General features: G+C 42.8%; 1 protein-coding gene and 74 non-coding genes across 75 annotated transcripts; 74 read left to right on the top strand and 1 right to left on the bottom strand.

Moving 5' to 3' along the window:
• The first annotated feature begins 41,398 nt into the window (after window positions 1-41,398).
• On the top strand, window positions 41,399-41,471 carry TRNAI-UAU (transfer RNA isoleucine (anticodon UAU)). The gene has a single exon. It is a non-coding gene; the product is annotated as a tRNA-Ile (tRNA).
• Window positions 41,472-41,534: 63 nt separating this feature from the next.
• TRNAT-UGU (transfer RNA threonine (anticodon UGU)) lies at window positions 41,535-41,607 on the top strand. The gene has a single exon. It is a non-coding gene; the product is annotated as a tRNA-Thr (tRNA).
• A 743-nt stretch (window positions 41,608-42,350) lies between these two features.
• Window positions 42,351-42,423, top strand: TRNAT-UGU (transfer RNA threonine (anticodon UGU)). The gene has a single exon. It is a non-coding gene; the product is annotated as a tRNA-Thr (tRNA).
• Window positions 42,424-43,572: 1,149 nt separating this feature from the next.
• Window positions 43,573-43,645, top strand: TRNAI-UAU (transfer RNA isoleucine (anticodon UAU)). The gene has a single exon. It is a non-coding gene; the product is annotated as a tRNA-Ile (tRNA).
• Window positions 43,646-43,708: 63 nt separating this feature from the next.
• On the top strand, window positions 43,709-43,781 carry TRNAT-UGU (transfer RNA threonine (anticodon UGU)). The gene has a single exon. It is a non-coding gene; the product is annotated as a tRNA-Thr (tRNA).
• Window positions 43,782-44,524: 743 nt separating this feature from the next.
• TRNAT-UGU (transfer RNA threonine (anticodon UGU)) lies at window positions 44,525-44,597 on the top strand. The gene has a single exon. It is a non-coding gene; the product is annotated as a tRNA-Thr (tRNA).
• An 879-nt stretch (window positions 44,598-45,476) lies between these two features.
• TRNAT-UGU (transfer RNA threonine (anticodon UGU)) lies at window positions 45,477-45,549 on the top strand. Its single transcript has one exon. It is a non-coding gene; the product is annotated as a tRNA-Thr (tRNA).
• Window positions 45,550-46,698: 1,149 nt separating this feature from the next.
• Window positions 46,699-46,771, top strand: TRNAI-UAU (transfer RNA isoleucine (anticodon UAU)). The gene has a single exon. It is a non-coding gene; the product is annotated as a tRNA-Ile (tRNA).
• A 63-nt stretch (window positions 46,772-46,834) lies between these two features.
• Window positions 46,835-46,907, top strand: TRNAT-UGU (transfer RNA threonine (anticodon UGU)). Its single transcript has one exon. It is a non-coding gene; the product is annotated as a tRNA-Thr (tRNA).
• A 743-nt stretch (window positions 46,908-47,650) lies between these two features.
• Window positions 47,651-47,723, top strand: TRNAT-UGU (transfer RNA threonine (anticodon UGU)). The gene has a single exon. It is a non-coding gene; the product is annotated as a tRNA-Thr (tRNA).
• Window positions 47,724-48,602: 879 nt separating this feature from the next.
• TRNAT-UGU (transfer RNA threonine (anticodon UGU)) lies at window positions 48,603-48,675 on the top strand. The gene has a single exon. It is a non-coding gene; the product is annotated as a tRNA-Thr (tRNA).
• A 1,287-nt stretch (window positions 48,676-49,962) lies between these two features.
• On the top strand, window positions 49,963-50,035 carry TRNAT-UGU (transfer RNA threonine (anticodon UGU)). Its single transcript has one exon. It is a non-coding gene; the product is annotated as a tRNA-Thr (tRNA).
• Window positions 50,036-51,186: 1,151 nt separating this feature from the next.
• TRNAT-UGU (transfer RNA threonine (anticodon UGU)) lies at window positions 51,187-51,259 on the top strand. The gene has a single exon. It is a non-coding gene; the product is annotated as a tRNA-Thr (tRNA).
• A 1,967-nt stretch (window positions 51,260-53,226) lies between these two features.
• TRNAT-UGU (transfer RNA threonine (anticodon UGU)) lies at window positions 53,227-53,299 on the top strand. The gene has a single exon. It is a non-coding gene; the product is annotated as a tRNA-Thr (tRNA).
• Window positions 53,300-57,841: 4,542 nt separating this feature from the next.
• TRNAT-UGU (transfer RNA threonine (anticodon UGU)) lies at window positions 57,842-57,914 on the top strand. The gene has a single exon. It is a non-coding gene; the product is annotated as a tRNA-Thr (tRNA).
• A 64-nt stretch (window positions 57,915-57,978) lies between these two features.
• TRNAT-UGU (transfer RNA threonine (anticodon UGU)) lies at window positions 57,979-58,051 on the top strand. The gene has a single exon. It is a non-coding gene; the product is annotated as a tRNA-Thr (tRNA).
• Window positions 58,052-58,113: 62 nt separating this feature from the next.
• TRNAT-UGU (transfer RNA threonine (anticodon UGU)) lies at window positions 58,114-58,186 on the top strand. Its single transcript has one exon. It is a non-coding gene; the product is annotated as a tRNA-Thr (tRNA).
• A 197-nt stretch (window positions 58,187-58,383) lies between these two features.
• TRNAT-UGU (transfer RNA threonine (anticodon UGU)) lies at window positions 58,384-58,456 on the top strand. Its single transcript has one exon. It is a non-coding gene; the product is annotated as a tRNA-Thr (tRNA).
• Window positions 58,457-58,522: 66 nt separating this feature from the next.
• On the top strand, window positions 58,523-58,595 carry TRNAT-UGU (transfer RNA threonine (anticodon UGU)). Its single transcript has one exon. It is a non-coding gene; the product is annotated as a tRNA-Thr (tRNA).
• Window positions 58,596-58,927: 332 nt separating this feature from the next.
• On the top strand, window positions 58,928-59,000 carry TRNAT-UGU (transfer RNA threonine (anticodon UGU)). The gene has a single exon. It is a non-coding gene; the product is annotated as a tRNA-Thr (tRNA).
• Window positions 59,001-59,200: 200 nt separating this feature from the next.
• TRNAT-UGU (transfer RNA threonine (anticodon UGU)) lies at window positions 59,201-59,273 on the top strand. Its single transcript has one exon. It is a non-coding gene; the product is annotated as a tRNA-Thr (tRNA).
• A 2,485-nt stretch (window positions 59,274-61,758) lies between these two features.
• Window positions 61,759-61,831, top strand: TRNAT-UGU (transfer RNA threonine (anticodon UGU)). The gene has a single exon. It is a non-coding gene; the product is annotated as a tRNA-Thr (tRNA).
• A 64-nt stretch (window positions 61,832-61,895) lies between these two features.
• On the top strand, window positions 61,896-61,968 carry TRNAT-UGU (transfer RNA threonine (anticodon UGU)). The gene has a single exon. It is a non-coding gene; the product is annotated as a tRNA-Thr (tRNA).
• A 62-nt stretch (window positions 61,969-62,030) lies between these two features.
• On the top strand, window positions 62,031-62,103 carry TRNAT-UGU (transfer RNA threonine (anticodon UGU)). Its single transcript has one exon. It is a non-coding gene; the product is annotated as a tRNA-Thr (tRNA).
• A 197-nt stretch (window positions 62,104-62,300) lies between these two features.
• On the top strand, window positions 62,301-62,373 carry TRNAT-UGU (transfer RNA threonine (anticodon UGU)). Its single transcript has one exon. It is a non-coding gene; the product is annotated as a tRNA-Thr (tRNA).
• Window positions 62,374-62,439: 66 nt separating this feature from the next.
• TRNAT-UGU (transfer RNA threonine (anticodon UGU)) lies at window positions 62,440-62,512 on the top strand. Its single transcript has one exon. It is a non-coding gene; the product is annotated as a tRNA-Thr (tRNA).
• A 332-nt stretch (window positions 62,513-62,844) lies between these two features.
• Window positions 62,845-62,917, top strand: TRNAT-UGU (transfer RNA threonine (anticodon UGU)). The gene has a single exon. It is a non-coding gene; the product is annotated as a tRNA-Thr (tRNA).
• Window positions 62,918-63,117: 200 nt separating this feature from the next.
• TRNAT-UGU (transfer RNA threonine (anticodon UGU)) lies at window positions 63,118-63,190 on the top strand. The gene has a single exon. It is a non-coding gene; the product is annotated as a tRNA-Thr (tRNA).
• Window positions 63,191-67,521: 4,331 nt separating this feature from the next.
• Window positions 67,522-67,594, top strand: TRNAI-UAU (transfer RNA isoleucine (anticodon UAU)). The gene has a single exon. It is a non-coding gene; the product is annotated as a tRNA-Ile (tRNA).
• Window positions 67,595-67,657: 63 nt separating this feature from the next.
• TRNAT-UGU (transfer RNA threonine (anticodon UGU)) lies at window positions 67,658-67,730 on the top strand. The gene has a single exon. It is a non-coding gene; the product is annotated as a tRNA-Thr (tRNA).
• A 66-nt stretch (window positions 67,731-67,796) lies between these two features.
• On the top strand, window positions 67,797-67,866 carry TRNAT-UGU (transfer RNA threonine (anticodon UGU)). The gene has a single exon. It is a non-coding gene; the product is annotated as a tRNA-Thr (tRNA).
• A 63-nt stretch (window positions 67,867-67,929) lies between these two features.
• Window positions 67,930-68,002, top strand: TRNAT-UGU (transfer RNA threonine (anticodon UGU)). The gene has a single exon. It is a non-coding gene; the product is annotated as a tRNA-Thr (tRNA).
• Window positions 68,003-68,472: 470 nt separating this feature from the next.
• TRNAT-UGU (transfer RNA threonine (anticodon UGU)) lies at window positions 68,473-68,545 on the top strand. Its single transcript has one exon. It is a non-coding gene; the product is annotated as a tRNA-Thr (tRNA).
• Window positions 68,546-68,608: 63 nt separating this feature from the next.
• TRNAT-UGU (transfer RNA threonine (anticodon UGU)) lies at window positions 68,609-68,681 on the top strand. Its single transcript has one exon. It is a non-coding gene; the product is annotated as a tRNA-Thr (tRNA).
• Window positions 68,682-68,875: 194 nt separating this feature from the next.
• TRNAT-UGU (transfer RNA threonine (anticodon UGU)) lies at window positions 68,876-68,948 on the top strand. The gene has a single exon. It is a non-coding gene; the product is annotated as a tRNA-Thr (tRNA).
• Window positions 68,949-69,011: 63 nt separating this feature from the next.
• TRNAT-UGU (transfer RNA threonine (anticodon UGU)) lies at window positions 69,012-69,084 on the top strand. The gene has a single exon. It is a non-coding gene; the product is annotated as a tRNA-Thr (tRNA).
• A 63-nt stretch (window positions 69,085-69,147) lies between these two features.
• On the top strand, window positions 69,148-69,220 carry TRNAT-UGU (transfer RNA threonine (anticodon UGU)). The gene has a single exon. It is a non-coding gene; the product is annotated as a tRNA-Thr (tRNA).
• Window positions 69,221-69,283: 63 nt separating this feature from the next.
• TRNAT-UGU (transfer RNA threonine (anticodon UGU)) lies at window positions 69,284-69,356 on the top strand. The gene has a single exon. It is a non-coding gene; the product is annotated as a tRNA-Thr (tRNA).
• Window positions 69,357-69,555: 199 nt separating this feature from the next.
• Window positions 69,556-69,628, top strand: TRNAT-UGU (transfer RNA threonine (anticodon UGU)). Its single transcript has one exon. It is a non-coding gene; the product is annotated as a tRNA-Thr (tRNA).
• A 63-nt stretch (window positions 69,629-69,691) lies between these two features.
• TRNAT-UGU (transfer RNA threonine (anticodon UGU)) lies at window positions 69,692-69,764 on the top strand. The gene has a single exon. It is a non-coding gene; the product is annotated as a tRNA-Thr (tRNA).
• A 63-nt stretch (window positions 69,765-69,827) lies between these two features.
• TRNAT-UGU (transfer RNA threonine (anticodon UGU)) lies at window positions 69,828-69,900 on the top strand. The gene has a single exon. It is a non-coding gene; the product is annotated as a tRNA-Thr (tRNA).
• Window positions 69,901-69,963: 63 nt separating this feature from the next.
• TRNAT-UGU (transfer RNA threonine (anticodon UGU)) lies at window positions 69,964-70,036 on the top strand. The gene has a single exon. It is a non-coding gene; the product is annotated as a tRNA-Thr (tRNA).
• Window positions 70,037-70,099: 63 nt separating this feature from the next.
• TRNAT-UGU (transfer RNA threonine (anticodon UGU)) lies at window positions 70,100-70,172 on the top strand. Its single transcript has one exon. It is a non-coding gene; the product is annotated as a tRNA-Thr (tRNA).
• Window positions 70,173-70,236: 64 nt separating this feature from the next.
• TRNAT-UGU (transfer RNA threonine (anticodon UGU)) lies at window positions 70,237-70,309 on the top strand. The gene has a single exon. It is a non-coding gene; the product is annotated as a tRNA-Thr (tRNA).
• A 63-nt stretch (window positions 70,310-70,372) lies between these two features.
• On the top strand, window positions 70,373-70,445 carry TRNAT-UGU (transfer RNA threonine (anticodon UGU)). The gene has a single exon. It is a non-coding gene; the product is annotated as a tRNA-Thr (tRNA).
• Window positions 70,446-70,508: 63 nt separating this feature from the next.
• Window positions 70,509-70,581, top strand: TRNAT-UGU (transfer RNA threonine (anticodon UGU)). Its single transcript has one exon. It is a non-coding gene; the product is annotated as a tRNA-Thr (tRNA).
• A 63-nt stretch (window positions 70,582-70,644) lies between these two features.
• TRNAT-UGU (transfer RNA threonine (anticodon UGU)) lies at window positions 70,645-70,717 on the top strand. Its single transcript has one exon. It is a non-coding gene; the product is annotated as a tRNA-Thr (tRNA).
• A 1,415-nt stretch (window positions 70,718-72,132) lies between these two features.
• Window positions 72,133-72,205, top strand: TRNAI-UAU (transfer RNA isoleucine (anticodon UAU)). The gene has a single exon. It is a non-coding gene; the product is annotated as a tRNA-Ile (tRNA).
• Window positions 72,206-72,943: 738 nt separating this feature from the next.
• Window positions 72,944-73,016, top strand: TRNAI-UAU (transfer RNA isoleucine (anticodon UAU)). Its single transcript has one exon. It is a non-coding gene; the product is annotated as a tRNA-Ile (tRNA).
• A 745-nt stretch (window positions 73,017-73,761) lies between these two features.
• Window positions 73,762-73,834, top strand: TRNAT-UGU (transfer RNA threonine (anticodon UGU)). Its single transcript has one exon. It is a non-coding gene; the product is annotated as a tRNA-Thr (tRNA).
• Window positions 73,835-74,305: 471 nt separating this feature from the next.
• On the top strand, window positions 74,306-74,378 carry TRNAT-UGU (transfer RNA threonine (anticodon UGU)). Its single transcript has one exon. It is a non-coding gene; the product is annotated as a tRNA-Thr (tRNA).
• Window positions 74,379-74,441: 63 nt separating this feature from the next.
• On the top strand, window positions 74,442-74,514 carry TRNAT-UGU (transfer RNA threonine (anticodon UGU)). The gene has a single exon. It is a non-coding gene; the product is annotated as a tRNA-Thr (tRNA).
• Window positions 74,515-74,577: 63 nt separating this feature from the next.
• TRNAT-UGU (transfer RNA threonine (anticodon UGU)) lies at window positions 74,578-74,650 on the top strand. The gene has a single exon. It is a non-coding gene; the product is annotated as a tRNA-Thr (tRNA).
• Window positions 74,651-74,983: 333 nt separating this feature from the next.
• On the top strand, window positions 74,984-75,056 carry TRNAT-UGU (transfer RNA threonine (anticodon UGU)). The gene has a single exon. It is a non-coding gene; the product is annotated as a tRNA-Thr (tRNA).
• A 199-nt stretch (window positions 75,057-75,255) lies between these two features.
• On the top strand, window positions 75,256-75,328 carry TRNAT-UGU (transfer RNA threonine (anticodon UGU)). Its single transcript has one exon. It is a non-coding gene; the product is annotated as a tRNA-Thr (tRNA).
• Window positions 75,329-75,391: 63 nt separating this feature from the next.
• Window positions 75,392-75,464, top strand: TRNAT-UGU (transfer RNA threonine (anticodon UGU)). Its single transcript has one exon. It is a non-coding gene; the product is annotated as a tRNA-Thr (tRNA).
• Window positions 75,465-77,452: 1,988 nt separating this feature from the next.
• TRNAI-UAU (transfer RNA isoleucine (anticodon UAU)) lies at window positions 77,453-77,525 on the top strand. The gene has a single exon. It is a non-coding gene; the product is annotated as a tRNA-Ile (tRNA).
• Window positions 77,526-78,940: 1,415 nt separating this feature from the next.
• Window positions 78,941-79,013, top strand: TRNAT-UGU (transfer RNA threonine (anticodon UGU)). The gene has a single exon. It is a non-coding gene; the product is annotated as a tRNA-Thr (tRNA).
• Window positions 79,014-79,752: 739 nt separating this feature from the next.
• TRNAI-UAU (transfer RNA isoleucine (anticodon UAU)) lies at window positions 79,753-79,825 on the top strand. Its single transcript has one exon. It is a non-coding gene; the product is annotated as a tRNA-Ile (tRNA).
• A 199-nt stretch (window positions 79,826-80,024) lies between these two features.
• Window positions 80,025-80,097, top strand: TRNAT-UGU (transfer RNA threonine (anticodon UGU)). The gene has a single exon. It is a non-coding gene; the product is annotated as a tRNA-Thr (tRNA).
• Window positions 80,098-80,839: 742 nt separating this feature from the next.
• Window positions 80,840-80,912, top strand: TRNAT-UGU (transfer RNA threonine (anticodon UGU)). The gene has a single exon. It is a non-coding gene; the product is annotated as a tRNA-Thr (tRNA).
• Window positions 80,913-81,111: 199 nt separating this feature from the next.
• Window positions 81,112-81,184, top strand: TRNAT-UGU (transfer RNA threonine (anticodon UGU)). The gene has a single exon. It is a non-coding gene; the product is annotated as a tRNA-Thr (tRNA).
• A 334-nt stretch (window positions 81,185-81,518) lies between these two features.
• Window positions 81,519-81,591, top strand: TRNAT-UGU (transfer RNA threonine (anticodon UGU)). Its single transcript has one exon. It is a non-coding gene; the product is annotated as a tRNA-Thr (tRNA).
• A 59-nt stretch (window positions 81,592-81,650) lies between these two features.
• On the top strand, window positions 81,651-81,723 carry TRNAI-UAU (transfer RNA isoleucine (anticodon UAU)). The gene has a single exon. It is a non-coding gene; the product is annotated as a tRNA-Ile (tRNA).
• Window positions 81,724-82,125: 402 nt separating this feature from the next.
• On the top strand, window positions 82,126-82,198 carry TRNAT-UGU (transfer RNA threonine (anticodon UGU)). The gene has a single exon. It is a non-coding gene; the product is annotated as a tRNA-Thr (tRNA).
• Window positions 82,199-82,664: 466 nt separating this feature from the next.
• On the top strand, window positions 82,665-82,737 carry TRNAT-UGU (transfer RNA threonine (anticodon UGU)). The gene has a single exon. It is a non-coding gene; the product is annotated as a tRNA-Thr (tRNA).
• Window positions 82,738-82,936: 199 nt separating this feature from the next.
• Window positions 82,937-83,013, top strand: TRNAT-UGU (transfer RNA threonine (anticodon UGU)). Its single transcript has one exon. It is a non-coding gene; the product is annotated as a tRNA-Thr (tRNA).
• A 59-nt stretch (window positions 83,014-83,072) lies between these two features.
• TRNAT-UGU (transfer RNA threonine (anticodon UGU)) lies at window positions 83,073-83,145 on the top strand. The gene has a single exon. It is a non-coding gene; the product is annotated as a tRNA-Thr (tRNA).
• Window positions 83,146-83,887: 742 nt separating this feature from the next.
• On the top strand, window positions 83,888-83,960 carry TRNAT-UGU (transfer RNA threonine (anticodon UGU)). Its single transcript has one exon. It is a non-coding gene; the product is annotated as a tRNA-Thr (tRNA).
• A 62-nt stretch (window positions 83,961-84,022) lies between these two features.
• TRNAT-UGU (transfer RNA threonine (anticodon UGU)) lies at window positions 84,023-84,095 on the top strand. Its single transcript has one exon. It is a non-coding gene; the product is annotated as a tRNA-Thr (tRNA).
• A 469-nt stretch (window positions 84,096-84,564) lies between these two features.
• TRNAT-UGU (transfer RNA threonine (anticodon UGU)) lies at window positions 84,565-84,637 on the top strand. The gene has a single exon. It is a non-coding gene; the product is annotated as a tRNA-Thr (tRNA).
• A 55-nt stretch (window positions 84,638-84,692) lies between these two features.
• On the top strand, window positions 84,693-84,773 carry TRNAT-UGU (transfer RNA threonine (anticodon UGU)). The gene has a single exon. It is a non-coding gene; the product is annotated as a tRNA-Thr (tRNA).
• A 471-nt stretch (window positions 84,774-85,244) lies between these two features.
• Window positions 85,245-85,317, top strand: TRNAT-UGU (transfer RNA threonine (anticodon UGU)). The gene has a single exon. It is a non-coding gene; the product is annotated as a tRNA-Thr (tRNA).
• Window positions 85,318-85,516: 199 nt separating this feature from the next.
• TRNAT-UGU (transfer RNA threonine (anticodon UGU)) lies at window positions 85,517-85,589 on the top strand. The gene has a single exon. It is a non-coding gene; the product is annotated as a tRNA-Thr (tRNA).
• Window positions 85,590-111,879: 26,290 nt separating this feature from the next.
• On the bottom strand, window positions 111,880-115,196 carry LOC149954386 (uncharacterized). Its single transcript, XM_090170325.1, has 5 exons — window positions 115,087-115,196; window positions 113,709-113,800; window positions 112,425-112,496; window positions 112,304-112,345; window positions 111,880-112,022 (listed from the first exon to the last, which is right to left on the bottom strand). Exons 1-5 carry the CDS (start codon window positions 115,139-115,141, stop codon window positions 111,951-111,953), a joined length of 333 nt encoding a protein of 110 aa, XP_090026451.1. The 5' UTR covers window positions 115,142-115,196; the 3' UTR covers window positions 111,880-111,950.
• Between the last annotated feature and the right edge of the window lie 19,219 nt (window positions 115,197-134,415).

The raw sequence follows: 134,415 nt of genomic DNA on the forward strand, positions 1-134,415 counted from the left end.
CATCATATAGTACTTTGTTAAGGAAATCTAACCACGAGAAGAGAAATCTTGGAAATATTAAATGTTCTTAACCGAACGACAGCTGAGTTTAAACCAGAAACCTAAAAACCATATCAGCAGTATTTCAGCATTCTTTTAGATGAAATGGGGATCAAAGAAGAACTAATATACATAAAAGAATCAGGAGATATTATAGGCTATACCCAATTGAACAATTCCAGCAATCTAATTAATGAAATGGGTTCGGAGAAATACCAAGACAAGAAAGTCGCAACGCATGTCTTGATGCTTATGATAAGAGGAGCCACCACTAGAATGAAATATCCATTCGCTCAATTCGATACAAATAGTCTTACTGCGGATTATCTAAATTCTATTGTTTGGGAAGCTGTCCTAAAGCTAGAGTCATTGGGAATCAAAATTTTCTCTATTATTGGTGACGGAGTGGCAATAAACCGCAAGTTGTTCGCTATGAATACAACCATATGTAACATAATCACTCATAAGTATGCCATAAAAGCATTTTCGTTAATGAAACCTTGTTCACGGGATATCACGTAAATTACGTCACTTACAACTCCGTGACGAAATACGCGTCATCAACTTTACTGATGGGAAACGGAAGTTAGTGACAATTCCTCGCGCGTTTCTGGCTTTGCCCATGTCAAGTTTAGCTCGTGCCTCGCGACCACATGATTTCATTTCCATGGTAACCTTTTCAATAGCGCAAGGATTAAAAGCATTTTTGCATTATTGGGTCCGCTCAATGTATGTTCCGCGTGAAACAAGGTCTCATTGAATTTTTTTCAATGGAAGTGTTATACAGAGGCATACTTATGAGTAATTATGTTACATATGATACAACTGAGGATTCTCTCCACAGATGTATACATCCATTCAGCATGGATGAAAAACGATTCATAAATTTCATGTTTGGCCTGCCACTTTTACTTAACACCGCCGCTTAAAATAAATCAAAATGTACTGGTATTTCATTGGTGGGTAATATTTACGTCACTCGACGCGATGGAATCAAACGCTGGTGACGTTTGCTTCCCCCCCCCCCGCGATGGGAGGTAAGGCGTTCAATGTACCCGCCGATTATAGCAACATAATCATTGTTCTTAAATATAAATAATTACATTCTTGGTAATACCAAAAGTAAATAATGTTATCAAACGCTAAATATTCCATGTTGGAGGCCGCGTCCGGGGCATTTATCTAATTTGCCAGTTATTATTCTCAGGAACTCAAACCTTCCCGCCTGGAACTTTCTGCTTGAAACCTGCTAAATTAATTATTTGGAAAAAAGCAAAGCCGCTAAGAAGAAAAAGGATCTGGTTTTAAATGAAATAAAGAGGTTGTGCGTCGGGAACTAACGAGCGGGAACTAACCCATTTCTAATTTTTCCATAAAATGGGAGATGATGGGTTGTTGTCTCAGTTGTTGTCGGAACTTGTTGTACGCATAAACAACGTCATACCATCGGCTCGACCATCGTCCCCGCTCGGGCCATGCGAGTAAACGTCGTCGTTCCCTCCTTTGTTCCCTCTTCACTTTCCCCTGTAATTTCACCTTCGTCCTTGCATCAGAGTTCAACTCGCTCCCTCCTTTGTTCCCTCTTCACTTTCCCCTGTAATTTCACCTTCGTCCTTGCATCAGAGTTCCACTCGTTTTCCCTCCTTTGTTCCCTCTTCACTTTCGCCTGTAATTTCACCTTCGCCTTTGCCTCGGAGTTCCACTCGTTCCCTCCTTTGTTCCCTCTTCACTTTCGCCTGTAATTTCACCTTCGCCCTTGCCTCAGAGTTCCACTCGTTCCCTCCTTTGTTCTCTCTTCACTTTCGCCTGTAATTTCACCTTCGCCCTTGCCTCAGAGTTCCACTCGTTCCCTCCTTTGTTCCCTCTTCACTTTCGCCTGTAATTTCACCTTCGCCCTTGCCTCGGAGTTACACTCGTTCCCTCCTTTATTCCCTCTTCACTTTCGCCTGTAATTTCACCTTCGTCCTTGCATCAGAGTTCCACTCGTTCCCTCCTTTGTTCCCTCTTCACTTTCCCCTGTAATTTCACCTTTGTCCTTGCATCAGAGTTCCACTCTTTCCCTCCTTTGTTCCCTCTTCACTTTCGCCTGTATTTTCACCTTCGCCCTTGTCTCAGAGTTCCACTCGTTCCCTCCTTTGTTCCCTCTTCACTTTCGCCTGTAATTTCACCTTCGCCCTTGCCTCGGAGTTCCACTCGTTCCCTCCTTTGTTCCCTCTTCACTTTCCCCTGTAATTTCACCTTCGCCCTTGCCTCGGAGTTCCACTACTTCCCTCATTTGTTCCCTCTTCACTTTCGCCTGTTATTTCACCTTCGCCCTTGCCTCAGAGTTCCACTCATTCCCTCCTTTGTTCCCTCTTCACTTTCGCCTGTAATTTCACCTTCGCCCTTGCCTCGGAGTTCCACTCTTTCCCTCCTTTGTTTCCTCTTCACTTTCGCCTGTAATTTCACCTTCGCCCTTGCCTCAGAGTTCCACTCGTTCCCTCCTTTGTTCCCTCTTCACTTTCCCCTGTAATTTTACCTTCGTCCTTGCCTCAGAGTTCCACTCGTTCCCTCCTTTGTTCCCTCTTCACTTTCCCCTGTAATTTCACCTTCGTCCTTGCCTCAGAGTTCCACTCGTTCCCTCCTTTGTTCCCTCTTCACTTTCCCCTGTAATTTCACCTTCGTCCTTGCATCAGAGTTCAACTCGTTCCCTCCTTTGTTCCCTCTTCACTTTCCCCTGTAATTTCACCTTCGTCCTTGCATCAGAGTTCCACTCGTTTTCCCTCCTTTGTTCCCTCTCCACTTTCGCCTGTAATTTCACCTTCGCCTTTGCCTCGGAGTTCCACTCGTTCCCTCCTTTGTTCCCTCTTCACTTTCGCCTGTAATTTCACCTTCGCCCTTGCCTCAGAGTTCCACTCGTTCCCTCCTTTGTTCTCTCTTCACTTTCGCCTGTAATTTCACCTTCGCCCTTGCCTCAGAGTTCCACTCGTTCCCTCCTTTGTTCCCTCTTCACTTTCACCTGTAATTTCACCTTCGCCCTTGCCTCGGAGTTACACTCGTTCCCTCCTTTATTCCCTCTTCACTTTCGCCTGTAATTTCACCTTCGTCCTTGCATCAGAGTTCCACTCTTTCCCTCCTTTGTTCCCTCTTCACTTTCGCCTGTATTTTCACCTTCGCCCTTGTCTCAGAGTTTCACTCGTTCCCTCCTTTGTTCCCTCTTCACTTTCGCCTGTAATTTCACCTTCGCCCTTGCCTCGGAGTTCCACTCGTTCCCTCCTTTGTTCCCTCTTCACTTTCCCCTGTAATTTCACCTTCGCCCTTGCCTCGGAGTTCCACTCGTTCCCTCCTTTGTTCCCTCTTCACTTTCCCCTGTAATTTCACCTTCGCCCTTGCCTCGGAGTTCCACTACTTCCCTCATTTGTTCCCTCTTCACTTTCGCCTGTTATTTCACCTTCGCCCTTGCCTCAGAGTTCCACTCTTTCCCTCCTTTGTTCCCTCTTCACTTTCCCCTGTAATTTCACCTTCGTCCTTGCATCAGAGTTCAACTCGTTCCCTCCTTTGTTCCCTCTTCACTTTCCCCTGTAATTTCACCTTCGTCCTTGCATCAGAGTTCCACTCGTTTTCCCTCCTTTGTTCCCTCTCCACTTTCGCCTGTAATTTCACCTTCGCCTTTGCCTCGGAGTTCCACTCGTTCCCTCCTTTGTTCCCTCTTCACTTTCGCCTGTAATTTCACCTTCGCCCTTGCCTCAGAGTTCCACTCGTTCCCTCCTTTGTTCTCTCTTCACTTTCGCCTGTAATTTCACCTTCGCCCTTGCCTCAGAGTTCCACTCGTTCCCTCCTTTGTTCCCTCTTCACTTTCACCTGTAATTTCACCTTCGCCCTTGCCTCGGAGTTACACTCGTTCCCTCCTTTATTCCCTCTTCACTTTCGCCTGTAATTTCACCTTCGTCCTTGCATCAGAGTTCCACTCTTTCCCTCCTTTGTTCCCTCTTCACTTTCGCCTGTATTTTCACCTTCGCCCTTGTCTCAGAGTTTCACTCGTTCCCTCCTTTGTTCCCTCTTCACTTTCGCCTGTAATTTCACCTTCGCCCTTGCCTCGGAGTTCCACTCGTTCCCTCCTTTGTTCCCTCTTCACTTTCCCCTGTAATTTCACCTTCGCCCTTGCCTCGGAGTTCCACTCGTTCCCTCATTTGTTCCCTCTTCACTTTCGCCTGTTATTTCACCTTCGCCCTTGCCTCAGAGTTCCACTCATTCCCTCCTTTGTTCCCTCTTCACTTTCGCCTGTAATTTCACCTTCGCCCTTGCCTCAGAGTTCCACTCTTTCCCTCCTTTGTTCCCTCTTCACTTTCGCCTGTAATTTCACCTTCGCCCTTGCCTCGGAGTTCCACTCTTTCCCTCCTTTGTTTCCTCTTCACTTTCGCCTGTAATTTCACCTTCGCCCTTGCCTCAGAGTTCCACTCGTTCCCTCCTTTGTTCCCTCTTCACTTTCCCCTGTAATTTTACCTTCGTCCTTGCCTCAGAGTTCCACTCGTTCCCTCCTTTGTTCCCTCTTCACTTTCCCCTGTAATTTCACCTTCGTCCTTGCATCAGAGTTCCACTCGTTCCCTCCTTTGTTCCCTCTTCATTTTGGCCTGTAATTTAACCTTCGTCCTTGCCTCAGAGTTCCACTCGTTCCCTCCTTTGTTCCCTCTTCACTTTCCCCTGTAATTTCACCTTCGTCCTTGCATCAGAGTTCCACTCTTTCCCTCCTTTGTTCCCTCTTCACTTTCGCCTGTATTTTCACCTTCGCCCTTGTCTCAGAGTTCCACTCGTTCCCTCCTTTGTTCCCTCTTCACTTTCCCCTGTAATTTCACCTTCGCCCTTGCCTCGGAGTTCCACTCGTTCCCTCATTTGTTCCCTCTTCACTTTTCCCTGTAATTTCACCTTCGTCCTTGCATCAGAGTTCCACTCTTTCCCTCCTTTGTTCCCTCTTCATTTTCGCCTGTAATTTCACCTTCGTCCTTGCCTCAGAGTTCCACTCGTTCCCTCCTTTGTTCCCTCTTCACTTTCGCCTGTAATTTCACCTTCGCCCTTGCCTCGGAGTTCCACTCGTTCCCTCCTTTGTTCCCTCTTCACTTTCGCCTGTAATTTCACCTTCGTCCTTGTCTCAGAGTTCCACTCGTTCCCTCCTTTGTTCCCTCTTCACTTTCGCCTGTAATTTCACCTTCGCCCTTGCCTCGGAGTTCCACTCGTTCCCTCCTTTGTTCCCTCTTCACTTTCCCCTGTAATTTAACCTTTGCCCTTGCCTCGGAGTTCCACTCGTTCCCTCATTTGTTCCCTCTTCACTTTCGCCTGTAATTTCACCTTCGCCCTTGCCTCAGAGTTCCACTCATTCCCTCCTTTGTTCCCTCTTCACTTTCGCCTGTAACTTCACCTTCGCCCTTGCCTCGGAGTTCCACTCGTTCCCTCCTTTGTTCCCTCTTCACTTTCCCCTGTAATTTCACCTTCGCCCTTGCCTCGGAGTTCCACTCGTTCCCTCATTTGTTCCCTCTTCACTTTCGCCTGTAATTTCACCTTCGCCCTTGCCTCAGAGTTCCACTCATTCCCTCCTTTGTTCCCTCTTCACTTTCGCCTGTAATTTCACCTTCGCCCTTGCCTCGGAGTTCCACTCGTTCCCTCCTTTGTTCCCTCTTCACTTTCCCCTGTAATTTCACCTTCGTCCTTGCCTCAGAGTTCCACTCGTTCCCTCCTTTGTTCCCTCTTCACTTTCCCCTGTAATTTTACCTTCGTCCTTGCATCAGAGTTCCACTCGTTCCCACCTTTGTTCCCTCTTCATTTTCGCCTGTAATTTCACCTTCGTCCTTGCCTCAGAGTTCCACTCGTTCCCTCCTTTGTTCCCTCTTCACTTTCCCCTGTAATTTCACCTTCGTCCTTGCATCAGAGTTCCACTCTTTCCCTCCTTTGTTCCCTCTTCATTTTCGCCTGTAATTTCACCTTCGTCCTTGCCTCAGAGTTCCACTCGTTCCCTCCTTTGTTCCCTCTTCACTTTCGCCTGTAATTTCACCTTCGCCCTTGCCTCGGAGTTCCACTCGTTCCCTCCTTTGTTCCCTCTTCACTTTCGCCTGTAATTTCACCTTCGTCCTTGTCTCAGAGTTCCACTCGTTCCCTCCTTTGTTCCCTCTTCACTTTCGCCTGTAATTTCACCTTCGCCCTTGCCTCGGAGTTCCACTCGTTCCCTCCTTTGTTCCCTCTTCACTTTCCCCTGTAATTTAACCTTCGCCCTTGCCTCGGAGTTCCACTCGTTCCCTCATTTGTTCCCTCTTCACTTTCGCCTGTAATTTCACCTTCGCCCTTGCCTCAGAGTTCCACTCATTCCCTCCTTTGTTCCCTCTTCACTTTCGCCTGTAACTTCACCTTCGCCCTTGCCTCAGAGTTCCACTCGTTCCCTCCTTTGTTCCCTCTTCACTTTCCCCTGTAATTTCATCTTCGTCCTTGCATCAGAGTTCCACTCGTTCCCTCCTTTGTTCCCTCTTCACTTTCGCCTGTAATTTCACCTTCGCCCTTGCCTCAGAGTTCCACTCGTTCCCTCCTTTGTTCCCTCTTCACTTTCGCCTGTAATTTCACCTTCGCCCTTGCCTCAGAGTTCCACTCGTTCCCTCCTTTGTTCACTCTTCACTTTCCCCTGTAATTTCACCTTCGTTCTTGCATCAGAGTTCCACTCGTTCCCTCTTTTGTTCCCTCTTCACTTTCGTCTGTAATTTCACCTTCGTCCTTGCATCAGAGTTCCACTCGTTCCCTCCTGTGTTCCCTCTTCATTTTCGCCTGTAATTTCACCTTCGTCCTTGCCTCAGAGTTCCACTCGTTCCCTCCTTTGTTCCCTCTTCACTTTCCCCTGTAATTTCACCTTCGTCCTTGCATCAGAGTTCCACTCTTTCCCTCCTTTGTTCCCTCTTCACTTTCGCCTGTATTTTCACCTTCGCCCTTGTCTCAGAGTTCCACTCGTTCCCTCCTTTGTTCCCTCTTCACTTTCCCCTGTAATTTCACCTTCGCCCTTGCCTCGGAGTTCCACTCGTTCCCTCATTTGTTCCCTCTTCACTTTTCCCTGTAATTTCACCTTCGTCCTTGCATCAGAGTTCCACTCTTTCCCTCCTTTGTTCCCTCTTCATTTTCGCCTGTAATTTCACCTTCGTCCTTGCCTCAGAGTTCCACTCGTTCCCTCCTTTGTTCCCTCTTCACTTTCGCCTGTAATTTCACCTTCGCCCTTGCCTCGGAGTTCCACTCGTTCCCTCCTTTGTTCCCTCTTCACTTTCGCCTGTAATTTCACCTTCGTCCTTGTCTCAGAGTTCCACTCGTTCCCTCCTTTGTTCCCTCTTCACTTTCGCCTGTAATTTCACCTTCGCCCTTGCCTCGGAGTTCCACTCGTTCCCTCCTTTGTTCCCTCTTCACTTTCCCCTGTAATTTAACCTTCGCCCTTGCCTCGGAGTTCCACTCGTTCCCTCATTTGTTCCCTCTTCACTTTCGCCTGTAATTTCACCTTCGCCCTTGCCTCAGAGTTCCACTCATTCCCTCCTTTGTTCCCTCTTCACTTTCGTCTGTAACTTCACCTTCGCCCTTGCCTCGGAGTTCCACTCGTTCCCTCCTTTGTTCCCTCTTCACTTTCCCCTGTAATTTCACCTTCGCCCTTGCCTCGGAGTTCCACTCGTTCCCTCATTTGTTCCCTCTTCACTTTCGCCTGTAATTTCACCTTCGCCCTTGCCTCAGAGTTCCACTCATTCCCTCCTTTGTTCCCTCTTCACTTTCGCCTGTAATTTCACCTTCGCCCTTGCCTCGGAGTTCCACTCGTTCCCTCCTTTGTTCCCTCTTCACTTTCCCCTGTAATTTCACCTTCATCCTTGCCTCAGAGTTCCACTCGTTCCCTCCTTTGTTCCCTCTTCACTTTCCCCTGTAATTTCACCTTCGTCCTTGCATCAGAGTTCCACTCGTTCCCTCCTTTGTTCCCTCTTCATTTTCGCCTGTAATTTCACCTTCGTCCTTGCCTCAGAGTTCCACTCGTTCCCTCCTTTGTTCCCTCTTCACTTTCCCCTGTAATTTCACCTTCGTCCTTGCATCAGAGTTCCACTCTTTCCCTCCTTTGTTCCCTCTTCATTTTCGCCTGTAATTTCACCTTCGTCCTTGCCTCAGAGTTCCACTCGTTCCCTCCTTTGTTCCCTCTTCACTTTCGCCTGTAATTTCACCTTCGCCCTTGCCTCGGAGTTCCACTCGTTCCCTCCTTTGTTCCCTCTTCACTTTCGCCTGTAATTTCACCTTCGTCCTTGTCTCAGAGTTCCACTCGTTCCCTCCTTTGTTCCCTCTTCTGTTTCGCCTGTAATTTCACCTTCGCCCTTGCCTCGGAGTTCCACTCGTTCCCTCCTTTGTTCCCTCTTCACTTTCCCCTGTAATTTAACCTTCGCCCTTGCCTCGGAGTTCCACTCGTTCCCTCATTTGTTCCCTCTTCACTTTCGCCTGTAATTTCACCTTCGCCCTTGCCTCAGAGTTCCACTCATTCCCTCCTTTGTTCCCTCTTCACTTTCGCCTGTAACTTCACCTTCGCCCTTGCCTCAGAGTTCCACTCGTTCCCTCCTTTGTTCCCTCTTCACTTTCCCCTGTAATTTCATCTTCGTCCTTGCATCAGAGTTCCACTCGTTCCCTCCTTTGTTCCCTCTTCACTTTCGCCTGTAATTTCACCTTCGCCCTTGCCTCAGAGTTCCACTCGTTCCCTCCTTTGTTCCCTCTTCACTTTCGCCTGTAATTTCACCTTCGCCCTTGCCTCAGAGTTCCACTCGTTCCCTCCTTTGTTCCCTCTTCACTTTCGCCTGTAACTTCACCTTCGCCCTTGCCTCGGAGTTCCACTCGTTCCCTCCTTTGTTCCCTCTTCACTTTCCCCTGTAATTTCACCTTCGTCCTTGCATCAGAGTTCCACTCTTTCCCTCCTTTGTTCCCTCTTCATTTTCGCCTGTAATTTCACCTTCGTCCTTGTCTCAGAGTTCCACTCGTTCCCTCCTTTGTTCCCTCTTCACTTTCCCCTGTAATTTAACCTTTGCCCTTGCCTCGGAGTTCCACTCGTTCCCTCATTTGTTCCCTCTTCACTTTCGCCTGTAATTTCACCTTCGCCCTTGCCTCAGAGTTCCACTCATTCCCTCCTTTGTTCCCTCTTCACTTTCGCCTGTAACTTCACCTTCGCCCTTGCCTCGGAGTTCCACTCGTTCCCTCCTTTGTTCCCTCTTCACTTTCCCCTGTAATTTCACCTTCGCCCTTGCCTCGGAGTTCCACTCGTTCCCTCATTTGTTCCCTCTTCACTTTCGCCTGTAATTTCACCTTCGCCCTTGCCTCAGAGTTCCACTCATTCCCTCCTTTGTTCCCTCTTCACTTTCGCCTGTAATTTCACCTTCGCCCTTGCCTCGGAGTTCCACTCGTTCCCTCCTTTGTTCCCTCTTCACTTTCCCCTGTAATTTCACCTTCGTCCTTGCCTCAGAGTTCCACTCGTTCCCTCCTTTGTTCCCTCTTCACTTTCCCCTGTAATTTTACCTTCGTCCTTGCATCAGAGTTCCACTCGTTCCCACCTTTGTTCCCTCTTCATTTTCGCCTGTAATTTCACCTTCGTCCTTGCCTCAGAGTTCCACTCGTTCCCTCCTTTGTTCCCTCTTCACTTTCCCCTGTAATTTCACCTTCGTCCTTGCATCAGAGTTCCACTCTTTCCCTCCTTTGTTCCCTCTTCATTTTCGCCTGTAATTTCACCTTCGTCCTTGCCTCAGAGTTCCACTCGTTCCCTCCTTTGTTCCCTCTTCACTTTCGCCTGTAATTTCACCTTCGCCCTTGCCTCGGAGTTCCACTCGTTCCCTCCTTTGTTCCCTCTTCACTTTCGCCTGTAATTTCACCTTCGTCCTTGTCTCAGAGTTCCACTCGTTCCCTCCTTTGTTCCCTCTTCACTTTCGCCTGTAATTTCACCTTCGCCCTTGCCTCGGAGTTCCACTCGTTCCCTCCTTTGTTCCCTCTTCACTTTCCCCTGTAATTTAACCTTCGCCCTTGCCTCGGAGTTCCACTCGTTCCCTCATTTGTTCCCTCTTCACTTTCGCCTGTAATTTCACCTTCGCCCTTGCCTCAGAGTTCCACTCATTCCCTCCTTTGTTCCCTCTTCACTTTCGCCTGTAACTTCACCTTCGCCCTTGCCTCAGAGTTCCACTCGTTCCCTCCTTTGTTCCCTCTTCACTTTCCCCTGTAATTTCATCTTCGTCCTTGCATCAGAGTTCCACTCGTTCCCTCCTTTGTTCCCTCTTCACTTTCGCCTGTAATTTCACCTTCGCCCTTGCCTCAGAGTTCCACTCGTTCCCTCCTTTGTTCCCTCTTCACTTTCGCCTGTAATTTCACCTTCGCCCTTGCCTCAGAGTTCCACTCGTTCCCTCCTTTGTTCACTCTTCACTTTCCCCTGTAATTTCACCTTCGTTCTTGCATCAGAGTTCCACTCGTTCCCTCTTTTGTTCCCTCTTCACTTTCGTCTGTAATTTCACCTTCGTCCTTGCATCAGAGTTCCACTCGTTCCCTCCTGTGTTCCCTCTTCATTTTCGCCTGTAATTTCACCTTCGTCCTTGCCTCAGAGTTCCACTCGTTCCCTCCTTTGTTCCCTCTTCACTTTCCCCTGTAATTTCACCTTCGTCCTTGCATCAGAGTTCCACTCTTTCCCTCCTTTGTTCCCTCTTCACTTTCGCCTGTATTTTCACCTTCGCCCTTGTCTCAGAGTTCCACTCGTTCCCTCCTTTGTTCCCTCTTCACTTTCCCCTGTAATTTCACCTTCGCCCTTGCCTCGGAGTTCCACTCGTTCCCTCATTTGTTCCCTCTTCACTTTTCCCTGTAATTTCACCTTCGTCCTTGCATCAGAGTTCCACTCTTTCCCTCCTTTGTTCCCTCTTCATTTTCGCCTGTAATTTCACCTTCGTCCTTGCCTCAGAGTTCCACTCGTTCCCTCCTTTGTTCCCTCTTCACTTTCGCCTGTAATTTCACCTTCGCCCTTGCCTCGGAGTTCCACTCGTTCCCTCCTTTGTTCCCTCTTCACTTTCGCCTGTAATTTCACCTTCGTCCTTGTCTCAGAGTTCCACTCGTTCCCTCCTTTGTTCCCTCTTCACTTTCGCCTGTAATTTCACCTTCGCCCTTGCCTCGGAGTTCCACTCGTTCCCTCCTTTGTTCCCTCTTCACTTTCCCCTGTAATTTAACCTTCGCCCTTGCCTCGGAGTTCCACTCGTTCCCTCATTTGTTCCCTCTTCACTTTCGCCTGTAATTTCACCTTCGCCCTTGCCTCAGAGTTCCACTCATTCCCTCCTTTGTTCCCTCTTCACTTTCGTCTGTAACTTCACCTTCGCCCTTGCCTCGGAGTTCCACTCGTTCCCTCCTTTGTTCCCTCTTCACTTTCCCCTGTAATTTCACCTTCGCCCTTGCCTCGGAGTTCCACTCGTTCCCTCATTTGTTCCCTCTTCACTTTCGCCTGTAATTTCACCTTCGCCCTTGCCTCAGAGTTCCACTCATTCCCTCCTTTGTTCCCTCTTCACTTTCGCCTGTAATTTCACCTTCGCCCTTGCCTCGGAGTTCCACTCGTTCCCTCCTTTGTTCCCTCTTCACTTTCCCCTGTAATTTCACCTTCATCCTTGCCTCAGAGTTCCACTCGTTCCCTCCTTTGTTCCCTCTTCACTTTCCCCTGTAATTTCACCTTCGTCCTTGCATCAGAGTTCCACTCGTTCCCTCCTTTGTTCCCTCTTCATTTTCGCCTGTAATTTCACCTTCGTCCTTGCCTCAGAGTTCCACTCGTTCCCTCCTTTGTTCCCTCTTCACTTTCCCCTGTAATTTCACCTTCGTCCTTGCATCAGAGTTCCACTCTTTCCCTCCTTTGTTCCCTCTTCATTTTCGCCTGTAATTTCACCTTCGTCCTTGCCTCAGAGTTCCACTCGTTCCCTCCTTTGTTCCCTCTTCACTTTCGCCTGTAATTTCACCTTCGCCCTTGCCACGGAGTTCCACTCGTTCCCTCCTTTGTTCCCTCTTCACTTTCGCCTGTAATTTCACCTTCGTCCTTGTCTCAGAGTTCCACTCGTTCCCTCCTTTGTTCCCTCTTCTGTTTCGCCTGTAATTTCACCTTCGCCCTTGCCTCGGAGTTCCACTCGTTCCCTCCTTTGTTCCCTCTTCACTTTCCCCTGTAATTTAACCTTCGCCCTTGCCTCGGAGTTCCACTCGTTCCCTCATTTGTTCCCTCTTCACTTTCGCCTGTAATTTCACCTTCGCCCTTGCCTCAGAGTTCCACTCATTCCCTCCTTTGTTCCCTCTTCACTTTCGCCTGTAACTTCACCTTCGCCCTTGCCTCAGAGTTCCACTCGTTCCCTCCTTTGTTCCCTCTTCACTTTCCCCTGTAATTTCATCTTCGTCCTTGCATCAGAGTTCCACTCGTTCCCTCCTTTGTTCCCTCTTCACTTTCGCCTGTAATTTCACCTTCGCCCTTGCCTCAGAGTTCCACTCGTTCCCTCCTTTGTTCCCTCTTCACTTTCGCCTGTAATTTCACCTTCGCCCTTGCCTCAGAGTTCCACTCGTTCCCTCCTTTGTTCACTCTTCACTTTCCCCTGTAATTTCACCTTCGTTCTTGCATCAGAGTTCCACTCGTTCCCTCTTTTGTTCCCTCTTCACTTTCGTCTGTAATTTCACCTTCGTCCTTGCATCAGAGTTCCACTCGTTCCCTCCTGTGTTCCCTCTTCACTTTCGCCTGTAATTTCACCTTCGTTCTTGCATCAGAGTTCCACTCGTTCCCTCCTTTGTTCCCTCTTCACTTTCGCCTGTAATTTCACCTTCGCCCTTGCCTCGGAGTTCCACTCGTTCCCTCCTTTGTTCCCTCTTCACTTTCCCCTGTAATTTCACCTTCGCCCTTGCCTCAGAGTTGCACTCGTTCCCTCCTTTGTTCCCTCTTCACTTTCCCCTGTAATTTCACCTTCGTCCTTGCATCAGAGTTCCACTCGTTCCCTCCTTTGTTCCCTCTTCATTTTCGCCTGTAATTTCACCTTCGCCCTTGCCTCGGAGTTCCACTCGTTCCCTCCTTTGTTCCCTCTTCACTTTCGCCTGTAATTTCACCTTCGCCCTTGCCTCAGAGTTCCACTCGTTCCCTCCTTTGTTCCCTCTTCTGTTTCGCCTGTAATTTCACCTTCGCCCTTGCCTCGGAGTTCCACTCGTTCCCTCCTTTGTTCCCTCTTCACTTTCCCCTGTAATTTAACCTTCGCCCTTGCCTCGGAGTTCCACTCGTTCCCTCATTTGTTCCCTCTTCACTTTCGCCTGTAATTTCACCTTCGCCCTTGCCTCAGAGTTCCACTCATTCCCTCCTTTGTTCCCTCTTCACTTTCGCCTGTAACTTCACCTTCGCCCTTGCCTCAGAGTTCCACTCGTTCCCTCCTTTGTTCCCTCTTCACTTTCCCCTGTAATTTCATCTTCGTCCTTGCATCAGAGTTCCACTCGTTCCCTCCTTTGTTCCCTCTTCACTTTCGCCTGTAATTTCACCTTCGCCCTTGCCTCAGAGTTCCACTCGTTCCCTCCTTTGTTCCCTCTTCACTTTCGCCTGTAATTTCACCTTCGCCCTTGCCTCAGAGTTCCACTCGTTCCCTCCTTTGTTCACTCTTCACTTTCCCCTGTAATTTCACCTTCGTTCTTGCATCAGAGTTCCACTCGTTCCCTCTTTTGTTCCCTCTTCACTTTCGTCTGTAATTTCACCTTCGTCCTTGCATCAGAGTTCCACTCGTTCCCTCCTGTGTTCCCTCTTCACTTTCGCCTGTAATTTCACCTTCGTTCTTGCATCAGAGTTCCACTCGTTCCCTCCTTTGTTCCCTCTTCACTTTCGCCTGTAATTTCACCTTCGCCCTTGCCTCGGAGTTCCACTCGTTCCCTCCTTTGTTCCCTCTTCACTTTCCCCTGTAATTTCACCTTCGCCCTTGCCTCAGAGTTGCACTCGTTCCCTCCTTTGTTCCCTCTTCACTTTCCCCTGTAATTTCACCTTCGTCCTTGCATCAGAGTTCCACTCGTTCCCTCCTTTGTTCCCTCTTCATTTTCGCCTGTAATTTCACCTTCGCCCTTGCCTCGGAGTTCCACTCGTTCCCTCCTTTGTTCCCTCTTCACTTTCGCCTGTAATTTCACCTTCGCCCTTGCCTCAGAGTTCCACTCGTTCCCTCCTTTGTTCCCTCTTCACTTTCGCCTTTAATTTCACCTTCGCCCATGCCTCAGAGTTCCACTCGTTCCCTCCTTTGTTCACTCTTCACTTTACCCTGTAATTTCACCTTCGTCCTTGCATCAGAGTTCCACTCGTTCCCTCCTTTGTTCCCTCTTCACTTTCGCCTGTAATTTCACCTTCGTCCTTGTCTCAGAGTTCCACTCGTTCCCTCCTTTGTTCCCTCTTCACTTTCGCCTGTAATTTCACCTTCGCCCTTGCCTCGGAGTTCCACTCGTTCCCTCCTTTGTTCCCTCTTCACTTTCCCCTGTAATTTAACCTTTGCCCTTGCCTCGGAGTTCCACTCGTTCCCTCATTTGTTCCCTCTTCACTTTCGCCTGTAATTTCACCTTCGCCCTTGCCTCAGAGTTCCACTCATTCCCTCCTTTGTTCCCTCTTCACTTTCGCCTGTAACTTCACCTTCGCCCTTGCCTCGGAGTTCCACTCGTTCCCTCCTTTGTTCCCTCTTCACTTTCCCCTGTAATTTCACCTTCGCCCTTGCCTCGGAGTTCCACTCGTTCCCTCATTTGTTCCCTCTTCACTTTCGCCTGTAATTTAACCTTCGCCCTTGCCTCGGAGTTCCACTCGTTCCCTCATTTGTTCCCTCTTCACTTTCGCCTGTAATTTCACCTTCGCCCTTGCCTCAGAGTTCCACTCATTCCCTCCTTTGTTCCCTCTTCACTTTCGCCTGTAACTTCACCTTCGCCCTTGCCTCAGAGTTCCACTCGTTCCCTCCTTTGTTCCCTCTTCACTTTCCCCTGTAATTTCATCTTCGTCCTTGCATCAGAGTTCCACTCGTTCCCTCCTTTGTTCCCTCTTAACTTTCGCCTGTAATTTCACCTTCGCCCTTGCCTCAGAGTTCCACTCGTTCCCTCCTTTGTTCCCTCTTCACTTTCGCCTGTAATTTCACCTTCGCCCTTGCCTCAGAGTTCCACTCGTTCCCTCCTTTGTTCACTCTTCACTTTCCCCTGTAATTTCACCTTCGTTCTTGCATCAGAGTTCCACTCGTTCCCTCTTTTGTTCCCTCTTCACTTTCGTCTGTAATTTCACCTTCGTCCTTGCATCAGAGTTCCACTCGTTCCCTCCTGTGTTCCCTCTTCATTTTCGCCTGTAATTTCACCTTCGTCCTTGCCTCAGAGTTCCACTCGTTCCCTCCTTTGTTCCCTCTTCACTTTCCCCTGTAATTTCACCTTCGTCCTTGCATCAGAGTTCCACTCTTTCCCTCCTTTGTTCCCTCTTCATTTTCGCCTGTAATTTCACCTTCGTCCTTGCCTCAGAGTTCCACTCGTTCCCTCCTTTGTTCCCTCTTCACTTTCGCCTGTAATTTCACCTTCGCCCTTGCCTCGGAGTTCCACTCGTTCCCTCCTTTGTTCCCTCTTCACTTTCGCCTGTAATTTCACCTTCGTCCTTGTCTCAGAGTTCCACTCGTTCCCTCCTTTGTTCCCTCTTCTGTTTCGCCTGTAATTTCACCTTCGCCCGTGCCTCGGAGTTCCACTCGTTCCCTCCTTTGTTCCCTCTTCACTTTCCCCTGTAATTTAACCTTCGCCCTTGCCTCGGAGTTCCACTCGTTCCCTCATTTGTTCCCTCTTCACTTTCGCCTGTAATTTCACCTTCGCCCTTGCCTCAGAGTTCCACTCATTCCCTCCTTTGTTCCCTCTTCACTTTCGCCTGTAACTTCACCTTCGCCCTTGCCTCAGAGTTCCACTCGTTCCCTCCTTTGTTCCCTCTTCACTTTCCCCTGTAATTTCATCTTCGTCCTTGCATCAGAGTTCCACTCGTTCCCTCCTTTGTTCCCTCTTCACTTTCGCCTGTAATTTCACCTTCGCCCTTGCCTCAGAGTTCCACTCGTTCCCTCCTTTGTTCCCTCTTCACTTTCGCCTGTAATTTCACCTTCGCCCTTGCCTCAGAGTTCCACTCGTTCCCTCCTTTGTTCACTCTTCACTTTCCCCTGTAATTTCACCTTCGTTCTTGCATCAGAGTTCCACTCGTTCCCTCTTTTGTTCCCTCTTCACTTTCGTCTGTAATTTCACCTTCGTCCTTGCATCAGAGTTCCACTCGTTCCCTCCTGTGTTCCCTCTTCACTTTCGCCTGTAATTTCACCTTCGTTCTTGCATCAGAGTTCCACTCGTTCCCTCCTTTGTTCCCTCTTCACTTTCGCCTGTAATTTCACCTTCGCCCTTGCCTCGGAGTTCCACTCGTTCCCTCCTTTGTTCCCTCTTCACTTTCCCCTGTAATTTCACCTTCGCCCTTGCCTCAGAGTTGCACTCGTTCCCTCCTTTGTTCCCTCTTCACTTTCCCCTGTAATTTCACCTTCGTCCTTGCATCAGAGTTCCACTCGTTCCCTCCTTTGTTCCCTCTTCATTTTCGCCTGTAATTTCACCTTCGCCCTTGCCTCGGAGTTCCACTCGTTCCCTCCTTTGTTCCCTCTTCACTTTCGCCTGTAATTTCACCTTCGCCCTTGCCTCAGAGTTCCACTCGTTCCCTCCTTTGTTCCCTCTTCACTTTCGCCTTTAATTTCACCTTCGCCCATGCCTCAGAGTTCCACTCGTTCCCTCCTTTGTTCACTCTTCACTTTACCCTGTAATTTCACCTTCGTCCTTGCATCAGAGTTCCACTCGTTCCCTCCTTTGTTCCCTCTTCATTTTCGCCTGTAATTTCACCTTCGTCCTTGCCTCAGAGTTCCACTCGTTCCCTCCTTTGTTCCCTCTTCACTTTCCCATGTAATTTCACCTTCGTCCTTGCATCAGAGTTCCACTCTTTCCCTCCTTTGTTCCCTCTTCACTTTCGCCTGTATTTTCACCTTCGCCCTTGTCTCAGAGTTCCACTCGTTCCCTCCTTTGTTCCCTCTTCACTTTCGCCTGTAATTTCACCTTCGCCCTTGCCTCGGAGTTCCACTCGTTCCCTCCTTTGTTCCCTCTTCACTTTCTTCTGTAATTTCACCTTCGCCCTTGCCTCGGAGTTCCACTCGTTCCCTCATTTGTTCCCTCTTCACTTTCGCCTGTAATTTCACCTTCGCCCTTGCCTCAGAGTTCCACTCATTCCCTCCTTTGTTCCCTCTTCACTTTCGCCTGTAATTTCACCTTCGCCCTTGCCTCGGAGTTCCACTCGTTCCCTCCTTTGTTCCCTCTTCACTTTCCCCTGTAATTTCACCTTCGTCCTTGCCTCAGAGTTCCACTCGTTCCCTCCTTTGTTCCCTCTTCACTTTCGCCTGTAATTTCACCTTCGCCCTTGCCTCGGAGTTCCACTCGTTCCCTCCTTTGTTCCCTCTTCACTTTCCCCTGTAATTTCACCTTCGTCCTTGCCTCGGAGTTCCACTCGTTCCCTCCTTTGTTCCCTCTTCACTTTCGCCTGTAATTTCACCTTCGCCCTTGCCTCAGAGTTCCACTCGTTCCCTCCTTTGTTCCCTCTTCACTTTCGCCTTTAATTTCACCTTCGCCCATGCCTCAGAGTTCCACTCGTTCCCTCCTTTGTTCACTCTTCACTTTACCCTGTAATTTCACCTTCGTCCTTGCATCAGAGTTCCACTCGTTCCCTCCTTTGTTCCCTCTTCATTTTCGCCTGTAATTTCACCTTCGTCCTTGCCTCAGAGTTCCACTCGTTCCCTCCTTTGTTCCCTCTTCACTTTCCCATGTAATTTCACCTTCGTCCTTGCATCAGAGTTCCACTCTTTCCCTCCTTTGTTCCCTCTTCACTTTCGCCTGTATTTTCACCTTCGCCCTTGTCTCAGAGTTCCACTCGTTCCCTCCTTTGTTCCCTCTTCACTTTCGCCTGTAATTTCACCTTCGCCCTTGCCTCGGAGTTCCACTCGTTCCCTCCTTTGTTCCCTCTTCACTTTCTTCTGTAATTTCACCTTCGCCCTTGCCTCGGAGTTCCACTCGTTCCCTCATTTGTTCCCTCTTCACTTTCGCCTGTAATTTCACCTTCGCCCTTGCCTCAGAGTTCCACTCATTCCCTCCTTTGTTCCCTCTTCACTTTCGCCTGTAATTTCACCTTCGCCCTTGCCTCGGAGTTCCACTCGTTCCCTCCTTTGTTCCCTCTTCACTTTCCCCTGTAATTTCACCTTCGTCCTTGCCTCAGAGTTCCACTCGTTCCCTCCTTTGTTCCCTCTTCACTTTCCCCTGTAATTTCACCTTCGTCCTTGCATCAGAGTTCCACTCGTTCCCTCCTTTGTTCCCTCTTCATTTTCTTCTGTAATTTCACCTTCGTCCTTGCCTCAGAGTTCCACTCGTTCCCTCCTTTGTTCCCTCTTCACTTTCCCCTGTAATTTCACCTTCGTCCTTGCATCAGAGTTCCACTCTTTCCCTCCTTTGTTCCCTCTTCATTTTCGCCTGTAATTTCACCTTCGTCCTTGCCTCAGAGTTCCACTCGTTCCCTCCTTTGTTCCCTCTTCACTTTCGCCTGTAATTTCACCTTCGCCCTTGCCTCGGAGTTCCACTCGTTCCCTCCTTTGTTCCCTCTTCACTTTCGCCTGTAATTTCACCTTCGTCCTTGTCTCAGAGTTCCACTCGTTCCCTCCTTTGTTCCCTCTTCACTTTCACCTGTAATTTCACCTTCGCCCTTGCCTCGGAGTTCCACTCGTTCCCTCCTTTGTTCCCTCTTCACTTTCCCCTGTAATTTAACCTTCGCCCTGGCCTCGGAGTTCCACTCGTTCCCTCATTTGTTCCCTCTTCACTTTCGCCTGTATTTTCACCTTCGCCCTTGCCTCAGAGTTCCACTCATTCCCTCCTTTGTTCCCTCTTCACTTTCGCCTGTATGTTCACCTTCGCCCTTGCCTCAGAGTTCCACTCGTTCCCTCCTTTGTTCCCTCTTCACTTTCCCTTGTAATTTCATCTTCGTCCTTGCATCAGAGTTCCACTCGTTCCCTCCTTTGTTCCCTCTTCACTTTCGCCTGTAATTTCACCTTCGTCCTTGCCTCAGAGTTCCACTCGTTCCCTCCTTTGTTCCCTCTTCACTTTCGCCTGTAATTTCACCTTCGTCCTTGTCTCAGAGTTCCACTCGTTCCCTCCTTTGTTCCCTCTTCACTTTCGCCTGTAATTTCACCTTCGCCCTTGCCTCGGAGTTCCACTCGTTCCCTCCTTTGTTCCCTCTTCACTTTCCCCTGTAATTTAACCTTCGCCCTTGCCTCGGAGTTCCACTCGTTCCCTCATTTGTTCCCTCTTCACTTTCGCCTGTAATTTCACCTTCGCCCTTGCCTCAGAGTTCCACTCATTCCCTCCTTTGTTCCCTCTTCACTTTCGCCTGTATGTTCACCTTCGCCCTTGCCTCAGAGTTCCACTCGTTCCCTCCTTTGTTCCCTCTTCACTTTCGTCTGTAACTTCACCTTCGCCCTTGCCTCGGAGTTCCACTCGTTCCCTCCTTTGTTCCCTCTTCACTTTCCCCTGTAATTTCACCTTCGCCCTTGCCTCGGAGTTCCACTCGTTCCCTCATTTGTTCCCTCTTCACTTTCGCCTGTAATTTCACCTTCGCCCTTGCCTCAGAGTTCCACTCATTCCCTCCTTTGTTCCCTCTTCACTTTCGCCTGTAATTTCACCTTCGCCCTTGCCTCGGAGTTCCACTCGTTCCCTCCTTTGTTCCCTCTTCACTTTCCCCTGTAATTTCACCTTCATCCTTGCCTCAGAGTTCCACTCGTTCCCTCCTTTGTTCCCTCTTCACTTTCCCCTGTAATTTCACCTTCGTCCTTGCATCAGAGTTCCACTCGTTCCCTCCTTTGTTCCCTCTTCATTTTCCCCTGTAATTTAACCTTCGCCCTGGCCTCGGAGTTCCACTCGTTCCCTCATTTGTTCCCTCTTCACTTTCGCCTGTATTTTCACCTTCGCCCTTGCCTCAGAGTTCCACTCATTCCCTCCTTTGTTCCCTCTTCACTTTCGCCTGTATGTTCACCTTCGCCCTTGCCTCAGAGTTCCACTCGTTCCCTCCTTTGTTCCCTCTTCACTTTCCCTTGTAATTTCATCTTCGTCCTTGCATCAGAGTTCCACTCGTTCCCTCCTTTGTTCCCTCTTCACTTTCGCCTGTAATTTCACCTTCGTCCTTGCCTCAGAGTTCCACTCGTTCCCTCCTTTGTTCCCTCTTCACTTTCGCCTGTAATTTCACCTTCGTCCTTGTCTCAGAGTTCCACTCGTTCCCTCCTTTGTTCCCTCTTCACTTTCGCCTGTATTTTCACCTTCGCCCTTGCCTCGGAGTTCCACTCGTTCCCTCCTTTGTTCCCTCTTCACTTTCCCCTGTAATTTAACCTTCGCCCTTGCCTCGGAGTTCCACTCGTTCCCTCATTTGTTCCCTCTTCACTTTCGCCTGTAATTTCACCTTCGCCCTTGCCTCAGAGTTCCACTCATTCCCTCCTTTGTTCCCTCTTCACTTTCGCCTGTATGTTCACCTTCGCCCTTGCCTCAGAGTTCCACTCGTTCCCTCCTTTGTTCCCTCTTCACTTTCGTCTGTAACTTCACCTTCGCCCTTGCCTCGGAGTTCCACTCGTTCCCTCCTTTGTTCCCTCTTCACTTTCCCCTGTAATTTCACCTTCGCCCTTGCCTCGGAGTTCCACTCGTTCCCTCATTTGTTCCCTCTTCACTTTCGCCTGTAATTTCACCTTCGCCCTTGCCTCAGAGTTCCACTCATTCCCTCCTTTGTTCCCTCTTCACTTTCGCCTGTAATTTCACCTTCGCCCTTGCCTCGGAGTTCCACTCGTTCCCTCCTTTGTTCCCTCTTCACTTTCCCCTGTAATTTCACCTTCATCCTTGCCTCAGAGTTCCACTCGTTCCCTCCTTTGTTCCCTCTTCACTTTCCCCTGTAATTTCACCTTCGTCCTTGCATCAGAGTTCCACTCGTTCCCTCCTTTGTTCCCTCTTCATTTTCGCCTGTAATTTCACCTTCGTCCTTGCCTCAGAGTTCCACTCGTTCCCTCCTTTGTTCCCTCTTCACTTTCCCCTGTAATTTCACCTTCGTCCTTGCATCAGAGTTCCACTCTTTCCCTCCTTTGTTCCCTCTTCATTTTCGCCTGTAATTTCACCTTCGTCCTTGCCTCAGAGTTCCACTCGTTCCCTCCTTTGTTCCCTCTTCACTTTCGCCTGTAATTTCACCTTCGCCCTTGCCTCGGAGTTCCACTCGTTCCCTCCTTTGTTCCCTCTTCACTTTCGCCTGTAATTTCACCTTCGTCCTTGTCTCAGAGTTCCACTCGTTCCCTCCTTTGTTCCCTCTTCTGTTTCGCCTGTAATTTCACCTTCGCCCTTGCCTCGGAGTTCCACTCGTTCCCTCCTTTGTTCCCTCTTCACTTTCCCCTGTAATTTAACCTTCGCCCTTGCCTCGGAGTTCCACTCGTTCCCTCATTTGTTCCCTCTTCACTTTCGCCTGTAATTTCACCTTCGCCCTTGCCTCAGAGTTCCACTCATTCCCTCCTTTGTTCCCTCTTCACTTTCGCCTGTAACTTCACCTTCGCCCTTGCCTCAGAGTTCCACTCGTTCCCTCCTTTGTTCCCTCTTCACTTTCCCCTGTAATTTCATCTTCGTTCTTGCATCAGAGTTCCACTCGTTCCCTCTTTTGTTCCCTCTTCACTTTCGTCTGTAATTTCACCTTCGTCCTTGCATCAGAGTTCCACTCGTTCCCTCCTGTGTTCCCTCTTCACTTTCGCCTGTAATTTCACCTTCGTTCTTGCATCAGAGTTCCACTCGTTCCCTCCTTTGTTCCCTCTTCACTTTCGCCTGTAATTTCACCTTCGCCCTTGCCTCGGAGTTCCACTCGTTCCCTCCTTTGTTCCCTCTTCACTTTCCCCTGTAATTTCACCTTCGCCCTTGCCTCAGAGTTGCACTCGTTCCCTCCTTTGTTCCCTCTTCACTTTCCCCTGTAATTTCACCTTCGTCCTTGCATCAGAGTTCCACTCGTTCCCTCCTTTGTTCCCTCTTCATTTTCGCCTGTAATTTCACCTTCGCCCTTGCCTCGGAGTTCCACTCGTTCCCTCCTTTGTTCCCTCTTCACTTTCGCCTGTAATTTCACCTTCGCCCTTGCCTCAGAGTTCCACTCGTTCCCTCCTTTGTTCCCTCTTCACTTTCGCCTTTAATTTCACCTTCGCCCATGCCTCAGAGTTCCACTCGTTCCCTCCTTTGTTCACTCTTCACTTTACCCTGTAATTTCACCTTCGTCCTTGCATCAGAGTTCCACTCGTTCCCTCCTTTGTTCCCTCTTCACTTTCGCCTGTAATTTCACCTTCGTCCTTGTCTCAGAGTTCCACTCGTTCCCTCCTTTGTTCCCTCTTCACTTTCCCCTGTAATTTCACCTTCGCCCTTGCCTCGGAGTTCCACTCGTTCCCTCATTTGTTCCCTCTTCACTTTCGCCTGTAATTTAACCTTCGCCCTTGCCTCGGAGTTCCACTCGTTCCCTCATTTGTTCCCTCTTCACTTTCGCCTGTAATTTCACCTTCGCCCTTGCCTCAGAGTTCCACTCATTCCCTCCTTTGTTCCCTCTTCACTTTCGCCTGTAACTTCACCTTCGCCCTTGCCTCAGAGTTCCACTCGTTCCCTCCTTTGTTCCCTCTTCACTTTCCCCTGTAATTTCATCTTCGTCCTTGCATCAGAGTTCCACTCGTTCCCTCCTTTGTTCCCTCTTCACTTTCGCCTGTAATTTCACCTTCGCCCTTGCCTCAGAGTTCCACTCGTTCCCTCCTTTGTTCCCTCTTCACTTTCGCCTGTAATTTCACCTTCGTCCTTGCCTCAGAGTTCCACTCGTTCCCTCCTTTGTTCCCTCTTCACTTTCCCCTGTAATTTCACCTTCGTCCTTGCATCAGAGTTCCACTCTTTCCCTCCTTTGTTCCCTCTTCATTTTCGCCTGTAATTTCACCTTCGTCCTTGCCTCAGAGTTCCACTCGTTCCCTCCTTTGTTCCCTCTTCACTTTCGCCTGTAATTTCACCTTCGCCCTTGCCTCGGAGTTCCACTCGTTCCCTCCTTTGTTCCCTCTTCACTTTCGCCTGTAATTTCACCTTCGTCCTTGTCTCAGAGTTCCACTCGTTCCCTCCTTTGTTCCCTCTTCTGTTTCGCCTGTAATTTCACCTTCGCCCTTGCCTCGGAGTTCCACTCGTTCCCTCCTTTGTTCCCTCTTCACTTTCCCCTGTAATTTAACCTTCGCCCTTGCCTCGGAGTTCCACTCGTTCCCTCATTTGTTCCCTCTTCACTTTCGCCTGTAATTTCACCTTCGCCCTTGCCTCAGAGTTCCACTCATTCCCTCCTTTGTTCCCTCTTCACTTTCGCCTGTAACTTCACCTTCGCCCTTGCCTCAGAGTTCCACTCGTTCCCTCCTTTGTTCCCTCTTCACTTTCCCCTGTAATTTCATCTTCGTCCTTGCATCAGAGTTCCACTCGTTCCCTCCTTTGTTCCCTCTTCACTTTCGCCTGTAATTTCACCTTCGCCCTTGCCTCAGAGTTCCACTCGTTCCCTCCTTTGTTCCCTCTTCACTTTCGCCTGTAATTTCACCTTCGCCCTTGCCTCAGAGTTCCACTCGTTCCCTCCTTTGTTCACTCTTCACTTTCCCCTGTAATTTCACCTTCGTTCTTGCATCAGAGTTCCACTCGTTCCCTCTTTTGTTCCCTCTTCACTTTCGTCTGTAATTTCACCTTCGTCCTTGCATCAGAGTTCCACTCGTTCCCTCCTGTGTTCCCTCTTCACTTTCGCCTGTAATTTCACCTTCGTTCTTGCATCAGAGTTCCACTCGTTCCCTCCTTTGTTCCCTCTTCACTTTCGCCTGTAATTTCACCTTCGCCCTTGCCTCGGAGTTCCACTCGTTCCCTCCTTTGTTCCCTCTTCACTTTCCCCTGTAATTTCACCTTCGCCCTTGCCTCAGAGTTGCACTCGTTCCCTCCTTTGTTCCCTCTTCACTTTCCCCTGTAATTTCACCTTCGTCCTTGCATCAGAGTTCCACTCGTTCCCTCCTTTGTTCCCTCTTCATTTTCGCCTGTAATTTCACCTTCGCCCTTGCCTCGGAGTTCCACTCGTTCCCTCCTTTGTTCCCTCTTCACTTTCGCCTGTAATTTCACCTTCGCCCTTGCCTCAGAGTTCCACTCGTTCCCTCCTTTGTTCCCTTTTCACTTTCGCCTTTAATTTCACCTTCGCCCATGCCTCAGAGTTCCACTCGTTCCCTCCTTTGTTCACTCTTCACTTTACCCTGTAATTTCACCTTCGTCCTTGCATCAGAGTTCCACTCGTTCCCTCCTTTGTTCCCTCTTCATTTTCGCCTGTAATTTCACCTTCGTCCTTGCCTCAGAGTTCCACTCGTTCCCTCCTTTGTTCCCTCTTCACTTTCCCATGTAATTTCACCTTCGTCCTTGCATCAGAGTTCCACTCTTTCCCTCCTTTGTTCCCTCTTCACTTTCGCCTGTATTTTCACCTTCGCCCTTGTCTCAGAGTTCCACTCGTTCCCTCCTTTGTTCCCTCTTCACTTTCGCCTGTAATTTCACCTTCGCCCTTGCCTCGGAGTTCCACTCGTTCCCTCCTTTGTTCCCTCTTCACTTTCTTCTGTAATTTCACCTTCGCCCTTGCCTCGGAGTTCCACTCGTTCCCTCATTTGTTCCCTCTTCACTTTCGCCTGTAATTTCACCTTCGCCCTTGCCTCAGAGTTCCACTCATTCCCTCCTTTGTTCCCTCTTCACTTTCGCCTGTAATTTCACCTTCGCCCTTGCCTCGGAGTTCCACTCGTTCCCTCCTTTGTTCCCTCTTCACTTTCCCCTGTAATTTCACCTTCGTCCTTGCCTCAGAGTTCCACTCGTTCCCTCCTTTGTTCCCTCTTCACTTTCGCCTGTAATTTCACCTTCGCCCTTGCCTCGGAGTTCCACTCGTTCCCTCCTTTGTTCCCTCTTCACTTTCCCCTGTAATTTCACCTTCGTCCTTGCCTCGGAGTTCCACTCGTTCCCTCCTTTGTTCCCTCTTCACTTTCGCCTGTAATTTCACCTTCGCCCTTGCCTCAGAGTTCCACTCGTTCCCTCCTTTGTTCCCTCTTCACTTTCGCCTTTAATTTCACCTTCGCCCATGCCTCAGAGTTCCACTCGTTCCCTCCTTTGTTCACTCTTCACTTTACCCTGTAATTTCACCTTCGTCCTTGCATCAGAGTTCCACTCGTTCCCTCCTTTGTTCCCTCTTCATTTTCGCCTGTAATTTCACCTTCGTCCTTGCCTCAGAGTTCCACTCGTTCCCTCCTTTGTTCCCTCTTCACTTTCCCATGTAATTTCACCTTCGTCCTTGCATCAGAGTTCCACTCTTTCCCTCCTTTGTTCCCTCTTCACTTTCGCCTGTATTTTCACCTTCGCCCTTGTCTCAGAGTTCCACTCGTTCCCTCCTTTGTTCCCTCTTCACTTTCGCCTGTAATTTCACCTTCGCCCTTGCCTCGGAGTTCCACTCGTTCCCTCCTTTGTTCCCTCTTCACTTTCTTCTGTAATTTCACCTTCGCCCTTGCCTCGGAGTTCCACTCGTTCCCTCATTTGTTCCCTCTTCACTTTCGCCTGTAATTTCACCTTCGCCCTTGCCTCAGAGTTCCACTCATTCCCTCCTTTGTTCCCTCTTCACTTTCGCCTGTAATTTCACCTTCGCCCTTGCCTCGGAGTTCCACTCGTTCCCTCCTTTGTTCCCTCTTCACTTTCCCCTGTAATTTCACCTTCGTCCTTGCCTCAGAGTTCCACTCGTTCCCTCCTTTGTTCCCTCTTCACTTTCCCCTGTAATTTCACCTTCGTCCTTGCATCAGAGTTCCACTCGTTCCCTCCTTTGTTCCCTCTTCATTTTCTTCTGTAATTTCACCTTCGTCCTTGCCTCAGAGTTCCACTCGTTCCCTCCTTTGTTCCCTCTTCACTTTCCCCTGTAATTTCACCTTCGTCCTTGCATCAGAGTTCCACTCTTTCCCTCCTTTGTTCCCTCTTCATTTTCGCCTGTAATTTCACCTTCGTCCTTGCCTCAGAGTTCCACTCGTTCCCTCCTTTGTTCCCTCTTCACTTTCGCCTGTAATTTCACCTTCGCCCTTGCCTCGGAGTTCCACTCGTTCCCTCCTTTGTTCCCTCTTCACTTTCGCCTGTAATTTCACCTTCGTCCTTGTCTCAGAGTTCCACTCGTTCCCTCCTTTGTTCCCTCTTCACTTTCACCTGTAATTTCACCTTCGCCCTTGCCTCGGAGTTCCACTCGTTCCCTCCTTTGTTCCCTCTTCACTTTCCCCTGTAATTTAACCTTCGCCCTGGCCTCGGAGTTCCACTCGTTCCCTCATTTGTTCCCTCTTCACTTTCGCCTGTATTTTCACCTTCGCCCTTGCCTCAGAGTTCCACTCATTCCCTCCTTTGTTCCCTCTTCACTTTCGCCTGTATGTTCACCTTCGCCCTTGCCTCAGAGTTCCACTCGTTCCCTCCTTTGTTCCCTCTTCACTTTCCCTTGTAATTTCATCTTCGTCCTTGCATCAGAGTTCCACTCGTTCCCTCCTTTGTTCCCTCTTCACTTTCGCCTGTAATTTCACCTTCGTCCTTGCCTCAGAGTTCCACTCGTTCCCTCCTTTGTTCCCTCTTCACTTTCGCCTGTAATTTCACCTTCGTCCTTGTCTCAGAGTTCCACTCGTTCCCTCCTTTGTTCCCTCTTCACTTTCGCCTGTAATTTCACCTTCGCCCTTGCCTCGGAGTTCCACTCGTTCCCTCCTTTGTTCCCTCTTCACTTTCCCCTGTAATTTAACCTTCGCCCTTGCCTCGGAGTTCCACTCGTTCCCTCATTTGTTCCCTCTTCACTTTCGCCTGTAATTTCACCTTCGCCCTTGCCTCAGAGTTCCACTCATTCCCTCCTTTGTTCCCTCTTCACTTTCGCCTGTATGTTCACCTTCGCCCTTGCCTCAGAGTTCCACTCGTTCCCTCCTTTGTTCCCTCTTCACTTTCCCTTGTAATTTCATCTTCGTCCTTGCATCAGAGTTCCACTCGTTCCCTCCTTTGTTCCCTCTTCACTTTCGCCTGTAATTTCACCTTCGCCCTTGCCTCAGAGTTCCACTCGTTCCCTCCTTTGTTCCCTCTTCACTTTCGCCTGTAATTTCACCTTCGCCCTTGCCTCAGAGTTCCACTCGTTCCCTCCTTTGTTCACTCTTCACTTTCCCCTGTAATTTCACCTTCGTTCTTGCATCACAGTTCCACTCGTTCCCTCTTTTGTTCCCTCTTCACTTTCGTCTGTAATTTCACCTTCGTCCTTGCATCAGAGTTCCACTCGTTCCCTCCTGTGTTCCCTCTTCACTTTCGCCTGTAATTTCACCTTCGTTCTTGCATCAGAGTTCCACTCGTTCCCTCTTTTGTTCCCTCTTCACTTTCGTCTGTAATTTCACCTTCGTCCTTGCATCAGAGTTCCACTCGTTCCCTCCTTTGTTCCCTCTTCACTTTCGCCTGTAATTACACCTTCGCCCTTGCCTCGGAGTTCCACTCGTTCCCTCCTTTGTTCTCTCTTCACTTTCCCCTGTAATTTCACCTTCGCCCTTGCCTCAGAGTTGCCCTCGTTCCCTCCTTTGTTCCCTCTTCACTTTCCCCTGTAATTTCACCTTCGTCCTTGCATCAGAGTTCCACTCGTTCCCTCCTTTGTTCCCTCTTCATTTTCGCCTGTAATTTCACCTTCGCCCTTGCCTCGGAGTTCCACTCGTTCCCTCCTTTGTTCCCTCTTCACTTTCGCCTGTAATTTCACCTTCGCCCTTGCCTCAGAGTTCCACTCGTTCCCTCCTTGGTTCCCTCTTCACTTTCGCCTTTAATTTCACCTTCGCCCTTGCCTCAGAGTTCCACTCGTTCCCTCCTTTGTTCACTCTTGACTTTACCCTGTAATTTCACCTTCGTCCTTGCATCAGAGTTCCACTCGTTCCCTCCTTTGTTCCCTCTTCACTTTCGCCTGTAATTTCACCTTCGTCCTTGCATCAGAGTTTCACTCGTTCCCTCCTTTGTTCCCTCTTCACTTTCGCCTGTAATTTCACCTTCGTCCTTGCATCAGAGTTCCACTCGTTCCCTCCTTTGTTCCCTCTTCACTTTCGCCTGTAATTTCACCTTCGTCCTTGCATCAGAGTTCCACTCGTTCCCTCCTTTGTTCCCTCTTCACTTTCGCCTGTTATTTCACCTTCGCCCTTGCCTCAGAGTTCCACATGTTCCCTCCTTTGTTCCCTCTTCACTTTCCCCTGTAATTTCACCTTCGTCCTTGCCTCAGAGTTCCACTCGTTCCCTCCTTTGTTCCCTCTTCACTTTCGCCTGTAATTTCACCTTCGCCCTTGCCTCAGAGTTCCACATGTTCCCTCCTTTGTTCCCTCTTCACTTTCCCCTGTAATTTCACCTTCGTCCTTGCCTCAGAGTTCCACTCGTTCCCTCCTTTGTTCCCTCTTTACTTTCGCCTATAATTTCACCTTCGCCCTTGCCTCAGACTTCCACTCGTTCCCTCCTTTGTTCCCTCTTCACTTTCCCCTGTAATTTCATCTTTTCCCCTGCATCAGAGTTCCACTCGTTCCCTCCTTTGTTCCCTCTTCACTTTCGCCTGTAATTTCACCTTCGTCCTCGCATCAGAGTTCCACTCGTTCCCTCCTTTGTTCCCTCTTCGCTTTCCCCTGTAATTTCACCTTCGTCCTTGCATCTGAGTTCCACTCGTTCCCTCCTTTGTTCCCTCTTCACTTTCACCTGTAATTTCACCTTCGCCCTTGCCTCAGAGTTCCACTCGTTCCCTCCTTTGTTCCCTCTTCACTTTCCACTGTAATTTCAACTTCGTCCTTGCATCAGAGTTCCACTCTTTCCCTCCTTTGTTCCCTCTTCACTTTCGCCTGTATTTTCTTCTTCGCCCTTGTCTCAGAGTTCCACTCGTTCCCTCCTTGGTTCCCTCTTCACTTTCGCCTTTAATTTCACCTTCGCCCTTGCCTCAGAGTTCCACTCGTTCCCTCCTTTGTTCCCTCTTCACTTTCGCCTGCAATTTCACCTTCGCCCTTGCCTCAGAGTTCCACTCGTTCCCTCCTTTGTTCCCTCTTCACTTTCCCCTGTAATTTCACCTTCGTCCTAGCATCAGAGTTCCACTCGTTCCCTCCTTTGTTCCCTCTTAACTTTCGCCTGTAATTTCACCTTCGCCCTTGCCTCAGAGTTCCACTCGTTCCCTCCTTTGTTCCCTCTTCACTTTTGCCTGTTATTTCACCTTCGCCCTTGCCTCAGAGTTGCACTCGTTCCCTCCTTTGTTCCCTCTTCACTTTCCCCTGTAATTTCACCTTCGTCCTTGCAACAGAGTTCCACTCGTTCCCTCCTTTGTTCCCTCTTCACTTTCGCCTGTAATTTCACCTTCGCCCTTGCCTCAGAGTTCCACTCGTTCCCTCCTTTGTTCCCTCTTCACTTTCCATTGTAATTTCACCTTCGTCCTTGCATCAGAGTTCCACTCTTTCCCTCCTTTGTTCCCTCTTCACTTTCGCCTGTATTTTCACCTTCGCCTTGTCTCAGAGTTCCACTCGTTCCCTCCTTGGTTCCCTCTTCACTTTCGCCTTTAATTTCACCTTCGCCCTTGCCTCAGAGTTCCACTCGTTCCCTCCTTTGTTCCCTCTTCTCTTTCACCTGTAATTTCATCTTTTCCCCTGCATCAGAGTTCCACTCGTTCCCTCCTTTGTTCCCTCTTCACTTTCGCCTGTAATTTCACCTTCGTCCTCGCATCAGAGTTCCACTCGTTCCCTCCTTTGTTCCCTCTTCGCTTTCCCCTGTAATTTCACCTTCGTCCTTGCATCTGAGTTCCACTCGTTCCCTCCTTTGTTCCCTCTTCACTTTCACCTGTAATTTCACCTTCGCCCTTGCCTCAGAGTTCCACTCGTTCCCTCCTTTGTTCCCTCTTCACTTTCCACTGTAATTTCACCTTCGTCCTTGCATCAGAGTTCCACTCTTTCCCTCCTTTGTTCCCTCTTCACTTTCGCCTGTATTTTCTTCTTCGCCCTTGTCTCAGAGTTCCACTCGTTCCCTCCTTGGTTCCCTCTTCACTTTCGCCTTTAATTTCACCTTCGCCCTTGCCTCAGAGTTCCACTCGTTCCCTCCTTTGTTCCCTCTTCACTTTCGCCTGCAATTTCCTCTTCGCCCTTGCCTCAGAGTTCCACTCGTTCCCTCCTTTCTTCCCTCTTCACTTTCCCCTGTAATTTCACCTTCGTCCTAGCATCAGAGTTCCACTCGTTCCCTCCTTTGTTCCCTCTTAACTTTCGCCTGTAATTTCACCTTCGCCCTTGCCTCAGAGTTCCACTCGTTCCCTCCTTTGTTCCCTCTTCACTTTTGCCTGTTATTTCACCTTCGCCCTTGCCTCAGAGTTGCACTCGTTCCCTCCTTTGTTCCCTCTTCACTTTCCCCTGTAATTTCACCTTCGTCCTTGCAACAGAGTTCCACTCGTTCCCTCCTTTGTTCCCTCTTCACTTTCCCCTGTAATTTCACCTTCGTCCTAGCATCAGAGTTCCACTCGTTCCCTCCTTTGTTCCCTCTTAACTTTCGCCTGTAATTTCACCTTCGCCCTTGCCTCAGAGTTCCACTCGTTCCCTCCTTTGTTCCCTCTTCACTTTTGCCTGTTATTTCACCTTCGCCCTTGCCTCAGAGTTGCACTCGTTCCCTCCTTTGTTCCCTCTTCACTTTCCCCTGTAATTTCACCTTCGTCCTTGCAACAGAGTTCCACTCGTTCCCTCCTTTGTTCCCTCTTCACTTTCGCCTGTAATTTCACCTTCGCCCTTGCCTCAGAGTTCCACTCGTTCCCTCCTTTGTTCCCTCTTCACTTTCCATTGTAATTTCACCTTCGTCCTTGCATCAGAGTTCCACTCTTTCCCTCCTTTGTTCCCTCTTCACTTTCGCCTGTATTTTCACCTTCGCCTTGTCTCAGAGTTCCACTCGTTCCCTCCTTGGTTCCCTCTTCACTTTCGCCTTTAATTTCACCTTCGCCCTTGCCTCAGAGTTCCACTCGTTCCCTCCTTTGTTCCCTCTTCTCTTTCACCTGCAATTTCACCTTCGCCCTTGCCTCAGAGTTCGACTCGTTCCCTCCTTTGTTCCCTCTTCACTTTCCCCTGTAATTTCACCTTCGTCCTAGCATCAGAGTTCCACTCGTTCCCTCCTTTGTTCCCTCTTCACTTTCGCCTGTAATTTCACCTTCGCCCTTGCCTCGGAGTTCCACTCGTTCCCTCCTTTGTTCTCTCTTCACTTTCACCCGTAATTTCACCTTCGCCCTTGCCTCAGAGTTCCACTCGTTCCCTCCTTTGTTCCCTCTTCACTTTCGCCTGTAATTTCACCTTCGCCCTTGCCTCAGAGTTCCACTCGTTCCCTCCTTTGTTCCCTCTTCACTTTTGCCGGTTATTTCACCTTCGTCCTTGCATCAGAGTTCCACTCGTTCCCTCCTTTGTTCCCTCTTCACTTTCGCCTGTAATTTCACCTTCGCCCTTGCCTCGGAGTTCCACTCGTTCCCTCCTTTGTTCCCTCTTCACTTTCGCCTGTAATTTCACCTTCGTCCTTGCATCAGAGTTCCACTCGTTCCCTCTTTTGTTCCATCTTCACTTTCCCCTGTAATTTCACCTTCGTCCTTGCATCAGAGTTCCACTCGTTCCCTCCTTTGTTCCCTCTTTACTTTCGCCTGTAATTTCACCTTCGCCCTTGCCTCAGAGTTCCACTCGTTCCCTACTTTGTTCCCTCTGTCTTTCCTAAATCGAATTTAAAATATTTCCAATATTACTTAGGTATTACACAAAATCATTTGGTAATAGTTTAAAATATTATGCAATAATGCACTGTACTAGATAATACTACATCTCAACAGACAACGTACTACACTTACTACGCGCAATATTACTTGATATTCCACGATATTACACAGTATTACAAAGTAATTCACCGTATTACACAATAATTCGCCATATTACAATACTACGCTGTATTACAAAGTAATTTGTAGTATTTATTCGTAATACAAATAGTAGTGTACACCTACTACACGAAGTGGTTACCCCCTCGCAAAAGACTACGATTCCCTCGGTACTATTGCATATAAAATTCGTATAATATTGTACAGATCTATTATTTTTTTACTACTTTTAATCGTTCCTAATCCTTTGCTGCTGTAAAACAATAGTTCTATACGTGTATCGAACTATACTGTCTTACTTGTCAGAAATATTTGTATACAGCCGTTAAAAAAACTTTAATTTTCAAAGCAGGTCAGTTCGCACTCACAATATATGAAATTTCGCGTATATAAGAAACGTATAGTATATTATTTCCAAGATCCTCTAATAAAACTTTCTAATCTATCTTTAACTCGTATACTAAATGTCAGAAATATTATTCCCCGCGAGCGCGTTGACAAACGCAGCGGGTAACGTCGGATGAATACTAATGTTTCCGCAGCGGTTCAATCGTTGTCAATAGGCTATTATATAATTATTACAACAAGCTGTAACATGTTATAAAACCGTCCGCAAATAATGGAAAATGTGGTATAAGAGGCGTAAGTAGCACCCATATTTGAACAAGTTGCCATTTTTCACCACTAGGGGTTTTTCGCGGTAAATTAAGGACTTAGCGGCAGCCATCTTTTTTTATACACGAACCTGATTGTAACGCCTATTTTTTTTGCATTAATCAGAATAGAATTAACATAATTAATAAGTATTAATGTTTGAAATACTTGACGATATAAAACATTTCAGTCATATTGTTTCCCCGAACGGATATTTTTAAATGGTCCTATATAACTAGAGCTCTGTTAGTATAACGAATGTTGATATTTCGGTTAAAGTTAATAAAAACCATCTATAGACTATAATGCAGTAAAATGACCAAAACGGTAGAAACATTCATAATAAAAAGGGTCAAAAAGCTAAACATAACAAATTTAAAGATAACAATTACAAAATACTTGAACCAATAGGTCTTCAAGAATAAAATTAAAACGCGAAACTCGGACCAAATAAATCTTAGAGTCAAAAACAAATTGAAATAACTTGTTGAATTTAATATTTTTGTCCTTGTTGATACTTGTAAAACATTTGCAGTTACCTTTTCTGTTATATTTAGAGTATTATAATTGTTTATCTCCCGCGGGGTATCACCTTTACTATTATTATTTTATCGTCACAAGATTGACTTAGTTATTATCAACAGCAAATATTAAAATAAGGTAAGTTAATATATGACAAGGTCGTTGGTATTTAATGGCGTCATGCTTCATGGAATAATGGGCGGGAATAATTTACAGGCAGGTGTTTTACTTTTTCAAAAGAGTCGTTTAATGGAGCCTATGGTGTGTTGTTACGGTTGAAAGGAAATATTTAAAACATGCAGTTGCGGAAAGCTGTTTCAACGATAAGTATGACATTAATTCTAATTTTCTTCAAATACAGAAAGCCTATAGATGTTGTTTTATTTTATTGTCAGTTATTGAATGGTCACATTTCAGTCCTATACGGTTCAATGGGAATTATTGACCCTTACTGATCGCTATTGTCAATTATAATAAGATTTTAATTCTACATATAGAGTTGCAATTTATTCCGAGAGTGGGTTTCGGCGATATGTAGTTTTACATTTTAGCAGATTTGACATATTTTATGTAGTCTAGCTTATATGTTGGTATAAGTGCTTCTTTAAATTTAAAAATTTAACATATTAGATTTGAAATACTACATAGATATCGCGTTGAAACATGTAATAATAATTTTATTTAGATTATAAATTTAGCACTCAGAAAGTTTTTCACCAAGTTAATTTTTAACGAAATAAGCAAAAAACTAGCAGCCTATCGATTTGATATTTTAGATAATGTTGTTGGAAATGTTATAATTAAACTTTAGGGGTATTAGAGAGGGGGATGTCCCGCTGGTGATTGAGAATTTCATTCTCAATCACCAGCGGGACACAAAGAGCTTGGCTCCCTCCGTTCACCCGCGCCTCTCCCGTTCCTCCCCCACCCGCGCCCCCATCTCAATCACCAGAATTTCTAATCACCAGAATTTCTAATCACCAGATTCTCGTTCACCCGCGCCTCTCCTCCCTTGATCACCAGAATTTCTAATCACCAGAATTTCTAATCACCAGATTCTCCCGTTCACGGGTTGCTTTCCCCCAACCCCCATTCACTGGATACTTTATCTCTCGTTCACCAGCTCCTTTCCCCCATTGCTTTCACCCCTTCTAATCACCAGATTCTCCCGTTCATCCCTTAATCACCAGAATTTCTAATCACCAGAATTTCTAATCACCAGAATTTCTAATCACCAGATTCTCCCGTTCACGGGTTGCTTTCCCCCCAACCCCCATTCACTGGATACTTTCTCTCTCGTTCACCAGCTCCTTTCCCCCATTGCTTTCACCCCTTCTAATCACCAGTTGCTTTCCCCCATCCCCATTCTCCAAAATTAGTTTTCCTCGCGCAGATATCTGGAGATTAGATTTTTCACCCGTTTGCTTATCGCTTCAGAACCCCTTAATTTTCTAATCTCTAGGTAATAAAAACAAGTTATTTACATTTAATTTTTTATTTTAGAACTTTGTTTTACATGTTAGTAGGTACTATCAGATATTCCATTAGATGGTTATCTTGTACATTACACAATTAAAACAAATTAAAGTAGTTAAGTTTACAGGCATTTAAATGGGGTGAAACGATCTCCTGCAACTTAATTTAATTAAAAGTTCTAACTCACGTATTTGTAGTGTTTAGCAACAGTATCGTCTGACATCCGAGGGACAGTCACAAACGTCTTCTTCTGGTACAGGTGAGAAGCTTTTGTCAGAGACCGTAGTTGCTTTTGGCGTCGGGGGAATGTCCCATTCTAATTTACTCGTAGATAATCAATTAACCTGTAAACTTAGCTACTTTAATTTGTTTTCATTGTGTAATGCACAAGATAACCATCTAATGGAATATCTGATAGTACCTACTAACATGTAAACAAAGTTCTAAAATAAAAAAATTAAATGTAAATAACTTGTTTTTATTGCCTAGAGATTAGAAATTAAGGAGTTCTGAAGCGATAAGCAAACGGGTAAAAATCTAATCTCCAGATATCTGTGCGAGCAAAACTAATTTTGGAGAATGGGGATGGGGGAAAGCAACCCGTGAACGAGAGAGAGAGAGAATCTGGTGATTAGGAATTCTGGTGATTAAGGGATGAACGGGAGAATCTGGTGATTAGAAGGGGTGAAAGCAATGGGGGAAAGGAGCTGGTGAACGAGAGATAAAGTATCCAGTGAATGGGGGTTGGGAGGAAAGCAACCCGTGAACGGGAGAATCTGGTGATTAGAAATTCTGGTGATCAAGGGAGGAGAGGCGCGGGTGAACGAGAATCTGGTGATTAGAAATTCTGGTGATTAGAAATTCTGGTGATTAGAAATTCTGGTGATTGAGATGGGGGCGCGGGTGGGGGAGGAACGGGAGAGGCGCGGGTGAACGGAGGGAGCCAAGCTCTTTGTGTCCCGCTGGTGATTGAGAATGAAATTCTCAATCACCAGCGGGACATCCCCCTCTCTGGTATTCCACAGAAAATCATGTTTAGTTATCACAACAACTTGAACACAAGTTTGTTTCTTTTAAATGTTTGCCACCTGTTTAATTTAAAGGTCGCTCCATGACTTACAAGTTAGTGGTGCCTTGGGTTTTAGCCTAGCTATTATTAAATAGACTAGTTTCTTAATCTTTCAGAACTTTTTTGTTAGTAGATTTCTTTAGTTATTGTTCAAAAATATCGCGGTAAAGAAGACGTCTCTCAGTATAGAATAAAAAGCGAATAAGATAAAAATTTCGTTCGGTTTTTCAACTACCTATCTATCATAGTTTTTTAAACTATGTTTTCGATGTGTCTGTAATCAAATTATATTCAAATTATTCCAATGCAATTTAATAGCACATTGAACAGTATTAATGGTAATGGAAAACACCGAAATAAATTCTGAAAGTACAAGGTTGTTATTGAACATCTTACATTTTCCGTGACGTTTTTCAACTTTACTTAATGCAGGTTACTATCTTTGCAAAATGTGATTTAATTGTTATATAAGTACATTTGTCTCTAGCTTTGAAGTTTTTTAAATGTGAGATATAAAATATCAATTCAATCTATGTGGAATATTATAAAATAAAAATCTCGAAGTAATTGTTTGTGAAAGTTCATATTCTACCAGAAATAATAATAAAACAACATATTTTATTACAAATTCAGGTAGTTTACGGTTATCAGATATTATTATTTACAAAGGTTTTCTTTAAATCTGTTTAGTTCTATGATTGTTCTTACTTTTCCTTGTACGAATTGATAATCTATCAGCTATTTTGTATACTAAATCGCTCGAGATTTTTGGTGAAACAACACTTAATACGTTTTGTTTAAAAAAAGAGTAAAAAACTGAAATGAGATATTCAGATCACGTTTTTCACGAGCCCTTCGATAATACAGGGTGTTAACTAAAAATGGACCAGGGCGAATATCTCCAAATGTGTTTTAGCTACGGTTTTGAAATTTTAGGTTCTTATAGAGCGCTCAGGGGGTCACCCAACTATGAAAATTTCAATCACCTTGAACCATGTCTTCAAGGTCGTTCGAAAATTAACTTGAGAACCGTAAGAGCTACGAAGTTGGTTCCAATTAGAAAGTTGTTCCCCGTGACATTTTATGGTTAACTATCTTTGACTCGATCTGATTTTCGAAATAGGAAGTCGAGAAATATTAGGCCAAAAACAAGACGGTCGTTAAGTTGATAACGTGTAGAAGACGAGTCTTGGGAGCTGAAATTTCCAACTAAAGACCCTCAACCACGATGAGGTTTTCTAACAAATTCCAGTACTCTAACAAGAGTTCTTTTAAAGGTATCAGTTGAACATCGTCTTTAACGCGTTATCAACTTAACGGCCTTCTTGATTTTGGCCTAACATTTCTCGACTTCCTATTTCGCAAATCAGATCGAGTCAAAGATAGTTAACCATAAAATGTGACGGGGAACAACTTTCTAATTGGAACCAACTTCGTAGCTTTTACGGTTCTCAAGTTAATTTTTGAATGACCTTGAAGACATGGTTCAAGGTCATTGACATTTTCATAGTTGGTTGACCCCCTGAGCACTCTATAACAACCTAAAACTTCAAAATCGTAGCTAAAACACATTTTGAGATATTCGCCCTGGTCCATTTTTTAGTTAACACCCTGTATAATGCCTCCTGAACTAACAAGTTGTCACGGACATTTAAGTTCAATCCCCCGGATGTTATAAACCGATGCTCTAATTGTATTAGAGTTTATATAACGGTTGTGAGATATTTTACTAAAAAGTTTTTTCGTAGAGTGAGGAATGTTTGTTTGTTGCATAACTTCACCGCTGCGTAACGCCTCCCTCTTTCTCTCCTCTCACCTAACAGCCAGCGCCGAGATATCCTGCGGGCTTAAGCCCCATTTTCATGCTCGCTGGTAGCGGGTAAAAATCGTCAAAATCCGCTTCAGCTACACACTTTTTGACTTTCCGCGTCGATCTGTTTCAAACAGATATTTTAGGTTTCTTTTCATGCTTGCGAGTGGCGGAAGCGAATTTTGACGATTTTTACCCGCTACCAGCGAGCATGAAAATAGGGCTTTAGACAGTGCGGAAACTCCGAGAGAGCAGCCGTTTAGAGTGTAGAGCCGTCATCTAGAAGGCAACAACTTTCGCTTTTTACACGCCAGCTTATCCCGTCCTTTTGATAAGTGTCTTTTTAAGAAAGATAAACTAGCCATCTTTCGAAATGACACAATTTTATAGATACATTCAAATTTATTGAAAAACGCATATTTCAACATTTTATAGATACATTCAAATTTATTGAAAAAAGCATATTTCAACATTTTATAGATACATTCAAATTTATTGAACAACGCATAGTTCAACATTTTATAGATACATTCAAATTTATTGAAAAACGCATAGTTCAACATTTTATAGATACATTCAAATTTATTGAAAAACGCATAGTTCAACATTTTATAGATACATTCAAATTTATTGAAAAACGCATATTTCAACATTTTATAGATACATTCAAATTTATTGAAAAACACACTGAATATTTTTATAGATACAATTATTTTTTTAAATTTTAATGACATTTTTGTAACCAAAAGGGATACTGGTACCGTCGCTTTTGAAGATCCGCTTGCTAGATGTAAATCCAACGAGTTTTTCAGCTGGTTTTTGAAATAGTTGCCCCGTTTTTAAACGTTTTACGTTAAAGGGGACTTCGACGCTATTATTAATTGATAACTGATATCCGCGTGGTTCAATTGGTCTAAATTTTTAAAATTACATTCGAATAGCATAGATTTGCATCTATACATTCGAGAAGAACTGGAAATGATCTTATCTATTGAGTATAAGTTTTTTGGGTTGAAACGGGTGCTTAAATCGAGGGCCATTGTTTTTTTAAAGTCCGGAGTAAATATTCAATACGGTTTGTATTGTGGTCGCGACGTCGTAAATTTCACCGGAATTTTTCAAGTTCAATAGTTTTTCGTAGGCACGTCCACGATTTTTATAGACGAGAACTTCACCTCGCATACCCGCTAGTATCTCAACCTTCTCGTTTCTTGAAGAGTAATCACCTTCTTCATAAGTTATCTGTTCTAGATATTCTTTCAACACCCACGCCGATTCTAGTTTCACGCATACGCCATCTTTCGTCGCGGTTGGCTGATTACTATTTTTAACGTAACGCCTTACGTCTAACTAAAGTTATTTTTAATACTTGCAATTTTAATCCCGAAAATTTTATGGCGGGAGAACACGATTACTATATCCTTCCACCTATCGTCTACTTGTTTAGACGGGCCTGGTTGAGATGGACCTGGCTTGGATGGGGTGGTTTTTGGTGGCACATCTCCTTGTTTGAATGGTGATTGTTTCGATGTCGAGAATCTCGTGGCATAATAAGTCTTCTTGTAGACAAATCTTTTTATTTTCGCCTTTATATTCGAGACCACGTTTGACTTTATGGATGAACAGGGGGGTGTTTCGGTGCACGAACGTTTTCTAAAATTTAAATTTAATTAAATAACAGACTGAATTAATAAACTATTAATTTTCGGTCAAATTCCATCGTGCCAGAATAATTTGCTAACAAATAAACCGTAGTTCAAAAAGTAATTCCCCAAATTTAAAAATGTACTATTTCTTCGCGTTGTTTCAACTTGCGAAATAAATGAAAATAGTCGCGCACATCTATATATATTTACAAAATCCCCTAGCGGGACGCTAAGGAAACTCCATAATAAATGTCAAATTTTTCTAACGCTTTTTATTTATAACGGTTTTGTAACGATTTTCTAGGTACTCTTTTTTATTAACACCTGTGAAATTTTTGTATCGCTTCGTAACGGTTTTTATATCAACTTTTTCAAGCAATTAAGATAAATAATATTTATATAGAATGTTTATATTAAAGACACGGGAGATAAACTAACAATTATACTTTACGATATTTGTTCACTCTAATTATAACAGAAAGTGTGGAATAATTTGAATATAATTTGATTACAGACACATCGAAAACATAGTTTACAAAATTATAATAGATAGGTAGTTGTAAAACACAACGAAATTTTAATCTTATTTGCTTTTTATTCTATACTGAGAAACGTATTCTTTACCGCGATATTTTTTACTAATAATTAAAGAAATCTACTGACAAAAAAGTGCTGGAAGATAAAGGAATTAGTCTATATAATAATAGCTAAGCTAAAACACAAGGGACCACTAAGTCATGGAGCGACTTTTAAATTAAACAGGTGACAAACATTATTTAAATAAAACAAACTTGTGTTCAAGTTGTTGTGATAACTAAACATGATTTTCTGTGGAATACCCCTAAAGTTTAATTATAACATTTCCAACAACATTATCTAAAATATCAAATCGATAGGCTGCTAGTTTTTTTTGCTTATTTCGTTAAAAATTAACTTTCTGAGTGCTAAATTTATAATCTAAATAAATTAATTATTACATGTTTAACCGCGATGTCTATGTAGTATTTCAAATCTGTTATGTTAAATTTTTAAATTTAAAGAAGCTCTTATACCAACATATAAGCTAGACTATATATAGTATGTCAAATCTGCTAAAATTTAAAACTACATATGGCCGAAACCACTCTCGGAATAAATTGCAACTCTATGTGGACTTGAAATATTATTTTAATTGACAATAGCTATCAGTAAGGGTCAATAATTCCCATTGAACCGTATACGAGTGAAATGTGACCGCTCAATAACTGACCATAAAAATAAAACAACACCTATAAGCTTTCTAAAAATGGTTAACCAAGTAAATAAATCACAAACAGGTAAAAAAGCTCTGTATATGAAGAAAATTAAAATTAATGTCATACTTATCGTTGAAACAGCTTTCCGCAACTGCATGTTTTAAATATTTCCTTTCAAACGTAACACACCATAGGCTGCATTAAACGACTCTTTTGAAAAAGTAAAACACCTGCCTGTAAATTATTCCCACCCATTATTCCATGAAGCAGGACGCCATTAAATACCAACGACCTTGTCATATATTAACTAACCTTATTTTAATATTTGCTGTTGACAATAACTAAGTCAATCTTGTGACGATAAAATAATAATAGTAAACGTGATACAATTATAATACTCTAAATATAACAAAGTATAACTGCAAATGTTTACAAGTATCAACAAGAACAAAAATATTGAATTCAACAAGTTATTCCAATTTGTTTTTGACTCTACTTTCACTTCAATTTATTTCATATTATAATAAGAATGACGACGGTTCCGAGGCCACGTGGCTAAGTGGTGAAAGCGACTGTCATGTTAACAGGAGATCGCTAGTTCGATTCTCGACGTGGCATACCAACGTTCTTACTTTCCCTTCAAATTTTTCAAATTATAATAAAAATGGCAACGGTTCCGAGGCCGTGTGACTCAATGGTGAAAGGGCCTGTCTCGTACACAGGAGATCCCAAGTTCGATTCTCGCCGTGGCCTACCGACGTTCTTACTTTCCCTTCAATTTTTTCCTTTTATAATAAGAATGGAAAAGCTCCCGAGGCCGCGTGGCTAAGTGGTAAAAGCGCCTGTCTTGTAAAGAGGAGCTCACGAGTTCGATTCTCGCATTGGCCAACCGACGTTCTTACTTTCCCTTCAATTTATTTCATATTATAATAAGAATAGCAGCGCTTGAGAGGCCGCGTGGCTTAGTGGTGAAAGCGCCTGTCTTATAAACAGGAGATCGCGAGTTCGATTCTCGTCGTTGCCTACCGATGCTCTTACTTTCCCTTCAATTTTTTTCCTTTTATAATAAGAATGGAAACGCTTCCGAGGTCGCGTGGCTAAGTGGTGAAAGCGCCTGTCTTGTAAACAGGAGATCGCGAGTTTGATTCTCGCCGTGGCCTACCGACGTTCTTACTTTCCCTTTAATTTGTTTCAAATTATAATGAGAATACCATCGCTTCCGAGGCCGCGTGGCCAAGTGGTGAAAGCGACTGTCAGGTAAACAGGAGATCGCGAGTTTGATTCTCGCCGTGGCCTACCGACGTTCTTACTTTCCCTTCAATTTGTTTCAAATTATAATGAGAATACCATCGCTTCCGAGGCCGCGTGGCCAAGTGGTGAAAGCGACTGTCAGGTAAACAGGAGATCGCGAGTTTGATTCTCGCCGTGGCCTACCGACGTTTTTACTTTCCCTTCAATTTGTTTCAAATTATAATGAGAATACCATCGCTTCCGAGGCCGCGTGGCCAAGTGGTGAAAGCGACTGTCAGGTAAACAGGAGATCGCGAGTTTGATTCTCGCCGTGGCCTACCGACGTTCTTACTTTCCCTTCAATTTGTTTCAAATTATAATGAGAATACCATCGCTTCCGAGGCCGCGTGGCCAAGTGGTGAAAGCGACTGTCAGGTAAACAGGAGATCGCGAGTTTGATTCTCGCCGTGGCCTAACGACGTTCTTACTTTCCCTTCAATTTGTTTCAAATTATAATGAGAATACCATCGCTTCCGAGGCCGCGTGGCCAAGTGGTGAAAGCGACTGTCAGGTAAACAGGAGATCGCGAGTTTGATTCTCGCCATGGGATACCGACGTTCTTACTTTCATTTCAATTTATTTCCTTTTATAATAAGAATGGAAACGCTTCCGAGGTCGCGTGGCTAAGTGGTGAAAGCGCCTGTCTTGTAAACAGGAGATCGCGAGTTTGATTCTCGCCGTGGCCTACCGACGTTCTTACTTTCCCTTCAATTTGTTTCAAATTATAATGAGAATACCATCGCTTCCGAGGCCGCGTGGCCAAGTGGTGAAAGCGACTGTCAGGTAAACAGGAGATCGCGAGTTTGATTCTCGCCGTGGCCTACCGACGTTCTTACTTTCCCTTCAATTTGTTTCAAATTATAATGAGAATACCATCGCTTCCGAGGCCGCGTGGCCAAGTGGTGAAAGCGACTGTCAGGTAAACAGGAGATCGCGAGTTTGATTCTCGCCGTGGCCTACCGACGTTCTTACTTTCCCTTCAATTTGTTTCAAATTATAATGAGAATACCATCGCTTCCGAGGCCGCGTGGCCAAGTGGTGAAAGCGACTGTCAGGTAAACAGGAGATCGCGAGTTTGATTCTCGCCGTGGCCTACCGACGTTCTTACTTTCCCTTCAATTTGTTTCAAATTATAATGAGAATACCATCGCTTCCGAGGCCGCGTGGCCAAGTGGTGAAAGCGACTGTCAGGTAAACAGGAGATCGCGAGTTTGATTCTCGCCGTGGCCTACCGACGTTCTTACTTTCCCTTCAATTTGTTTCAAATTATAATGAGAATACCATCGCTTCCGAGGCCGCGTGGCCAAGTGGTGAAAGCGACTGTCAGGTAAACAGGAGATCGCGAGTTTGATTATCGCCGTGGCCTACCGACGTTCTTACTTTCCCTTCAATTTGTTTCAAATTATAATGAGAATACCATCGCTTCCGAGGCCGCGTGGCCAAGTGGTGAAAGCGACTGTCAGGTAAACAGGAGATCGCTAGTTCGATTCTCGACGTGGCATACCAACGTTCTTACTTTCCCTTCAAATTTTTCAAATTATAATAAAAATGGCAACGGTTCCGAGGCCGTGTGACTCAATGGTGAAAGGGCCTGTCTCGTACACAGGAGATCCCAAGTTCGATTCTCGCCGTGGCCTACCGACGTTCTTACTTTCCCTTCAATTTTTTCCTTTTATAATAAGAATGGAAAAGCTCCCGAGGCCGCGTGGCTAAGTGGTAAAAGCGCCTGTCTTGTAAAGAGGAGCTCGCGAGTTCGATTCTCGCATTGGCCAACCGACGTTCTTACTTTCCCTTCAATTTATTTCATATTATAATAAGAATAGCAGCGCTTGAGAGGCCGCGTGGCTTAGTGGTGAAAGCGCCTGTCTTATAAACAGGAGATCGCGAGTTCGATTCTCGTCGTTGCCTACCGATGCTCTTACTTTCCCTTCAATTTTTTTCCTTTTATAATAAGAATGGAAACGCTTCCGAGGTCGCGTGGCTAAGTGGTGAAAGCGCCTGTCTTGTAAACAGGAGATCGCGAGTTTGATTCTCGCCGTGGCCTACCGACGTTCTTACTTTCCCTTCAATTTGTTTCAAATTATAATGAGAATACCATCGCTTCCGAGGCCGCGTGGCCAAGTGGTGAAAGCGACTGTCAGGTAAACAGGAGATCGCGAGTTTGATTCTCGCCGTGGCCTACCGACGTTCTTACTTTCCCTTCAATTTGTTTCAAATTATAATGAGAATACCATCGCTTCCGAGGCCGCGTGGCCAAGTGGTGAAAGCGACTGTCAGGTAAACAGGAGATCGCGAGTTTGATTCTCGCCGTGGCCTACCGACGTTTTTACTTTCCCTTCAATTTGTTTCAAATTATAATGAGAATACCATCGCTTCCGAGGCCGCGTGGCCAAGTGGTGAAAGCGACTGTCAGGTAAACAGGAGATCGCGAGTTTGATTCTCGCCGTGGCCTACCGACGTTCTTACTTTCCCTTCAATTTGTTTCAAATTATAATGAGAATACCATCGCTTCCGAGGCCGCGTGGCCAAGTGGTGAAAGCGACTGTCAGGTAAACAGGAGATCGCGAGTTTGATTCTCGCCGTGGCCTAACGACGTTCTTACTTTCCCTTCAATTTGTTTCAAATTATAATGAGAATACCATCGCTTCCGAGGCCGCGTGGCCAAGTGATGAAAGCGACTGTCAGGTAAACAGGAGATCGCGAGTTTGATTCTCGCCATGGGATACCGACGTTCTTACTTTCATTTCAATTTATTTCCTTTTATAATAAGAATGGAAACGCTTCCGAGGTCGCGTGGCTAAGTGGTGAAAGCGCCTGTCTTGTAAACAGGAGATCGCGAGTTTGATTCTCGCCGTGGCCTACCGACGTTCTTACTTTCCCTTCAATTTGTTTCAAATTATAATGAGAATACCATCGCTTCCGAGGCCGCGTGGCCAAGTGGTGAAAGCGACTTTTAGGTAAACAGGAGATCGCGAGTTTGATTCTCGCCGTGGCCTACCGACGTTCTTACTTTCCCTTCAATTTGTTTCAAATTATAATGAGAATACCATCGCTTCCGAGGCCGCGTGGCCAAGTGGTGAAAGCGACTGTCAGGAAAACAGGAGATCGCGAGTTTGATTCTCGCCGTGGCCTACCGACGTTCTTACTTTCCCTTCAATTTGTTTCAAATTATAATGAGAATACCATCGCTTCCGAGGCCGCGTGGCCAAGTGGTGAAAGCGACTGTCAGGTAAACAGGAGATCGCGAGTTTGATTCTCGCCGTGGCCTACCGACGTTCTTACTTTCCCTTCAATTTGTTTCAAATTATAATGAGAATACCATCGCTTCCGAGGCCGCGTGGCCAAGTGGTGAAAGCGACTGTCAGGTAAACAGGAGATCGCGAGTTTGATTCTCGCCGTGGCCTACCGACGTTCTTACTTTCCCTTCAATTTGTTTCAAATTATAATGAGAATACCATCGCTTCCGAGGCCGCGTGGCCAAGTGGTGAAAGCGACTGTCAGGTAAACAGGAGATCGCGAGTTTGATTATCGCCGTGGCCTACCGACGTTCTTACTTTCCCTTCAATTTGTTTCAAATTATAATGAGAATACCATCGCTTCCGAGGCCGCGTGGCCAAGTGGTGAAAGCGACTGTCAGGTAAACAGGAGATCGCGAGTTTGATTCTCGCCGTGGCCTACCGACGTTCTTACTTTCATTTCAATTTATTTCCTTTTATAATAAGAATGGAAACGCTTCCGAGGTCGCGTGGCTAAGTGGTGAAAGCGCCTGTCTTGTAAACAGGAGATCGCGAGTTTGATTCTCGCCGTGGCCTACCGACGTTCTTACTTTCCCTTCAATTTGTTTCAAATTATAATGAGAATACCATCGCTTCCGAGGCCGCGTGGCCAAGTGGTGAAAGCGACTGTCAGGTAAACAGGAGATCGCGAGTTTGATTCTCGCCGTGGCCTACCGACGTTCTTACTTTCCCTTCAATTTGTTTCAAATTATAATGAGAATACCATCGCTTCCGAGGCCGCGTGGCCAAGTGGTGAAAGCGACTGTCAGGTAAACAGGAGATCGCGAGTTTGATTCTCGCCGTGGCCTACCGACGTTCTTACTTTCCCTTCAATTTGTTTCAAATTATAATGAGAATACCATCGCTTCCGAGGCCGCGTGGCCAAGTGGTGAAAGCGACTGTCAGGTAAACAGGAGATCGCGAGTTTGATTCTCGCCGTGGCCTACCGACGTTCTTACTTTCCCTTCAATTTGTTTCAAATTATAATGAGAATACCATCGCTTCCGAGGCCGCGTGGCCAAGTGGTGAAAGCGACTGTCAGGTAAACAGGAGATCGCGAGTTTGATTCTCGCCGTGGCCTACCGACGTTCTTACTTTCCCTTCAATTTGTTTCAAATTATAATGAGAATACCATCGCTTCCGAGGCCGCGTGGCCAAGTGGTGAAAGCGACTGTCAGGTAAACAGGAGATCGCGAGTTTGATTATCGCCGTGGCCTACCGACGTTCTTACTTTCCCTTCAATTTGTTTCAAATTATAATGAGAATACCATCGCTTCCGAGGCCGCGTGGCCAAGTGGTGAAAGCGACTGTCAGGTAAACAGGAGATCGCTAGTTCGATTCTCGACGTGGCATACCAACGTTCTTACTTTCCCTTCAAATTTTTCAAATTATAATAAAAATGGCAACGGTTCCGAGGCCGTGTGACTCAATGGTGAAAGGGCCTGTCTCGTACACAGGAGATCCCAAGTTCGATTCTCGCCGTGGCCTACCGACGTTCTTACTTTCCCTTCAATTTTTTCCTTTTATAATAAGAATGGAAAAGCTCCCGAGGCCGCGTGGCTAAGTGGTAAAAGCGCCTGTCTTGTAAAGAGGAGCTCGCGAGTTCGATTCTCGCATTGGCCAACCGACGTTCTTACTTTCCCTTCAATTTATTTCATATTATAATAAGAATAGCAGCGCTTGAGAGGCCGCGTGGCTTAGTGGTGAAAGCGCCTGTCTTATAAACAGGAGATCGCGAGTTCGATTCTCGTCGTTGCCTACCGATGCTCTTACTTTCCCTTCAATTTTTTTCCTTTTATAATAAGAATGGAAACGCTTCCGAGGTCGCGTGGCTAAGTGGTGAAAGCGCCTGTCTTGTAAACAGGAGATCGCGAGTTTGATTCTCGCCGTGGCCTACCGACGTTCTTACTTTCCCTTCAATTTGTTTCAAATTATAATGAGAATACCATCGCTTCCGAGGCCGCGTGGCCAAGTGGTGAAAGCGACTGTCAGGTAAACAGGAGATCGCGAGTTTGATTCTCGCCGTGGCCTACCGACGTTCTTACTTTCCCTTCAATTTGTTTCAAATTATAATGAGAATACCATCGCTTCCGAGGCCGCGTGGCCAAGTGGTGAAAGCGACTGTCAGGTAAACAGGAGATCGCGAGTTTGATTCTCGCCGTGGCCTACCGACGTTTTTACTTTCCCTTCAATTTGTTTCAAATTATAATGAGAATACCATCGCTTCCGAGGCCGCGTGGCCAAGTGGTGAAAGCGACTGTCAGGTAAACAGGAGATCGCGAGTTTGATTCTCGCCGTGGCCTACCGACGTTCTTACTTTCCCTTCAATTTGTTTCAAATTATAATGAGAATACCATCGCTTCCGAGGCCGCGTGGCCAAGTGGTGAAAGCGACTGTCAGGTAAACAGGAGATCGCGAGTTTGATTCTCGCCGTGGCCTAACGACGTTCTTACTTTCCCTTCAATTTGTTTCAAATTATAATGAGAATACCATCGCTTCCGAGGCCGCGTGGCCAAGTGATGAAAGCGACTGTCAGGTAAACAGGAGATCGCGAGTTTGATTCTCGCCATGGGATACCGACGTTCTTACTTTCATTTCAATTTATTTCCTTTTATAATAAGAATGGAAACGCTTCCGAGGTCGCGTGGCTAAGTGGTGAAAGCGCCTGTCTTGTAAACAGGAGATCGCGAGTTTGATTCTCGCCGTGGCCTACCGACGTTCTTACTTTCCCTTCAATTTGTTTCAAATTATAATGAGAATACCATCGCTTCCGAGGCCGCGTGGCCAAGTGGTGAAAGCGACTTTTAGGTAAACAGGAGATCGCGAGTTTGATTCTCGCCGTGGCCTACCGACGTTCTTACTTTCCCTTCAATTTGTTTCAAATTATAATGAGAATACCATCGCTTCCGAGGCCGCGTGGCCAAGTGGTGAAAGCGACTGTCAGGTAAACAGGAGATCGCGAGTTTGATTCTCGCCGTGGCCTACCGACGTTCTTACTTTCCCTTCAATTTGTTTCAAATTATAATGAGAATACCATCGCTTCCGAGGCCGCGTGGCCAAGTGGTGAAAGCGACTGTCAGGTAAACAGGAGATCGCGAGTTTGATTCTCGCCGTGGCCTACCGACGTTCTTACTTTCCCTTCAATTTGTTTCAAATTATAATGAGAATACCATCGCTTCCGAGGCCGCGTGGCCAAGTGGTGAAAGCGACTGTCAGGTAAACAGGAGATCGCGAGTTTGATTCTCGCCGTGGCCTACCGACGTTCTTACTTTCCCTTCAATTTGTTTCAAATTATAATGAGAATACCATCGCTTCCGAGGCCGCGTGGCCAAGTGGTGAAAGCGACTGTCAGGTAAACAGGAGATCGCGAGTTTGATTATCGCCGTGGCCTACCGACGTTCTTACTTTCCCTTCAATTTGTTTCAAATTATAATGAGAATACCATCGCTTCCGAGGCCGCGTGGCCAAGTGGTGAAAGCGACTGTCAGGTAAACAGGAGATCGCGAGTTTGATTCTCGCCGTGGCCTACCGACGTTCTTACTTTCATTTCAATTTATTTCCTTTTATAATAAGAATGGAAACGCTTCCGAGGTCGCGTAACTAAGTGGTGAAAGCGCCTGTCTTGTAAACAGGAGATCGCGAGTTTGATTCTCGCCGTGGCCTACCGACGTTCTTACTTTCCCTTCAATTTGTTTCAAATTATAATGAGAATACCATCGCTTCCGAGGCCGCGTGGCCAAGTGGTGAAAGCGACTGTCAGGTAAACAGGAGATCGCGAGTTTGATTCTCGCCGTGGCCTACCGACGTTCTTACTTTCCCTTCAATTTGTTTCAAATTATAATGAGAATACCATCGCTTCCGAGGCCGCGTGGCCAAGTGGTGAAAGCGACTGTCAGGTAAACAGGAGATCGCGAGTTTGATTCTCGCCGTGGCCTACCGACGTTCTTACTTTCCCTTCAATTTGTTTCAAATTATAATGAGAATACCATCGCTTCCGAGGCCGCGTGGCCAAGTGGTGAAAGCGACTGTCAGGTAAACAGGAGATCGCGAGTTTGATTCTCGCCGTGGCCTACCGACGTTCTTACTTTCCCTTCAATTTGTTTCAAATTATAATGAGAATACCATCGCTTCCGAGGCCGCGTGGCCAAGTGGTGAAAGCGACTGTCAGGTAAACAGGAGATCGCGAGTTTGATTCTCGCCGTGGCCTACCGACGTTCTTACTTTCCCTTCAATTTGTTTCAAATTATAATGAGAATACCATCGCTTCCGAGGCCGCGTGGCCAAGTGGTGAAAGCGACTGTCAGGTAAACAGGAGATCGCGAGTTTGATTCTCGCCGTGGCCTACCGACGTTCTTACTTTCCCTTCAATTTGTTTCAAATTATAATGAGAATACCATCGCTTCCGAGGCCGCGTGGCCAAGTGGTGAAAGCGACTGTCAGGTAAACAGGAGATCGCGAGTTTGATTCTCGCCGTGGCCTACCGACGTTCTTACTTTCCCTTCAATTTGTTTCAAATTATAATGAGAATACCATCGCTTCCGAGGCCGCGTGGCCAAGTGGTGAAAGCGACTGTCAGGTAAACAGGAGATCGCGAGTTTGATTCTCGCCGTGGCCTACCGACGTTCTTACTTTCCCTTCAATTTGTTTCAAATTATAATGAGAATACCATCGCTTCCGAGGCCGCGTGGCCAAGTGGTGAAAGCGACTGTCAGGTAAACAGGAGATCGCGAGTTTGATTCTCGCCGTGGCCTACCGACGTTCTTACTTTCCCTTCAATTTGTTTCAAATTATAATGAGAATACCATCGCTTCCGAGGCCGCGTGGCCAAGTGGTGAAAGCGACTGTCAGGTAAACAGGAGATCGCGAGTTTGATTCTCGCCATGGGATACCGACGTTCTTACTTTCATTTCAATTTATTTCCTTTTATAATAAGAATGGAAACGCTTCCGAGGTCGCGTGGCTAAGTGGTGAAAGCGCCTGTCTTGTAAACAGGAGATCGCGAGTTTGATTCTCGCCGTGGCCTACCGACGTTCTTACTTTCCCTTCAATTTGTTTCAAATTATAATGAGAATACCATCGCTTCCGAGGCCGCGTGGCCAAGTGGTGAAAGCGACTGTCAGGTAAACAGGAGATCGCGAGTTTGATTCTCGCCGTGGCCTACCGACGTTCTTACTTTCCCTTCAATTTGTTTCAAATTATAATGAGAATACCATCGCTTCCGAGGCCGCGTGGCCAAGTGGTGAAAGCGACTGTCAGGTAAACAGGAGATCGCGAGTTTGATTCTCGCCGTGGCCTACCGACGTTCTTACTTTCCCTTCAATTTGTTTCAAATTATAATGAGAATACCATCGCTTCCGAGGCCGCGTGGCCAAGTGGTGAAAGCGACTGTCAGGTAAACAGGAGATCGCGAGTTTGATTCTCGCCGTGGCCTACCGACGTTCTTACTTTCCCTTCAATTTGTTTCAAATTATAATGAGAATACCATCGCTTCCGAGGCCGCGTGGCCAAGTGGTGAAAGCGACTGTCAGGTAAACAGGAGATCGCGAGTTTGATTCTCGCCGTGGCCTACCGACGTTCTTACTTTCCCTTCAATTTGTTTCAAATTATAATGAGAATACCATCGCTTCCGAGGCCGCGTGGCCAAGTGGTGAAAGCGACTGTCAGGTAAACAGGAGATCGCGAGTTTGATTCTCGCCGTGGCCTACCGACGTTCTTACTTTCCCTTCAATTTGTTTCAAATTATAATGAGAATACCATCGCTTCCGAGGCCGCGTGGCCAAGTGGTGAAAGCGACTGTCAGGTAAACAGGAGATCGCGAGTTTGATTCTCGCCGTGGCCTACCGACGTTCTTACTTTCCCTTCAATTTGTTTCAAATTATAATGAGAATACCATCGCTTCCGAGGCCGCGTGGCCAAGTGGTGAAAGCGACTGTCAGGTAAACAGGAGATCGCGAGTTTGATTCTCGCCGTGGCCTACCGACGTTCTTACTTTCCCTTCAATTTGTTTCAAATTATAATGAGAATACCATCGCTTCCGAGGCCGCGTGGCCAAGTGGTGAAAGCGACTGTCAGGTAAACAGGAGATCGCGAGTTTGATTCTCGCCATGGGATACCGACGTTCTTACTTTCATTTCAATTTATTTCCTTTTATAATAAGAATGGAAACGCTTCCGAGGTCGCGTGGCTAAGTGGTGAAAGCGCCTGTCTTGTAAACAGGAGATCGCGAGTTTGATTCTCGCCGTGGCCTACCGACGTTCTTACTTTCCCTTCAATTTGTTTCAAATTATAATGAGAATACCATCGCTTCCGAGGCCGCGTGGCCAAGTGGTGAAAGCGACTGTCAGGTAAACAGGAGATCGCGAGTTTGATTCTCGCCGTGGCCTACCGACGTTCTTACTTTCCCTTCAATTTGTTTCAAATTATAATGAGAATACCATCGCTTCCGAGGCCGCGTGGCCAAGTGGTGAAAACGACTGTCAGGTAAACAGGAGATCGCGAGTTTGATTCTCGCCGTGGCCTACCGACGTTCTTACTTTCCCTTCAATTTGTTTCAAATTATAATGAGAATACCATCGCTTCCGAGGCCGCGTGGCCAAGTGGTGAAAGCGACTGTCAGGTAAACAGGAGATCGCGAGTTTGATTCTCGCCGTGGCCTACCGACGTTCTTACTTTCCCTTCAATTTGTTTCAAATTATAATGAGAATACCATCGCTTCCGAGGCCGCGTGGCCAAGTGGTGAAAGCGACTGTCAGGTAAACAGGAGATCGCGAGTTTGATTCTCGCCGTGGCCTACCGACGTTCTTACTTTCCCTTCAATTTGTTTCAAATTATAATGAGAATACCATCGCTTCCGAGGCCGCGTGGCCAAGTGGTGAAAGCGACTGTCAGGTAAACAGGAGATCGCGAGTTTGATTCTCGCCGTGGCCTACCGACGTTCTTACTTTCCCTTCAATTTGTTTCAAATTGTTATGAGAATACCATCGCTTCCGAGGCCGCGTGGCCAAGTGGTGAAAGCGACTGTCAGGTAAACAGGAGATCGCGAGTTTGATTCTCGCCGTGGCCTACCGACGTTCTTACTTTCCCTTCAATTTGTTTCAAATTATAATGAGAATACCATCGCTTCCGAGGCCGCGTGGCCAAGTGGTGAAAGCGACTGTCAGGTAAACAGGAGATCGCGAGTTTGATTCTCGCCGTGGCCTACCGACGTTCTTACTTTCCCTTCAATTTGTTTCAAATTATAATGAGAATACCATCGCTTCCGAGGCCGCGTGGCCAAGTGGTGAAAGCGACTGTCAGGTAAACAGGAGATCGCGAGTTTGATTCTCGCCGTGGCCTACCGACGTTCTTACTTTCCCTTCAATTTGTTTCAAATTATAATGAGAATACCATCGCTTCCGAGGCCGCGTGGCCAAGTGGTGAAAGCGACTGTCAGGTAAACAGGAGATCGCGAGTTTGATTCTCGCCGTGGCCTACCGACGTTCTTACTTTCCCTTCAATTTGTTTCAAATTATAATGAGAATACCATCGCTTCCGAGGCCGCGTGGCCAAGTGGTGAAAGCGACTGTCAGGTAAACAGGAGATCGCGAGTTTGATTCTCGCCGTGGCCTACCGACGTTCTTACTTTCCCTTCAATTTGTTTCAAATTATAATGAGAATACCATCGCTTCCGAGGCCGCGTGGCCAAGTGGTGAAAGCGACTGTCAGGTAAACAGGAGATCGCGAGTTTGATTCTCGCCGTGGCCTACCGACGTTCTTACTTTCCCTTCAATTTGTTTCAAATTATAATGAGAATACCATCGCTTCCGAGGCCGCGTGGCCAAGTGGTGAAAGCGACTGTCAGGTAAACAGGAGATCGCGAGTTTGATTCTCGCCGTGGCCTACCGACGTTCTTACTTTCCCTTCAATTTGTTTCAAATTATAATGAGAATACCATCGCTTCCGAGGCCGCGTGGCCAAGTGGTGAAAGCGACTGTCAGGTAAACAGGAGATCGCGAGTTTGATTCTCGCCGTGGCCTACCGACGTTCTTACTTTCATTTCAATTTGTTTCAAATTATAATGAGAATACCATCGCTTCCGAGGCCGCGTGGCCAAGTGGTGAAAGCGACTGTCAGGTAAACAGGAGATCGCGAGTTTGATTCTCGCCATGGGATACCGACGTTCTTACTTTCATTTCAATTTATTTCCTTTTATAATAAGAATGGAAACGCTTCCGAGGTCGCGTGGCTAAGTGGTGAAAGCGCCTGTCTTGTAAACAGGAGATCGCGAGTTTGATTCTCGCCGTGGCCTACCGACGTTCTTACTTTCCCTTCAATTTGTTTCAAATTATAATGAGAATACCATCGCTTCCGAGGCCGCGTGGCCAAGTGGTGAAAGCGACTGTCAGGTAAACAGGAGATCGCGAGTTTGATTCTCGCCGTGGCCTACCGACGTTCTTACTTTCCCTTCAATTTGTTTCAAATTATAATGAGAATACCATCGCTTCCGAGGCCGCGTGGCCAAGTGGTGAAAGCGACTGTCAGGTAAACAGGAGATCGCGAGTTTGATTCTCGCCGTGGCCTACCGACGTTCTTACTTTCCCTTCAATTTGTTTCAAATTATAATGAGAATACCATCGCTTCCGAGGCCGCGTGGCCAAGTGGTGAAAGCGACTGTCAGGTAAACAGGAGATCGCGAGTTTGATTCTCGCCATGGGATACCGACGTTCTTACTTTCATTTCAATTTATTTCCTTTTATAATAAGAATGGAAACGCTGTCTAAGCCGCCTGGCTAAGTGGTGAAAGCACCTGTCTTGTAAACAGGAGATTGCGAGTTCGTTACTCGTCGTGGCCTTTTGACGTTCTTACTTTCCCTTCAATTTATTTCATATTATAATAAGAATAGCGTGGCTTAGTGGTTAAATCGCCTGTTTTCTGGAGACCGGGCTGCTAGGTTTGGTAGTGAACGGTTCGTCTTTTTTCGCTCCGTTTTCGCTAAGCCTGTTTGCTGCCTTTAAGGTGTTATTTTATTTGAAGTTTGTTTTTTCTTCTCTGTTAAAACCTTTTTTATCTAGTTTCGGTTTCTTGCGGGTGATTCCCCTCTGGGTCTTCTGATCCAGGATGGATATTATTAAACGGTCGGTTTTTGTGGATTTTGAAGGAAAATTACCGAAGTTTAATGATGTTGCGGAGGCGGTGAAAATTCACTATGGTTTGGATGCGGTGAAATCTGTTGTTCCGTCCGCGGGTGTCTACATTTTGGTATTTTCGTCTGAAACTTTGATTAATGAGGCGATTGACACTGGGTTGGAGGTAGACAGCATTACTTATGCCATTTCGAGCGTCACCAAAAAAACTGTTACGGCAAATGTTTTCGGCCTTCCGGATTATGTTACTGATGAGGCGTTGCTGGTGAAGTTGACGATGATGGGCTGCGAAGTCAGAGGTACGATTTCGTGGCGGGAAAAAGCCGGGTTCTATTGTGGTATCCGATCAGTCCGTCTGACGCTCCCGGAAGGTAAATCAGCGTTACCTTACAGTCTTCGAGTTCCGGATGTCTTAAATAGAGAAAATTCTTACCGTGTCACTCATGAATCACAAGTTAAAGTCTGTAATATGTGTCTGTCATCCGATCATTTATATAAGGATTGCCCTCAATTTATTTGCCGTAAATGTAAAACACAAGGTCATGCTGTGCGTAATTGCCCTACTTGGGAACGCCCTGCAGTGGAGATGAAGGGACAGGAGCGTGGACAACCCCCTGTCATTGTCGCGGGGGGATCGATTGATCAATTCGCTGAGGGTCGTAAGGATGCCGTCGATGGTCCTGGTTCATTTGGAGCCGGACACGAAGACGTTCATATTGCCACTCCTAACGCAACGCCGATGTCTCAGGGAATGGGCGCCGACCAAGTGGGCTGCGTCAAACCGACTGGTGAAGCTCAAAGGGGTTCCAAGCACCGGATCTCATCTAGTGACACCGATTCAGCTACTAATCCGTCTACAGGTCCTCCGCACAAGATATTTCAGAAGTTGCCATCGGGTCAATGGACCCAAATTAATTTGAATCCAAATGCCGGTGAAAATTCTGACGATTAATGTAGGCGGTTTGCGCGATGTAGAGAAGATGCGAAAGTTGGTTTTGTGGGCGATGCATTATGATGTGTTGTTGTTGTAAGAGACTCATTGGGAGGCGTCTCATGTAAGTACTTTTCGGACTATTTTTTCGGGTGCGGTCTACGTGGACTTTAACTTGGACACCAAGTTTTACGGTGTGGCGATTTGTATTTCGCGGTTACTTGATTTTAAAGAATGTAATTTGATAAGTTCTAACGAGGGCCGGTATATTTTTCTTTCCGCTGAAATTGAAGGCGAGAAAGTGGATTTAGGTTCTGTTTATGCCCAAACCGATGCGGTCAATAGATCTATTTTTATGCAAAATTTAATTCCCATTGTTCGTGTGTTAAATCGTCCGCTATTGGGCGGTGATTTTAATGATATTGTTTCTCGAGTTTTTGATCGGCGGTCGGCTGCCAAGATTACGGTGAGTGGAATGACGAATCTTCATCGCTGGGTCTCTTATCTCTCGTTGGTAGTCATTTGGCGGTTGCAACATAAAAAAACATTCGATTATACGCGATCGGGGGTGGTTTTGGTAACTTTGTGAGTTCTCGAATTGATTATTTTTTGCTTTACATTCAGATGTAAATAATATTTCAAAGTGTATGCATGTTTTTTGTAGTTTATCTGACCATAAGGGTGTTTCTCTGATTTTTGAACCTAGTGGTATTCTTAGGGGGCCCGGAACTTGGAGTTTTAATTCCACTTTTCTGGAAGACGCACTTTTTTGCACGGCCATCGAGCGAACAGTTAAAAATAGTTATTCTTGGCCATGTTATTTATTCGATATCTTCGAGTGGTATGATGCGTTAAAAGTTAAAATTCGGGAGTACTGCATTTTTTACGGGCGTCACAAAGCGTTGAGGAAGCGGGCTGTATGGGCGGACCTACAAAATAGGCTTCGAGACCTACAAGATTCGCCATTAAAAACAGATACGATTTTAGACGAAATAGCTGCGATAACGAATACATTACGAGATATGGAAGAGAGCGATTTGCAGGGTGCAATAGTTCGTTCAAGGTTGGAGTGGAGAGATTTGGGGGAACGCCCCACTCAATATTTTTTGCGGCTGGAAAAATTTCGTCAGCGTCAACGTCATATGACTCCTCTGGCTCTCCCTTTGGGGGCGATTATTAAAGATCCTGCGTTAATAAGGGAGGAAGTGTTCCGTTTTTATTCGGAGTTGTATACCCGCGCCGTTACGTCTGAAGCCGCCACTGACAATTTGAAGAATTTAATCTCAGGGAGGCTTACTGAAGATGACCGCCATTTCTGCGATGCCGTCGTGACCTGGAGCGACATTTACTCGGAGTTAACTACTTTGGCCGGAGGGAAGGCCCCCGGTAGAGATGGCTTTACCAAAGAGTTCCTGCGTTTCTTTATCCCTCTAATTAAAGATGACTTTCTGCGCTTGGTTGCCGAATGCGAAGTCCGAATAGTATGCGAGAAGGGCTGGTGGTTTTGTTGCCTAAATCGGGGGATTTGACTCTTCTGAAAAATTGGAGGCCAATTACCTTATTGAATGGCGATAGGAAACTCCTTGCTAAGGTTTTTACTCGCCGTGTTTCGCCGCTTTTACCTTTAATTACGTCACCGTGTCAGACAGGGGGTATTCGTGGGCGTACCATTTCCGATACTCCCCGTTTTCTGTCTGATGTAATGGAGTTTTTAAAAATGGAAAATAGGCCGGGGATTTTTCTCCAACTCGATTTGTTAAAAGCGTTTGATCGGGTGGAATGGCCGTATCTATTTGCAATCTTAGAAGCCTTTGGTTTCGGCGCTCGCTTCCGCGCTTGGATTCAGATGTTTTTAGGTGGCGCCAAGACAGCTATTAAGCTTCATGGATATGTTACCGATTTTTTTGTCATTAGCCGCTCGGTTCGTCAAGGGTGTCCGCTCAGTCCTTTGCTGTACGTTCTATCGTCTGAGCCTTTTTGCGCTTTACTCGAAACGGACAAACGTATTTCTCGGATAATGCTCACGGACTTAACACCGTCCCCTGTGGTGTTTCAACATATCGATGACACTTCCATTCTCGTCACTGGGCCAAGGGATGTTATTTACGTTTTGGAGGATATTGAACTTTATTGCCAGTCTTCGGGAGCTGTCATCAATCTTGCAAAAAGTTCTGGTTGTTTGCTCGGCTCCTTGCGATTTCACGCGGACCAGACTGTATCTGGACTTGTTATTAGCGCCCGTTCAATAAAGGTATTGGGCGTGACCTTGGGCTATGACCATGACGTCGTTTCCACGATCAACTGGGAGGGCCGGTATGAAAAATTTAAAAATGTCCTACACATAAGAATGGAAACGCTTCCGAAGCCGCGTGGTTAAGTTATGAAAGCGCCTGTCTTGTAAACAGGAGTTCGCGAGTTTGATTCTCGCCGTGGCCTACCGACGTTCTTAATTTCCCTTCAATTTTTTTCTCATATTAAAATAAGAATAACAATGCTTACGAGGCAAAGTGGCTTAGTGGTGAAAGCGCCTGTCTTGTAAACAGGAGATCGCGAGTTCGTTTCTCGTCGTGGCCTACCGACGTTCTTACTTTCCCTTCAATTTATTTCATATAATAATAAGAATTACAACAGCTCCGAGGCCGCGTGGCTAAGTGGTGAGAGCGTCTGTCTTCTAAACAGGAGGTCGCGAGCTATATTCTCGCCGTGACCTACCGTTGTTCTTACTTTCCCTTCAATTTTTTTTTAATATTAGAATAAGAATATCAACGATTGTGAGGCCACGTGGCTAAGTGGTGAAAGCGTCTGTCTTGTAAACAGGAGGTCGCAAGCTCGATTCTCGCCGTGGCCTACCGACGTTCTTACTTTCATTTCATATTTTTTTCCTTTTATAATAAGAATGGCAACAGCTCCGAGGCCGCGTGGCTAAGTGGTGAAAGCGCCTGTCTTGTAAACAAGAGATCGCGAGTTCGATTCTCGCCGCGATCTACCGACGTTCTTACTTTTCCTTCAGTTTTTTCATATTATAATAAGAATGGCATCGGATCCGGGGCCGCGTGGCTAAGTGGTGAAAGCGCCTGTCTTGTAAACAGGAGATCGCGAGTTCGATTCTCGCCGCGGCCTACTGACGTTCTAACTTCCCTTCAATTTTTTTCCTTTTATAATAAGAATGGAAACGCTTCCGAGCAGGCGTGCCTTAGTGGTGAAAGCGCCTGTCTTGTAAACAGGAGATCACGAGTTCGATTCTCGCCGAGCCGTACTGACGTTCTAACTTCCCTTCATTTTTTTTCTTTTTATAATAAGAATGGAAACGCTTCCGAGGCCGCGGGGCTAAGTGGTGAAAGCGCCTGTCTTGTAAACAGGAGATCGCGAGTTCGATTCTCACCGTGGCCTACCGACGTTCTTACTTTCCCTTTAATTTTTTATTTTTTATTATAATAAGCATGGCTACGGCTCCGAGGCCGCGTGGCTAAGTGGTGAAAGCGCCTGGCTTGTAAACAGGAGATCGCGAGTTCGATTCTCGCCGTGTCCTACCGACGTTCTTACTTTCCCTTTAATTTTTTTCCTTTTATAATAAGAATGGAAACGCTTCCGAGCAGGCGTGGCTTAGTAGTGAACGCCTGTCTCTTAAACAGGAGATCACGAGTTCGATTCTCGCCGTGGCCTACTGACGTTCTAATTTCCCTTCATTTTTTTTCTTTTTATAATTAGAATGGAAACGCTTCCGAGGCCGCGGGGCTAAGTGGTGAGAGCGCCTGTCTTGTTAACAGGAGATCGCAAATTCGATTCTCGCCTAGCTCTACCGACGTTCTTACTTTCCCTTTAATTTTTTTCCTTTTATAATAAGAATGGAATTGCTTCCGAGGCCGCGTGGCTTATTGGTGAAAGCGCCTGTCTTGTATACAGGAGATCGCGAGTTCGATTCTCGCCGTGGTCTACCGACGTTCTTACTTTCCTTTTAATTTTTTTCATATTATAATAAGAATACCAACGCTTCTGGGGAAGCGTGGCTTAGTGGTGAAATCGCCTGTCTTGTTAACAGGAGATCGCAAGTTCGGTTCTCGCCTAGCTCTACCGACGTCCTTACTTTCCCTTCAATTTTTTTTCCTTTTATAATTAGAATGGAAACGCTTCCGAGGCCGCGTGGCTTAGTGGTGAAAGCGCCTGTCTTGTATACAGGAGATCGCGAGTTCGATTCTCGCCGTGGCCTACCGACGTTCTTACTTTCCCTTTAATTTATTTCCTTTTATAATAAGAATGGAAATGCTTCCGCGGAGGCGAGGCTTAGTGGTGAAAGCGCCTGTCTTGTTAACAGGAGATCGCAAGTTCAATTCTCGCCTAGCTCTACCGACGTTCTTACTTTCCCTTCAATTTTTTTTCCTTTTATAATAAGAATGGAAACGCTTCCGAGCAGGCGTGGCTTAGTAGTGAACGCCTGTCTCTTAAACAGGAGATCACGAGTTCGATTCTCGCCGTGGCCTACTGACGTTCTAATTTCCTTTCATTTTTTTTCTTTTTATAATTAGAATGGAAACGCTTCCGAGGCCGCGGGGCTAAGTGGTGAGAGCGCCTGTCTTGTTAACAGGAGATCGCAAATTCGATTCTCGTTTAGCTCTACCGACGTTCTTACTTTCCCTTTATTTTTTTTCCTTTTATAATAAGAATGGAATTGCTTCCGAGGAGGCGTGGCTAAGTGGTGAAAGCGCCTGTCTTGTTAACAGGAGATCGCAAGTTCAATTCTCGCCTAGCTCTACCGACGTTCTTACTTTCCCTTCAAATTTTTTCATATTATAATAAGAATGGCAACGGCTCCGAGGCCTCGTGGATAAGTGGTGAAAGCGCCTGTCTTGTAAACAGGAGATCCCAAGTTCGATTCTCACCGTGGCCTACCGACGTTCTTTCTTTCCCTTCAATTTTTTTTATAAAAAGAATACCAACGCTTCCGAGGCCGCGTGGCTAAGTGGTGAAAGCTGCTGTCTTGTATACAGGAGATTGCGAGTTCAATTATCGCCGTGGCCTACCGACGTTCTTACTTTCCCTTCAATTTTTTTCCTTTTATAATAAGAATGGAAACGCTTCCGAGCAGGCGTGGCTTAGTGGTGAAAGCGCCTGTCTTGTAAACAGGAGATCAAAAGTTCGATTCTCACCGTGGCCTACCGACGTTCTTTCTTTCCCTTCAATTTTTTTTATAAAAAGAATACCAACGCTTCCGAGGCCGCGTGGCTAAGTGGTGAAAGATGCTGTCTTGTATACAGGAGATCGCGAGTTCGATTCTCGCCGTGGCCTACCGACGTTCTTACTTGTCCTTCAATTTTTTTTATAATAAGAATGGAAATGCTTCCGAGGAGGCTAGGCTTAGTGGTGAAAGCGCCTGTCTTGTAAACAGGAGATCGAGAGTTCGATTATCGCCGTGGGTTGGTGGTTTTGTTGCCTAAATCGGGGGATTTGACTCTTCTGAAAAATTGGAGGCCAATTACCCTATTGAATGGCGATAGGAAACTCCTTGCTAAGGTTTTTACTCGCCGTGTTTCGCCGCTTTTACCTTTAATTACGTCACCGTGTCAAACTGGTGGCATTCGTGGGCGTACCATTTCCGATACTCCCCGTTTTCTGTCTGATGTCATGGAGTTTTTAAAAATGGAAAATAGGCCAGGGATTTTTCTTCAACTCGATTTGTTAAAAGCGTTCGATCGGGTGGAATGGTCGTATCTATTTGCAATCTTAGAAGCCTTTGGTTTCGGCGCTCGCTTCCGCGCTTGGATTCAGATGTTTTTAGGTGGCGCCAAGACAGCTATTAAGCTTCATGGATATGTTACCGATTTTTTTGTCATTAGCCGCTCGGTTCGTCAAGGGTGTCCGCTCAGTCCTTTGCTGTACGTTCTATCGTCTGAGCCTTTTTGCGCTTTACTCGAAACGGACAAACGTATTTCTCGGATAATGCTCACGGACTTAACACCGTCCCCTGTGGTGTTTCAACATATCGATGACACTTCCATTCTCGTCACTGGGCCAAGGGATGTTATTTACGTTTTGGAGGATATTGAACTTTATTGCCAGTCTTCGGGAGCTGTCATCAATCTTGCAAAAAGTTCTGGTTGTTTGCTCGGCTCCTTGCGATTTCACGCGGACCAGACTGTATCTGGACTTGTTATTAGCGCCCGTTCAATAAAGGTATTGGGCGTGACCTTGGGCTATGACCATGACGTCGTTTCCACGATCAACTGGGAGGGCCGGTATGAAAAATTTAAAAATGTCCTACACATAAGAATGGAAACGCTTCCGAAGCCGCGTGGTTAAGTTATGAAAGCGCCTGTCTTGTAAACAGGAGTTCGCGAGTTTGATTCTCGCCGTGGCCTACCGACGTTCTTAATTTCCCTTCAATTTTTTTCTCATATTAAAATAAGAATAACAATGCTTACGAGGCAAAGTGGCTTAGTGGTGAAAGCGCCTGTCTTGTAAACAGGAGATCGCGAGTTCGTTTCTCGTCGTGGCCTACCGACGTTCTTACTTTCCCTTCAATTTATTTCATATAATAATAAGAATTACAACAGCTCCGAGGCCGCGTGGCTAAGTGGTGAGAGCGTCTGTCTTCTAAACAGGAGGTCGCGAGCTATATTCTCGCCGTGACCTACCGTTGTTCTTACTTTCCCTTCAATTTTTTTTTAATATTAGAATAAGAATATCAACGATTGTGAGGCCACGTGGCTAAGTGGTGAAAGCGTCTGTCTTGTAAACAGGAGGTCGCAAGCTCGATTCTCGCCGTGGCCTACCGACGTTCTTACTTTCATTTCATATTTTTTTCCTTTTATAATAAGAATGGCAACAGCTCCGAGGCCGCGTGGCTAAGTGGTGAAAGCGCCTGTCTTGTAAACAAGAGATCGCGAGTTCGATTCTCGCCGCGATCTACCGACGTTCTTACTTTTCCTTCAGTTTTTTCATATTATAATAAGAATGGCATCGGATCCGGGGCCGCGTGGCTAAGTGGTGAAAGCGCCTGTCTTGTAAACAGGAGATCGCGAGTTCGATTCTCGCCGCGGCCTACTGACGTTCTAACTTCCCTTCAATTTTTTTCCTTTTATAATAAGAATGGAAACGCTTCCGAGCAGGCGTGCCTTAGTGGTGAAAGCGCCTGTCTTGTAAACAGGAGATCACGAGTTCGATTCTCGCCGAGCCGTACTGACGTTCTAACTTCCCTTCATTTTTTTTCTTTTTATAATAAGAATGGAAACGCTTCCGAGGCCGCGGGGCTAAGTGGTGAAAGCGCCTGTCTTGTAAACAGGAGATCGCGAGTTCGATTCTCACCGTGGCCTACCGACGTTCTTACTTTCCCTTTAATTTTTTATTTTTTATTATAATAAGCATGGCTACGGCTCCGAGGCCGCGTGGCTAAGTGGTGAAAGCGCCTGGCTTGTAAACAGGAGATCGCGAGTTCGATTCTCGCCGTGTCCTACCGACGTTCTTACTTTCCCTTTAATTTTTTTCCTTTTATAATAAGAATGGAAACGCTTCCGAGCAGGCGTGGCTTAGTAGTGAACGCCTGTCTCTTAAACAGGAGATCACGAGTTCGATTCTCGCCGTGGCCTACTGACGTTCTAATTTCCCTTCATTTTTTTTCTTTTTATAATTAGAATGGAAACGCTTCCGAGGCCGCGGGGCTAAGTGGTGAGAGCGCCTGTCTTGTTAACAGGAGATCGCAAATTCGATTCTCGCCTAGCTCTACCGACGTTCTTACTTTCCCTTTAATTTTTTTCCTTTTATAATAAGAATGGAATTGCTTCCGAGGCCGCGTGGCTTATTGGTGAAAGCGCCTGTCTTGTATACAGGAGATCGCGAGTTCGATTCTCGCCGTGGTCTACCGACGTTCTTACTTTCCTTTTAATTTTTTTCATATTATAATAAGAATACCAACGCTTCTGGGGAAGCGTGGCTTAGTGGTGAAATCGCCTGTCTTGTTAACAGGAGATCGCAAGTTCGGTTCTCGCCTAGCTCTACCGACGTCCTTACTTTCCCTTCAATTTTTTTTCCTTTTATAATTAGAATGGAAACGCTTCCGAGGCCGCGTGGCTTAGTGGTGAAAGCGCCTGTCTTGTATACAGGAGATCGCGAGTTCGATTCTCGCCGTGGCCTACCGACGTTCTTACTTTCCCTTTAATTTATTTCCTTTTATAATAAGAATGGAAATGCTTCCGCGGAGGCGTGGCTTAGTGGTGAAAGCGCCTGTCTTGTTAACAGGAGATCGCAAGTTCAATTCTCGCCTAGCTCTACCGACGTTCTTACTTTCCCTTCAATTTTTTTTCCTTTTATAATAAGAATGGAAACGCTTCCGAGCAGGCGTGGCTTAGTAGTGAACGCCTGTCTCTTAAACAGGAGATCACGAGTTCGATTCTCGCCGTGGCCTACTGACGTTCTAATTTCCTTTCATTTTTTTTCTTTTTATAATTAGAATGGAAACGCTTCCGAGGCCGCGGGGCTAAGTGGTGAGAGCGCCTGTCTTGTTAACAGGAGATCGCAAATTCGATTCTCGTTTAGCTCTACCGACGTTCTTACTTTCCCTTTATTTTTTTTCCTTTTATAATAAGAATGGAATTGCTTCCGAGGAGGCGTGGCTAAGTGGTGAAAGCGCCTGTCTTGTTAACAGGAGATCGCAAGTTCAATTCTCGCCTAGCTCTACCGACGTTCTTACTTTCCCTTCAAATTTTTTCATATTATAATAAGAATGGCAACGGCTCCGAGGCCTCGTGGATAAGTGGTGAAAGCGCCTGTCTTGTAAACAGGAGATCCCAAGTTCGATTCTCACCGTGGCCTACCGACGTTCTTTCTTTCCCTTCAATTTTTTTTATAAAAAGAATACCAACGCTTCCGAGGCCGCGTGGCTAAGTGGTGAAAGCTGCTGTCTTGTATACAGGAGATTGCGAGTTCAATTATCGCCGTGGCCTACCGACGTTCTTACTTTCCCTTCAATTTTTTTCCTTTTATAATAAGAATGGAAACGCTTCCGAGCAGGCGTGGCTTAGTGGTGAAAGCGCCTGTCTTGTAAACAGGAGATCAAAAGTTCGATTCTCACCGTGGCCTACCGACGTTCTTTCTTTCCCTTCAATTTTTTTTATAAAAAGAATACCAACGCTTCCGAGGCCGCGTGGCTAAGTGGTGAAAGATGCTGTCTTGTATACAGGAGATCGCGAGTTCGATTCTCGCCGTGGCCTACCGACGTTCTTACTTGTCCTTCAATTTTTTTTATAATAAGAATGGAAATGCTTCCGAGGAGGCTAGGCTTAGTGGTGAAAGCGCCTGTCTTGTAAACAGGAGATCGAGAGTTCGATTATCGCCGTGGGTTGGTGGTTTTGTTGCCTAAATCGGGGGATTTGACTCTTCTGAAAAATTGGAGGCCAATTACCCTATTGAATGGCGATAGGAAACTCCTTGCTAAGGTTTTTACTCGCCGTGTTTCGCCGCTTTTACCTTTAATTACGTCACCGTGTCAAACTGGTGGCATTCGTGGGCGTACCATTTCCGATACTCCCCGTTTTCTGTCTGATGTCATGGAGTTTTTAAAAATGGAAAATAGGCCAGGGATTTTTCTTCAACTCGATTTGTTAAAAGCGTTCGATCGGGTGGAATGGTCGTATCTATTTGCAATCTAAGAAGCCTTTGGTTTCGGCGCACGCTTCCGCGCTTGGATTCAGATGTTTTTAGTTGGCGCCAAGACAGCTATTAAGCTTCATGGATATGTTACCGATTCTTTTGTCATTAGCCGCTCGGTTCGTCAAGGGTGTCCGCTCAGTCCTTTGCTGTACGTTCTATCATCTGAACCTTTTTGCGCCTTACTCGAAACGGACAAACGTATATGTCGGATAATGCTCACGGACTTAACACCGTCCCCTGTGGTGTTTCAACATATTGATGACACTTCCATTCTCGTCACTGGGCCTAGGGATGTTACTTACCTTTTGGAGGATATTGAACTTTATTGCCAGTCTTCGGGAGCTGCCATTAATCTTGCAAAAAGTTCTGGTTGTTGGCTCGGCTCCTTGCGGTTTCACGCGGACCAGACTGTGGCTGGGCTTGTTATTAGCGCCCGTTCAATAAAGGTATTGGGCGTGACCTTGGGCTATGACCATGACGTCGTTGCCACGATGAACTGGGAGGGCCGGTATGAAAAATTTAAAAATGTCCTACACGTTTGGAAGGGTCGTAGTCTGACCATTTTTGGGAAAGTCATTATCATTAACGTGTTAGGAGCGTCGATATTGTGGCATATTCTGGAGGTTTTTGATTTACCGGACCGCTGGTTCTCTGATTTTAAGCGGCTCATGTTGGATTTTATTTGGAAGGATCGCCCACATTCTATATCGTACGAAACCTTAACTCGCCATAAGAGTCAAGGCGGGTTTGGATTAATCAATCTTCGGATCAAACAGAAGGTACTTCGTCTGAAGGAATGTTTGCAGCTCGCTACCGGGTCCAAGCCTTCGCATGTCGCATGCGTTGCGTCTCGGTTCTTTGACGAATATGGCGGCGGACTTCGCCAGGGTCTCTCAATGCTACGGATTAGAATTGAACGTCGTCTGCTTTGCGCTATCCCGAATCGCCATGGATCAATGTTATTGGCTTGGAAAGAGTTCTTGGCTCTCACGCGATGGACCTTGGTTCCTTTGACCAACCCTATTATGGAGCCCCTATTTTATAACTCAAATCTTTTAATCACGAACATTTCTTTGGCTGAGCGGCGTCTTCTTGCTTCTTGTGGCGTGGTCTACCTGAAAGATATTTGCTACGAGGTCATCCTGGGGTTTCTTCCGGATGAAGCCTTTTTGGAATTGACCGCAGATTCCGGAATCGGTCGCCGTCGGTTGTTGCAAATTTTTCAAAGGATCAAAGATTCTCTCCCTCCCGCGGTACATCGAGTGATACATAGTAAAGAGGTCTACGAGCTTGAGACACGGCCAACGTTCGCGCTGGTCGCGGACACAGGGATCTCTGTGGAATTGGACAAAATTACATCTACGTCAATTTCCAAAACTTTCAATGCCGTAAACCCGATTCCGGAATCGAATGGTGAAGAACGTTGGCGGGCTTTCTTCGGGGGCCCTTTACAGAAGTTCCGGGTTCCATCACTTGTCAATTCTACGTTGGGTCCCCGATTGTCAAGTATGAATCTCCGAGTGTATCATATGGGGTTCATGGTCAAGCAGCGGCTATTTCGCGCCGGCATAACAGACGATGATCAGTGCCCGCTATGTGGCCTTGAAAAGGAGTCAGTTTCGCATTTATTTTTGGAATGTCAAGATACGCACGAATGGCTCGATTGGTTATTTTCTTCAGTGTTGTCGCTGTACACGCTGTTTGGTGAAAAGGACATGTGGACGCGTTATATCGTCTTTGGACTCAAGCCTAAAACTGCGGACTCTAAAGAGCATTGGGAGGTCGCTTCCATATTAACTGCTATTGCCAAAGAAGCCATTTGGAGTAATCGTTGTTTGTACAATTTGGGGCAGATAACCAATAAGCGTACGCTTTTTTCCCGTTTTCGTGCTCTCATAAAAACTGAGGCTCGGTACCGCGTGCAATGGCTACTCCTTCATAAGCCGGGTTGTACGGCCGCAATAGATATTTTTCGTAACATATGAGGGGTCAATAATCTTGGAGATATCCTTATGGTCATTAATATTTAAAGTACTTTATTGAAATGTGTATTTTGTTGTATTTGCAGAAGTTATTATTTTCTATAACTGAGGATTTTTTATCAATGATATTTTGCTTATTTATTTTTCATGTTGTTTCTAACTTCAATTGTGTAATGCTTTTAATAACACTGCTTCACATATATATAACATTGCTGGATGTACGTAGGTTTAAATTGTTAAATTTGTTTTAAATATTAACACTGTGCAATAATGCATGTAACAAAATTAAAAATTTTATAAAAAAAAAAAAAAGCGCCTGTCTTGTAAACAGGAAATCGCAAGTTCGATTCTCGCCGTGAACTACCGACGGTCTAACTTCCCTTCATTTTTTTTTTCTTTTTATAATAAGATTGGAAACGCTTCGAAGGCCGCGTGGCTAAGTGGTGAAAGCGCCAGTCTTGAAAACAGGATATCGTTAGTTCGATTCTAGCCGTGGCCTACCGACGTTCTTACTTTCCCTTCAATTTATTTCATATTATAATAAGAATGGCAACGGATCCGAGGCCACGTGGCTAAGTGGTGAAAGCGCCTGTCTTGTCAACAGGAGATCGCGAGTTCATTTCTCGTCGTAGCCTACCGACGTACTTACTTTCCCTTCAATTTTTTTCCTTTTATAATAAGAATGGAAACGCTTCCGAGCAGGCGTGGCTTAGTGGTGACAGCGCCTGTCTTGTAAACAGGAGATCAAGAGCTCGATTCTCGCCGTGGCCTACTGACGTTCTAACTTCCCTTCATTTTTTTTTCTTTTTATAATAAGAATGGAAACACTTCCGAGGCCGCGTGGCTTAGTGGTGAAAGCGCCTGTCTTATAAACAAGAGATCGTGAGTTCGATTCTCACCGTGGCCTACCCACGATCTAACTTTCCCTTTAATTTTTTTAATATTATAATAAGAATACCAACGCTTCCGAGGCCGCGTGGCTTAGTGGTGAAAGCGCCTGTGTTGTAAACAGGAGATCGCGAGTTCGATTCTCGCCGTGGCCTACCGACGTTCTTACTTTCCCTTTAATTTTTTTCCTTTTATAATAAAAATGGAAACGCTTCCGAGCAGGCGTAGCTTAGTGGTGAAAGCGCCTGTTTTGTATACAGGAGATCGCGAGTTCGATTCTCGCCGTGGCCTACCGACGTTCTTTCTTTCCCTTCAATTTTTTTCATATTATAATAAGAATACCAACGCTTCCGAGGCCGCGTGGCTTAGTGGTGAAAGCGCCTGTCTTGTAAACAGGAGATCGCGAGTTCGATTCTCGCCGTAGCCTACCGACGTTCTTACTTTCCCTTTAATTTTTTTCCTTTTATAATAAGAATGCAAACGCTTCCGAGCAGGCGTGGCTTAGTGGTGAAAGCGCCTATCTCTTAAACAGGAGATCACGAGTTCGATTCTCGCCGTGGCCTGCTGACGTTCTAATTCCCCTTCATATTTTTTCTTTTTATAATAAGAATTGAAACGCTTCCGAGGCCGCGGGGATAAGTGGTGAGAGCGCCTGTCTTGTTAAAAGGAGATCGCAAGTTCGATTCTCGCCTAGCTCTACCGACGTTCTTACTTTCCCTTCAATTTTTTTCCTTTTATAATTAGAATAGGAACGCTTCCGAGCAGGCGTGGCTTAGTGGTGACAGCGCCTGTCTTGTAAACAAGAGATCGCGAGTTCGATTCTCACCGTGGCCTACCCACGATCTAACTTTCCCTTCAATTTTTTTAATATTATAATAAGAATACCAACGCTTCCGAGGCCGCGTGGCTAAGTGGTGAAAGCGCCTGTCTTGTAAACAGGAGATCGCGAGTTCGATTCTCGCCGTGGCCTACCGACGTTCTAACTTTCCCTTCAATTTATTGCATATTATAATAAGAATGGCAACCTCTCCGAGTCCGCGTGGCTAAGTGGTGAAAGCGCCTGTCTTGTAAACAGGAGATCACGAGTTCGATTCTCGCCGTGGCCTACCGACGTTCTTACTTTCCCTTCAATTTTTTTTATTATAAGAATGGAAATGCTTCCGAGGAGGCGTGGCTTAGTGGTGAAAGCGCCTGTCTTGTAAACAGGAGATCGCGAGTTCGATTATCGCCGTGGGATACCGACGTTCTTACTTTCCCTTCAATTTGTTTCAAATTATAATGAGAATACCTTCGCTTCCGAGGCCACGTGGCCAAGTGGTGAAAGCGCCTGTCTTGTAAACAGGAAATCGCAAGTTCGATTCTCGCCGTGGCCTACCGACGGTCTAACTTCCCTTCATTTTTTTTTCTTTTTATAATAAGATTGGAAACGCTTCGAAGGCCGCGTGGCTAAGTGGTGAAAGCGCCTGTCTTGTCAACAGGAGATCGCGAGTTCGATTCTCGCCGTGGCCTACCGACGTTCTAACTTTCCCATCAATTTATTGCATATTATAATAAGAATGGCAACCTGTCCGAGGCCACGTGGCTAAGTGGTGAAAGCGCCTGTCTTGTAAACAGGAGATCGCGAGTTCGATTCTCGCCGTGGCCTACCGACGTTCTAACTTTCCCTTCAATTTATTGCATATTATAATAAGAATGGCAACCTCTCCGAGTCCGCGTGGCTAAGTGGTGAAAGCGCCTGTCTTGTAAACAGGAGATCACGAGTTCGATTCTCGCCGTGGCCTACTGACGTTCTAATTTCCCTTCATATTTTTTTCTTTTTATAATAAGAATTGAAACGCTTCCGAGGCCGCGGGGCTAAGTGGTGAGAGCGCCCGTCTTGTAAACAGGAGATCGCGAGTTCGATTATCGCCGTGGGATACCGACGTTCTTACTTTCCCTTCAATTTGTTTCAAATTATAATGAGAATACCTTCGCTTCCGAGGCCACGTGGCCAAGTGGTGAAAGCGCCTGTCTTGTAAACAGGAAATCGCAAGTTCGATTCTCGCCGTGGCCTACCGACGGTCTAACTTCCCTTCATTTTTTTTTCTTTTTATAATAAGATTGGAAACGCTTCGAAGGCCGCGTGGCTAAGTGGTGAAAGCGCCTGTCTTGTCAACAGGAGATCGCGAGTTCGATTCTCGCCGTGGCCTACCGACGTTCTAACTTTCCCTTCAATTTATTGCATATTATAATAAGAATGGCAACCTCTCCGAGGCCACGTGGATAAGTGGTGAAAGCGCCTGTCTTGTAAACAGGAGATCGCAAGTTCGATTCTCGCCGTGGCCTACCGACGTTCTAACTTTCCCATCAATTTATTGCATATTATAATAAGAATGGCAACCTGTCCGAGGCCACGTGGCTAAGTGGTGAAAGCGCCTGTCTTGTAAACAGGAGATCGCGAGTTCGATTCTCGCCGTGGCCTACCGACGTTCTAACTTTCCCTTCAATTTATTGCATATTATAATAAGAATGGCAACCTCTCCGAGTCCGCGTGGCTAAGTGGTGAAAGCGCCTGTCTTGTAAACAGGAGATCACGAGTTCGATTCTCGCCGTGGCCTACTGACGTTCTAATTTCCCTTCATATTTTTTTTCTTTTTATAATAAGATTGGAAACGCTTCGAAGGCCGCGTGGCTAAGTGGTGAAAGCGCCTGTCTTGTCAACAGGAGATCGCGAGTTCGATTCTCGCCGTGGCCTACCGACGTTCTAACTTTCCCTTCAATTTATTGCATATTATAATAAGAATGGCAACCTCTCCGAGGCCACGTGGCTAAGTGGTGAAAGCGCCTGTCTTGTAAACAGGAGATCGCAAGTTCGATTCTCGCCGTGGCCTACCGACGTTCTAACTTTCCCATCAATTTATTGCATATTATAATAAGAATGGCAACCTGTCCGAGGCCACGTGGCTAAGTGGTGAAAGCGCCTGTCTTGTAAACAGGAGATCGCGAGTTCGATTCTCGCCGTGGCCTACCGACGTTCTAACTTTCCCTTCAATTTATTGCATATTATAATAAGAATGGCAACCTCTCCGAGTCCGCGTGGCTAAGTGGTGAAAGCGCCTGTCTTGTAAACAGGAGATCACGAGTTCGATTCTCGCCGTGGCCTACTGACGTTCTAATTTCCCTTCATATTTTTTTCTTTTTATAATAAGAATTGAAACGCTTCCGAGGCCGCGGGGCTAAGTGGTGAGAGCGCCCGTCTTGTAAACAGGAGATACCAAATTCGATTCTCGCCGTGGCCTACCGACATTCTTACTTTATCTTCAATTTTTTCCTTTTATAATAAGAATGGAAATGCTTCCGAGGCCGCGTGGCTTAGTGGTGAAAGCGCCTGTCTTATAAACAAGAAATCGCGAGTTCGATTCTCACCGTGGCCTACCCACGATCTAACTTTCCCTTCAATTTTTTTCATATTATAATAAGAATACCAACACTTCTGGGGAAGCGTGGCTTAGTGGTGAAATCGCGTGTCTTGTTAACAGGAGATCGCGAGTTTGATTCTCGCCGTGGCCTACCGACGTTCTTACTTTCCCTTTAATTTTTTTCCTTTTATAATAAAAATGGAAACGCTTCCGAGCAGGCGTAGCTTAGTGGTGAAAGCGCCCGTCTTGTTAACAGGAGATCGCAAGTTCAGTTCTCGCCTAGCTCTACCGACGTTCTTACTTTCCCTTCAATTTTTTTCCTTTTATAATAAGAATGGGAACGCTTCCGAGCAGGCGTGGCTTAGTAGTGAAAGCGCCTGTTTTGTATACAGGAGATCGCGAGTTCGATTCTCGCCGTGGCCTACCGACGTTCTTAATTTCCCTTTAATTTTTTTCCTTTTATAATAAGAATGGAAACGCTTCCGAGCAGGCGTGGCTTAGTAGTGAAAGCGCCTGTTTTGTATACAGGAGATCGCGAGTTCGATTCTCGCCGTGGCCTACCGACGTTCTTACTTACCCTTCTTTTTTTTTTATTATAAGAATGGAAGTGCTTCCGAGGAGGCGTGGCTTAGTGGTGAAAGCGCCTGTCTTGTTAACAGGAGATCGCAAGTTCGATTCTCGCCGTGGCCTACTGACGTTCTAATTTCCCTTCATATTTTTTTCTTTTTATAATAAGAATTGAAACGCTTCCGAGGCCGCGGGGCTAAGTGGTGAGAGCGCCCGTCTTGTAAACAGGAGATACCAAATTCGATTCTCGCCGTGGCCTACCGACATTCTTACTTTATCTTCAATTTTTTCCTTTTATAATAAGAATGGAAACGCTTCCGAGGCCGCGTGGCTTAGTGGTGAAAGCGCCTGTCTTATAAACAAGAAATCGCGAGTTCGATTCTCACCGTGGCCTACCCACGATCTAACTTTCCCTTCAATTTTTTTCATATTATAATAAGAATACCAACACTTCTGGGGAAGCGTGGCTTAGTGGTGAAATCGCCTGTCTTGTTAACAGGAGATCCCAAATTCGATTGTCGCCGTGGCCTACCGACATTCTTACTTTATCTTCAATTTTTTCCTTTTATAATAAGAATGGAAACGCTTCCGAGGCCGCGTGGCTTAGTGGTGAAAGCGCCTGTCTTATAAACAAAAGATCGCGAGTTCGATTCTCGCCGTGGCCTACCGACGTTCTTACTTTCCCTTCAATTTTTTTCCTTTTATAATAAGAATCAAAACTCTTCAGAGGCCGCGGGGCTAAGTGGTGAAAGCGCCCGTCTTGTAAACAGGAGATCCCAAATTCGATTCTCGCCGTGGCCTACCGACATTCTTACTTTATCTTCAATTTTTTCCTTTTATAATAAGAATGGAAACGCTTCAGAGGCCGCGGGGCTAAGTGGTGAAAGCGCCCGTCTTGTAAACAGGAGATCCCAAATTCGATTGTCGCCGTGGCCTACCGACATTCTTACTTTATCTTCAATTTTTTCCTTTTATAATAAGAATGGAAACGCTTCCGAGCAGGCGTGGCTTAGTGGTGACAGCGCCTGTCTTGTAAACAGGAGATCACGAGCTCGATTCTCGCCGTGGCCTACTGACGTTCTAACTTCCCTTCATTTTTTTTTCTTTTTATAATAAGAATCAAAACGCTTCAGAGGCCGCGGGGCTAAGTGGTGAAAGCGCCCGTCTTGTAAACAGGAGATCCCAAATTCGATTCTCGCCGTGGCCTACCGACATTCTTACTTTATCTTCAATTTTTTCCTTTTATAATAAGAATGGAAACGCTTCAGAGGCCGCGGGGCTAAGTGGTGAAACGCCCGTCTTGTAAACAGGAGATCCCAAATTCGATTGTCGCCGTGGCCTACCGACATTCTTACTTTATCTTCAATTTTTTCCTTTTATAATAAGAAAGGAAACGCTTCCGAGGCCGCGTGGCTTAGTGGTGAAAGCGCCTGTCTTATAAACAAGAGATCGCGAGTTCGATTCTCACCGTGGCCTACCCATGATCTAACTTTCCCTTCAATTTTTTTCATATTATAATAAGAATACCAACGCTACTGGGGAAGCGTGGCTTAGTGGTGAAATCGCCTGTCTTGTTAACAGGAGATCGCGAGTTCGATTCTCGCCGTGGCCTACCGACGTTCTTACTTTCCCTTCAATTTATTTTATATTATAATAAGAATGGCACCTTCCCCGAGGCCGCGTGGCTAAGTGGTGAAAGCGCCCGTCTTGTAAACAGGAGATCCCAAATTCGATCATCGCCGTGGCCTACCGACATTCTTACTTTATCTTCAATTTTTTCCTTTTATAATAAGAATGGAAACGCTTCAGAGGCCGCGGGGCTAAGTGGTGAAAGCGCCCGTCTTGTAAACAGGAGATCCCAAATTCGATTGTCGCCGTGGCCTACCGACATTCTTACTTTATCTTCAATTTTTTCCTTTTATAATAAGAATGGAAACGCTTCCGAGGCCGCGTGGCTTAGTGGTGAAAGCGCCCGTCTTGTAAACAGGAGATCCCAAATTCGATTCTCGCCGTGGCCTACCGACATTCTTACTTTATCTTCAATTTTTTCCTTTTATAATAAGAATGGAAACGCTTCCGAGCAGGCGTGGCTTAGTGGTGAAAGCGCCTGTCTTGTAAACAGGAGATCACGAGCTCGATTCTCGCCGTGGCCTACTGACGTTCTTACTTTCCCTTCAATTTATTTTATATTATATTAAAATAAGAATGGCAACGGCTCCGAGTCCACGTGGCTAAGTGGTGAAAGCGCCTGTCTTGTACACAGGAGATCGCGAGTTCGATTCTCGCCGTGGCCTACCGACGTTCTTACTTTCCCTTCAATTTATTTTATATTAAAATAAGAATGGCAACGGCTCCGAGTCCACGTGGCTAAGTGGTGAAAGCGCCTGTCTTGTAAACAGGAGATCGCGTGTTCGATTATCGCCGTGGCCTACCGACGTTCTTACTTTCCCTTCAATTTATTTTATATTATAATAAGAATGGCATCTGCTCCGAGGAGGCGTGGCTTAGTGGTGAAAGCGCCTGTCTTGTTATCAGGAGATCGCAAGTTCGATTCTCACCGTGGCCTACCGACGTTCTTATTTTCCCTTCAATTTTTTTCATATTATAATAAGAATACCAACGCTACTGGGGAAGCGTGGCTTAGTGGTGAAATCGCCTGTCTTGTTAACAGGAGATCGCAAGTTAGATTCTCGCCTAGCTTTACCGACGTTCTTACTTTCCCTTCAACTTTTTTCTTTTTATAATAAGAATGGAGACGCTTCCGAGGCCGCGTGGCTTAGTGGTGAAAGCGCCTGTCTTGTAAACAGGAGATCGCGAGTTCGATTCTCGCCGTGGCCTACCGACGTTCTAACTTTCCCTTCAATTTATTGCATATTATAATAAGAATGGCAACCTCTCCGAGGCCACGTGGCTAAGTGGTAAAAGCGCCTGTCTTGTAAACAGGAGATCGCGAGTTCGATTCTCGCCGTGGCCTACCGACGTTCTTACTTTCCCTTCAATTTATTTTATATTATAATAAGAATGGCAACCTCTCCGAGTCCGCGTGGCTAAGTGGTGAAAGCGCCTGTCTTGTAAACAGGAGATCGCGAGTTCGATTATCGCCGTGGCCTACCGACGTTCTTACTTTCCCTTCAATTTATTTTATATTATAATAAGAATGGCGTCTGCTCCGAGGCTGCGTGGCTAAGTGGTGAAAGCGCCTGTCTTGTAAACAGGAGATCGCGAGTTCGATTCTCAGCGTGACCTACCGACGTTCCTACTTTGTTCAATTTTTTTCATATTATAATAAGAATACCAACGCTTCTGGGGAAGCGTGGCTTAGTGGTGAAATCGCCTGTCTTGTTAACAGGAGATCGCAAGTTCGATTCTCGCCTAGCTCTACCGACGTTCTAACTTTCCCTTCAATTTTTTTCCTTTTATAATAAGAATGGAAACGCTTCCGAGGCCGCGTGGCTTAGTGGTGAAAGCGCCTGTCTTGTAAACAGGAGATCGCGAGTTCGATTCTCGCCGTGGCCTACCGACGTTCTAACTTTCCCTTCAATTTATTGCATATTATAATAAGAATGGCAACCTTTCCGAGGCAACGTGCCTAAGTGGTGAAAGCGCTTGTCTTGTAAACAGGAGATCGCGAGTTCGATTCTCGCCGTGGCCTACCGACGTTCTTACTTTCCCTTCAATTTATTTTATATTAAAATAAGAATGGCAACGGCTCCGAGTCCACGTGGCTAAGTGGTGAAAGCGCCTGTCTTGTAAACAGGAGATCGCGAGTTCGATTATCGCCGTGGCCTACCGACGTTCTTACTTTCCCTTCAATTTATTTTATATTATAATAAGAATGGCATCGGCTCCGAGGCCGCGTGGCTAAGTGGTGAAAGCGCCTGTCTTGTAAACAGGAGATCGCGACTTCGATTCTCACCGTGGCCTACCGACGTTCTTACTTTCCCTTCAATTTTTTTCATATTATAATAAGAATACCAACGCTTCTGGGGAAGCGTGGCTTAGTGGTGAAATCGCCTGTCTTGTTAACAGGAGATCGCAAGTTCGATTCTCGCCTAGCTCTACCGACGTTCTTACTTTCCCTTCAATTTTTTTCCTTTTATAATAAGAATGGAGACGCTTCCGAGGCCGCGTGGCTTAATGGTGAAAGGGGGAGTTGCGTTCGAGCTTTTGGAGAGTGCAGGTCGTTCGATTTTGCGCTCCGTGTTTTCGTCGCTCTAAGCCTAAGCGGGGTATTTTACCAATTTATTTTTCTTTCGGTTATTATTCGTGCATTTAAATCTATAGTTGTTAATTTATTAATTTGGTAAGCCCTCCTGGGTGTTTCTACCCAGGATGGACGCATTCAAGAGATCGGTTTTTATTGATTTTAAACGAAATCTACCAAGTTTTGAAGTTGTGTCTACGGCGGTGATTGCGAACTTTGGTCTCGATTGTGCATCTGCTTTAGTTGTCTGTGATGAGGGTGGTTACATTCTCACCTTGAAGACTTTGGCCGATGTCGAGGGCGTTATTGATTCGGGCTTGGATATTGACGGTGAGATATATGAAATTTCAAGCGTTTCTGCGAAGACGGTGACTGTCACCTTTTCGGACTTACCTGAGTTTGTGACTGATGAAGCCGTTTTATCCAAATTAACGTCGCTTGGCTGTGAAATCAAGGGTCCGCTTGTTTGGCATAGAAAGGCATCATTCTATTGCGGACTTCGTACCGTTCGTGTTACCTTACCTGAGAGTCTGTCATCATTACCATATCGCTTACGAGTTGCCGATGCTGTTGGTCGGGAGAAGTTTTACGCTGTCCGACATGATTCTCAGTTGAAAATATGTAATAAATGTTATTCTCCTGACCATATTTATCGCAATTGTCCGGATTTCAAGTGCTTCAAGTGCGAGAAGCAGGGTCATGTTGTTCGGGAGTGTCCACTTTGGCCGCGTATGGCGTCCCGCGACTCTGATACGGCGGCTGTCGATGGTGCGGCCGGTGACGCGATGGTCGTTGATCCTGTCTCAGTCGCTATTCCTCAAGGTTCTTCGGTCCGGGCTGGTGGCGGTGAGTCTTCAGTCGTCGGCGCCGGTCTCAAGTCTGATCCGCGTCGGAGTGCTAAGCATTCGTTGTCGTCTAGTGATGGTGATTTCGGAAAGAAAATGTCTTCTTCTGGCTCTGCTCCGAAAGTAAAGAAAGTTCCCTCTAAAATGCCTCTGGTCCCTTTCGAGGGTCATCGCCGGCCTGATTGGTGGCCTAGGGAGGTTGTCTGGCCTCCATCTTCAGAGAACGAATTTTACGCCCGGGTGTGTCGGTATCAGGGTCAGCCTGTTACCAGTCCTCTGTATAAGGACTTTGTGATCCCGGATGATTACGGTTTCAATGTATAAGTTACACATTAATGGTGATTGATTTTCTTAATGTTTTGCGGCCTTTTCTGTGTTCTGTCGGTTCTAAGCCTTTGCTTCCCATTTTCAATAAGAAGTGTTTTTTCGTTAATTTATTTCTTCTTAATCGTCTTTAATGCTGTTTTATATCTACTAATGCCTATTTTTGTTCATGAATTATTTCTACAACATGTACTGCCTGATAGTGTTTGATACGTTGCTTTAATTTTTTTTATTTCTCGCTATTGTTTAATCAATATTATCTAATCGTTTTTCTTTCTTTATCGATGTTCATTTTCGCGACCGATTTATCAAATGTTACTTTGTATTTTTTTCCTTGTTCTATTATCTTGTTGCATTTCGCTTTTTGTACCATACACGCGTCGTGTATTTTTTTAATGATATAATTAAAAAAAAAAAAAAAAAAAAAGCGCCTGTCTTGTAAACAGGAGTTCCCAAATTCGATTCTCGCCGTGGCCCACCGACATTCTTACTTTATCTTCAATTTTTTCCTTTTATAATAAGAATGGAAACGCTTCCGAGGCCGCGTGGCTTAGTGGTGAAAGCGCTTGTCTTATAAACAAGAGATCGCGAGTTCGATTCTCACCGTGGCCTACCCACGATCTAACTTTCCCTTCAATTTTTTTAATATTATAATAAGAATACCAACGCTTACGAGGAAGCGTGGCTTAGTGGTGAAAGCGCCTGTCTTGTAAAGAGGAGATCGCGAGTTCGATTCTCGCCGTGGCCTACCGACGTTCTTACTTTCCCTTTAATTTTTTTCCTTTTATAATAAGAATGCAAACGCTTCCGAGCAGGCGTGGCTTAGTGGTGAAAGCGCCTGTCTCTTAAACAGGAGATCCCGAGTTCGATTCTCGCCGTGGCCTACTGACGTTCTAATTCCCCTTCATATGTTTTCTTTTTATAATAAGAATTGAAACGCTTCCGAGGCCGCGGGGCTAAGTGGTGAGAGCGCCCGTCTTGTTAACAGGAGATCGCAAGTTCAATTCTCGCCTAGCTCTACCGACGTTCTTACTTTCCCTTCAATTTTTTTCCTTTTATAATAAGAATGGGAACGCTTCCGAGCAGGCGTGGCTTAGTAGTGAAAGCGCCTGTTTTGTATACAGGAGATCGCGAGTTCGATTCTCGCCGTTGCCTACCGACGTTCTTAATTTCCCTTTAATTTTTTTCCTTTTATAATAAGAATGGAAACGCTTCCGAGCAGGCGTGGCTTAGTAGTGAAAGCGCCTGTTTTGTATACAGGAGATCGCGAGTTCGATTCTCGCCGTGGCCTACCGACGTTCTTACTTACCCTTCTTTTTTTTTTATTATAAGAATGGAAGTGCTTCCGAGGAGGCGTGGCTTAGTGGTGAAAGCGCCTGTCTTGTTAACAGGAGATCGCAAGTTCGATTCTCGACTAGCTCTACCGACGTTCTTACTTTCCCTTCAATTTTTTTCCTTTTATAATAAGAATGGAAACGCTTCCGAGCAGGCGCGGCTTAGTGGTGACAGCGCCTGTCTTGTAAACAGGAGATCACGAGCTCGATTCTCGCCGTGGCCTACTGACGTTCTAACTTCCCTTCATTTTTTTTTCTTTTTATAATAAGAATCAAAACGCTTCAGAGGCCGCGGGGCTAAGTGGTGAAAGCGCCCGTCTTGTAAACAGGAGATCCCAAATTCGATCATCGCCGTGGCCTACCGACATTCTTACTTTATCTTCAATTTTTTCCTTTTATAATAAGAATGGAAACGCTTCAGAGGCCGCGGGGCTAAGTGGTGAAAGCGCCCGTCTTGTAAACAGGAGATCCCAAATTCGATTGTCGCCGTGGCCTACCGACATTCTTACTTTATCTTCAATTTTTTCCTTTTATAATAAGAATGGAAACGCTTCCGAGGCCGCGTGGCTTAGTGGTGAAAGCGCCTGTCTTATAAACAAAAGATCGCGAGTTCGATTCTCACCGTGGCCTACCCATGATCTAACTTTCCCTTCAATTTTTTTAATATTATAATAAGAATACCCACGCTTCCGAGGCCGCGTGGCTTAGTGGTGAAAGCGCCTGTCTTGTAAACAGGAGATCGCGAGTTCGATTCTCGCCGTGGCCTACCGACGTTCTTACTTTCCCTTCAATTTTTTTCCTTTTATAATAAGAATCAAAACGCTTCAGAGGCCGCGGGGCTAAGTGGTGAAAGCGCCCGTCTTGTAAACAGGAGATCCCATATTCGATTCTCGCCGTGGCCTACCGACATTCTTACTTTATCTTCAATTTTTTCCTTTTATAATAAGAATGGAAACGCTTCAGAGGCCGCGGGGCTAAGTGGTGAAAGCGCCCGTCTTGTAAACAGGAGATCCCAAATTCGATTGTCGCCGTGGCCTACCGACATTCTTACTTTATCTTCAATTTTTTCCTTTTATAATAAGAATGGAAACGCTTCCGAGCAGGCGTGGCTTAGTGGTGACAGCGCCTGTCTTGTAAACAGGAGATCACGAGCTCGATTCTCGCCGTGGCCTACTGACGTTCTAACTTCCATTCATTTTTTTTTCTTTTTATAATAAGAATCAAAACGCTTCAGAGGCCGCGGGGCTAAGTGGTGAAAGCGCCCGTCTTGTAAACAGGAGATCCCAAATTCGATTCTCGCCGTGGCCTACCGACATTCTTACTTTATCTTCAATTTTTTCCTTTTATAATAAGAATGGAAACGCTTCAGAGGCCGCGGGGCTAAGTGGTGAAAGCGCCCGTCTTGTAAACAGGAGATCCCAAATTCGATTGTCGCCGTGGCCTACCGACATTCTTACTTTATCTTCAATTTTTTCCTTTTATAATAAGAAAGGAAACGCTTCCGAGGCCGCGTGGCTTAGTGGTGAAAGCGCCTGTCTTATAAACAAGAGATCGCGAGTTCGATTCTCACCGTGGCCTACCCATGATCTAACTTTCCCTTCAATTTTTTTCATATTATAATAAGAATACCAACGCTACTGGGGAAGCGTGGCTTAGTGGTGAAATCGCCTGTCTTGTTAACAGGAGATCGCGAGTTCGATTATCGCCGTGGCCTACCGACGTTCTTACTTTCCCTTCAATTTATTTTATATTATAATAAGAATGGCATCTGCTCCGAGGCCGCGTGGCTAAGTGGTGAAAGCGCCTGTCTTGTAAACAGGAGATCCCAAGTTCGATTCTCGCCGTGGCCTACCGACGTTCTTACTTACACTTCTTTTTTTTTATTATAAGAATGGAAGTGCTTCCGAGGAGGCGTGGCTTAGTGGTGAAAGCGCCTGTCTTGTTAACAGGAGATCGCAAGTTCGATTCTCGACTAGCTCTACCGACGTTCTTACTTTCCCTTCAATTTTTTTCCTTTTATAATAAGAATGGCAACGCTTCCGAGCAGGCGTGGCTTAGTGGTGACAGCGCCTGTCTTGTAAACAGGAGATCACGAGCTCGATTCTCGCCGTGGCCTACTGACGTTCTTACTTTCCCTTCAATTTATTTTATATTATATTAAAATAAGAATGGCAACGGCTCCGAGTCCACGTGGCTAAGTGGTGAAAGCGCCTGTCTTGTAAACAGGAGATCGCGTGTTCGATTATCGCCGTGGCCTACCGACGTTCTTACTTTCCCTTCAATTTATTTTATATTATAATAAGAATGGCATCTGCTCCGAGGAGGCGTGGCTTAGTGGTGAAAGCGCCTGTCTTGTTATCAGGAGATCGCAAGTTCGATTCTCACCGTGGCCTACCGACGTTCTTATTTTCCCTTCAATTTTTTTCATATTATAATAAGAATACCAACGCTACTGGGGAAGCGTGGCTTAGTGGTGAAATCGCCTGTCTTGTTAACAGGAGATCGCAAGTTAGATTCTCGCCTAGCTTTACCGACGTTCTTACTTTCCCTTCAACTTTTTTCTTTTTATAATAAGAATGGAGACGCTTCCGAGGTCGCGTGGCTTAGTGGTGAAAGCGCCTGTCTTGTAAACAGGAGATCGCGAGTTCGATTCTCGCCGTGGCCTACCGACGTTCTTACTTTCCCTTCAATTTATTTTATATTATAATAAGAATGGCTACCTCTCCGAGTCCGCGTTTCTAAGTGGTGAAAGCGCCTGTCTTGTAAACAGGAGATCGCGATTTCGATTATCGCCGTGGCCTACCGACGTTCTTACTTTCCCTTCAATTTATTTTATATTATAATAAGAATGGCATCTGCTCCGAGGCTGCGTGGCTAAGTGGTGAAAGCGACTGTCTTGTAAACAGGAGATCGCGAGTTCGATTTTCGCCGTGGCCTACCGACGTTCTTACTTTCCCTTTAATTTTTTTCCTTTTATAATAAGAATGCAAATGCTTCCGAGCAGGCGTGGCTTAGTGGTGAAAGCGCCTGTCTTTTAAACAGGAGATCACGAGTTCGATTCTCGCCGTGGCCTACTGATGTTCTAATTTCCCTTCATATTTTTTCTTTTTATGATAAGAATTGAAACGCTTCCGAGGCCGCGGGGCTAAGTGGTGAGAGCGCCTGTCTTGTTAACAGGAGATCGCAAGTTCGATTCTCGCCTAGCTCTACCGACCTTCTTACTTTCCCTTCAATTTTTTTCCTATTATAATTAGAATGGGAACGATTTCGAGGCCGCGTGGCTTAGTGGTGAAAGTGCCTGTCATGTAAACAGGAGATCGCGAGTTCGATTCTCGCCGTGGCCTACCCATGATCTAACTTTCCCTTCAATTTTTTTTTATTATAAGAATGGAAATGCTTCCGAGGCCGCGTGGCTTAGTGGTGAAAGCGCCTGTCTTATAAACAAGAGATCGCGAGTTCGATTCTCACCGTGGCCTACCCACGATCTAACTTTCCCTTCAATTTATTGCATATTATAATAAGAATGGCAACGGCTCCGAGGCCTCGTGGATAAGTGGTGAAAGCGCCTGTCTTGTAAACAGGAAATCGCAAGTTCGATTCTCGCCGTGGCCTACCGACGTTCTAACTTTCCCTTCAATTTATTGCATATTATAATAAGAATGGCAATCTCGCCGTGGCCTACTGACGTTCTAATTTCCCTTCATTTTTTTTCTTTTTATAATAAGAATTGAAACGCTTCCGAGGCCGCGGGGCTAAGTGGCGAGAGCGCCTGTCTTGTTAACAGGAGATCGCAAGTTCGATTCTCGCCGTGGCCTCCCGACGTTCTTACTTTCCCTTCAATTGATTTTATATTATAATAAGAATGGCAACGGCTCCGAGGCCGCGTGGCTAAGTGGTGAAAGCGCCTGTCTTGTATACAGGAGTTCGCGAGTTCCATTCTCGCCGTGGCCTACCGACGTTCTTACATTCCCTTCAATTTTGTTTTATAATAAGAATGTAAATGCTTCCGAGGAGGCGTGGCTTAGTGGTTAAAGCGCCTGTCTTGTTAACAGGAGATCGCCAGTTCGATTATCGCCTAGCTCTACCGACGTTCTTACTTTCCCTTCAATTTTTTCCTTTTATAATAAGAATGGAATCGCTTCCGAGGCCGCGTGGATAAGTGGTGAAAGCGCCTGTCTTGTAAACAGGAGATCCCAAGTTCGATTCTCGCCGTGGCCTACCGACGTTCGTTCTTTCCCTTCAATTTTTTTCCCTTTATAATAAGAATGGAAACGCTTCCGAGCAGGCGTGGCTTAGTGGTGAAAGCGCCTGTATTGTAAACAGGAGATCGCGAGTTCGATTCTCGCCGTGGCCTACCGACTTTCTAACTTTTCCTTCAATTTATTGCATATTATAATAAGAATGGCAACCTCTCCGAGGCCACGTGGCTAAGTGGTGAAAGCGCCTGTCTTGTAAACAGGAGATCTTAAGTTCGAATCTCACCGTGGCCTACTGACGTTCTTATTTTCCCTTCAATTTTTTTCCTTTTATAATAAGAATGGAAACGCTTTCGAGGAAGCGTGGCTTAGTGGTGAAAGCGCCTGTCTTGTAAACAGGAGATCTTAAGTTCGATTCTCACCGTGGCCTACCGACGTTCTTACTTTCCCTTCAGTTTTTTTCCTTTTATAATAAGAATGGAAACGCTTCCGAGGAAGCGTGGCTTAATGGTGAAAGCGCCTGTCTTGTAAACAGGAGATCGCGAGTTCGATTCTCGCCGTGGCGTACCGACGTTCTTACTTTCCCTGCAATTTTTTTCATATTTTTATAAGAATACCAACGCTTCCGAGGCCACGTGGCTAAGTGGTGAAAGCGCCTGTCTTGTAAACAGGAGATCTTAAGTTCGAATCTCACCGTGGCCTACCGACGTTCTTATTTTCCCTTCAATTTTTTTCCTTTTATAATAAGAATGGAAACGCTTTCGAGGAAGCGTGGCTTAGTGGTGAAAGCGCCTGTCTTGTAAACAGGAGATCCCAAGTTCGATTCTCACCGTGGCCTACCGACGTTCTTACTTTCCCTTCAGTTTTTTTCCTTTTATAATAAGAATGGAAGCGCTTCCGAGGAAGCGTGGCTTAGTTTTGAAAGTGCCTGTCTTGTAAACAGGAGATCGCGAGTTCGATTCCCGCCGTGGCCTACCGACGTTCTTTCTTTCCCTTCAATTTTTTTCCTTTTATAATATGAATACCAACGCTTCCGAGGCCGCGTGGCTAAGTGGTGAAAGCTGCTGTCTTGTAAACAGTAGATCGAAGGTTCAATTCTCGACGTGGCCTACCGACGTACTTACTTTCCCTTCAATTTTTTTCCTTTTATAATAAGAATGGAAACGCTTTCGAGCAGGCGTGGCTTAGTGGTGAAAGCGCCTGTCTTGTATAAAGGAGATCACGAGTTCAATTCTCACCGTGGCCTACTGACGTTCTAACTTCCCTTCATTTTTTCTTCTTTTTATAATAAGAATGGAAACGCTTCATAGGCCGCGGGGCTAAATGGTGAAAGCGCCTGTCTTGTAAACAGGAGATCCCAAGTTCGATTCTCGCCGTTGCCTACCGACATTCTTACTTTATCTTAAATTTTTTCCTTTTATAATAAGAATGGAAACGCTTCCGAGGCCGCGTGGCTTAGTGGTGAAAGCGCCTGTCTTGTAAACACGAGATCGCGAGTTCGATTCTCGCCGTGGCCTACCGACGTACTTATTTTCCATTCAATTTTTTTCCTTTTATAATAAGAATGGACCGCCTCCGAGGCCGTGTGGTTTAGTGGTGAAAGCGCCTGTCTTGTAAACAGGAGATCGCGAGTTCGATTCTCGCCGTGGCCTACCGACGTTCTAACTTTCCCTTCAATTTATTGCATATTATAATAAGAATGGCAACGCCTCCGAGGAGGCGTGGCTTAGTGGTGAAAGCGCCTGTCTTGTTAACAGGAGATCGCAAGTTCGATTATTGCCGTGGCCTACCGACGTTCTTACTTTCCCTTCAATTTATTTTATATTATAATACGAATGGCAATGGCTCCGAGGCCACCTGGCTAAGTGGTGAAAGCGCCTTTCTTGTTAACAGGAGATCGCGAGTTCGATTCTCGCCGAGCCCTACTGACGTTCTAACTTCCCTTCAATTTTTTTCGTTTTATAATAAGAATGGAAACGCCTCCGAGGAGGCGTGGCTTAGTTGTGAAAGCGCCGTCTTGTAAACAGGAGATCACGAGTTCGATTCTCGCCGAGCCCTACTGACGTTCTAACTTCCCTTCATTTTTTTTTCTTTTTATAATAAGAATGGAAACGCTTCCGAGGCCGCGGGGCTAAGTGGTGAAAGCGCCTGTCTTGTAAACAGGAGATCGCGAGTTCGATTCTCGCCGTGGCCTACCGGCGCTCTTACTTTCCCTTCAATTTATTTTATATTATAATAAGAATGGCAACGGCTCCAAGTTCGCGTGGCTAAGTGGTGAAAGCGCCTGTCTTGTAAACAGGAGATCGCGAGTTCGATTCTCGCCGTGGCCTACCGGCGTTCTTACTTTCCCTTCAATTTATTTTATATTATAATAAGAATGGCAACGGCTCCGAGGCCGCGTGGCTAAGTGGTGAAAGTTGCTGTCTTGTAAACAGTAGATCGAAGGTTCAATTCTCGCCGTGGCCTACCGACGTACTTACTTTCCCTTCAATTTTTTTCCTTTTATAATAAGAAGGGAAACGCTTCCGAGGAAGCGTGACTTAGTGGTGAAAGCGCCTGTCTTAAATACAGGAGATCGCGAGTTCGATTCTCGCCGAGGCCTACCGACGTTCTTACTTTCCCTTCAATTTATTTTATATTATAATAAGAATGAAAACGCTTCCGAGGAAGCGTGGCTTAGTGGTGACAGCGCCTGTCTTGTAAACAGGAGATCGCGAGTTTGATTCTCGCCGTGGCGTACCGACGTTCTTACTTTCCCTTCAATTTATTTTATATTATAATAAGGATGGCAACGGCACCGAGGCCGCGTGGCTAAGTGGTGAAAGCGCCTGTCTTGTATACAGGATATCGCGAGTTCGATTCTCGCCGTGGCCTACTGACGTTCTTACTTTCCCTTCAATTTTTTTCCTTTTATAATAAGAATGGCAACGCCTCCGAGGAGGCGTGGCTTAGTGGTGAAAGCGCCTGTCTTGTTAACAGGAGGTCGCAAGTTCGATTATCGCCGTGGCCTACCGACTTTCTTACTTTCCCTTCAATTTATTTTATATTATAATAAGAATCACAACGGCTCCGAGGCCGTGTGGCTAAGTGGTGAAAGCGCCTGTCTTGTATACAGGAGATCACGAGTTCGATTCTCGCCGTGGCCTACCGACGTTCTAACTTTCCCTTCAATTTATTGCATATTATAATAAGAATGAAAACGCTTCCGAGGAAGCGTGGCTTAGTGGTGAAAGCGCCTGTCTTGTAAACAGGAGATCGTGAGTTCGATTCTCGCAATGGCCTACAGACGTTCTTACTTTCCCTTCAATTTATTTCATATTATAATAAGAATGGTAACCCATGTTCATAGGACATTTTAAACTCATTTTACCCAAGAACACGGCTTGAAATTTATGACATACTTATCCGTAACACCCTGTATGTAAGATATCAATTGAATATCATATTTTTAATAACGATTTGATCATTCATTCACATGATTGTCTTTAGTTATTAAATTTATTTTAATATTTTACTCATTTCACGTACAGTGTAGCTGCTAAAGCCGCCAATTATCGTGCTGAAATCTGCACAGCTCTTTAAGAATTAGTTCTAGAAGGGTCAATGATACGTTAATCGATAGAGGAAATCAGGGCCTCGTTGGCCCATAATGAATTTTGGTGGGCGACGTTATGCTATCTTTGCGTAATAATAAGCTAGGCTAATACCGAAGTCATAAGATATGTTGGCTATGCTATACTACGATATTTTGGGGTGTGGCTATACAGTGTTAATTTCGGCTACGTTATATTGGGTGCTTCTGTAGTTTATTTTTAAGAACTGAAATTTTTTTATACAGGGTGTTTGTTATTATACCAATGACTATGATGTTATTTGATAAACTTGATTTTTGACTGGATAAATGACCCGGTCTTTACTATCATAGTTAACGCACTAGGTGGTTGAGAAAGTGCTGGTTCTGGTAAAAATGTATTTTTGATTAGAATAGTGTGCTTATCAAGTAAATGTACAGGGTGATTGAATTGTTGTTCCGAATTAATTTTTTGTTTTAAAGTTACTCTTTGGTTACGATGATATAATCACCAAACTAGTGTATAATACGAATAGTAAAAGGAAAAACTTTACCACGATTACCGGTACACTAAAAATTTTTAGTAAAAAGTTAAAAAGTCTAGACTTTGTTTAGCGTTTGATAACGGCGACGTACACGCCTCTTAGCCGAAACATGTAACGCTGATTTTTAACTTTTTATTAAAAATTTATAGTGTACCGGTAATCGTGTTAAAGTTTTTCGTTTTACTATTCTTTGGTTGTTAAGAACTAGTACCCTGATTATGTTAAGCTATTGTACAGGGTGATTGAAATATTGTTCCTAATTATTTTTTGTGGTAAATTTACTCTTCGGTTATTCAGAAGTAGTACCCTAATTATGTTAAGCTGTTGTACAAGGTGATGTAAATATAGTTAAAGGGGTTTGCCCCGAGTTCTTCGGTTTCCCTTACCCATAAAAGCTTGAAGAGGTTTACGGTAATAGTAAGAGTAGGAAGCTGTTGGCTCGCGTGTCATGAAGGGCTTGCCCCTACCCTCCTACGCATTGTTACCCGGCCACCTGTTTAAGGCGTTATAAGTCGCTAGATGACTTGGGCCCAAGGTGGTACCTTGGGAATTAGAGTAGCTGATTACTATTATTACTCGCAGCAAGAGAAGCCGGGTTCGATCCCAGCTTGTGGCACTGGGTGAAAACTCGGAACAACTCCTTCCGCGTAGAGTTTGCAAGTTCTCTCCCCACTGGTTTAAGGGGTTTTCCCCCGAGATCTTCGGTTTCCCCTTCCATAAAAACTTGTTGAGGTTAACGGTAATAGTTAGTGTAGGTAGCTGTTGGCTCGAACGCGTGGCATGCAGGGCTTGCCACCACCCTCCTACGCATTATAACCCGGCCACCTGAATTAAAGGCTTCAAAAGTCGCTTGATGACTTAGGCCTAAGGTGGTGCCTTGGGTATTAGCCTAGCTGATTATTATTATTATTATTTATTATTATTATTATTGTTCATAATGAATTTTTTGTGGTAAAGTTACTATTCGGTTGTTAAGAACGAGTACCCTAATTTTAAATTTACACTTTCGTTGTGATAGTGCCCTGAATAATATATTTAACAGGGTGATAGAGATCTTGTTCATTAATAAAGAAAAACCCATGATCAAGATTTAAGTGAAAACTACTCTTTGGTGGTTAATGCTTAGTGGGTCAGTTATGTTAAACGACCAGGTGATTGAGATATTGTTTTTAAGATACAGGGGTGGTTGAGAAAACACTCATTTTCGACAATATTCCTCTTAATGTACAAGATGATTGAAATTTATGGAAAAATTTTAAACTTAAATTTAATATTCGAAATTTATTTAATACATCGGGAGATTGTGTGTACTTAGAAGTGTATAACAGAACTCAAACGAGAGAAATATGAATCTCCTTTCCCTTTAATGTTTCGATTGAAACATGTACCTTCGCAGGATACCGCTAATTTTCAATGGGCTTTTGGGAAGAAATTATTGTACAGGGTGTTACAAAAAGTTATGCAAGTATTTTAAGGAGTTGTAGGGGGTGAGTGGAGAAGTATGCCTGTTTTCCCCTATTTTCCTACAATGAGTTAACAGAGTGCCAGAGAGCTTCAAAGGGTGGTATATTAGCCATTGGTAGTAGGCTGCAATAAGCTCAAAAACAAGCAGCAGGGACTTAAGATACTGTTTAAATTTACCTTTTTAAGCTGGTTACCTCGATTTGTTTACAAAGTCCTTTTTTACCTATCATACGAACCAAAACCCTAATGTTCACATTTATTTTATCAAAAATAGCTGACATTTCTGTAGAATACGGATCAGATAACTCTTAATGGTGGTCTTCTTATTCCTTCTCTACACTAGAAATCTTTCACTTCAAGTGAAATCTTCCTTTTTGAACTCTTGAGAGCCATTGATTCTTGCTTCTAGGTGTTAGAAATTTGCATAATTACATATCACTCTTTGACGTTCGTACTTTCGAGTTTTAGTTTCAAAGGCTTTTCGCTTTTTGTCTTAAAAAGTTGGTTTGTCACTGAAGCACAAAACTTGCACTGCTTGCTTTTAGGGCGCTTAGAATTGCTTGTTACGTAATAAGGGTAAACTCCACACGTGATTGCTTGGTATCGATTAAAAGGGTAATTGAAGGTCTTCAAGCTTTTGGATACATTCAAATTAACGTTACTTGTTTCTATTTGCATTTTAGAGTTGTTAACACAGAGACAAAATGCATAACCTAATCTACCGGATATCATATCAATTAAATTTTGTAATTTTTTCGTGTCTAATGCTTGATTTTCTGCTTTAAGCTGGTTAGTTTGTACAGTTTTGAAAGAATTGTAAAGGTTACATTGTCCTTCTTCCGAAATCACCAATTCCACCGGATCGAATCCACTTTCCTGTCTTTCCGGATTTATCGGTCCTATAGCATGTTTTCTTGTAACTCCTAAAATTGGTTGATTGTGGCAGTAACCTTTCACCTATTAAAGAAATTATTTAAAACATATGCTTCAATATTCTATGCATTTTTATTTATCTTTAATGCCAATATTACTAAATAAAAATTTCCTTACTTCATAATTTAACTCTTCACGATAATCAGAATTGATCATCGTTGCAATATTCCAAACTAATGTCCCAAACACCACCAATTCTGCAAAGATGGACGTACTCTTCGTTTTGATGTCAACATTTATAGATTTCTGACCTTTTGAGTCGTTTTTCTCTTTAATTTCCGATTTCTTTTTGTTGGTTTGTCTCAACCAGAATTGTAAGATTTGGGGCTAAATGATCGACACCTTTTCTTGGTGTTTTAAAAAATGGACGAAAAGACCAAGTGATCGACACATTTTCTTGGTGTTAAGTGTTTTCCGTTTGTCGGGCTTCAGCCAAATTGTGCGCTTTTTGGGGATTTTATCGTCAGAACTTTCAAACAACTTTTGTTTGCAATTTCGGTCTTATTTGGAAAAAATATTGGAAATAATAAATTATCAGCCATCTAGCGGGACCGTTGGTAAAACAGGAGATTTGGGTGGTGATATATTTCCTTGCTTTTGTAATTTTATCTATTATATGTAAGATAATTATAATTTAATTTAATATTTCACTCGAAGATCTATTTGGTCCGAGTTTTATGTTTGCTCGAAGGCCTATTGGTACGAGCTATTAGTAAGTTTTTAAATTTCTTCTAATTTGTGTAGGGTTTAGCTTTTTTATCCCTTTTCATAATGGACTAATCTACTTATTCGCTAATTTTATCATCCCAAATAAATAATAACTTGCAGGTCCTGGCCTTTGAATATATTATTTATCGGCGATTTCTTTGAAGATGTTTTATTGAAGCTTATATTAGTGATTCCGAAAACGATTGCTGGTCACATGATTTGGTGCGCTTCTTTTATCACTTTCAACGTGCGCGCAAAATTGCGCAAGCCACAATCTATTAATACATCAATAGCGCATTTCTTTTATTTATTTTATTTTTATATTTACATTAGTTTTTGAAGAAAGCTTACAATTCAAACGGGTAAGCACTGTAACTCGGTCTTAAAATTATTTAAAACACTTTTTTTCTCATAATGCGTTAAAAAACATATACAAATTATTGAATTTGATTTATAGCATCGTTACAATTTTACATGTCATCATAACATGTTTTGATCTGCTATACTCTTTCAATTATATAGATATCATTATATTATCTTCATTATTTATGATTCCATTTTAAACAAGCTACGGAAAAATGAATTTTTTATCTAATAAAAATTACATTTTTTACGTTTCATTTTTATCTCACAACGATATAAGAAAACGAAAACTTGAAAAGGTATCCAAGTTGGTTTTTATTTCAATAAAGTTAAAAAGGCGAAATATTAATTTGCATTAAAAACCCGTATATGGGTCTATAATCAGGAAAGTACTAATTTCAACCCTTAATATAAAACTCTATCATTACCATTTCTACCATTTTTGGGGGCTAAGATGGGCGAAGCCTTTCTACGTTTTACATTGACTCGATTCATAAAACGTTCCCGATATAGTACTCTACCAAAACAACATCAGTTGATAATCATACATAAAGGTATTTGATGTTAACAGCAAATACCTTTATTTAGGTTATGTTTACTTTTTTTCCGAGGGGCTGATCACTCCGCGTAATCGGTGTACAGAGCCGTACCTTTGACTGTACTAATAGGATTACGCGTAATCTTTGAAGTCCCTGCCTTTGGCAGTGGCAATCTAAGCGCAATCCGGTGTACAGATTTTCTAAGAAAATTTAAAAGAAAAATATTTCGCTTTAAGGCTTGGCAATGAAAACTAGCAAAATTTCAAATCGTTGCCAAACAAAACGGTTTTCAGCGGTGGCACGTGGCCAAAGTCATTATAACGAAACCATCCTAGCGACTGAAGATAGACTACCTAGTAGAGATAAATATTCATGATACAAATTATCACATTAACGTTAGTAATTAATAATTTAAGGGAGATTTGAAGTTATTGCTTTTCGGATGGAGGATTAAATCTGTATTCATGAAATGTTTTTTAATCGATTTGTTTCGCGTATAATTATTTCATTGACTATGCAAATTGACCGGGAAACAATATTTTATTGTGTTTTCTCATTGGCACATGATTTAATTTCCGCTACACAATAGTGACAACGCCGTGGGGCGGGTATAAAGGCTTCCCTCTGCCACAGGTGTATGCTCTTCAGAGGTGTATAGGAATAAATTCATTAAATTATTCATCACTTGAATCATTCTTGGATTCCGGGCACCCCATCAATAGGATTGAGTTGTTCGCTATCCAAATGGCTCTTTCCTACGAGTCGTCTCATCTCCACGGGCCGCTAGTAATCTGCTCGGATTCAAAAAGCGTCCTTACTCAACTTTTTTGTGCTCTCCTGATCCAGTGGTTCAACTAATTCAGGGCCTCTGTGACGAGTACTCTAGTTCCATAACTCTATTGTGGCATCCGGCACATGTGGGAATACCGGGAAAGGAATTGGCAGACCGTCTTGCAGGGAATACTAAAACCCCGCGCCCTGGGCGGATTGACTTCCTCCTTATGTTAACGCTAATTTTGTAGTCATTAAAGAGACGTCATTCGTTAAGTTAGAATAGTTTAATCGTTATAAAAGTTATCATATACTGTACACCTTGCCATCGCTCGTCTTCACGCTTCGTAACCAAAAAAAAAGAGAACGGGGTTGCCAGGTAAAACAATGTAGTCAAAATGTAACAGGGTTGCCAGGTAAAACAATGTAATTAATGTCTGTCGCTAATATTCGGCTATCCTTAAAAATTTAGGCTTTTGACTAAATGGAGTATTACAAAAGTACGGCGTTATAACGAGCCTAGCAAAAATATGATACTGAAACAAAATTAGTATTACGACAACATTACATGAGACGTGGTAATGTAATCCTAATTGCGGTTTTAGGAAACTTATAACCGTACGAAATATCGCCGTTTCTCAAGTACTTAATTATAGTTTCGGTTCTTTGATTTTTACGAGATTTCATAATCGTGTAAATGTTTTGGCTTCAGCTGACGCGACGTCGCGAACTGGTACGTTTCTGAGTTTCTGGTGGGGTTGTCAGTTTCAGTGAGCGACTATTTTGGATCAATCGTCGTAGGAGTTGGGCAGTGACGCGTAACTGCTGGTGCTCAGCTGTGGTCTAGGACCTCGGCGCTTTCGTCTGTACTTCCGTCTTCGTCAGAAGATGAATCTAGGTTGTCGTGTCCATCGAATAAGAACCATCGTTTGAGTTTATCGGCTGGTGCGATGTTTCGATAAAAGCGCTGACTGCGTTGTATCTCTGCGAGATCCTCGATTACAAATCGATCGTGAGGAAGTGTTTGAGAGATGACGTGGGGTTGCTTGTACTTCGCATTGGTTTTGTGGGATTGACCTGTTACGTGGGAGCTTTGGCTCTTTTGGCGTTCTTGATCGATTTTGATGTTGTCCAGAGCCTCTACCCTCTTATGTTGTAGGTCTTCGTCAATTTGTTGATCTAGTGCGTCGATCAGTTCATTCCCTTTTGGGTGTAGTGAACGGAAGTTGAAGAGTAGAGAGAACCGTGTACTTTTCGTGGTTCTGTGCAGAGTATTGTTGACGCCCCATTGGACTTGGGTTAGGTCGGCGTCCCAGTCTTTTTTGTCTGCGCGAACGCAGAGGCTCACTATAGCTGGCGTTATTGTCCTATTATAACGTTCGACTTGGCCCTTACCCCGTGGGGTGGCCGTGGCGTTTGTGACATGAATTATCTTGGCTTCCTTGCAGAAGTTTTCGAAAATCCGACTTGTATAACAAGTACCTTGATGCGTTATGATCCGTCTAGGCGGTCCAAATATTCCAATAAATCCCTCGACGATTCTTCTTGTAGGTCCTGCCGCTGTGTTCCGTATTGGTCGAATAATGGTAAACTTTGTAAAGGCATCCACTATGACTATTAGGTAGGCGTTCCCTTTCGTACTTGTGACAAATGGGCCTAAGTGATCAGGGTGTATCATGTCCATTGGTGTTCCACTCTTGTCAATTGAGTGGAGGAGCCCTGGTTTCTTGCCTCCTGGGGTTTTGTGGAATAAACATTGCAGGCAGGAGGAGATATAAAAATGTTTTTTTTTAATTTTTGCGTAAGTCTTATCCACCGCAAAGTGGCCTATATCGTCATGATTCCTCTTCACGATTTGCCAACGTGCCTTATCTGGTACAACCCAGCGGAGCTTGTCGTCAGTAGAGTTTTCCTGATTCGTGTGCCGAAACAGTCGCCCGTTCTTTAACTTGAAATCTTTCTGGACTTGGATGCCATTCTTAGTTAAATTTACTGTCTTCTTTAATTGCTGGATAATGTCCGTGAGTTTCAGATCCTGTTTTTGAGCCGTCACAAGCCAGTCTTCGATCGTAACTGACATGTGACAAATCTGGAGTCCACTGGCTGTATCAACCTCTTCTGGTTCGCCGTATGGGGCACGGCTAAGAGCGTCGACATGAATCATTGTCGAACCTGGGCGATGAATTATGGTTTAGTGGAAGTCTTTGAGCTTCAGACACCATCTCCCTATTAGTGGAACGATATTCTTTTTGGCGAATGTGTTTCTCACAGCGTTAGAATCAGTCATGATTATGAAATGTCGTCCTAAAAGATATACTCGAAACTTGTCAGACGACTTGCAGATTGATATAGTCTCTAATTCGTACGAGTGGCAACGAGCTTCATCTGCAGTGGTACCTTGGCTGGCGTAGTAAACTGGATGCATCCTTTCATCCGGTCCTTTTTGCATTAGGACTGCGCCCAGTCCTAATTGACTTGCATCAGTGTGCAGTTCCGTTTCCGCTTTAGAATCATATAGTGTTAAGATTGGTTGTTCTGTAAGCCGTGCTTTTAACGTGTCGAAGGCCTTTTCTTGTCCGGTTTTCCATACCCACATGGCATCCTTCTTCAGTAACTGGTTTAATGGTCCAGCTATTCGGGTGAAGTTCTGTATACATTTCCGGAAGTATCCGGCCAAACCCCAAAAATCGCCTTACTTTGTGAACGTTTCTTGGCACTGGGAAATTCTGTACGCATTCTATTTTAGCCAGTCCTGGCTTAACCCCTTCGCTACTAACTTCTGATCCAAGGTAGTTGATTTTGCCCATTAAGAAGTAGCATTTCTTGCGGTTAAGGGTCAATTTTGCTCTCCGTAAAACGTCGAATACTTGCCGCAAGTGGTTCAGGCTTTCTGCCACCGTGGTTGCTGGAACCAGGACGTCGTCCATGCACGCCATGGCTATCGTATAACGTAGATTTCCAAAGATCATGTTAATCAACCGTTGAAATACCGCAGGTCCGTTGGTGACGCCGAAAGGCATTACTTAAAATTGATAATGGCCGTCGTAGGTCACGAATGCAGTTTTCTCTTTCGATGACGCTTCTAGCGGGATCTGATAGTAGCACGAGGCCAAGTCCAAACTTGAGAAAAAGTTATTTCCTTGGAGGCATTCCATCTGGTCTTCAATTCGTGGAAGCGAGTAGGCGTCGCGCTTTGTAATCCTGTTCAAGGCTCGGTAGTCGATGCATAGACGTTCATCTCCATTTTTATTTTTCGCAATTAGGATTGGGCTCGCGTACGAAGATTCAGATTCAATAATGGTACCCAGTTGGAGTAGCTCTCTCATCTGCTCCGCCACTGTTTCTTTTTCTGAATGAGAGCGACGATACGGGTGGAAAGTGACGGGTTTCGGGCTGTCCAACTCAATCGTCATCGTGGCTCGGTGTGTCCGTCCCAAATTGGTCATCCCATCGGAGAAGATATCCCGAAATTCGTTAACGAGGTCTAATAACTGCTTCTTTTCGTCACTCGTTACGCTTGGACCAACGTTTAACTCATCCTCCACGATTGGCATTAAGGCTCGTTTCTCAATCTGCATTACGCCCAATTTTAAGTTTTCTTCCGCTGCCACACAGACTTCTGCTTGGGCAATCTTTTGTCCTCTTTGAAAAGTTAAATTATTATTTGAAAGGTTCATGATAGGAATTACTGATTATCCTTTTGCGTTTATTCCGGTGATGCTTTTTGGAATGCAGTGCTCGTAACCCGGCCTCTGACGTCGTTGCATTTCGACGAACAAAATGGATTCTGGTGTACCCTGCCTTCCTACGTGAGCATCAATGAACCCTACATACCGAGGAGGTATGACTGTGGCTTCTTTAACCCAAAGCTTCAATCGGGGTTTTAGTAGGTCTGGTGTTTGAAAATTCTTTAAACAGACATCTTCTTCTTCAGACGTCTTCTTTTCTTCAAATATACGGATTGTGTTCTTACGTGGAACGATTACCACGTGCGGTTGTTTGGAGAACGGTTGGCCCACAAGCAATATAATTTGTTGGGCCTCGTCTGGTACTACGTGAGCTTCTACTTCTGCCTTTGCTTGGTCGATTTCTAGGGTTGCCGTGAAAACCCCTAGAATCTTAGTTACTCCGGATCCATAACCTTCGATCACCGCTCCATCCTTAGGTGGTTGGTATTGGATGCCTAGTCTGTCAGTTTCGCTGGCTCGTATGGCAACACAGTTGCTACCAAGATCTAGATAGGATCTTATTTCTTTACCATTTAATAAAGCGTCTGGAAAATATTTTTCGTTAGTTTCGTTGCCTGTTTTGTTATCTACATGTGCGATTGTGTTCGTGTTGGTGCGGCTAGCTTGGCTTACGCTGGGGTTTCGGGCAGTCCTTGGATAAGTGTCTATACTCCGACCAGTTGTAACATAGGAACTCGCCTTTCTCGTTGACTCGTGGCTTTTTCACAAATTTCGTTTCGCTTTGATCTTTCCCCTTCGCGCTGTCGTTTGACGGTTGGAAGTTGCGTTGCCTGAAATCCCTCTTTTCCTTGTCCGATCTTTCAGATTCATTCCCTACCTTCTCGCGCAAGCGCTAGTCTTTCTTCCATAGTCTTAATACACTTAAGCAGTTCTTGGGGTGTGCGAAGTGATCAATCGTTAGTAATCCAAGTCGGTGATGATATAGACAATCATGTCAGCCTCTTGCAATCCGCTACTTTATCATGATAGTAGGATTCTATGGTTTCGTTCGGCTGCTTGATCCTGCGTTCCATTTCTCTGTGGAGACTGTGTTTACCCTTAACAACTGGGAACCACTCCTTCAGAAGGCATGTCCACTCTGCCTAGGTGTGATTAACAGTGGCTAACTCTTCGTACCATACCTTTGCCGTTCCTTGCAGTTTTGGTATCGCGTGGTTGATCTTCATGGTGTCAGTCCAGTTGTATGCGGCCCCCGTGTCGTCGACAGTTTGGTGAGGGTACTTAACTGGATCAAAATCAGGAATCAGTTTACTTCCGTCATTGTAATGGTTGTGTTGTACCCCATTTCCGGCAGCTTCCCGTGGAGGATTGTTCCTTTGGATCGCTTCCAACTGTCGTTGGTGAGCTGCGAGTAGTTGGTTTTGTTGTTCTAGATGCGCTGCAGCCATTGCCGAAATAGATTGCTGTACCGCAGCTTCCACTGCTCTTTGAATTGATGCGGATAAATCATTGATGGATATGAAACCCATAGGCGCAATTTCTTCGTCCACTTTGTCATTGGATCGTGGTATTTTGTCGTTTCGCTGGTCGTAGTTTTCGTTATTTTCCAAAAGGCCTTCAGGTTGGTTTTCGTGTGTGAAGTTTTCTGACGTGTTATTCGTAGCGTTGCCGTTAGTTGCTTCGTTTAAAGGCCGAGACCAGAGATTTCATTTTCTCGTGCGCCAATTTAGACCCCCACAAAATTGAGTGACAGCGTCGACAGCTTGACCGACGGCTTGGACTGTTTTTGAATACAATATATACAATGAGCATCAAAAAAGAGGTAAGCTACAATACATGGAATTGTCCAGATGGTCACTCCAGCTGTCAGAGCTGTCACTTAAGTTGTCAGAAATGTCAAGCAGTTGTCACTCGTCAAAAAATTAAGTTAAGGATAAGAGGGGTGGAAATTCGCTCTGGTCTCGGTCTTTAAGGAATCGTTAGACTCAAAATCAGCCTGAGCAGAACTTTGGGGCTTGATTGTCTTGCTTTTTTTGTTTGCTTCTTGGTTCACTATTGACTCTGGGTTTTCACCTTTAAGTCTTCCACTTTTTCGCGTTGGTTCGTTTATTCGTTGGCTTTTCTTATTCCCCTGTATCGTGCTAATCATAGACGTTTAATTGGAGGACGTTGGAGATATTCCGTGTGTTGGCTATTTAACCGAGCTAGATTGTAGTTTATCGTGTTTTTAAAATGCCTTACACGCCGCACTTTCTCAAGTTTTTTGCCGCTTCAATGGGTGGTAGATAAAACGTAGGAAAGATATGAGACCAACCTTTGAGGCTACTAGATGGAACCTTAAAGGAGGTAGTTAAATTTGTGGATGGATTGAAATAGAACCCATGACGGGGCTTGGTAAAACCTTAAAGGTGCTACGGAGGATTACATAGAACTTTCTATAGTTCCAATATAACCTAAAAGGGTTGTTGATAAATGCCTTAAATGGAAGATAATCAAACCCCTGGCCGTGCCAAATGAAACCTCAAAACAAGGGCCATACATAACACCTTTACGGGTTGAAAATAAGGGACATCGGTAAAAAACCCTTTTTCCGGTTACATAACACCAATTTTTCTAAGAGTGTACTGTACACCTTGCCATCGCTCGTCGGAGTAATACGCGATGCATACAACGTATGACCTGAAGTAACAAATAAGTGTGACACTTACCGGAGTAATACGCGATGCTTACAACGTATGACCTGAAGTCACAAATAAGTGTGACACTTATCGGAGGTCGTGAATTTCTCTCTGGCATTTTCCAAGGCCGTTCTAATATGACCTGAAGTAACAAATAAGTGCGCACTTATCGGAGGCCTATCTAATATGACCAAAACTAACAAATAAATGTGACACTTATCGGAGTAATACGCGATGCTTACAACGTATGACCTGAAGTAACAAATAAGTGTGACACTTATCGGAGGCCGTTCTAATATGACCAAAAGTAACAAATAAGTGTGACACTTATCGGAGTGATACGCGATGCTTACAACGTATGACCTGAAGTAACAAATATAACGCCCATCATCCCTTTTGCCGATTGGAAATTCGTTAGTTCAAATTCAAGCTTTGAAGTATTCTTTGTGTTGAGTAATACGCGATGCTTACAACGTATGACCTGAAGAAATAAATAAGTGTGACCTTCTCTCCTTTAAAGACATAATCAAATAATTAAATAACCTACTCTCTATCGAAATGTTGATGCAAATTAAGTACTAAAATTTAATTTACATTATTTTATTGATTAAAACCAACTTTTAATTTAATAAAATCATCGTGTATAACTTGCCAAAAGTATACGAAATTTTTCTTCGCGGCTTGGGCGTGGGGATTACACACGATTGGCTGATCACTCCGCGTAATCGGTGTACAGAGCCGTACCTTTGACTGTACTAATGGGATTACGCGTAATCTTTGAAGTCCCTGCCTTTGGCAGTGCTAATCTAAGCGTAATCCGGTGTACAGACTTTCTAAGAGTGGTTAGCCCCTCGATTACACAGCGTGGGCTTCTGGCGTTCAGAAGGTTGTGGGCTTTAAATTTAAAAACACTCTATAGACTCTTAAACGCGCCTCCCCAATCTACCGACATTACTTTACAGTAAAAACCGGTTTTGGGGGGATGAAATTTGTGCGGTAGAGCGCTTGCTCGTCGGTTACCTGTATGATAATGGCGGCGCCCAGTAAACGTTTCTAAAAAGAGTGTATAGTAAAACCGTTTGTACTATAGAGTGTTGTTAAATTAAATTTTAAAGAAACCAATTTAACACATTTAACCTTGATATCATAGGTCGGGGGGCTCTGAGCTTCAAAGATCGCCAATGCCCTAGGTTAGGCTGGGGCTCTCTGTTGCATATTAGAATGCCGATCTCTGCTTGATATATAACGGTTTAATTGAGAGCCGGGCAATGAAATAATATCATCGTCTTCTTGGCGAACTTGTTTCCTTTCCCTATCTAGGGCTTGGGCCTTACACTTCACAGAGCTTTTAAAGTCCGTCCTCTTGGCACTTTTTTGGCAGTCGACCGAATAACACCCTTACCCACACAGGCAATCTCTTCCGCAATTTCACCTCAGGCTATCTCTACATCGTTGCTATTTTTATAGGTTTTTCCCAAATTCCCATTTCTCTATCGACCAAATCAGGCCTAACTTCCAAACCATTTATTAGGACTTGTAGCTGCTCTCCTGCTTTTATTTTTCCCATAAGTTTTGACAAAATAATGATTTACATGTAATTAAACGTTAAACTTGGAAATATGGTTAGAACTAATCGAAAACTGCATTCACTCATGGATAGTAGATTTAAAAGGATCGGTAAAAAGCCTGAATTTTAGCCCCCGTAAACCAATCACGCTAAGGGAGTCGGCCAAGGTTATTTGGAAAAAAAAAACAAAAAAAAAACAAGTATCGCTAAAAGTGGACGATACTTTTCGAAAAAAGAAAAAAGATAAACACGAAGTACATTTTTACGCCAAAAGGTATTTTTCACGTTTTTATAGATTAAATATGATATACTAAATATCATTTGATAGTTTTTATTGAATTAAAAGACCAAAATTAAAAATTACTAAAATATAAAGCACAAAAAAATACGTAACAATATCAACCGCATTAGATTGCCATTTTGAAATTTTAAGGTCATGTGGTACAAACGACCTTGCAAGACTCCCTCGGAGTCTCTCGAGCTGATTGATATGCATGGAGAAATAAAATGCACTGTGGAAGGCTATCGAAAACCTGTCCTCTTAATTTACTGTCCATGATTCACTCTTCAGTGACAAAATGGAAGTGAGATCTGAAATTCCCCCTTTTCTATTGGCTAGTAGGTGGGTGGAGCTTCGACAAAAACAAATTCCAACTTACTAGATTCGTCGTTTACGAGGACACGAAAATAGTTTTCTGCACCGTAATTTTGATTTACGAAATCGTAAATTTACGATATCTCAAATCCTCTCTCCTAACTTTACAATCCTCTTAAAGTTAAGATAATTTATAAAATGTCTCTGCACCGGGCCCTAAGATAGTATAATGTCATGGTCACGCGAACATAGTGGGTGCTGGCTCGTACCGTCATACGTCAAATCTAAGCCCTTCCTTGAAACACTCGGTTAGAAATTGTGAACGGTCTGGGTATAGAATGTTGTCGTCTGATACGATTTTGAAAACTTGTAACGTCACAGCTGTAGTGTTAATAGTGGCCGCCATGACAGTTACCGTTATCAATAGGCAAATTACAATGGTGACGTCGCAGGGTTTCAGACGACAACACTCTATAATATATGGTACAAGTACTTGCTGATTAGAAATCCTTTTATTTCTGTGGTTTATTTTCGGTGACGGTGGCTTACGAGGGTCAGAAAATCTCCCCATTTCACGTACAGAGGCGAGATTCAATTAAAACAATTCTATTCATTTGGAAGTAGCAGATTTATAAAAACTCAAAATAACTATACAATTTTGGGCAAAATATCAACACGCCAACGCTTGTCCGATTTTTTTTATAATTTTTTTGCGGAAAAAGAAATTCGCGGAGATATTAATTTTGTAAAATTAACGTTTTTTAATTAAAAGTAAGGTAAACGTCATTGGTTAATATACAGGGTGTTTTTATGTGCTCGAAAAGGTGATTTTTTTTTCAAAAACTATGTTTTCTAGAAAGTTAAAATTTGTACTGTACATTATACGTGCCGGGGGACAATTTCTACCAAAATTGCATCTAAATCGAAAAATATTTTCACGTTTTTGAAAATTTCAATTTTAACCGTTAGGTGTTATAAGAAAATTGTAGAGCGTCACCCAAAACGTACAAATAGCGTTGGCGCGAAAAAATAGACGTCTTTTTCACTGACAAAATATGACTTGAAAAAGTGACAAGTTGGGCAAACTAGAATAACTATTTTTGAATTCCATTGGGAGAGTAGTGTTACTTTATGAAAGTCAGAAATTTGTTAATCTGGTGTTTAATGCAATAAACACCGCTAAAAATATTAGTTATAATATAAATATCAATTATATTTTTACATTTACTAAAGCAGGGTACACGACGAAGGTTGCCTGGACTTGAACATTACGGTACTTTCCGTTAAATCATATATTTCATCTTCGTGTACTCTGTTTCATTAAAAATGATGGCAACGAAGTGATTTAACCTAAAGATTATTGTAGAATCTATATTCAGATAGAATATACCGTAACTTTTATTTAGTTAAGGTTAGAATCATAACTCTTTATAGTTAAGGTTAGAATCATAACTCTCTTTAGTTAAGGTTAGAATCATAACTCTTTATAGTTAAGGTTAGAATCATAACTCTCTTTAGTTAAGGTTAGAATCATAACTCTTTATAGTTAAGGTTAGAATCATAACTCTCTTTAGTTAAGGTTAGAATCATAACTTTATTTAGTTAAGGTTAGAATCATAACTCTCTTTAGTTAAGGTTAGAATCATAACTCTCTTTAGTTAAGGTTAGAATCATAACTCTCTTTAGTTAAGGTTAGAATCATAACTCTCTTTAGTTAAGGTTAGAATCATAACTCTCTTTAGTTAAGGTTAGAATCATAACTCTCTTTAGTTAAGGTTAGAATCATAACTCTCTTTAGTTAAGGTTAGAATCATAACTCTCTTTAGTTAAGGTTAGAATCATAACTCTCTTTAGTTAAAGTTAAAATCATAATTCACTTTAGTTAAGGTTAGAATCATAACTCTCTTTAGTTAAGGTTAGAATCATAACTCTCTTTAGTTAAGGTTAGAATCATAACTCTGTTTAGTTAAGGTTAGGATCTTAACTCTCTTTAGTTAAGGTTAGAATCGTAACTCTCTTTAGTTAAAGTTAGAATCATAACTCTCTTTAGTTAAGGTTAGAATCATAACTCTCTTTAGTTAAAGTTAGAATCATAACTCTCTTTAGTTAAGGTTAGAATCATAACTCTCTTTAGTTAAAGTTAAAATCATAACTCTCTTTAGTTAGGGTTAGAATCATAACTCTCTTTAGTTAAGGTTAGAATCATAACTCTCTTTAGTTAAGGTTAGAATCATAACTCTGTTTAGTTAAGGTTAGGATCATAACTCTCTTTAGTTAAAAACACTAAATTTTATACTGTTTCGATCCAACGAATAACACAACTATTTTGAAATGGGTAAGAAAAGACTCGCTAGTTAATGCGATTAAAATTAAAGGCCCAGTTGCTAAAAAGGAATTCCAATAGTTGATTTGGTTTTTTACATGTGACACGTCTTACATATAAATATGAGAACAAAAAGTAAAATGACCCGTTGAAAAGCAAACCTCAGACAGCACAGGAGGAATTTTCGTAAAGTTTTTATAACTCTGCTTTAACAATGAAAACATAAAAATAAAATTCATTTGGTAAATAAAAACAATTCAAATTTCAACAATTATTACGATGAATAAAGTGACAAACAGAGGTAATTGCTCACTTCTGAATAATTTAATTTTTTATTAGATTACATAATTGTGATGCATATATAGTTTGTTTACCTAAAATAATTCTAATTTCACAAAGAATACAAAATTCGTGGTGAAAACTTGTTTTTGTAACCACTCATTTCAAGCTCGCTCTATTAGCTTTTTTAACGTATATTAGATATTAACTAAACCATTTCCTTTGCAGTTCACATAATTAGGTATTAGTAAAAACGTAACATGGGCAATATAAGTATTCGCCATATTTATCATATATTTATGATAACCGTAACTAAAAATTTACCAACTTGTATGTTTTGTTATTCTTCTTAAATGAAGAAAACAAATTATGTAAGAATTACATCATTAAAATTCAATGATATTTTTATAAACGTTCTTTCTGTAAATATATCTTGGTTCACCAATTTATGATCAAAAAATATACCTAGGACTTTCGCCATTGTTAATTCCTTAATCGATACTGCCATAAGTGGATCATTCTCTCTAAGTAGACAAAACGCTATGCTACCTATGACTAGAGTCTTTGTCGGGGTCGGTCTGGCAGCGCTTTACAACCGCCCTATACTGTGTATCACCTCAACTTCACTCTGAATTTCTTCCCCCAAATAACCTGTTCCATATTTGTTCAAGGTCAGTTTCAGATCCAAGTGTAGAGTTTTGTTCAATAAACGCCCCTTTAGTTGCCGTCTTGACCACTCGGTGGCGCCTCCGCCGAAATATTTTCAAAAAAATTATCTCTGGAGTTTTCTCTCTATACAAGCTCTGACGTCACGAAACCCAGACTAAGATACCCGACCGAGACAAGGAATTTACATACTTAGAGAGAATGATCCACTTATGGTACTGCATAAGTATGGATTTATTTATTGATAATGCCATAACGGCTTAAACGCGTGAGACGAAAACCGACTCAAACCAAATCAATAATAATTATGAACAAGTTGGCAAGCCAAAATATACCTCTCTTCGGAAGAATTGTCCCTAGTGGTATTAATTTCTTGAGATGACCCTTAAAGATATATCTCCGCAATTCTGAGTTATTTACTAAAAACGTAATCCCGGTTCAATCCCGCCCGGTATAAAATTTTAATTTTTATTAAAATAATTGAGACGAAACAACCAAGTTTAATTTATTCAGAATAATATAAATTAAGTAGTTACAACAGCGAGTTAGACGTACTAAAAAAATGCACAATTGAATTTAACCCTATTTACAGTACAGGTTTATCAGTTAAATATAATACGAAGCCAATTTTAATCAAAGAAATATCTACAGAGGGTATTTGTATTTTTCTCGCTTACGAAATACTTGCCGCATCTTTAACGCTCATTTTATTTCAACACTCGCCCTTGATGAAGATTGCGTAGAATAGCAATATATTCGACATCTGGTAGTGGACGACTCGTAGACTTCCTGTTGCCGTTGTGACACAGACCGCATGAAAAAGACCAATACCATCCAATTTCCAATATCATATAATGACTCGCACACCCAGGAAATCAATGACTGCATTAGGAATCGTAGATGTCCAAATATCCACACCAATAATAAATGTATTAACAAGAAGCGAAAAACTTGCCATCACAAAGCACAGAAAGCCACTTGACTAAACCACAGCTCGTATATCAATTGACCGTATATGGAACAGTTAGTGCGACACCTTACCATTAACAAACAGGAATTTTCGACGTTATTATCATGAAACCGGATAAGCTAAACAACACGACCTACACACCTTAAAGTCTCCTCCAAAACTGGACTTTTTCGTGGAAACAAAATAATCTCAAAAAACCAAAGATAAAATTATAAGATCAAAGAATAGACAAAAAACCACATTATCTCGATCAGTAAAAATAACATATGACCCTTCCTTTGCCTAAAACCCAGATACATATTATATTAAAACAAGATTAAATCAACATAATTTCATTCGTAAAAAAACCAGATTAGGCCTTCATAAATTCATTCATAAAAAAATTCAAGACTTTATTACCTATTATGCTTACGATGCGTGTCTTAATTTCAGTGAACCTAAGCAGCTATCGGTGGTTCAGTGGTAGAGCGCTCGACTTCCAAGCTGAATGGCCTGCTTTCGAAACCTGGGTGGCGCATTTGTTTTTAATCAATAGAGAAAACGCTAAATTAGAATTTCTTCGATGCAATAATTTCAATTTCAATTCTATTTCAATTAAACCAAAATTTCGTACTTTATTAAATACGCTTCCGATAAAGCTGAAGGTCTAATTTTCAGTGAAGCGTGACAAGTGTCGGTGGTTCTGTGGTAGAACGTCCGCCTGTCAAGCAGGAGGTCTCGGGTTCAAATCCCGCACGATGCGATCGCAAATTGATACTAAGACGAATACCGTAAACAATTGGTGGAAACCCTGTCATTGGAAGTTGAGAGGTTGCCATAACACTCAGCACTCGGTCCGTCCCAAAAGTAAATAAGAAGGAGTTGGAGAATACGCATCCATAACAAACGTAGCGACGGTGGGCGTTAACGAAAAAAAATCCACGCAATCGCAAATTTATCCGTTAACGCTTAACGTCACACGTCGGTGGTTTTGCCAACCTTTAAAATACTAAATCGGTTGTTCGACTGCGTACGCAGTGATTACCCTTTGCCCCCTTGGAAATGTAAAATCGGTTGTTCGACTGCATACGCAGTGATTACCCTTTGCCCCCTTGGAAATGTAAAATCCTGAGTACTAAGTAAATATTTTTATTACCTCTCCGAGGGGACTTTGTACCCTAGGATGGGTTATACAACCACCGTGTCTGTCTGTCTGTCTGTGGGTCTGTCTGTCAGGCCTGCGAACGCGTTCGCATTTTCGGTGCAAAGTGTAATCACTGCGTACACAGTTTCTCGAAGGATTGGCAAAACCAACGTGTGACGGTGAGCGTTAACGGATTGATTTGCGGTTGGGTTTGGTTGGTCTTTTTTCGTCAACGCTCACCGGATATTTCGTTATTGTTATGTTGCAGGTCGTGAATGCTGAGTTCGTGTTGTGACTGTTGTGGGTGTTGAGTTTGTGTTATGATGGTTATGGATGTTGAGTCTGTTGTGTTTGTATGGGCGTTTTCTCTCCAACTTCTGCTTATTGACTTTGGGACGGACCGAGTGCTGAGGGTAATGCTACCACCCAACGTCCAATGGCAGGGTTTCCACCAATTGTACACGGTATTCGTCTTAGTATCATTTTTCGATTTTTTGGCGTCTGCCGGGAATCGAACCCGGGTCTGCCTCGTGCAAGAGATGTACTCTAACCACTCAGCCACCAACGCTTGTTAATTTACGGTGTTTTTAAAAAAAACAGCTTTGGTGAATGTCCTTTACAAAGTTATAACGTTAGGTACTATAATTTATTCTACATAATTTTAAATATTTATAAATTAAATCAATCTTATATTTAATTAAATATTTATAAATTATATTAATCTTATATTTAATTAGATATTTATAAATGATATTAATCATATATTTAATTAAATATTTATAGATTATATTAATCTTATATTTATTAAATATTTTAGTATTTTAATGTAAAATTTGATCGCGATCAGGAATTTAACTCGGGTCACATTGTTACAATGCGAATAGTTCACCGCCGAGCCATTGACTTCCTCAGGGAAAATATTCAAGTAAAGGAACAATTATGATAAGGCGGGTTTTTTTACTAAACGGATTAATACAATCACTGTATATATTGTTTATTGAATGATAATTATTCAAAACTCCCGCGGAAACTATATCAAAGTAATAATATAGCGTCACCGTGTGGAGAACTATCAATCAAACCGGGTAAAAAATATAATCTCTTCAATTTTTCGAACTTTAGTCAAATCTCGACGGGTCACAAAAACACAAAATATAAGTATATAAGGCCGTTGCCCTCACTATAGAAGATATAGTCTTTCTTAGTTCTTGGCTGTCAGACGAACTACTACAGGACGGGGTCCTGGTGTCGGACAAAAGTTATGAGGTAATTTGGCGGTTTTAATTACTATTTTCGGTCTTCGGTCAAGGAAAGAGTTAAATTGTGTTTCGCGTTTGGAACGTGAGCGAATGGACTTAAGTGTATGAACAGTGCGTGTTTAAGACTGAAAGTGTTAAAGTAATTGTGAACTATATCACGACCCGTTAACTTTCGGGAGTGATCATCTTGTTATTTTCTACTTTTTATCGTTTTTTCCGCAGTATAGCCATCTAGGGACCACTCCTATATTGTTTTTTGTTACCTCTCCGAGGGGAAAAAGTCCCCTAGGAGGGGTTATACAACGACCGTGTCTGTCTGTGGGTGGGTCTGTGGGTGGGTCTGTGGGTGGGTCTGTCTGTCTGTCAGGACTGCGAACGCGTTCGCATTATCGGTGCAAAGTGTAATCACTGCGTACGCAGTTTCTCAAAGGGTTGGCAAAACCACCGTGTGACGGTGAGCGTTAACGGATGCATTTGCGGTTTGGTTTGGATGGTGTTTTTTCGCTCACCGTCGTGACGGTTTGGTGTATTACGTTTTTGTAATGTTTATGCGTAGGTTGTGAGTGTTGAATTTGTTGTGTTTGTGTTCTGATGGTTGTGCATGTTGAGTCTGTTGTGTTTATATGGGCGTTTTCTCTCCAACTTCTTCTTAATGACTTTGGGACGGACCGAGTGCTGAGTGTAATGCTACCTCTCAACGTCCAATGGCAGGGTTTCCACCAGTTGTACACGGTATTCGTCTTAGTATCAATTTGCGATCGCATCGGGCGGGATTTGAACCCGAGACCTCCTGATTGACAGGCGGACGTTCTACCACAGAACCACCGACACTTGTTACGCCTTATTGAAAATTAGACCTTCAGCTTTATCGGAAGCGTATTTAATAGAGTAGGAAATTTTGGTTTAATTGAAATAGAACTGAAATTGAAATTATTGCATCGAAGAAATTCTAATTTAGCGTTTCTCTATTGATTAAAAACAAATGCGCCACCCAGGTTTCGAACCCAGACCATTCGGCTTGGCAGTCGAGCGCTCTACCACAGAACCACCGATAGCTGCTTAGATTCACTAAAATTAAGACAGGCATCGTAAGCATAATAGGTAATAAAGTCTTTTGTTATTAATGAATTTATGAAGGCCTAATCTGGTATTTTTTAAAGGTTAAATCTTGTTTTAGCGCAGTCAGCCGAGATTAGAGGGTTAAAGGGTAGACCCTGTGGGTGGTCCACTTTCTTAACGACCTATATATAGTTCTGTTAATTCAAAGGAGATAATTTAACGTTAATTGCTTTAAGAGCTGGCGGTTAGTCAAGTGGCTCTCTGTGCTTTGTTGATGGTAAGGTTTTTGCTTCTTGTAAATACATTTGGTGTGGATATTTGGATATCTACGATTTCTAACGCAGTCAATGATTTCTTGGGTGTGCGAGTCATTATATGATATTGGAAATTGGACGGCATTGGTCTTTTTCATGTGGTATGCGTCACAACGTCAACAGGAAGTGAACGAGTCGTCCACTACCAGATATCTACGGTATCTTCATCAAGGGCGAGTGTTGAAATAAAATGAGCGTTAAAGATGCGGCAAGTATTTCGTAAGCGAGTAATTCCAAAAAGCCTCTGTAGATATTTCTTTCATTAAAATTTGCTTCGTATTATATTTAACTGATAAACTTGTTCTGTAAAAGGGTTTAATTCAATTGTGCATTGTTATAGTACGTCTAACTTACTGTTGTAACTACTTAACTTATGATATTCTGAATAAATTAAAATTGGTCGTTTCGTCTCAATTATTTTAATTATAATTAAAATTTTATACCGGGCGGGATAGAAATGGGTTAATATTTTTAACAAATAACTCTAAATTGCGGAGATATATCTTTAAGGGTTATCTCGAGAAATTAATACCACTAGGGACAATTCTTCCGAGGAGAGGTATATTTTGGCTTGCCAACTTGTTTCATATCGTTTCTCTGGCCTATTCTGGCAGTCCCGTAGCTTTTTTATTTATTTACACACCCCGATAAGATAAGGGGTCATCTATTTATCTAGTATATAAAGCCAAGTCAGCTTTGGACAGGCATCAGTTTTTCTTTAATTTGATTTAATCGTGCCTTCATGGTTTTAATGATCAGGATGTGGTATACAGCATCCGGTGACGCGGTTCGACGTGAAGGTTAAAGTGCACGGTATCTGTGCGGGTATTTCGCGTCGGATTCGTGGTTGTTCGTGATAATTCTTGGTGAAGAGAATTATGTGCGGTTCGTTCCTTGGTTTAACGACGGTTACTTGAAGAACGATAAGTACTTTTAAACTATATTGTTTCATTCTTTTGTTATTTATTTTGAAGTGTATTTTGTATAACTTTAACTTAAAAGATTCGACCAACCACAGCCAATCTATTTAAGTACTTACCCAACCGAAGCTACCCCTGCTATAGTCTTTGTACACCCCAAAGAGCCCACCATAGCCATTAAGCAATAATCATCTCCAAATAATTACCAATGTTTATATAATTACCATAATTGAATCTGTTGTTACCAAGTCCAATAATAAACGAAGACTTATATTTTTGCAAAACTACCATTGATTTCATTTACCTACTCTGTGACAATAATGACTCTAAGGATCCCGAACAAATAAATTCGATACATACGGCACGGGGAAATAAGTATTTAAATTTCCCTCGAGTTTAGTGCGTGGGTCAGATTCTAAAGGTTACAATTGGAACTTTTTGAATCTTCCCTCCCTTCCAATCTCCGCGACTCCCCTAAAACCCCCCTGAAAGTGTCGTAATAACTGACTCAAGTCAGCGGTAAGATAAAATTGATTGTTTTTATTTTTTGAATTGGAATAACCTTATTTTACCCTTGAAATTATCAACTCAACCTGTGAGGCTAATTAAGTAGATTGGAAGTAATTAGTAGCGAACAGCTCTCAGTTGTTAATTAAGACAAGAGTTTATAGTAAGGTAGTTTGAATTTAGTTAAAATTACTCAGTATAATTTATGATATTTACTTAAGTGTAAGTGTAAGTATGTTTTGGTTTATTTTTCAATCACGATGAACTAAGACAAATCTAGTCTTGAACACTTGAGTACCAGTTCTGTACAATTACGTAGGAGGGATATATATTGTTGGATTATTGATGAAGGTTAAATCTAGAACGTTCCATAGACTGTTCTGAATAAAAATAAACATTTATAATTTTGCATTATTCTGGTTGCCATTTGATTTTCTAATCACTCGCCCACAACACTAAAGTTCTGGCAATCCAGAATCAACTAAATTGTCGATATAACGGCGACGGGAAATAATTATCGTAAATTTATCGCGCGGCCTTAGGGAATATTTTTTTAACAAAAGTTCGATAAACTATCGTTTAATTAAAATCAGCCCGATTCCGTTAAAATTATCTCAAGAAATTAATAGCACTAGGGACAATTCTTCCGAGGAGAGGTATATTTTGGCTTGCCAACTTGTTCTGTTTGTAGAGTCTTGAAATTGACATTCGACATTAAGTATTTTCAGATAAAAAAATGCATCGATTATCTTGAATGTAAACGAAGCGGAGACCTTATACTTTGTGAGACTCAAACCGCTTTTACGGTAAATAAATTCAGTTGTTTCAACTAAAATTTCTAGTTTACCCTATCAAAATATTACTATCGAAAAGTACAGCCTAGAAAGCAAAAATCCTTTTCTAAATAACCTGAAATACGTGTTTCCAATTCAAACGGCGAAGAGACATGCTGTGTAATCAAAGTGGCGTTGTTTGGAAGGACAAAAGGTCCCGGCGGTCATTTTGTGTACGTTAATTGCTGTCATTTGATTTTCTCGTCTATATTTTACGCCGTAATAGATGGAAAATTGTCCTCGATTTTTCGCAACTTGGGAGGCATTACCGACACCCTTTCATCTCTTTTCGCTTTGTATTAAATGTGCGCTAAAAAGGATTGCTTCGGGACGTTCCAGAATCATATCGAAATCTCAATGCAACTGCTCGAGACGGACACAGAACCGCATCACCACAAACTAAAAAAGAAATGGACAGTGGCCATGATCATATTTTTTACTTTAGGTTTCTGCGCGGCCTTCCTGCCTCTCGTTTGGGTGTACGAGATGGATCCTGGTGTGTTTTTTTACAAGATACTATTTGTAACGTGAAAATATTTGTCAATTGTTTCGATTTCTCCAGTTTCCAATTAGTTGTAAGTGTTAATTTACTAATTAAGTTGCTCTTTTGGCACATAGCGGACGAAATTAGGCTAGTAAGTACAGATTTGGAGGAACAAATTAAATGCATAGCTTACAAAAAGCAAAGTATGTTTCGTTAAAAACTAATTACAAACACGCGCAACGAAATACTCTCATTAAAAAACAAATCTAATAGTGTCATTGAAGTATAATATTTTATTTGGGCTTTCGATTGGATGCTTTCTTTGTACTTGAGCGCCCCCGGAATCATGGTCAAAAATACGAGCTCGTTTCTTTTCCTGATGAATTACTTCGACGTTTTGCGGTCATTGCATTCCTCATTTCTTTTCACGGCAAAAATATCAAATTTAAACAATATTCAAAGTCGATTGCTTATCGTAGTTCAAACAGTAATTGGACTTTTCTCTGCTACGCTCAGCGAAAATTTGCTAATGGCCAAATTGACCTTCATTTGTTGAGAACAGCGCGTATTGGTATTACGACCATTCTTAGTTTGTACGTTTGGATAGCCGGATACATCGCGTTTACTCTTTGCGAACTTCAAAAGAAACCTTTTTAAATTTGGACTTGGGTGGTTTTGTGGTGTGTGAAACTTTGGCACGCGTGGTCTCTTACGTATTTCATAGTTGCATCTATAACCAGCCATTACGCTTTTATCTATTAAAATTACAATGTTTATTAAAGCAATATAGGATTAACGCTCCCTCAACTCTAACAGTGGTTTTCATGATATTTCTAAAGTAAACTTTAGATTTTTTCTTTGTAAAAGATTTTAAATGGAAATGTAAAACTTTTTAAAGTAAAGTGAATATCCACTTTAGCAGCCCACTATTTTTTTGGTTTTATGATCATTGATTACGATATAAATTGTAATTTTATTGTAAATTTCTGTGTACCGAAAAATAAAGACATTCGCTTTAAATCATTTTATTGAAAATATTTTTATTGATGAAAATCATAAAAACGAATTGAGCTCTAGGACTGAAGATAGATAATTATTTCTTTCCAAAGGTTCCAAACATACTTCAATGAAATTTTTGATGCTTATGCCCAAACTGACCTACATTTGTTGAGTATTAGCTTCTTTTGTTGCGGCAAACCGTTTAGTTTCTTTTATATCTGTTGATTATGATAAAAATCATAATTTAAATTGATTGTGTCCAGAAAGAATAAATACATTTGCTTCGAATTAATTTTATTGAAAATATTTCTTGATGAAAATCATAAGGACAAATTGAGCCCGAGATAACTATTTCTTGCCAACGTTTCCCCTTGGTTTCATGAAATCCTTGATACCATCCTGAATATCGCCCATCATGCACTAGAACAAAATTGAGCACCAACGATTTAATATCAAATATATCTTTTTACAATCCTCATTTTGCTTAACCCAATTTTACCCCTAACATCTAATTTAAATTTTGTCTCAAAATAACTACTTGGGATTGATTTATTCCTAATAAAATCGAAGTTTTTAGTGGGTTTATTAATCTCATATCAGGATGTATTAAAATCCGCAAAATATCACAGCAAACATTTTGAAATCGTGTAAGTGAATCCCGCTTCTCATTCGAAGTCTCTAAAAATAAAGTCACTTCTTACTTGTTGAAGAGTTCCTGGGCATTTCATTTTAAGGAACTCGGGCTAAAATATAAAAGGCGAATAACATTACGTCACCATAAGACACAGTGAAACTATATTTGGGACCGTATTTGTGACTCACATTCATAATATTACCAGAAAACATGATATTTTTGCCCAATTGTGTTATGCACTGTTGAACTGCACCCGAGCACTAAAAGAAATAATTTAAAATGATTTTAATTTTAGATTTAAAACTAAGTGAGATAAATTAGGTTTCAGTGACAAATTCATTATCTGAAGTAATCGACCGGCCACAAAATTAAACTGACGATTGTTTGCTTGAAATGGTTCAAAGATATCTTATCGTTATTCGTATTTGTCCATGTGTATTTAGAGAAAGTATATCATTGGCAGAGTACGTCAAGCTTCCATCTTTACTCACTCGTAGCGTGGCAGTCTAGATCGTAGTAGAAACGTACAATTACGTGGTTTTAATTTTATACAGGAATCCATACCTCTACTTGGAATGCTTATCTTGCCGTATCGTATATGGTGAGATCACTCGGATGGCTTTGGTCCCGCCTACGAGAGAAAAAATCCCCTCTGCGCGCGCACTTCTCTCACTTTAATGTTTGTTAAGTTAACATAGTGACGTCAAAAAAACGACAGCCTCATCGAGACGCAAATATGAATTTCAAGTAGAGGTATGGATTCCTCTGTTAGATAGTAATATCGTTGTGTACTCTCCATCCAGCATATTTTACTTCGTTGAGACATTCGCGCCAAGAGTGAGTATTAGAGGAAACTTAGCCTATCCTGCTATTGTTGAACTCCCTATATAATACTTCTTTAAAAACCAGTAATTTTATTAGTTTTTTTCTTCTCCACGAGAAATATCCTAAAAATCAAAGAACAAAACTAACTGCAGATAAACTACGGAATTTCAAATAAAAGATTAACAGGTGGTTTGATGATTTTTCATATAAAATACGCGAAGAAAACAACATCAATTTCAGAATAGTTGTAGTCTCTAAATTTAATTCCCTAAAAATACTTATTTGACCAAATGATACTTGAACGATTACTGGTTAGTCAATAGTTAACCGTTAGTCTGGTTTTCAGTTTGGAAATAAACCGAGAAAATACGCCGAGTATTCAAAAGAAACATATTTGGTACCTGGAAAAAATACTTTTCAGTTTCACGTGTAAAACTTATAAGCTGTTGAATTTTGGTCTGATAAGCAGATGTCGTGAGATTTAAAAAAATCCAACAGAAAAAAAATTCTAAAATTATGATGTTTACTCTTTGGCCGTTACGTGGCGCTGTTTCAAATAAAAACGTTAATTCCGCAACAAGAGTGTGACTACAAATGCTGATTGCGAAATAGCTCTTTATTATTTTGGGAGTGACAAAGGTACTTACTCTTTCTTTTCTACTGATAGTTGGCGTTTCCGGTGCTACAGTGGTGCTGTCGTCTGTGTTCGTTACGTCGGTACCGTCATCCGAGTCTTGCCCTAAAATGAAAACACAATTGAAATTGCAATGACTAATAAAAGGACGTTGGTAAATCGGACTAGGAACGTATTAAATACAAAACCACATTATTTATCATTATTTTTATAGTTATTACAACACTAATACATTCATCTGTAGTTATGCGAGGCGCTGTAAAATCTACCTGTGGCACCAGAACAAATCACCATCGGAAAAAGACAGTTTCAAAGTTTTTGTAAACATATGATCGAGGTGTCATATTTGCGGAAAATTAATATTGATTTATGGTTATGACAAAATTTTATGATAATATTTAACATAAGTGTGTTCACCATTTTTAATTAAAGGGGATATAACCGGCAAAGGAATTTTTTAAATTTCCCTCTACAGTGGCGCCAAACATCTTTAAAGCCAAAGGAAAGAGCGGCCAGAGTTGGAAACTTTGGTGTTCCACACCAAACAACTGAGGTTATATTCCCATTGAGAGTCGTTTCTAGAATGCCTTTACATTTTGGTTGACCTCTAACTTGGTTATTATTCCTCGTCCTCTTAGTGAGCCCGGTGCAATGAGCTAATTTTTTATTGCTAGAGTCACAAGTGTGCTATAACACGATATAGAAACATCACAGGTAGTGAACTTAACGATTCTATTTCCTTTGTGAGCCTTTAAAAAAGTTGGTCATCAAACGATGTATTTTAAGCAGTTAAATAGTAACCCCGTACTTTTATACTTAATATACAAAGGTTACATTATAATTTTTAATAATACGTGGCTAACAAAAGGTGTTCTATAAATGCTTCTTGAGTTGCTATTTCTTTTTTATAATATCTATGGCTATAATCGCCATAAACCTTTTTCCAATCTGGAGTTAGAAAAACTATTTAAATCTTATAGCTTCCACCTACAATGCATTGAGCTACCTTAGAACGTAGCAGTTAGCATTGAGCTTTGGCACCATCCTCACATACTTCATAGCGTAAGTTCGTCCACTCGACAAGACAATGGCTAATTAGTAGACAATTATCATAGAAATCTCAATATACTAAAGGAAGGAACTCATTCTTCGAGCTCGCAAGCGATTGAAAGCAACGCTAAAAATCATCTCAATATCATGAATAAATGATGAATAAATAAATTCTTGTTACGCGAATGCATTATTGTTTCCACGGGAGTCGAAAGCTTAGGAGACTTAAAAACTCAAACTTAGAAAGTGGGTATTAAAACGTCACATGGACATTGATGGCCTATTCACACAAGCCACAAGCAACTTCAAACCAGTCAGTCAGAAAAAAGGAAGAATTTTACCTGAGGCGTAGCAGAGGCAAAAGCCAACGATCACTAAAGCTACGAAAGTCTTCATTTTGCTTGGAGGTTTATTTCCGAGTTCCTTTTAACGGTCACGACGTCAACGGAGGCTAGTGCTTATATACCTTTTTGGATTTCACTCGGCTGATAGCAAATAAGAAATGTTAATTGTTCCGTATTTCATGACAAATTTTAATGATTTATTTCTCTATTTTTCTGAATCTAACAGAAATTTGTCAACTATCTGTACTGGTCGAGACATAAATTGACCTTGTTTTATTTGATCGAGATATATTTCTTATTTGTTAAAATTGTCAATTGCTAAGCTATTTATCTTTTTAAAATAGTCAGGTTTTATTTTTCTGGTGATTTATCAGTACTTAGCGGTTTCTGAACAAAAATAAAAAATGCTTCGGAACTATGGCTGCCACGTTTTACATTATTAGTTATCTGGACGAAAGAATCCTAAAATATTACTCTTTTTAATTTATGGATTTTATAACTCATGTGAAGTTGACTACAACACATAAAAAATTAATTACTACCCAAAACCGTTCCGCCAGGAAGTCCTTTTGGGTAGTAGTAAAATTAGTTTCGGCAATTTAATTTTATGCAAAAATAATAATTACTAATCTTATGCTCATTTTGGTGAACTTTATATAATTATACCGGGTCACAGTGTTTCGAAAAGCCCAAAATGCGGCAGAAATTAAAAAATTACCAGACACATATAATATTTACATATTTATAACCAGGATGTAAACAGGAGTAACGCAGCACCAAAATTTTAATGCTGCGCCCCCTAGCGACGAAGTTAGTTTCCCCCTAGGAACACAGGGTTAACGGTGGTAGCATTCGATAGCCCTTAAAGAGTTTAGAGAGTTGACAAAAATTCACGGTCGTAAGTAGCAAACATAGCTATTCAATATTTTCAGTTGCTAAACGCATATTGTTCAGAAAATATTTGTCGTTTTCATTACACAATTCTATCTCGTGTTCAGAATTATTTAAACTGACTGGATAAGGTGGTTCATTTGGTTCTTTAAGTAAATCCATAACGGCTCTCAGAAGTGAAATTTGTTTTTGTTTTTCTATTCTTTTGCTGAGGGAAATGTTCGAAATAATGGGATTACTCGAATCCAGGGCTCGATTAAATATGTCCCGTAAATTTTCAATTCTAGATGTTTTCCTAGAATGCATTTCCCTGTCTCGACGGTATAATTTATTACGGGACTCACCCGCCTATTCACTTAGAACTCCTAAAGGTAAAGTGGACTGCTGAATAATTATTTCACCATGAACAAGGATTTTATGTAGGGTTACAGGCAAATTAAACCACTTATAATTTTCAACGTACTTTTTACTTAATTCTAGACAATACTGGCCAAATTTTTCGGAATCAATGGGAAAATTTGAGGATATGGCACATAAAATTACTTGCAACCCCTCCACAAGCCAACGTTCAATGGAAAGAATTTCTGCAAATATTTCTTGATTTGAAGGCGAAAAGGCCCTTCTGGCCGTGTTTCCATCGTTGCTCGTGCCAGACCCACCAGGATTAGGAAAGTCTACCCTTAATGATAACTTCTCCCACATCAAACGTTGAATATCTTGTTTTCTTTTAATAAAGGTCGGGTTCTTAGCTCCCCCCTTAATGCGCCAGGTCTTTAGTCCATCAACGTTGCGGTACCCCAAATGTAAGCAAAACGTCATAAACCGTATCCAGGCGTGCAATGGACTCAGTCCATATCGTAACAGAGTTCCATCTTTCGGTAAAAGGTTTTGACGATGAATGTCGTTAAATTGGGTAGTATTGCTGTCGAGACGAAGCACCTGATAAAATACTAAGCACTTTGCCGTCAATTACAGTAAGATTAAGACTGTACGCGACTGACACAGATATGCCCGAAATGTTTGAAGTGAAGATCTGCTGTTGTTCAATTTGTTGTTTTACCCAATCACTTTCTGCTAATATAGATTCCTGGGATTATTTAATAAATTGAATTCTTAGGGGCCGACAAAAGCGTACTGACTGAGGAGTTCTGTTTTTCCAGACGGTATGTCCATATTCTGATCTTGAATTGTGGTTACAAAAAGGCAGGCATCACTAGAGTCGATAGAGCTACCGAAGCTCTGTTTATACCGCGATTGACCGGTGCTTCCATCAAAGGCCCAAGAGACTGAAAGAGTTAGATGTAAACTTTCCTGATTAATGTCCTTTGTGTACCTGATGATAAATTCTCCTTGAAGATTTAAAATCCGGTCTACAGTGTGGTCTAAAAGATTTTGAAGAGAAACGAACGCTACCGTTTCAGATACATTCACAACAGCCGGCCTGCAGAGTAATTTAGCCTGAAGAACTTTATAGTAAGATGGGTAGAGAGAAGAGCCATGAGATAAAGCAGTTTGCCTGATCATATTATAGGTGTTTACTGATAAATCGCCATCGAAAATCAATGCGAGAGCTTCTGTGTCAGAACAAGAAGTGGGCACATCCTTGGGCATTCTTTCGGGTACCGCTGATGCTGAATTCGAACGGTTCATCAGTTCTTGTAAGCCCAAGGTCAATCCAGTTTCTCCTTTCCGTTCAACTGCTACTGCTGCTGCTTTTATGATTTTATCAGCGGGTTCGTCTTCCAATAAGGATGCTAACTCACTAACGTGAACTCGTTTTGTGCGAGCAGATGCAACCGAAAATTCGATAATTGGCCTTCCTACATCAGGAACTCCTAAGGGCGTATTTGGATCAGAATTAGTAAGAAGAGTTTCAGGATTTTAAAAGCTGTCAGCAACCAGACGTGGTGCTTCCTCTCAAAGTTAGCCATCACTCTACCAGCTTGTTTCCACCAACGGTTAAACGTTTTTTTTTCGCTCTCAATCGCTCTCCGTAGAATTTCCATTTGAAACTTCCAAGTAAGATTTGGATACTCGAAATACAGTCACCTAGGTTTTTGTGTTCCTTGAAAATTCCAACCAATTCCCTTTTAGTAATGGGAACTCTCGGGTTGCTCTTATCAATTGAATTACTGTTGGTTGGCGAAGAACTTAAAGAAGGTAAAATATTACTACTGAATGAGGCGTCGTTTGTTATTGTTGCGTTGAAAGAGCGGTCGTGGCGAACATTGCCAACAATTTGACTTTGTGGGTTATCCATATTTGAACAAACACGTTATTCAAATAAGTGAAAGCGCGTTAAATTTAAAAGTAACTTTCGGTTTAAAAAAACACACTTTTTGGCGCTTTAAATATTGTTATCTCGCTTCAATTTGCTTTCTTCTTCAGAATGCAACTATGTATTCGGTAATGATTTTAAACAGTCATTGTAATTCTACATAAATAGCGATACTTGTGGGGTAACCGGCTCTTTAGTACAAATATTCAAAATGATATAGTTTTTTTACAAAAAAATGTACCTTAATCTTTTATTCTATTTAAGATCGTTAATTTTTTAATAAAAAATTCAGGAAGTGTAATGCAATTTTACTATATTGCAATAAAAAATTGATTTATAGCGTTGATAACAGATTAGAACCTCATCAAAAAAGCGGTCAGAATATTACGCGATTTTGGCTTTCAGCCAACGATATTTACTTTTAATTGACATCTGCCAAATCGTATTACCCAAATTGGTATGCATAAGTTGCTTTACCCGCTGATGAAATTTATAGCCAAATATGGCGGTTTCAGCCTAGATTTACAATTATATTCTACAAACCTTCCAAGTCAACTTTCTTCAACGGTCGCGAAGGGAAACCGGAAATATTAATAGAATGGATATAATGGAACGTTTACTAGAAAACGTTCGAAAAATATTGGGTATCCACTTGCGTGTTTCGGAAGAAATCTCGGGTGAACATGCTCTAAAAAGGACTTTTCCAACCTTAAAACTTAATTTTATTAGTATATGGTAAGACTTACGACCGTGAATTTTTGTCAACTCTCTAAACTCTTTAAGGGCTATCGAATGCTACCAACGTTAATCCTGTGTTCCTAGGGGGAAACTAACTTCGTCGCTAGGGGGCGCAGCATTAAAATTTTGGTGCTGCGTTACTCCTGTTTACTTCCTGGTTATAAATATGTAAATATTATATGTGTCTGGTAATTTTTTAATTTCTGCCGCATTTTGGGCTTTTCGAAACACTGTGCGCGGGTGTCTCCAAATGCTTATTGAGGCCATTTTTCTCAAAAACTATTGAATCTTATTTTTTTAAATTTTCAGTGTTTAATAATTGGTAAAGGAACTATTTAAATAGTAAAATCAGCAATCATAGTGAATTTTTTTCCATCGGTAGGCAAAAACGTTTAATGAGAAAGTTGTAGAGCATACTTAAAAATGAAAATGAAATAGTTGCTTCGATCGAAAATAGCGTATTTCCAATTAATATTCTAGGTTGTGTAAAAAACAAGAAGGTAATAACCAAAATATCTTTATTTGAAATGGATAGTTCATAGTCTGAAACATTTTTATAAATCACATGTTTTAAACTATTCCATACATGGTTTCTCCTTTTACCAAAGCAGGAATAGCTTACAAACAGTTTCCATTTAATACACATAAGAAAAATAAATTTCCATTAAAACACATGACTTAGCTCGTGAACATAGCACATTTCTGATGGTCTCCGAACAGTAGACAAACAGCACCGATCATCGTTTTTCTCGTGACCTCAACACACTCGAAACATCGATCCGCAACGTAACGCATCTTATCGAAATCGCTAGCGTGCAAAACGAACAAGATTTAGTCGCCTCCCTTGACCCTTTCTCAGGTCAAGGAAGGATACCGTCAGTCGTCAAAAACTCTAAAAGACTCTTCTGGAGCTAGGAATTCAACATGTTTTTATTCACCACCTACGAGCATTTAATAAAACTAAGCTTAACAAATATTATTTGGGTGGTGAAAAAATTATAACGTAGCCTGTTTCGCAGAACTCAAGCAATGACGTCCACTTTTCCCTCTCCTCTTCGCCCTCTACTTGGTGCCCCTAAAAAGCGTTTATCTCGTCTAGCAAGTGGATTCGAGTTAATTCAAACAGCTCAAATGGACATTCACTGTTCAACCAACGCATTTCTCTTCGCGGATAATGTTACTTGCTTAGCAAGTTCCGTGGTCAAAATGCATAAAATCTTAGACTTGAGTAGTGTCTTCGTCCCAATTGCCGAAATCACTCGTAATTATCGTAATCACTGTAATGCTTTATGTTATCACTGATTACGTAAATGAATGCACAGAAAAATTAGAAGTGGTTAGCCTCTCGTCGAATACGAACAATGAACTTTAAAAGCACCATAACTGGTATTCTTATATGGGCAAACTCTACAAGAAATACTAAACAAGCCCTTATTCTTATGAAGTTTGAGGGTATGTTGGTTCAACATTTCAATGCGATTAGTTTTGAAACTACACATTTCACAAGAATAATTTGGATTATTTTATCCCATTTTGAACGTTAACAAAATAGCAACTTGCTTCACTATATTAAATTCTAGGTTAGTGACTATGGGAGATTCAAAAATGCATCAAGTTAATTAGGCCAAGGTCCTTAAATGAATAATGATAATTCATCCAAGGTTAGGAATTTAGGCCTATTTTTTGTAAAACCAAAGGCTTACCGAATCTAATGACCTTAGAAAATCAGCCTTAAGATCAATTAAATGTCTTACAATTGCTTAAATTTGAAAAAACCTCTACTTATCCAAATTGCAGTTAAATAAATTTAACAATTTTTAGAAGATTTTCATTTTTCAATGAAAAGAAATATGGCTCGCAACTATCTCTACGATCGCCACAATACAACATGTGTGAAAAAAATCTCTTTAAAATCCCGAGGAACTGTGGAACAGTATGGATACCCCTATAGTAATAGTAGTCAAACCATAATCTACTAAAATTATATTATTTCTATGGCAACATGTGATAACATAGGTAAAAAAACACTAAATAAACTTGTGAATATCTCCCGTTTTCAGTGTTTCCATTTGGGTAATTTATAAACTTCTACAGGTTAAAAGGAAAACTCCCCTTTTCTATATTTTAAAATTTCCCATCGAGCTAGGCAGGTCCTGTGGCGCCGATTGGCTACGCGAGCGTCGCCAGATAGGAAGTTGATCAATTAATTAATCCTTAGATTAATTAATTAAAATTAATTAATCCTGCGCTGTCAGTTTTCAGTTCATTATACGTTTATTATTTACAAAATAAAATATCAAAGGGACTGATACTTCATGGTTTTAAAATATTTATTTTCTTGGAGCTTTCGGACCGAGGTCCTTCGTCAGCCGTTAACTCATTACTAATAAAAATTTTACAAATTTAAACATAAAAAATTATACAATTAAACCATTAAAAATTAAAAATTTCCAAAAAACATAATTCTACAACAATTTTTCATGAAACAGCATTACCCCATAATCTGGTTTATTTTTTAGTTTTTTAATTTTATTTCCCCCCACCCTTTTAAATTTATATTCCCTTTATCTAAATTTAATCCACCCCTATCGTTAATATACACCGCCTCTTTAAAACATCGTTTAAACCATTTTTCTTCTTGGCATACAATTTTTGTGGATCCCCAGTCTATTTCGGTTTCTATTCTCTTTTTTTATGTGCATAGCAAGTCCATTGCTTTCATCTTTTTTCTCTACAAATTTTTTGTGTTCGTTTTGTCTTTTTTTTAGCTGTCTCTTTGTTTGTCCTATATATTTTTTTATTGCATTTGCATTTAATTTCATATACCACTCCTGTTTGATTTTGATCGACTACTTTAGGTTTATTTTTAATTAATTTAGATTTTAAAGTATTTGACGTTTTATTTATAAGAGTGATATTATGTTTTTTTAGTTGCCTAGCAGATTTTTCAGAAATTCCATTTAAGTAGGGTAAAGTTAAAATATTTTTAGGTTTTTCTGTTTTTATATTATTTTTAACTAGATTTTCATTAAATATCTGCGCAACTAATTGTTTTGGGTAACCGCTATTTATAAATTGTTTTTCAAAAATATCTTTATCTCCTCGGGGATCATCTGATAAACATTCGATCTGGTTTTTAAAGGACTTTACTATTCCTACTTTTATATTTTTTTGATGGGATGATTTAAAATTCAAACATTTTTTAGAGTGGGTATCTTTTTGATATAAAGTACAATTTATGGTTTTATTATCATGTTTCAATCGGAGGTCTAAAAATGGTAAACTTTTTTTATTTTCATTTTCAAATGTAAATTGTATATCTTTATTAATTTTATTTACTATTTTTAATAATTCATTTTCCTCTAGCTGTCTGTTTTTAATTAAAAATACCTCATCCATAAAACGTCTCCACAATTTAACATATTTGATAATTTTTGTTTTTTTCATTATACTATCTTCTATATGTTCCATCACTAGATTTGCTATCGGGGCTGATAAAGGGTTCCCCATTGCTAGCCCTTTATTTTGAGTATAAAATTCTCCTTCAAACACAAAATAAGTATCATTTAAACACACTTCCGCAAGACTTAAAATAGTTGCTACACTTAAAGTAGTCCTAATTTCTAGATTTTTGTCTGCTTTTAATTTTGATTTTTACCTCTCCGAGGGGACAAAGTCCCCTAGGAGGGGTTATACAACGACCGTGTCTGTCTGTGGGTCTGTGGGTGGGTCTGTGGGTGTGTCTGTCTGTCAGGACTGCGAACGCGTTCGCATTTTCGGTGCAAAGTGTAATCACTGCGTACGCAGTTTCTCAAAGGGTTGGCAAAACCACCGTGTGACGGTGAGCGTTAACGGATGCATTTGCGGTTTGGTTTGGATGGTGTTTTTTCGCTCACCGTCGTGACGGTTTGGTGTATTACGTTTTTGTAATGTTTATGCGTAGGTTGTGAGTGTTGAATTTGTCGTGTTTGTGTTCTGATGGTTGTGCATGTTGAGTCTGTTGTGTTTATATGGGCGTTTTCTCTCCAACTTCTTCTTAATGACTTTGGGACGGACCGAGTGCTGAGTGTAATGCTACCTCTCAACGTCCAATGGCAGGGTTTCCACCAGTTGTACACGGTATTCGTCTTAGTATCAATTTGCGATCGCATCGTGCGGGATTTGAACCCGAGACCTCCTGATTGACAGGCGGACGTTCTACCACAGAACCACCGACACTTGTTACGCCTTATTGAAAATTAGACCTTCAGCTTTATCGGAAGCGTATTTAATAGAGTACGAAATTTTGGTTTAATTGAAATAGAATTGAAATTGAAATTATTGCATCGAAGAAATTCTAATTTAGCGTTTCTCTATTGATTAAAAACAAATGCGCCACCCAGGTTTCGAACCCAGACCATTCGGCTTGGCAGTCGAGCGCTCTACCACAGAACCACCGATAGCTGCTTAGATTCACTGAAATTAAGACAGGCATCGTAAGCATAATAGGTAATAAAGTCTTTTTTTATTAATGAATTTATGAAGGCCTAATCTGGTATTTTTTAAAGGTTAAATCTTGTTTTAGCGCAGTCAGCCGAGATTAGAGGGTTAAAGGGTAGACCCTGTGGGTGGTCCACTTTCTTAACGACCTATATATAGTTCTGTTAATTCAAAGGAGATAATTTAACGTTAATTGCTTTAAAAGCTGGCGGTTAGTCAAGTGGCTCTCTGTGCTTTGTTGATGGTAAGGTTTTTGCTTCTTGTAAATACATTTGGTGTGGATATTTGGATATCTACGATTTCTAACGCAGTCAATGATTTCTTGGGTGTGCGAGTCATTATATGATATTGGAAATTGGACGGCATTGGTCTTTTTCATGTGGTATGCGTCACAACGTCAACAGGAAGTGAACGAGTCGTCCACTACCAGATATCTACGGTATCTTCATCAAGGGCGAGTGTTGAAATAAAATGAGCGTTAAAGATGCGGCAAGTATTTCGTAAGCGAGTAATTCCAAAAAGCCTCTGTAGATATTTCATTAAAATTTGCTTCGTATTATATTTAACTGATAAACTTGTTCTGTAAAAGGGTTTAATTCAATTGTGCATTGTTATAGTACGTCTAACTTACTGTTGTAACTACTTAACTTATGATATTCTGAATAAATTAAAATTGGTCGTTTCGTCTCAATTATTTTAATTATAATTAAAATTTTATACCGGGCGGGATAGAAATGGGTTAATATTTTTAACAAATAACTCTAAATTGCGGAGATATATCTTTAAGGGTTATCTCGAGAAATTAATACCACTAGGGACAATTCTTCCGAGGAGAGGTATATTTTGGCTTGCCAACTTGTAATATATTCAAAGCTAAAGATATCGGTATACTTCCGTATAAATTTACCACATCGAGACTACACAATTCATCGTTCTCATTTAGTGTTTGTTTTTTTATATCAGTCAGAAATTCATATGTGTTTTTTAGCGACAGTTTATTTTCCCCTAACAACGGGGCTATTATGTTTACTAAACGTTTTGCGCACATGTATGTAGTAATGAGTTAACGGCTGACGAAGGACCTCGGTCCGAAAGCTCCAAGAAAATAAATATTTTAAAACCATGAAGTATCAGTCCCTTTGATATTTTATTTTGTAAGTTTAAATTAACCATGGATCAGAAATTAAACATTTATACGTTTATTATATTGAGAACTTAAAGTGCCCACTTTTCGGCTGGGAATTTGAGAATATTATCAGAGAGGGTAAAGTCGCTTCGCTACTGAGAGGCGTCTCTCTTTCAAAAATCCGTATTTATTTTTTTCCGCGAAAATGCCCATAGGATCCGAACATTTGATGTCGCTGCAAGAGTATCCGGCAGTTCTAGCGCGCGATTCAATATTCAGTTTAAGACGACGCAAAAATTTATTAGTTTGTAATTTCTATTTTAAGTAGTTTTTAAATGTTTTAAATATGCCTGGACCATTTTGTTCCGCCGTAAATTGTTCGAATACGAAAAAAAAAGAATTCTTGATTATCATTTGTCAAGTTTCCAAGGGAAAAAGAACGGTGAATGTGCGTTTTTTACATAGGTTTATTCTTACTTCAACTTTCTTATGGAGATTTCAGTTCCCTATCATGGTTGAATAATGTAAAAAACGAGAAACTGACAAATAAAACAACGGAATACCTACACTTTAACCATAGGCTTTGCTCTAATCATTTCACTGACGATAGTTTTATGAATATTAAAACTAAAAATAGTCTAATACCATCAGCTGTGCCAACAATATTTTATGAACACTACTCATTTTCCAGTACAGTTAGTGAAGGTAAAGAAAAACATCTAAGGGCTCTTAATGTGGTTTAAAAAATTGACTGACAATTAATATACGAAAATGTATAGCACATCCATATGCGACATATGAACATGGGTTGGAAGAAAGCGCGTTGGTCACAAACGCATCACAACCAATTTCAGAGGAAAACACATTGAATGTTCTAGATGAACATAATTACATTTTGTCCAACAGTATTTAATGCGAAAATTCAGAAAATGATAATTGAAATTTGAAACTGTCTATCTCAATAATAAATAATTTTAATAAATTACATTACTTTAGTTGTTAATCACAATGGTAAAAGAACTTTAGATTTAAACACGCAATTGTCATCATCTTCTAAACACATTCGAACAGAGCATATGCAATTCAATTGAGAGTCCAAATCTACTTAAACAAAATGTCCCTAGCTATATATCAGAATATTTAATTCATCGCTGTTTTTCAAACCACCAATGCTTGTCTTGCCTCAGCCAACTCAAAAAGAACGATCCAATTATTTATCGTACAAATGTGCTCTTCTTCTCCAAGTCTTTCAAAACAACAAAGAACTCTTCTTTTGGTAGCCTATAGTACCTACTGAAAATTTTTAAAGTTTATTACAGAAACAAATGAAGTACTTGATACTAGCTTTAAACTACTATCTCACATGACAAATGTCAAAGAGCGTATGGAAAGATTTATTACACGTCGAATTGAATTCAAGCTTCAAAAGATTCAACAGGAAATTGATGAAGATACAGCACTAAACACATACCTCATATTCGTCTGTTTTGACCTACTTCGAAGCTTTATCTTATGTATTTTTTTTTATTTTTTTTTCATTCAGTTATTTGATCTTATTTCTATTGTTTATTGTTATTGTTGTTAGGCCTTGGCTATTTATGTTTCCCATTATTTTAGGCTGTATAACGTTTTAAAGGAAATTTAGGAATTTGTCATGTGATGGTTGACTGACAGAAGTATTCCTAGCCCTTACTCAAAAATATTAATTCACCAAGGCGGGGCGAAGATGGCGACAATACGCGAGTCGTGGCCTTTCGTGGCGTGGATTAAATCTGAGAGAGGGGGTTACATACGGGGAAAAGAAATAAAAGCAAAAGGGGGGAGATTCGAATTCAGAATGGAAACCCTTTGTCGTTAATCAATCACAAAATCTTTATTTAACACTTATTATATTATAGAAAAACACAAAAATACAAAAATGAACAAATTGCGAGGAGAACTGGCGGGATAATTTTACTTTGCTTCTATTATGGTTCTTTTATCTTTTTCATATACACTTACACTAAATAATAAACACTACAATTGAGATACTACACTTTGAGATTCGACATTTAAACAATGGCACTGTTAACTAAAAATAAAACAAAACAAAAACGGCTACAACGAGGGTACAATGCGAACGAATAAATTCAAGAAGCAGAATGAACTCTCAACCTCGAGGCGGGCTGTTTTAAACCTTTTTCTCGAACAATAGCGAGGGATTAAGCCTTCTTTCCAAAAATAATTATCTACGTTTTCACCGGCTATTTCGTATTTCAACCCTGGGTACTCTACAAGGGGGGGGGGGATTATGATAAATTTCTACTTATCACTTGATTCGTGGCTGCTCTTCGATTTACGGGATTCCGGGTTACGGGAGCTTCCGGATTACGGGGTTCCGAATTACGCAAAACACACGCCCACGCGTTTTCTTGGAGGGACTCGACGGGGGACTTCTTGTTTCGCAGTGACAGTTCCAAACTGTCCGTTCGTCTCGCTTACGGCACGGATGCCCGGATTACGGTAACTAACGAGCCGGATTACGGTACGGAGGTCCGGATGAAGACGACGAACTTCTTACAAGCGGCGTAGGTACTTCGGGTTTCAGTCTAAAACATCTGGTTAGGCGACGGAATCGGTCTCAGTCATCTGATTTTCTTCTCTCGGAACGTCTAGATTTTGGGTGATCAACAGGTGATTTGAGGTTGTTGAGGGCAATACGCTTCCCGGATTCATTACTGCTCGGCTTATACTCTTCCGGTCGGAATGTCCTGGATGTAGGTCATCTAGGTAGTCAGTGAGGGTGTTTTCGGTCATGAGGGCTGCATTGAGGGTTAATTAATATCTCAGCGCGACTTCATCGCGCATTATTTTCTATTTATTTCAACATGGTCCTTCTCTTGCTAGAGAGGCCGAGTTCCGTCTTGAGAAATCAGACTTCTGTCCAGTTCTGTCCAGTTATCTCAGTTCTGTCAAGTTCTCTCCAGTTCTGTCAAGTTCTGTCTTTTTGGGGCTCTGTCTCTTGGTTTGTTCCAGGAATCTTAGGGCGGAGTTGAAAATAAAAAGCGATTGGTGACCTCCCATTTTATTTGGGTCATTGGTGCACCCAAGACTCGTGTCCTGTCATGGGATGTAAGACCTTGTCCGACCCGCGAAAGGTCCCCTGGGGTTGGTTCTGCTTGATTGCGGGGGTCTCAGTGTTTGTGGGGGAGAAGATGCCAGGAAATCACGAGGTTATATTTATTTGGTTGTCAAGCGAAAATGTCCAGGCACACTTTTGACCTATGACCTGGCCTTGGAAAACGTGCGCTTTTTGTTAGATTCGGGTTACCTGATAGTGTACTAAAGGCCCACGAACATGACAAAGGTTCCATGGGAACGCTGTGAGTTGAGGGAATATTGCTGGTTGGGTTCGGCAAGCTTCTGAGAAAATTTGGGTTGGGTCGGGCCGGAGAGAGCTTTTCACGGTAATAAAAATGAGAAAAAAGACACCAATTATCTCCATATGTCGAGGGCTCTTAATTTTAACATTGCTGAAGGCAGGGATTTAGTTTATAATTTATATTAAGTACCCTGTTTAATTAATTCTCTAATTTTATATTTTATAGTGGGGGTTCATTGAGTTCTATCAGATTTATAAACTATATTTAATTTGTATGTATGGTTCAAAACGGTTCAAAAGTTATTTAAGTTTTTAATTTATCATTAATTTTAATTTATATTTAACACTGATTAGTTTTATTAAATAGAGCTCAAAATTCTAAGATATTTGATGTAGGGGGCTTAAAGAATACTTAACAATAACTGTCAATATAGAGGGTCAAGAGTGCAGGGAGAAATGTAATGACAAAAGTATATAAAACAGAAAATAATAAAAAAATGTAAGTATGCGGAAGAAAGTGAACCTGAAGGGTACTGATAGCTCGACATCACAGAATAAACATAAAAGTGGTGCAGAAAAGGGAAAACTACGCCAAGAGAGGGATGAAAAATTGCAAAAAGAAATGAATAAAATTCCCAAGTTAACGGACCTTTTCACAAGGTCAGCCGATTCCAAGCCTGATGATAAAGACAGTGGTACAGCTACCGATCTTAATTTATGCAAAATTACCCATGACGAAACATCAGGACACGAAACAGATTTTATAAAAAGGCGCAGACACCACTGAATTTGGCAATTCAATTGAACTCTTGGACGTAGGACAAAGGCTGGAATCGCCCGAGTTTTCAGACTTAGCTGAAACGAGTAATACTGCAGGAAATCAATCAAATGATATTAATTTTCTTTCCACATAACAATATCCAACGGATTTGGGACATAACATCGGCATCATAATTGGCACACGACTTAAAAGGGTTATCATTGATCACGGACCCTGCGGACCAGAAGGCCCATTTCGATATGAATATAAATACTTTAATATACGACTTTGCTTCAAAAAAGGCTAGAAGAAAATCGTTTTAATGTACTTTTTTTTCTAAACGGTAAATTCCAAAAAAAGGGCCCATGGAGTCTAGTTGCTGGCGGGCCCAAAATCTGAAGCTATGCCACTGCGCAATTGCGTACAGAAAGAAAATGCAAAAAACGGCGTTCCGATTGTTTATTTTTTTATGAATTCACGTGGTGCTAGAAAGATCTACCTAAGCCGTTTAAAACACGTGCGAGCGTTATGGAATTTTGCAAGTGTAAAAACAATTGTTTATCTGAGAAAAGAAATTCTTGTGTTTGTAGAGTTGAAGGTAGAAATTGCACATCGCTGTGCCAATGCGGTAAAGATGGTGGTATTCAGTGCAATAATGGAAAATTACTTACTTTTGAAAATTGCGATCATGTTGAGCCATCAACATTAAATAAGGAACCAAAAACTAAAAGTAGACGTAAAGCTTGAAGAAAAGACCTCATCATGGCAATCTTGATGTAAGTTTTATTTTTATAATGCATTCATATTGAAATTTCAAATTTACTTAAGAGATAAGGGAGTGTGTATACCGATAATGGGGCACCTGCGGGCGGGGGAAACGGGGGTGAAACGGGCCCCTGTAGGGGCCCCATTTTGCGTACATTTTCGGCAGGTCAAAAGGTTAGGTCAAAAGGTTAGCTGATTTACGAGGTTAGATGATTTACGATGTTACTCTGGGTCAATAGGTTATCTATGGCGGTGTGGACACGATGCAAAAAGCCGTTAAATAGGGGTGAAACAGGCCCTGTAGGGGCCCCAATTTTGCGTACATTTTCGGCGGGTCAATAGGTTAGCTGATTTACGAGGTTGATTTACGATGTTAGGTCAATAGGTTATCTGCCCCTATGGTGGTGACACGATGTTATGCAAACAGCCGATCCGTCATAGTGAATGTGAAACGGGCCCCTGTGGGGGTAAGCATTCCCCCCCATTTTGCGTACATTTTCGGCGGGTCAAAAGGTTAGGTCAATAGGTTAGATGATTTACGATGTTACCCTGGGTCAATAGGTTATCTGCCCCTATGGTGCTGTGGACAACGATGTTATGCAAACAGCTATAAACCGTCATAGTGAATGTCACCCCCTGTCTTTCGAGTTAGTAATAAATAGTTCAAAGGGTTTACGAGGTTAGATGATTTACGATGTTACCCTGGGTCAATAGGTTATCTGCCCCTATTCGGTAGGTGGTGTGGACAACGATGTTATGCAAACAGCCGTTAAATAGGGAAAATAGGGGTGAAACAGGCCCCTGTAGGGGCCCCATTTTGCGTACATTTTCGGCAGGTCAAAAGGTTAGCTGATTTACGAGGTTAGATGATTTACGATGTTACCGTGGGTCAATAGGTTATCTGCCCCTATTCCGCAGGTGGTGTGGACAACGATGTTATGCAAACAGCTATAAACCGTTAAATAGATCCGTCAAAACCGATCCGTCATAGTGAATGTCACCCCCCTGTCTTTCGAGTTGGTTGGTTTTCGCCGACAAACACTTTCGGGCCCCCAAGGGTACCGTAAAATAGCGGGCGGTCATCGCTAAAAGTGTTTTGGAAAAAAAGAGCAGAGTGTATACAAATTATAAGTTTTTATTAAGATATTCAAAGTTACAGTTCCTTAAGCGGATGAAAAACGCTTAAAGATTAAACAATTTAATTTTAATCAATTTATGGTTTGTAGATACCATAGTAAACAAATTGTAAAAGTTAAATACACAAAACATATTTTGGTTGGCCACTGTTTCTTTAAAATCTTCAATAATTTTAAATGCTGTTACGTAATTGGACGCGTAGGGTACAAGGGTATCATACCTTTCATGTTCATCCGATAGAAATAAATTGTTGGGTGCGCATGGTTCTTTATACAATATTTCGTAAATTTTACGATAATTATCGGTTATAACGTAACCCATTAATTCAAAGAGTTTTTGGTTCACTTTAAGGAGTTGAATGTGCGAATTAATGAAATATTTGAGTCTGTCCAATTCTCGAGTTTCAGGCGCTTTGATTACGACCGACGCTTCGGATATCGTACTTTGCAAGGTTAATTCTTTTTGGTCAGACATGGCGGCGGTCACTAGCGCGTCTGATAGCGGGAACGGTGATCGAAAGGGGAGCCTTTGTGGATCATTTATTTGTTCCCAGTGGCCGTATAAATCGTCCCAGGCGCGCGAAGACATCTCAAAGACCTGGTGTGTGATTTTATTGCATAGAGCTACAGATATATCGAGCTCAGACGTGAACCCCGTAGTAACGAAAAGCTCGGATGAAAGTGAATACCGAGGGTTAATGTTACGCTGAGTCGGATCAAATTTAGACATTTTAGTAGGCCCAGGAACGTTATCTACACAGCTTCGTTTAGACATGATGCTCGAGAAACGGTTTGTAGTGTACTGCCGATGGATGACGGGGGTGAATGCATTATATATTGTCACGCTTATAATTTACGAGACGTTTGTTGAAAATAGAAATGGTTTTTATTTACACTTTATTTACAGAATGGTTTAATTGAAATAAGTCAAGAGCGCGGCGGTGAAACGGGGTTTCTCTCGTTAGGGATAATTTCCTCACGAGGCGCAGCTTTTACAGCTATATAATCCCCGTGAAGGAAATTGGCGTCCAGGGCGAGCTTTTGCAGCCTTTCCTCCAGATCACCAAACCTGTAGTAGGCTGGACTTTTCAGTCTTAAGATCCCACTACAGGCGGCCGAGAGATACTCTAAAAACCTCACCAAAGCGCGGCTTTTATACCCGCCGGAGTTGACAACAGCGCTACTAGTGGTAGCGTCTGACGCTTGTGGCTTGCCTGACAGTCTTATGATTGTGAATGATTAATGTGTGGTCCGTCCGCGACAGCTCCCCCTTAAGGAAAAAGCCGTCCCGGCGTAGATGATGGAAACTGAAAGAAAATTAATGGTTAATGATGGAGCCCGAGGTGATCTCCTTCAGAATGCGGCGACGAGTAGTTTGAACATCGATAGGAGCGTCGATACTCGTGAATCCCCGAAGGTAGCGGTCAACCCAAGTGCAAACGTAAATTCCACTGTCCGCACTGTGTTGCGGCACAACTAAGGATGAGAGCCGTAGAGAGAAAGAGTCTGCATCGAAATCCAAAATTCCACGGAGAGCAGCCTCGGTGGTCAGATACTGTTTGAGTAAATCCAGCGTTTGGTGATTAGGTGCGATCGTAGAGTCCCAATAGATTATGGTGGAGCGGGAAAAATCGACAAGCACTAGAGCCCAGTGGTGGTGGTCATAATAAGGTATGATCAAAAATTGGTACCCAAAGAGCTCCGGTTCCGAGGAAGTGAAATGCACCGCCTCAGAAGGTGGATTTGTGGTTAAAAAGGTAGAAAACGACACGGGATAGGAGAAAGCTGTGTTGGCTGGTTCGACGGAAAGACGATTCTGCATGAAAAAATTCATCACCGATGCTGTTTGAGCGTATGCCGACAGATCGTGGGAGTCCATGGGTGGTATCTTTAGGCAGGCCAAATCGCTTGGCGTAAGAGAAATTCCGAATTTCTCCTGACCCAGAGTTTGAGTAGAGTTCTGGCGGGAAATGTGATGAACGACGGCGGCCGCCGACGGTGAAGGTGGCGGCAACGCTAATGGCGACGGACGGCGTTGAAGACGGCGTTCATTCCGTCGATTCTGTTTCTCCACAAGGCGAAGAACGGATGGATGAAGAGGATCCTGTACTTTGAGAGCCTTTGTCTTAGCCTGATATCGATGGCGGCGTTGTTGATGGGATGGTTTCATCGTAAACAGTTTTGTTTAGTTTCGTCTTTTTTGTTTTTGTTTATTTGTAGTGAGCGTGTCTGTGGTTCCGGACTGAAGGAGCGAGAAGTGAAAAATAGATTTGGCGCCAATTTTCTCGTTACAACAACAAATGCGTGGCAGCCGTGAACTTCCATTGGTCAAAACGTAAAGCGATCGGGGCTTACTCGTTGGCGACTCGAGCGACGAAGTTCCTTTTGGCTAGACGCGGGCGAGTCCATCTGAGAAGGTAGTTTCGGGGGTGTACGTGTACAATAGGAATTAGATCGAGGGGATTTGTTGAGCTCAGTCGGGGGATCGTCGAATGAGTAACGGATGATCTTGGGGTTTGGTTGAAAAGAAACCCGTAAGGTGGCAGAAGGTGTTTGGAGCTTTAAAAAATCTTTTCGCGGGAAATATGGTTTTAGGCGCTCCACAGACACAAGGTCAGTTTTTGTTCCTTTGGAGTTGCGTATTTCGTAATTATTGGTGGCAGTTTGGCGAATTATTTGATATGGTCCGGCATATGGACTCAGCAATTTTTCGCAAAGTCCTGGAACTCGGCGAGGAGATTTGAGATAGACCAAGTCACCCTGTTGATACGTGTATTCTCGGCGTGTCTTATCAACGCGTTCCTTGTCCTTTTGTTGAGCTATGGCGTGACGAGAGGCTGCTAAATCCCGAGCGCGTTGAGCGTACAGGATGTTCTCAAATCCAAACTGGCTTTTAACGGTGGTGGCTGGTAACTGCAAAGTAGCATCGAGGCGAAGGTCAGCTTCGTAACCATGAAGAAGAAAAAATGGAGTGTATTTCGTCACGGCATGTACAGAGGTGTTATAAGCGAACACTAAAAATGGCAGGAAACGGTCCCAATCGCGATGATTGCTGGAAACGTATTGGGCCATCATGTCAGCCAGAGTTTTGTTGAATCGTTCTGTCTGGCCGTTCGTACGGGGGTGGTACGCGGTAGTTCGTCGGTGTTCGATGGTAAAAAGCTTGTTGATTTCTTCCACAAGTTTATTTACATTTTCTGTCCCTCTATCCGTGATTAGTTCCCGTGGGGCGCCGTAGTGCAGAATTACATCTTTAGTGAGAAATTGAGCAGTTTCTTCTGCGGTACCTCGTGGGATTGCCTTGGCGACCACGGTTCGAGTGCAATAGTCTGTGCATACCAAAACGTGAACGTTACCATCGTGGGATTGTGGGAAGGGCCCCAGTTTGTCAAGTCCAACGCGCGCGAAGGGTTTGCTGGTTGGCGGTATCGGTTGTAGAAGTCCGGCTGGTTTGAAGGGGTAGGTTTTTTGTTTTTGGCAAGAGTCACACGACTGGACATAGCTGGTGACGTGAGCCAACATTTTCGGCCAGAAAAACCGATTTCGAAGACGCTCCCAGGTACGTTGGAGCCCCAAGTGACCACAGGTGACATCGTCGTGAAGGGCGAAGAGAACTGCGGTCTGAATTTCCTTAGGGGCAACTAGAACCAATTTGATTTCGTTTTCTGTTCTGATCTTTCGGTACAGGAGATCGTCCATCATCTCGAAACAACGTGCGGCGCGTATGAGTGGTTTCGGAGCTCTCACAGGGTGGCTTTCCAAGAACTCAATGATAGCCGCCGTGTACTGATC

This window comes from Leiobunum rupestre, chromosome 3 (assembly GCF_980474605.1).
Source record: "Leiobunum rupestre chromosome 3, qqLeiRupe1.1.hap1, whole genome shotgun sequence".
Lineage (NCBI taxonomy): Eukaryota > Metazoa > Arthropoda > Arachnida > Opiliones > Sclerosomatidae > Leiobunum > Leiobunum rupestre.

Bases quoted from the DNA above. Each gene is read 5' to 3' on its own strand.
- LOC149954386 (XM_090170325.1), bottom strand. From the start codon at position 115,141: ATGAAGACTTTCGTAGCTTTAGTGATCGTTGGCTTTTGCCTCTGCTAC. The intron at 112,497-113,708 runs GTAAGTACCTTT...TATTTCTTTTAG, and splicing joins CTATCAGTAGAAAAGAAAGA to TGCTCGGGTGCAGTTCAACA. The intron at 112,346-112,424 runs GTGAGTCACAAA...TTTATATTTTAG, and splicing joins TTTCTGGTAATATTATGAAT to CCCGAGTTCCTTAAAATGAA.